Below are 144,179 nucleotides of genomic sequence, written 5' to 3' on the forward strand. Positions count from 1 at the left end.
CGTCTTCCCCGGCTCCGCGCCGTCCCCTTCCTAGGCCTCGCTGTCTCCACCGCCGTGGTGCTCTCCGCGCGGCGTGGTCAACGTGGTCAAGGAACGACTTCCATCAGAAGAGTACTGTACGTGGAGAGGCTAACAGCTGGGTCCACGGCCACAGCCCAGTTTTTTTGTGATTTGCCAAGTAAGTAGCTTTGGCAGGCCTGTTGGGCTGCAAATCTTTCAAGGCGAGGAGAGCTTTCATTCGGCTGGCCGAGAAAATGGCCCATCAGTAATGAGAAATGGGCTGTACATTTTTAAAACACATCAAACCGGTAATTAGTTTCAAATATCTTTTTTTCACTTCGAGATTTTAAATTACATTAATTTTTATGCGTGGAGAATTTGTTGGATTTTATATTGATATGCATTTATTTTTAAAATTAGTTTGAATGTGAGTCGAAATTTTTGGATTAAAAATAGTTCGGACCGCACCGAAATATGCAAAATTTCGTATAATTTTTTAACCGTGGCCACAATATGGGCTGTAATGCTAACAAAAAGAACATGGGCTAAAAAAAACCTTAATAATTAGCAAATGGGCTGTAAATTATTAGAAATAATGGCAGATGGGCTGTATGCTGTTTTCCACAGATTTGAGGCTTTCCTAAAAAAAGGTTGACGCACAAGCAGTGACTATTGGATGGCCATCCAACGGCCGTCGTGCTTTTTCAATCTCTGCTCTTCCTGCTCCAGCCGCTCAAACAAGCGCCGGCGGGACTGCTCGCGCAGGCCTCACCGCCCCGCCGTACTCCCATCGCTGGCCTAGCCATCCCTCTACTCACCCACACATGCTGTTATTCTCCGGCGATGGCAGACGAACCAGTAAACCCTCATACAGTCATACTCCCCTCCGCGTGGGAAACAACTGCCGAGTCTTCCCTGCCTCCGTGTCGTTCCCTTCCTAGGCCTCGCTGTCGTCCACCGCCCTGGTGCTCTCGGTGCGGCCTGGCCAATGTGGTTAACGACCGACATGCATCTGAAGTGGACTGTACGTGGAGAGGCCGACAACTGGGTCCACGGCCGCACGCAAGGAAATGTCTCCTTATTACGCGCAAAATAATGTTTCCTCCACCTGACATCAGGGACCCACCGAAAGGGCCTCTGTATCTCACGAAAAAACGTTACCGTCGCTGACAGCTCGGACCCACCAGCTATATCTTCGCACGCAAGGAAGTGCCTCCTTATTGCGCACAAAAAAATGAATACTCCCCCTGCTAGCTGGGACCCACCATGGTGGGAGGCTGACTTGTGGGCCTACTAAGTTGACTGGGACGGGGACCTTTGTCAACTTTAGTCAATATGAACGATTCTAGCTCCAGTGACCGTACGATGTCCATCCAACGGCCGTAGTGCTTCTTCAACCTCTTGTCTTCTTGCTCCAGCCGCCCAAAGCAACGCCGGTCGTGCCGCATGCTCCTGCCTCCCGTCGCCGGCTGTGTTGCCGCGGAGGCCTCACCACCCCCTACTATTCCCACCGCTGGCCTGGCCCTGCGGCGACGGCAGCCTCACACCGCAGCCGAACCAGTGAACCCTCGTACTCCTCTCCACGCGGGCTTCCACTACCGCATCTTCCCCGGCTCCCCGTCGTCCCCTTCCTAGGCCTCGACGTCGTCCAACGCCCTGGTGCTCTCGGCGCGGCGTGGTCAACGTGGTCAAGGAACGACTTCCATCGGACGTGGACTGTACGTGGAGAGGCCGACAGCTGGGTCCACGGCCGCAGCAAGGAAGTGCCTCCTTATTACGTGGAAAATAATGATTCATCCACGTGACAGCTGGGACCCACCGGACGGGCCACTGTATTTCGTCAAAAAAGCGTTTCCCCCTGACTGCTGGGACCCACCAGCTACATCTTCGCACGCAAGGAAGTGCGTCCGGGCAAAAAAAATGATTCGCCCCCCTGACTGCTGGGACCCACCAACTACATCTTCGCAGGCAAGGAAGTGCCTGACAGTCGGGACCCACCTGGTCAAAGCGTAAGTAGCATTGTCATTCTGGTCGAGAACGTGTACGTACATATATACTGGTGGGTGTAGAGGCGCGCACGTGTCGTAGTAGAGGCGCGTACGTGTCGTAGTAGAGGCGCGCACGTAGCATGTACACGTACGTACAGCGGCCAGGGTGCAAGAAAGAAAATACGGCCACGTATGTGTACATACGGGTGAGGTCTCGAACGCCTACTCGCGCATACGTATGGCCAGGGCTCGTGTACATGGCTGGGTCGGAACGGAGAAACAGCGTCGTCGTCGTGTTCATGGGGAGGCAACGGAATGCGTCGTGTTCATCGGGAGGCAACGAAACGCGTGGGAGCCAACCGGCTAGGTCGGAACGAAATGCGTGATCGTGTTCATCGGGAGGGCTTGGACGTAACAGGCGATGGAAACGAGGCCTGGCGTACCGCACAACGGAGGAAACGGACCTCCTACATTCGGAATGGGGTCCTATTGATCGGGAGGGGTGTGGCGTACCGCAAAACGGAGGAAACGGACCTCCTACGGTCGAAACGAGGGTCTTGTTGATCAGGAGGGGTGTGGCGTACCGCAAAACGGATGAAACGGACCTCCTACGGTCGAAACGGGGGTCCTGTTGATCGGGAGGGGTGTGGCGTACCGCAAAATGGACGAAACGGACCTCCTACGGTCGAAACGGGGGTCCTGTTCATCGGGAGGGGTGTGGCGTACCGCAAAACGGGACTCCACGGGATACTGTTCATCTCCGCCGTCGATGTCCTCCACTCTCCACGGGCTACCGTCGACCTCCTCCAGCCTCCACGGGCTCCTGTTCATCCAGCCTCCACCACGCGCTACTCCACCGGCTACTGTTCAACCACCCCTCCACGGGCACCCCTCCACCGTCTACTGTTCATCCAGCCTTCCACAGCACGGGGTCTTGTTCAACCACCCCTCCACGGGCACCCCTCCACCGTCTACTGTTCATCCAGCCATCCACCACACCACGGGGTCCTGTTCATCTAGTGGCAACGCCACCGCTCACTGTTCATCCAAACCCCCCCGCAACGCTCACTGTTCATCCCAGAGGCAGCATCGATCGGCTTCAGTTAGCAGCAGTAGCAAAGGAATCGCTCGATCGGGTTCAGTTAACAGCCATCGATCGATCGCTTGGGTTCAGTAACGCGTAGCCTGCAGTGCAATCGCTCGGGTTCAGTTAGAGCCCAACGCCTCGCTCGGGTTCAGTTAGAGCCAACGCCTCGCACACACGCGCGTACGTGTACGAGAGAAACGCGCATCGCTCGGCCCCCGACCTCCCACCGTAACCGGGAACTCCCCGAAATTTTCCTCGCCCTCGCTTCTACCATGGTTTTTTCCGTCATGGACGGCCCAAAGAATGTCATGCAACTGCGTCTCCGGCCCGCCCAGGACGAAAAGCCCATTTTCTGTCATGATTTTTTGTCATAGAAGTAGGAGCCCACCACATCTATGATGATACCGGGTTTTGTCACAATTATCGTCATAGAAGTGTCATATGTATGACAGAAAAAATTTCGTTCAGCCCAAAATGTCACGGATGTGTCTTTTTTTGTAGTGAGTGACAGAAGCTTAAACCCCAGTTTATGCGCTATTCCGCAAGGGGCCGATTGGATCAAAAAGTTTAATGCTATGGTTAGAATTTATTCTTAATACTTTTCTCGTAGTTGCAGATGCTTGCGGGAGGGTTAATCATAAGTAGGAGGTTTGTTCAAGTAAGAATAGCACCTAAGCATCGGTCCACCCACATATCAAATTATCAAAGTACCGAACATGAATTAAACCAACATGATGAAAGTAACTAGATGAAATTCCGGTGTACCCTCAAGAACGCTTTGCTTATCATAAGAGACCATTTTGGACTGTCCTTTGCCTCAAAAGGATTGGGCTACCTTGCTGCACTTTTGCTACTACTATCGTTACTTGCTCATTACAAATTATCTTGCTATCAAACTACTCTGCTACTTAGAATTTCAGCACTGGCAGACATTACCTTACTGAAAACCACTTGTCGTTTCCTTCTTCTCCTTGTTGGGTTCGACACTCTTACTTATCGAAAATAGCTACAATTGACCCCCTATACTTGTGGGTCATCAAGGCTATTTTCTGGCACCGTTGCCGGGGAGTGAAGCACCTTTGGTAAGTGGAATTTGTTAAGGAAACATTTATATACTGTGCTGAAATTTATTGTCACTTGTTACTATGGAAAACAATCCTTTGAGGTTTTGTTCGGGGAATCTTCACCTCGTCTGGAACCACAATTAGCTACCCTCAACCTACTGCAGCTACTGAAAATATTGAACATGAAATTCCTTCGGGTATGATAGAATAACTGCTAGCTAATCCTTATGCAGGAGATGGAACCGAACATCCTCATGTGCACTTGATATATGTAGAACAAATTTGTGGATTGTTTAAGCTTGCAGGTTTACTCGGAGAGGAAGTGATGAAAAAGGTTTTCCCTTTATCTTTGAAGGGAAAGGCATTGGCATGGTATAGGCTATGCGATGGTATTAGATCATGGAATCGGAATCGTTTGAAATTGGAGTTCCACCAAAAAATTTATCCTATGCATCTAGTTCATCGTGATCGGAATTATATATATATAATTTTTGGCCTCGTGAAGGAAAAGTATCGCTCTAGCTTGGGGGAGGCTTAAGTCAATGTTATATTCATGCCCCAATCATGAGCTCTCAAGAGAAACTATTATCCATAATTTTTATGCTCGGCTTTCTCGTAATGATCAAACCATGCTTGATACTTATTGTGCTGGTTCTTTTATGAAGAAGACTATTGAATTCCGGTGGGATCTTTTGGAAAGAATTAAATGCACCTCTGAAGAATGGGAACTCGACGAAGGTAAAGATTCTGGTATTAAACTTAAGTATGATTGTGTTAAATCTTTTATGGATACCGATGCTTTTCAAAAGTTTAGCGCTAAATATGGACTTTACTCTGAGATAGTAGCCTCCTTTTGTGAATCATTTACTACACATGTTGAACTCCCTAAAGAGAAGTGGTTTAAATATCACCCACCTATTTAAGAAGAACTAAAGAACCAGTACCAGTTAAAGAAGAAACTATACTTTACAATGTTGATCCAGTTGTCCCTTCTGCTTATATTGAGAAACCACCTTTTCCTGTTAGGATAAAGGAACATGCTAAAGTTTCAACTGTGGTTAACAAAAGCTATATTAGAACACCTAAACCTGATGAACAAATCAAAGTAGAACCTAGCATTTCTATGGTTAAAGATCTCTTAGAAGAAGATATATATGGGCATGTTATTTACTTCTGTGAAGAAGCTGCTAGAATTGCCAAACCTGATAAAAATGACAAACATAGACCTGTTGTTGGCATGCCTGCCATCTCAGTTAAAATAGGAGATCATTGTTATCATGGTTTATGTGACATAGGTGCTAGTGTGAGTGCTATTCCTTACACCTTATATCAAGAAATTATGAATGACATAGCACCCGATGAAATAGAAGACATAGATGTTACTATTAAACTTGCTAATAGAGACACCATATCACCAATTGGGATTGTTAGAGATGTCGAAGTCTTGTGTGGGAAAATAAAATACCCTACTGATTTTATTGTTCTTGGTTCCCCACAATATGACTTTTGTCCCATTATCTTTGGTGGACCTTTCTTGAACACCGTTAATGCTAACATAGATTGTGAGAAACAAACTGTCGGTGTTAGTTTTGGTGATGAGTCTCATGAGTTTAATGTTTCCAAGTTTAGCAGAAAGCTTCATGAAAAATAATTGCCTAGTAAGGTTGAATTAATTGGTCTTGCTTCTATTGATATTCCACCTACTGATCCTTTAGAACAGTATTTGCTAGACCATGAAAATGATTTACATATGCATGAAAGAAATGAAATAGATAAAATTTTCTTTGAACAACGTCCTCTACTTAAACACAATTTGCCTAATGAAACTCTAGGAGGTCCTCCTCCACCTAAAGGTAATCCTATGTTGAATTAAAACAATTGCCAGACACTTTGAAATATGCTTATCTTGATGAAAAGAAGATATATCCTGTTATTATTAGTGCTAACCTTTCAGAACATGAAGAAGAAAGATTATTGAAAGTTCTAAGGAAGCACCGAGCTGCTGTTGGATATACACTTGATGATTTAGAGGGCATTAGTCCCACTCTATGTCAACACAAAATTAACATGGAACCTGATGCTAAACCCGTCGTTGATCACCAACGTTGGTTAAATCCGAAGATGAAAGAAGTGGTAAGAACGGAAATATTAAAACTTCTGGAAGCAGGTATAATCTATCCTATAGCTGATAGTAGATGGGTAAGTCATGTTCATTGTGTTCCTAAGAAAGGAGGTATAACTGTTGTTCCTAATGATAAGAATGAACTTATTCCACAAAGAATTGTTATAGGCTATAGAATGGTAATTGATTTTAGAAAATTAAACAAAGCAACTAGAAAAGATCATTACCCTTTGCCTTTTATTGATCAAATGCTTGAAAGATTATCTAAGCACACACATTTTTTCTTCCTTGATGGATATTCTATCTTTTCACAAATACCTGTTTCTCAACCGGATCAAGAAAATACCACTTTTACTTGTCCCTTTGGAACCTATGCTTACAGACATATGCCTTTCAGTTTATGTAATGCACCTGCTACCTTTCAAAGATGTATGACTGCTATATTCTCTGACTTCTGTGAAAATATTGTTGAGGTTTTCATGGATGACTTTTCTGTTTGTGGGAAGTCTTTTGATGATTGTTTAAGCGATCTTGATCGAGTTTTGTAGAGATGTGAACAAACAAATCTTGTCTTGAATTGGGAGAAGTGCCACTTTATGGTTAATGAAGGCATTGTCTTGGGTCATAAAATTTCTGAAAGAGGTATTGAAGTGGACAAAGCTAAGGTTGATGCAATTGAGAAAATGCCATGTCCTAAAGATATAAAAGGTATTCATAGTTTCCTAGGTCATGCTGGTTTCTATAGGAGATTTATCAAAGACTTTTCTAAAATTTTAGGCCTCTCACTAGTCTCTTGCAAAAGGATATTCCCTTTGTTTTTTATGATGATTGTTTAGAAGCCTTTGAAACACTCAAGAAAGCCTTAATTTCTGCACCTATTGTTCAACCACCTGATTGGAACCTGCCTTTTGAAATTATATGTGATGCTAGCGATTCTGCTGTTGGTGCTGTTCTAGAACAAAGAGTTGATAAGAAATTGAATGTTATTCATTATGCTAGTAAAACTCTAGACAGTGCTCAAAGAAATTATGCTACTACTGAAAAAGAATTTTTAGCAGTGGTGTTTGCTTGTGATAAATTTAGACCTTATATTGTTGATTCAAAAGTTACTGTTCACACAGAACATGCTGGTATTAAATATTTTATGGAAAAGAAAGATGTTAAACCTAGACTTATTCGATGGGTTCTCTTGTTACAAGAATTTGATTTACATATCATTGATAGAAAAGGAGCTGAGAACCCAGTAGCTAATAATTTATCTAGGCTTGAAAATGTGCTTGATGACCCACTACCCATTGATGATAGTTTTCCTGATGAGCAGTTAGCTACAATAAATGTTTCTCATAGTACTCCTTGGTATGCTGACTATGCTAATTACATTGTTTCTAAATATTTACCACCTAGCTTTACATACCAACAAAAGAAAAAAATCTTCTATGATTTAAGACATTACTTTTGGGATGACCCACATCTTTATAAAGAAGGAGTCGATGGTATTATTAGACGTTGTGTACCTGAGCATGAACAGGGACAAATCCTACAGAAATGTCACTCCAAAGCTTATGGAGGGCATCATGCTGGAGATAGAACTGCTCATAAGGTATTGCAGTCTAGATTTTATTGGCCTACTCTCTTCAAGGATGCCCGTAAGTTTGTCTTATCTTGTAATGAATGTAAAAGAATAGGTAATATCGGTAAGCGTCAAGAAATGCCTATGAATTATTCACTTGCTGTTGAACCATTTGATGTTTGGGGATTTGATTACATGGGACCTTTTCCTTCCTCTAATGGGTATACACATATCTTGGTTGCTATTGATTATGTTACTAAATGGGTAGAAGCTATTCCAACCAGTAGTGCTGATCACAACACCTCTATTAAAATGCTTAAGGAAGTTATTTTCCCAATGTTTGGAGTCCCTAGATATTTAATGACTGATAGTGGTTCACATTTTATTCATGGTGCTTTCCGTAAAATGCTAGCCAAGTATGATGTTAACCATAGAATTGCATCAACCTATCATCCTCAGTCTAGTGGTCAAGTTGAACTTAGCAATAGAGAAATAAAATTAATTTTGCAAAAGATTGTCAATAGGTCTAGAAAGAATTCGTCTAAGAAATTAGATGATGCACTTTGGGCTTATAGAACAGCATATAAAAATCCTATGGGTATGTCTCCTTATAAAATGGTTTATGGAAAAGTTTGTCATTTGCATCTTGAGTTAGAATATAAAGCATATTGGGCCATCAAAGAGCTCAATTATGATTCCAAACTTGCTGGTGAAAAGAGGTTATTTGATATTAGCTCATTAGATGAGTGGAGAACCCAAGCTTATGAAAATGCAAAATTATTCAAAGAAAAAGTTAAAAGATGGCGTGACAAAAGAATCCAAAAGCATGAGTTTAAAGTCGGGGAATATGTTCTTTTGTACAACTCTCGTTTTAGATTCTTTGCAGGAAAACTCCTCTCAAAATGGGAAGGCCCATATGTCATCGAGGAGGTTTATCGGTCTGGCGCCATCAAAATAAATAATCCCGAAGGTACTAACCCGAAGGTTGTCAATGTGCAACGAATAAAGCATTATATCTCAGATACGCCCATGAACATTGAAAGTAATATTATCCAAACATTGACACCGGAAGAACACATAAAAGAGTCCTTCCGGAACACTCCAGAATCATGAAAATAAGGAGGTATGTGATACGGTAAGTAAACAGACTCCGAAAAATCTAAAAAAATATTTTTTATCGGTTTTGGAATATTTAAGAATTTAGGAACTAAAGAAACTTCCAGGAAGCGTCCCCGGGTAGGCACAAGACACCAGGGCGCGCCTGGCCACCTGGGACACATTCCGGACTCCGTTTTTCTTCTGTATGCTTGTCATCCAAGATAAAAAATCTATATATACTTCTCGATCCTGTTAACCACCGTATCACGGAGAAATCCTCTGTTCTCTTTTCTTGTTGTTTTCTGTCAGATCCCATCTGCCATGGCCTCTTCAAGTCCTTCCAAGGACAAGTTCTTCAAGAACGTCATCAACCCATATCTGCGGGAGGTGGTGCAGTGATACATCTCCAACGTATCTACATATTTTGATTGTTCCATGCTGTTATATTATCAATCTTGGATGTTTTATAATCATTTTATAGTCATTTCATATCATTTTTGGTACTAACCTATTGGCATAGTGCCAAGTGTCAGTTGCTCTTTTCTGCATGTTTTTTACATCACAGGAAATCAATATCAGACGGAGTCCAAACGCAACGAAACTCCACGGAGATTTTTTTGGACTAGAAGGAACATAATGGGCCCTGACTGCCCCTGGGGGTGCCTCGAGGAGGGCACAACCCACTAGGGCGCGCCAGGACGCCCAGGCGCGCCTTGGTGGGTTGTTCCCACCTCGGGTGCCCCCGGACCTTCTCTTTGCTCTATAAATACCCCAATATTCCCAAAACCATAGGGGAGTCGACAAAATATTCATCCAGCCGCCGCAGAGTCCAGAACCACCAGATCCAATCTAGACACCATCTCGGATGGGGTCCACCACCTCCATTGGTGCCTCTCCGATGATGCGTGAGTAGTTCTTTGTAGACCTTTGGGTCTGTAGTTAGTAGCTATATGGCTTCATCTCTCTCTCTCTCTCTGAATTCTCAATACAATGGTCTCTTGGAGATCCATATGATGTAACTCTTTTGCGGTGTGTTTGTTGGGATCGATGAACTTTGAGTTTATGATCAGATCTATCTTTTTATATCCATGAAAGTATTTGAGTTTATTTGATCCCTTTTATGCATGATCTCTTATAGCCTCGTATTTCTTCTCCGATATTTGCTTTTGTTTGGCCAACTTGATCTATTTATCTTGCAATTGGAAGAGGTGCTGTGTAGTGGGTTCGATCTTACGGTGCTTGATCCCAGTGACATAAAGGGAAACGACACGTATGTATCGTTGCTACTAAGGATAAAACGATGGGGTCTATCTCTACATAGATAGATCTTTTCTACATCATGTCATCGTTCTTATTGCATTACTCCGATTTTTCATGAACTTAATACACTAGATGCATGCTGGATAGCTGTCGATGTGTGGAGTAATAGTAGTAGATGCAGGCAGGAGTCGGTCTACTAATCTTGGATGTGATGCCTTAATAATCATCATTGCCTGGATATCGTTATGAGGATTTGAAGTTCTATCAATTGCCCAACAGTAATTTGTTCACCCAATGTTTGCTATTTTTCTCGAGAGAAGCCACTAGTGAAACCTACGGCCTCCGGGTCTCTTTTTCATATATTTGCCTTTGCGATCTGATTTTTCCTTGCATTTATTTTCAGATCTATTAAACCAAAAATACAAAAATACTTTGCTGCACTTTATTTTATTTGCGATCTATTTATTCAATCTATTACAATTTTCTCCCGTCCAAGCACCGTTTCTGGCGCCGTTACCCGAAAGGGATTGACAACCCCTTTAACACGCCAGGTTGCGAGTGGTTGTTATTTGTGTGCAGGGGCTGTTTACGTTGTGTTGCTTGGCTCTCCTACTGGTTCGATAACCTTGGTTTCATATCTAAGGGAAATACCTACCGCCGTTGTGCTGCATCATCCCTTCCTCTTTGGGGAAATACCGACGTAGCTTCAAGCGACAACAAAAGGAATTTCTGGCACCGTTGCCGGGGAGGATCTTCAACATATATGAGGTTCCTAATCACAAATCTCATCTCCTCGCAATTTACATTATTTTCCATTTGCCTCTCATTTTCCTCTCCCCCACTTCACAAAAATTTGCCGTTTTATTCGCCTCCCTTTTCCGTTCGCCGTTTTCTCGTCGGATATATTCTATGCTCGCAATCATGAGTGATTTCGGTATGGCACCAATAGATGATGGCCTAAATCCTAAGATTGGACGTACGGGCAATCTGGATGCTAAAAATTTTATCTTGGGGAAAGGGAATGTTATGGGAAAAGAACGTATCCAAGAATTTTTCAATTGTATGGGAAGTCTTGATGATGCTCCTATACTTAAAACTACTAGATCTTATCCGAATGCTATTTCAGCACTAGTTCTAAAACTTGAAAGTAAATTTATTCGTACCCATCCTACTTTGCAAATATTGTTTTTTGAGCTTCCCGTTATAAAGAATCCTAGGGCTAAAAAGTTGGCCACTCTCGTTCTTATGAGTGAGTTTGACTACAAAATACGGGAAGCTAGGGAAATCTTTGATTTTTATCGTATGAATCATGAAAAACCTGTGATAGATGAAATTCTTTACAATAGTGACTATGATTTAAGACATTTGCTTGGGGACAATAAAATCTTTGATGAGAATCTTAAAAAGGAAGTCCCCGTTTTAGATATAATCCAACAAGTTTTCAATAATGTTAATCAACATTACTCTTGGATTGTTGCGGGAAATCAAAAGGGTTATGATGAACACCAACTTATAAATGCTAAAGTTTCTATGGATAATATGTTTTATGTTGTGTTTACAAAACCCCATGATGAAAATACCTCTAAGAAATTTAAGAAGAAGGATGACAAAACTTAGATCCTTGCTTTATGCCTAGCTGAGGGCGTAAAACTATAGCGCTTGTTGGGAGGCAACCCAATGAATAAATTTTCTTTTTTCTTTTTGCTTTCTGTTCTTGAGTGTTAGAACAATTATGCTACTGTTATGATTGTGTTTTTTGTATTTTAATTAGTGTTTGTGCCAAGTAGAACCAATAGGATCTTCTTGGGTGATAGTTGTTTGATCTTTCTGAAAAACAGAAACTTTTGCGCTCACGAAAGTAATTGTTAAAAATCACCACAACATGATAAAATGCCAATTCTTTTTGCAGAAGATTAATATACAAATTACCCAGGCTGTCCTAGTTTTTTAGAATTTTTGGAGTTACATAAGTATTCGAACAAATCAGATTGCTACAGACTGTTTTGTTTTAACTTTATATTGTTTTCTTTCTTCCAGGAGAGGAAAGAAAGGCGATCTCGCCTCTTGCCGCTAGGGCGCCTTTCTCCGCCGCCGTCCTCTGGCGGCTCCCCTCCACTGATGACCTCGGTCGTCGGTGGTGAGGGGGGGTCGCCGGATCCACGCGTGTGGATTGTTTTAGTCCTTAGTTTCTTAGGGTTTTGGGATGTTTATCGTCATGGCTTCGATGGTGGTGATGGCGGCGCCGACTAATAAATCTTAAGATCCTTCCCCAGCGAGGCAATCCGCTTTTGGGGTGGGTTTGGAAACCAGACTGTTCAAGCAAGGATGGTGCGGCGGCGGCATCCTCGTGGTGGACCTGTGTCCTCGGGCTCCGCCGTTGCGACGGCATTTTCTCCAGCGTCGGCGTGGAGCTTGGGATGTAGTCCAGGAGAGGATGCAGATTGTGGTCTGCATCGACGTCATCTGGAAGATGGTGGATCTGGGTTCGTGGTTCATGGCACGAAGGTATGGTTTCCTCCTCCAACGTCTTAGTTGGGCGGGGGTGTCAGATCTGGAGTTCGATGGCGTGTCCGGGGTGTTGCCTCGGTCTGATTTGTTCAACAGCAATGGCTTCGCCTTTATTGGCGAGCCACCTTGGAGGTCCGCAAAGCTGCATATCAGCAATGGAGCCGCGTCGAGCTCGGGTGTGGAGGTGATCCGTCATTTTCTCCTTTGGTGGCTGCTATGGTGGTGCCAGAGGCAGGTGACAGGCGTTGGTGTTAAGGTCAGAGGATTCTTCAGTCTTGTTTGTAATTTTACTTCTGGCTGGTATTCCTGTGTGCAAAGGCTAGCGTTCTGCTATCTTTTTAGTTTTGTCAAGGTGGTATGAACGTGGCTTGTACTATGATCTTTATGATATAAATGAGACACGTATTACCATGCAAAAAAAAGACTGTTATGTTTTGACAGGTTCTGTTTTCTTTGCGTTGTGTGCTTATTTTGATGGCTCTATGGTTTTCTTTGATGAGTTTTTGCCATAGAAAAGTTGGAATACAGTAGATATAATGCAAAAATAAAATACGAATTGGTTTGGTACAGTACTTATAGTAGTGATTTATTTTTCTTATACTAACGGATCTCACGAAGGTTTTGTTGAGTTTTGTGTGATTGAAGTTTTCAAGTTTTGGGTTATCTTACAATGGATGAAGGAATAAAGGATAGAAGAGCCTAAGCTTCGGCATGCCCCGGCATCCCAAGCTTTTATCCAAAAATGAGCAACCAACTAAGCTTGGGGATGCCCCCGAGTGGCATCCCCTCTTTCTTGTAACGACCATCCGTATTTTACTCAAAGATATTTTTATTCGTCACATGATATGTGTTTTGCTTGGAGCGTCTTGTATGATATGAGTCTTTGGTTGTTTTATTTTGTGTTTTAAGTCTTGATCCCTTGCTGGACACACTTATTTGGGAGAGCCAAAATTATGTCATGACTTGTTAGAATTGCTCTCTATGCTTCACTTAAATTTTTATGAGCTATGGACTTGCTCTAGTGCTTCACCTATATCTTTTTGAGCACGGTGTGCTTAGTATTTTTGAAGAAATGCTCTCTTGCTTCACTTAGATTTATTATAGAGTTAGTAAAATTTTCAAGAAATTCTCTCTTGCTTCACTTAAATTATTTTGAGAGAAAGAAAAGTTATGCTCATGATCTTCACTTATATTTGTTTGAGCTTATGGAAAGCGACACATTAAAATTAGTCCCAAAGTGAAAGATATCCAAGAAGGATATAATAAAAACTTTCATGCAGATCATTGGACAAAATAAACTTGATTCTTAGTAATACTTTTGGGAAATGATGATGTGATATGTGAGTTATGTTGATGAGTAACTATTCTTTAGTATGAATATTGATGTTAAAGTTTGTGATTCCTATGCAAGCACGAAAGTCGATAGTCATGCAATGAAATTATATCCTACTTGTGGTGCATTATTTGGTGTTATTTATGCTTAATGCTTGGTTATGAGATTATCTGTTTCTTGGTTGGTCGCTTCTTAATCTTTTGCTAGCCTTCATTTTGCACTAAGTATGATCTCTACTTGTGCATCCAAAATCCTTTAAACCACTTTTGCCACATGAGTCCACTATATCTACCTATATGCGGTATTCCTTTTCCGTTCTAAGCAAATTTGCATGTGCCATCTCTAATTTTCAAAATAAACTTCTCTTTTGTGTGTTCGTTTCGCTCACGGAGCGGTGAGGGGTAGCTAATATTTTCCATGCTAGATGTGTTATTCTCACGATGAGTGTTTATTCACTTGTCATTGCACGGGAGTAAGGAAAAGGTATTAGGGATGCCCAGTCATGAAATGAAAAATTAATTTACTTTATGTTGTCAAATAATAAATTCCTTGGAAAGTATTGGTATGGAGGGCAACCGTGGATACGGCTAGCCATGGAAAGTGAAAGAATGGTGGAAAAAGGAATAAACTTTATTTTCTGTTTGGGAACCGCCTATGATATATCTAGCATGGAAAGTGTTGGGAACTCTAAGTCATTTTCGTTGGTGGGATGGATACACCTCCCAAAATGTTTTATCTCTAATTTTTTCGCTTTGAGCTCTGGCACCTCTACAAATCCCTACTTCCCTCTGCGAAGGGCCTTTCTTTTACTTTATGCAATTTTTATTTTCGAATTTGAGTCTCCATCTTCTCTTACAAAAGCACCAACTAGGAGGCAATATGATCGTACTTAAGTATTGGGTGTAACTAATATGCGAGTGTGTTTCATGAATGGATCAATGGTTGAGCATGATGGGCTAGGGATAACTTATTTTAGCATTGATATTTTGAAATACATGGTTGCTTGTTGATATGCTTGAGTATTAAATTATCATGTCAAAACTAGACTATTGCTTTCAATCACATAAAAGTCCAAATGTCCATGCTATAAAGAAAATAAATGATATGACATGTTAGGCAGCATTCCACATCAAAAATTCTGTTTTTATCACTTACCTACTCGAGGACGAGTAGGAGTTAAGCTTGGGGATGCTGATACGTATCCAATGTATCTATAACTTGGGGATGCTGATACATAGTGCCAAGTGCCAGTTGCTGTTTTTTGCATGTTTTTTACATCACAGGAAATCAATATCAGACGGAGTCCAAACGCAACGAAACTCCACGGAATTTTTTTTGGACCAGAAGGAACATAATGGGCCCTGGCTGCTCCTGGGGGTCCCTCGAGGAGGGCACACCCCACCAGGGCGCGCCAGGAGGCCCAGGCGCGCCCTGGTGGGTTGTGCCCACCTCGGGTGGCCCTCGGACTGCCTCTTGCTCTATAAATACTCCATTATTCCCAAAACCCTAGGGGAGTCGACGAAATATTCATCCAGTCGCCGTAGAGTCTAGAACCACCAGATCCAATCTAGACACCATCTCGGATGGGGTTCACCACCTCCATTGGTGCCTCTCCAATGACGCGTGAGTAGTTCTTTGTAGACCTTCGGGTCCGTAGTTAGTAGCTAGATGGCTTCATCTCTCTCTCTGTCTGAATTCTCAATACAATGGTCTCTTGGAGATCCATATGATGTAACTCTTTTGTGGTGTGTTTGTTGGGATCGATGAACTTTGAGTTTATGATTAGATCTATCTTTTTATATCCATGAAAGTATTTGAGTTTCTTTGATCTCTTTTATGCATGATCTCTTATAGCCTCATATTTCTTCTCCGATATTTGGGTTTTGTTTGGCCAACTTGGTCTATTTATCTTGCAATGGGAAGAGGTGCTTTGTAGTGGGTTCGATCTTACGGTGCTTGACCCCAGTGACAGAAAGGGAAACGACACGTATGTATCGTTGCTACTAAGGATAAAACGATGGGGTCTATCTCTACATAGATAGATCTTGTCTACATCATGTCATCATTCTTATTGCATTACTCCATTTTTCCATGAACTTAATACACTAGATGCATGCTGGAAAGCTGTCGATGTGTGGAGTAATAGTAGTAGATGCAGGCAGGAGTCGGTGTACTAATCTTGGACGTGATACCTACATAATCATCATTGCCTTGATATCGTCATGAGTATTTGAAGTTCTATCAATTGCCCAACGGTATTTGTTCACCCACCGTTTGCTATTTTTCTCGAGAGAAGCCACTAGTGAAACCTACGGCCCCCGGGTCTCTTTCTCATATATTTGCCTTTGCGATATACTTTTCCTTGCATTTATTTTCAGATCTATTAAACCAAAAAATTCAAAAAATACTTTGCTACACTTTATTTTATTTGCGATCTATTTATTCAACCTATTACAATTTTATCCCGTCCATGCACCGTTTCTGGCGCCATTACGCGAAAGGGATTGACAACCCCTTTAACATGTCGGGGTTCGAGTGGTTGTTATTTGTGTGCAGGGCCTGTTTACGTTGTGTTGCTTGGTTCTCCTACTGGTTTGATAACCTTGGTTTTATATCTGAGGGAAATACCTACCGTCGTTGTGCTGCATCATCCCTTCCTCTTTGGGGAAATATCAACGTAGCTTCAAGCAACATGATGCAGCACCCATCTAGATGCATGAGGGGGTGTTGTACATCCGCGATGAGCAAGGTCCCAAGGGCACGGGAACCGTGGAGGCTAGGCTTGAAGCCATGGAGCAGGAAGTATTCCGGTGCAAGGGGATGGTGGAGCGTGGGCTCAATGCCAATCACCTCATGATCACGGACCTTTCCCGTGATCGCAAGGTGGATGGAAAGCCCATGAAGGACATTATCTTCACCCTCAATGAGCAAATCAACTTTCTCCCAAGCCAGATCTATGATCTTCAAAACCAAGTCTTTGAATATGAGGCAAGGTTTAAAGGTATGAGTTTGACTGCTAGTTGTAGGACCCGTGAGACTCACTCCTTTTATGATGGTGGACCACTGCCATGGAAATCCGAGGACAAGATCTCTTCTTCATAACCACCATCATCTTCTTCACCACCAAAGGAGAATTGAGTATCGGGTATGGGCACTCCCCTTGGCTTCCGCCAAGCTTGGGGAGGTGCCCCGTTATCGTATCATCCCACTATCTTTTTGCTTTTACTTATTTTAGTTCGATCTTTTTGCTTTAGTAGAATAAAAGTTTAGTTCGATCCTTTCTTCTCTGAGCGTTTTCTTAGTGATCTATCCTTGTAATCGTGTGCAAGTTATATAATAAAGTTTAGTTTGAGTTTGTCGGATTCGGGGTCCGCAGACCCTTGAGAGGTTCGAACTCTGGGGTGCGCACGAAGAACACTCTCTCCCCAGCTCGCTCGCTAAATGATCCCATGGCCTAGCTCGAAGAACCCAAAGAACGAGAGACACAAATATTTATCCTGGTTTGGGCCACCTTGCGGTGTAATACCCTACTCCAGCTTTGTGGTGGATTGCCTCAAGGGGCTGAGGATGAACTAGTATAGTGGATGAACAGCCTCAGGAGGTGAGGTGTTCTTGAGCTCGATGAGCTGGTGAGGTGGTCAGGGTAGAATGGCCCCGATTCGAGATGTCTCACTACGGCGGTGGCTAAGCCCTATTTATAGTGGCCTTCGTCCTCTTCCCAAATGTTAGTCGGGAAGGGATCCCACAACGGCCAAGTTTGAAGGGAGACAACTAGTACAAGCTATCCTGACAAAAGTAGTCTTCGCCTACAAAGGCTCTAGTGGTGACGCTGTCGTGGGCTCCGCGATGACCTCCGTCCTGGCGGTCTTGGTCTTGTTGCACCGATATGGAAACCTTTCCTGATGCCTCTGGACCCCACACCTGTGCTTGCCTCCTTAGCACCAAAGAGGAAATTGGTACACTGCGCCCACTGGCGCCCGCCTGGCCTTGGTCGTCATGGCTCACGTCATGTGAACCTCGCGAGGTGCACCCTGCATTGATATCTCCGCTCCTCGGGAGCCAACCTAGCGAGGCTTCCCCCAGGGAGGTCTTGGTGTCGTCCGCCTCACGAGGCTTGGCCCCTCGCGAGGGTCTTGAGTTGTTGCTGCTGAAGCTGGGCCGTACCGGGCCATTGATGGAGCCACGCCACGGGCCGCAGGCTGACAAGTCTAGGCACCCCCGGTCCCAGAACTCCGACAGTAGCCCCCGGGCCCAAGGCGCGCTCGAACTTGGCTTCGAGGCGAAGACAAAGGGCAGGTGCGGAGCTCCGCAGGCCCCAACCACCTGCGGCCTCGGTCGACGCATGGCGATTGATGGGACATGGGCGCCTCCGCTTCCCCACGCTGCCTCGGCAACCGTCTTCGTCTGACAAAAAGGCTGGCGCCCACCATAGGGCTTTCATTGCCCTTCTTTCGTCTTGCTCCAGATCCCCTTCTCCTTCTCGCCCAGAGAGACTCCAGATCCACCAAAACTCTTCCCCGAGCCTGCAGCCGATGGCCACTGATGAGGCGAAAGCCGCGCGTTCATCCTTCTGGTTCGAGCCCGCCTTGAGCGCGTCCACGGTCTCTGAGTAGAACCTTGCCACCGCGCTCCTGGTGACGGCGGGCGACAGCAATGAGGGGGGAGAGAGTTTGCTTCGGACCAGCTCCGCTAAGCCGGAGGCCTCAGGCAGTACTTTCTATCCCTTCTTCTTGCACAACATCTTCGCGGGGCTGGTCCCCCCTTTCCCCGACTTCTTCTACACCGTCCTCCGCCATTACAATCTCCATGCCCTCCGTCTTCATCCCAACTCCGTCGTCCTCCTGTCGATCTTCGCCTTTTACTTCAAGGCATTCGTGGGGGTGATGCCGTCGGTGGCACTCCTTAGCCACTTCTTCTACCTCCGTAACAAGGAGGGCCAGTGCTCGGGGTGCGCCAACTTCGTCGCGGCCAATGGGACCAACGCAATCTCAAGAGCCCGGAAAAAGGTGGAGGGCTTCAGGAACAAGTGGGTCCTCATGGATGCCAAGAGCCCCTACCCTCGGCTGGCACTGCCGACGGGGATGCCAGCGCCCCACGAGGGATGGAATAGCGCGAAGCTCACCGACCCCCCGAGCGGACCAGCAGATAGGGAGGATGGTGGCCGACCTGAAGCCGGACGACCCGAAGGCGGAGAAGCCGATGGGGGCCATGATCGTCAAGGAGTTCCTAGCGCAGTGTCTGGCTCTGCTCTAGGCGCGCTCGCGCACCTTGTGGAAGCTCACGGATGAGGGAGGCGACCTCTGCCTGCGCCCAGATGCCTTGTCCGGCGAGGAGCTGGACAAGGCCCTCCGCCTCCTGGTCGGTGAGGACCAGAGGTACCCGCCTGATACTCACCTTCTGCTGTACCGCCGCCTGGATGGGGCGAAGATCGCCGCCGCCATGCCCGTCTTCAACGAATGCAGGCTCGTACCGCCGGCGCCCACCTGGGCCCCGGTGGTGGTGTCCTCCGGTGAGTCCGGCCAGGAGGGGGGTCGGAATCGGAGGTGACCCGGGAGGGGGAGGGGGATACTTCTCCTCCGCGCCTGGCAGATCTCCTCCGCACTCTCCCTGACTACGACAAGGCCGGCGAGCATCCGGTGAGGGAGTCGCCGAACCCCATCGGGGTCACCACGAGGTCCATGGGCACCCCCTGAAGAAGCCGCATGCCGGGGTCCTGAAGAAGAGCAGATCGGCGCTGATCTCCCGAGGCGATGCCTCCGCTTCGTCACCAGCTGGCGCTGCTGCGGGTCCGGCCACCGTACCCTTATCTGCCCCTGGGGCTTGCGTGCCGGTGTCCCAACCCGCGAAGCCTTCGGGCTTGGTGCTCCAGAAGAGGGTGAGGGAGTACGCCGCCGTGGACCAGTAAGCGCTCAGCCCTCATCCTTTGTTCCTGGCCTTGCAGTAGTTTCTTGACGCCTTCCCTTTACACTGTTACGCCAACATCGGTGGTGAAGAAGAAGAAGTGGGCGCCCGCAACCTCCGAGACCCAGTAGCCTACTGCGGCCGTGCCACCTCCGGCGCGGAAGGATGGCGATGCCTCTCGAGCCTCAGCGGCTGGGTCATCCTCGTTAGATGCAGGAGCCCGCCCTCAGGAGAAGGCGATCTCCATAGCCAAGCCGGCTCCTGGGGCGGCCGCCCCCAGCTCACCTGCTGAGGTTGCGAAGGCTTAGGAGCCCCCGGCCCCTTCTGCTGCTGCTAACCTATAGGCCTTAGTGTCGATGCCATCTCTTCCCCCTTCCATCGCACCGCTGGGCCGTGATCCCCCTGCTTCGCCTGATGCCCTAGAGGACGCCCTTCTCACGCTGACCCAGCTTCGCGATGACCTTCATGGTGCTGACCGTCGGCTGGCATTGGGGCGACTGTAGTTGGTCTCGGGGTGGCTGCGATCCGATGCGTCCGTGAGGTTGGCTTGGGGCCAGGCCGTGGCAGCTTCCGAGGAGGGTAAGCAGGCCGCCAACCTGGCCGTGGCCGCCCACGAGGTGGCGTTGAAGGATGCTGAGGCTGCCAAGGAGCACTACCGGGTGGCGGAGGCCGAGCTGGAGACCCTGCGCAACGAGTGCGCCGCCGAGGCTCGTCAGCGCGAGGCACGGGAGGAGAAGCTGGAGGCTCGAGAAGACGCGGTCGCCGGCCGTGACACCGAGCTGGAGCAGTCAGCGTGAGCGCAGGCCGCGGAGCGCGATCGCCTGGAGAAGCTGAAGAAGGAGGTGGAAGGGGAGAAGGCCCTGCTGGAGGCCAAGGCTAGCATCCATGCCAACGATCGTGCCGCCTTCGATTCCCTTGAGAAGAGGTCATGCAAGGCATTGCGGGAACTCTATGGAAGGGGGTTGAAGGAGCCGTTGGTGACTGCTAAGGAGGGCCCTGCCGAGCTGCTGCCCCAGCTTGTCGAGGCGCTCGAGGGCGTTGCCAATGGGGTTGGCACCATGGTGGAAGGGGAAGCCCGCGCGCTCTCCTCCTCGGCTATGACGCGTGTCTTCAACCACCTCCATCTTCGCGACCCGAGCACCTCCCTTGGAGCTCTGCTTGAGCCTGTGGACGAGGATCGTTGCGCAGCCGCTGCCGAAGTCGTGAAGGACCTGGTGGAGGCCCTACTGGAGAAGTTCCTCGCCATCGACCCTGCGCCTCCGACTGACGGTGCCGCCGATCCTACGGCCACGGCCAAGGGCACCGGCGACGGCGACGTTGTCGACGAAGGGGCGCTCCTTCACGGTAGCGCCCAAGGCGGAAGAGAAGGCTTGCTGGCGGTGCTCCTCTCCACTTTTATTTTCCTGCAACATGCACCATGCCTCGTGGAGGCGTAAAAACTTCTGTTTGGTATTTGAAGAAACAATATGTCTTGTAATTTTTTTTATGAATCCGCGATTTCCTTCCCATTGCTTTAGTGTTCTGCGGCGGCAGAGCCCAGCCCCACGTATGCCTCAGCCTCCGTTGGGTCATCCGGATCACCAGGACGAGACCAAGGGGTGAGGGGCTACGTGGCCAGTTAGGCTCCTGAGTCGCGATTCTCAGGAGTCCCCCTTGACGCACAAACAGCCGTCGGGAAGGGAATACGAAAGTAGGCCTTAGCATTCTGCATCGGCAGGGCCCGGCCCCACGCATGCCTCAGCCGCCGTTGGGTCGTCCGAATCACCAGGACGAGACCAAGGGGTGAGGGGCTACGTGACTAGTTAGGCTCCTGAGTCGCGATGCTCAGGAGTCCCCCTTGAGGTACAAACAAACCCCCATACCTGTCCTCGCCGAGGTCCCGCTCGGGAGGGGCGCGCGACGACCAGGTCCAAGGGACTTGGTAGGCTGGCGTACACTAGACGTGACCTGAGCGTAGCCCCCCGTGCCCAGCCCCCTCGCGTGACTCTCCCGAGGGGAAAGTGTTGCAATGAGGCTGGACACTGAGCCTGGTGGCTCGCTGAGGTTGATGCATCCATGGGGCCACCCCCAGTTGTTTATCACCAGCGCGGAGCATAGCGCTTCTGTAACACCCCGCATGTAACTTGCCATATTTGTAACTCCGACTCTTGCCATTTCCGGCTATGTGATATGTTTTTCCCTCCGTTGTCGGGTTTTGTCTTTCGGTTTGCAATTTGTCATGTCATGCATTTTCTTATCATGTCATCATGTGCATTGCATTTGCATGTCTCATGCATCCGAGCATTTTCCCCATTGTCCGTTTTGCAATCCGGCGCTCCTATCTCCTCCGGTGCACCCCTCTTGTTTTCTTTCGTGTGTGTGTGTCAAACTTTCTCGGAATGGATCGAGGCTTGTCAAGTGGTCTTCTTATACCACCCGGAGACTACCGGTCAAGTTTCGTTCCATTCGGAGGTCGTTTGGTACTCCAACGGTTAACCGGGCATCCGCGAAGTCCATTTGAGTATCCAGCAAAAACCCCCTCTAAAACCAGCCCAAAACCCACCAAACTCTCTTCCATGCTCTAGGTCGTTCGATCACGATCGTGTGGGCGAAAACCGCACCTCATTTGGAGTCTCGTAGCTCCCTCTACCTATAAATATGTGGGCATCCCGAAATACAACCGCAGTCTAACCCTAGCCCTCGTCCCACTCCGCCGCCGGACACGTCCGGGCGGAGCCGGACACGTCCAACCGCCCCGCCGCCGCCACGTGTCGCCGCCGGGTCCTCCCGCCGCCGCCGGCCCGCAGGCTCGTCCCCGGCCCGCTCCACCGCGCCGCCTCCCCGCGCCCCGTCCGCCGCCTCGGGCCCGCGCCGCCGCGGCCTCCCCGCCGGCCGGCCGCCGCCGCCGCCACCGGCCCCCGCCGCCTCCCTCCGGCGCCCTCCTCCGGCCAGGCCCCGCCGGCCCCTGCCTCGCCGTCGCCCTCCGGCGCCTCTTCCTCCCGCCGGCGACCCAGCCCCGATCGGGATCTGGATCGATCTCTCTGTGGTGAGGCCCGTTGACTTTTTCCCCCGAGATCCCGTTTTTTCTTCTAAGTCCTTAATTTCATTAGCATCTTGCTCTGTTCCCGATGCGATAACTCTGTGCATGTAGCTCCGATTCGCGCGTGTAATATGTCAAATTGTTCGTCTCGTGATGCTCTTCATTTTGCTCAATTCCACCATGTTCATTAGAGGTCATCTTGATGCCCAAATCTCTGTTGGAAGAGGGCTAGTTGCTGTTATTCTCTGGTTCTTGACAGAACTTGGAGATTTGTCATTTTTGTATCATTCAATCTGTGCATCTTTTGAGCATGAGCTCTACATGTGTTTTGAAGTATGTCATGCCATCTTTCCAGTGGTGTAGTCCATGTATTTTTGTGATCTCTGTGGTGACTAGCACAAGCATGCAAAGTAGGCCCCGTAATATTTCTGATTTCAGGGACTTGGTGATTTCTCTAGTCTTTGTCTGCCGTAATTTTGTTGCCATGTAAACTTGATGCTACAGAGAGATACATGCATATTTTGGAGATGTTCAGTAAGGATGTTTTGTAGCTATAGTTGTAATGGATCCATTCCCGCAATTGTTTGCAATTTTAGAGAACCATAGCATGACTCAATCTTGCTCTACTTTTGCTATAAAATATTACTGGCAGATTCTTAACATGATTTGCATTTTTGCCAAGCTTATTGTAGTTGATCCATACATGCTATGCAATTGTTCTTGCCATGGATAGCTTCATAAGCATGCCACCTTGCTGTAGGTATGCTTTTTTTGTCATGCATTGCTCTGTAGCGAGTACATCGAGCTCACAAAGAGGCCTACATATTAATATTTCTGCCATGCTCTTTTTCTGCCAAGTCTGAAACCTGATAACTAAACTTGCTATGTTTATATGCTTGCCATCAAATCTTCTGGTCCTTTTTGGCTTATGGTCAGTAAGGGACTTTTGTCATCTGCATTTAGTAGAACACTACCATGCCTTTCTTTGCTATGTTAAGTTCCCGTAGCATGTTGATTTCGTGCTCTGAACATTGCTACCTGATGCTGTTTACTGCCATGTCCAGTGTTTCACCAAGTCTGTGAACCTGTAATCTTTTGCACTATTGCCATGCTTGTTTGAGCTTGATATGTTGTGAACTAGCCGTATTTCAGTGTTCATCTTTTGTCAAGCATCTCCTGTAGATTACTGCCATGTGCTTTGTTGCTATGTGGGGGTGCTGTAGCATTCTTACTTGTTGCATTTTAAGTGCTATCTTGCTGTTTATCGCAGATTCGTGTCATTCTTGTTTTGCTTGCCATTTGCAAACCGTGCATCCGATTCCGGTGATCTTTATATCGATTTCGACCGAAATCATCTCATCTTTCCAGTGGCATGCTTGGTTTGCCAAGTTACTGCCATGTTCATCATTTTCCTTCCGGAGCACGCATATGCATCGCATATCATATCTTGCATATCATATATGTTTTGCATCATGTTGCTTGCGCATTTCTCGTTGTTGATTGTGGTTCCGTTTGTTTGTGTTCTTGTCTTGGGTAGAGCCGGGAGACGAGTTCGTGAACGAGGAACCTGTCGAGTACGCTTACGAGGATCAAGCTTTCGACAACTCTGAGAACCTTGCAAGCAAGATGACCACCCCTCGAAATCACTTCTATCTTTGCTATGTTAGTTGTTCGCTCTATTGCCATGCTCCGCTACCTATCACTTGCTATATCATGTCTCCCATTTTAGCCATGTCAGCCCTAACCATCCTTTCCTAGCAAACCGTTGTTTGGCTATGTTACCGCTTTTGCTCAGCCCTTCTTATAGCGTTGCTAGTTGCAGGTGAAGTTGAAGTTTGTTCCCTGTCGGAACATGGATATGTTGGGATATCACAATATCTCTTATTTAATTAATGCATCTATATATATTTGGTAAAGGGTGGAAGGCTCGGCCTTATGCCAGGTGTTTTGTTCCACTCTTGCCGCCCTAGTTACTGTTATACCGGGATTTTGTTCCTTGACTTTGCATTCCTTACACGGTCGGGTGATTTATGGGACCCCCTTGACAGTTCGCCTTGAATAAAACTCCTCCAGCAAGGCCCAACTTTGGTTTTACCATTTGCCACCTAAGCCTTTTTTCCCCCGGGTTTTCGCGAGCCCGAGGGTCATCTTATTTTAACCCCCCCGGGTCAGTGCTCCTTCGAGTGTTGGTCCGAACCGAGCAGCCTGCGGGGCCACCTCGGGGAAACTTGAGGTCTGGTTTTACTCGTAGCTTGACTTATCCGGTGTGCCCTGAGAACGAGATATGTGCAGCTCCTATCGGGATTTGTCGGCACATTCGGGCGGCTTTGCTGGTCTTGTTTTACCATTGTCGAGATGTCTTGTAAACCGGGATTCCGAGACTGATCGGGTCTTTCCGGGAGAAGGTTTATCCTTCGTTGACCGTGAGAGCTTATGATGGGCTAAGTTGGGACACCCCTGCAGGGTATTATCTTTCGAAAGCCGTGCCCGCGGTTATGAGACAGATGCGAATTTGTTAATGTCCGGTTGTAGATAACTTGTCACTTGACCCAATTAAAATACATCAACTGCGTGTGTAGCCGTGATGGTCTCTTCTCGGCGGAGTCCGGGAGGTGAACACGGTCTGTGTTATGTATGACGTAAGTAGGTGTTCAGGATCACTTCTTGGTCATTGCTAGATGACGTCCGTTCCATTGCTTCTCTTCTCGCTCTCATTTGCGCAAGTTAGCCACCATATATGTTTTGCCGCTGCAGCTCCACCTCTTGCACCTCCTTGTCCTATAAGCTTAAATAGTCTTGATCTCGCGGGTGTGAGATTGCTGAGTCCCCGTGACTCACAGATTCTACCAAAATAGTTGCAGGTGCCGACGATGCCAGTGCAGATGATGGCGTCGATCTCAAGTGGGAGTTCGACGAGGAACGTGGTCGTTACTATGTGTCTTTTCCTGATGATCAGTAGTGGAGCCCAGTTGGGACAATCGGGGATCTAGCATTTGGGGTTGTCTTATTTTCATCTGGATTTTTACCCTAGTCGGTCTATCTGATTGTATTTTGGATGATGTATGAATGATATTTATGTATTGTGTGAAGTGGCGATTGTAAGCCAACTCTTTATCCCATTCTTGTTCATTACATGGGATTGTGTGAAGATGACGCTTCTTGCGACAAAACCACTATGCGGTTATGCCTCTAAGTCGTGCCTCGACACGTGGGAGATATAGCCGCATCGTGGGCGTTACAAGTTGGTAATCAGAGCCATCCCCGACTTAGGAGCCCCCTGCTTGATCGAATCGCTGGCGTTGTTGAGTCTACAACAAAATGTTTTGAGTCTTAGGATTATATATATCGGAGAGTAGGATTCTTTTTACTCCTCAGTCCCTTCGTCGCTCTGGTGAGGTCTCCTGACGTAGAAGTTTTGACTATTCTCTCCTCAGATTTCACAAAAAAAAAATTTAGGATCACGCGGGTATCTTGGAATCGTTCCGATCGATTTGTGACGAGAACATTGTTCTTGGTGCCTCCTGTCATTTAGGGGTTGTGGCAGTGTCCCGGGGAGTTGAGCTCCGAGGTGTTGTCGTCACAATTTTATCGTTGCAGTTCTGGAATACCTGAGTTTCGCCGTCATCGAAATCTCTTTTATGCAATTGTTGGTGAGATCACCTCGACGCCACCCAGTACTGGGGCGGGAATTCGGGAGTATTGCCATAACTTGTATAACGGATGTTTTTCGAAGGTTGAGGTAAACGATTTCCGAAGGTTTCTTGGTTATGTGTTGACGGATGGATACAGCTGGATCTAGGGATTGCTAGTTTGGGTGATATATTTTGTGTCCCCTGTATCCCCTACACCAGATTGCATAACCAGAAAGTTTTGGGAGTTTATAAGTGGGAATTCAAGTAGCCTTAGGATATCTTTCCGACAGACGCATGATATGAGATTGGGGTTCGACGTCTAGTGGTCCGCCTGTATACGGTTGATTTTACAGTGGTCTCGTTGTGTCTTAAAGAGTCCATGGCTTTGCCGACTCGGGGACGCTTCGTATGTCATGTGCACAACCTTGTACATGATGGTGCTGTACGATTGAGCCCGTGTGGGCCCCACCACGAAAACTTCGGACGAAATATCTATCATATGTTTGTTCCGGCTTATTCTGCAAGCCAATACTTTGTTTTATTTTGTATTGTGGTATTCGAGTTTCTTCGAATTCTTATGATCATTCCATACCTTTTTCAAGTGGCTTCTCAACTTATGGAAGTGTGATGATTTACTACGGAATTCATTCGTTCACCTTCGTTCAAATGTTTATTGTGAAGACTATATGTTGCAATTTCTATCCGTTGATTATACTTATCTATTTGTCTATCAAGATGCTAACGGATGTCACCCTCTTCAGGATGGCTCCGCCAACGCGTCAGAATCCGGATCGCGATGAAGGGAGTCAAGCGAACCCTCCGCCACCACCTCCACCTCCGGAGGCATGGCAAGCAATCATGGCAGCCACCAACGCCAATGCTCAGATGATTCTGCAACTCTTGCAAGAACGTACTCAAGGGCAAGGCAATCAAGGCAATCAAGGTCAAGGCAACAATCAGTTCCACTTTGCCACTCTCAACCAGTTTCTCGCAAATCAGCCCAAGTCTTTCAGCTACTGTGCCGAGGCCACGGATGCCGATGATTGGCTCATGGACATCAACAAGCATTTTGAATGTAGCAATGTCAGGCCTGAGGACTATGTCAAGTTCGCTTCTTTCCAGCTCAAGGACCAAGCTGCTGATTGGTTTCAACAATACAAAGATTCCAGAGGAGGTCGTGTGATCACTTGGACTGACTTCTGTCGGGACTTCAAAGCGCACCACATTCCACAAAGTGTTGTCGAGAGCAAGCGTGAGGAGTTCCGCAATCTCAAGCAAGGAAACATGTCTGTGTATCAATACAACATTCAGTTTCAGAAACTTGCTCGCTTCGCTAAACAAGACGTTCCTGATGAAAAGAGCATGATCTATCACTTCAGAGGTGGCCTTAAAGAGGATCTGCAGTTAGCTCTCGTTCTTGTTGAGCCTACTCACTTTGATCAATTCTACAATATGGCACTGAAGCAAGACGCTGCCCAGCTCAAGTGTGAGGCTTCTAAGAAGAGAGTCAGGGACGCAGTTCAGTCTTCTTCTTCCTCACTTGTGACAGCTAAGCAACAGAAGTTTTGGTTGCCTCCTCCTCCTCCGTTTCGTCAGCCTTACCAGCAGAAGAACAAAGGTGGCCATGGTTCTTCAAACTCTTCCAACTCTGGCTATCAGAACAAGTCTCAGAATCAAGCTCCAAAGTCCAATGCTCCTTATCACCATCCACTCTCAGAGGTGACTTGCAACAAATGTCAGCAGAAAGGTCACTATGCTAACAAGTGCTTCAACCAGAGGCGTCTTCCTCCTCCTCCTCCTGTCAGATCTTCCAACAATGCAGTGGTCAAGCATAATCCAAAGCCTGCAAAGGTGAACATGATGAATGCAACCCAAGCGGAGGAATCTACTGATGTGATAATGGGTAATCTCTCAGTTAATGATATTCCTGCAAAAAATTTTGATACTGGTGCATTGCTTTGTTTCATGTCAAGACCGTTTTTTGCCAAGCATGAATTCACTTGTTCTCATCTGAGTAAACCCATGGATGTCGTTTCTCCGGGTAAACGTTTGAGTTCTAGTATGATGGTTCCGGATGTTTCCATCAAGATGGGCGACTATAAATTTCAGTCTTCTCCAATTGTTCTTGGTGACTCGGATATTGATCTTATTCTCGGGATGGACTGGCTTTCTAAGCACAAAGCTCAACTTGATTGTGCTGCCAGGGAAATTCAATTGACACACTCGTCTGAGGATGTGATTATTTTTGCCGCTCGTGATGAAACCATTCGGTTTTTCTCTCTCAATGAGAAGGGCGAATTGGATGCCATCTCTCAAATTCCAGTCGTTTGCGAGTACCAAGATGTCTTTCCAGAAGAGCTTCCGGGTATGCCTCCTCATCGGCCAGTTGAGTTCGTTACCGAACTAGAGCCTGGCACTGAACCCGTTTGCAAGCGTCCATACAAGCTTGTACCTAACGAGCTGAAGGAATTGAAGAACCAGCTCGATGAACAAGAACGTCTGGGTTTGATCAGACCGAGTTCTTCTCCATGGGGTTGTGGTGTTCTTTTTGTCAAGAAGAAGGATGGCACGGACCGACTTTGTGTCGACTACCGTCCATTGAACAAGAAGACAATCAAGAACAAGTATCCACTTCCCAACATCAATGAGCTATTTGAGCAACTCAAAGGGGCTAAAGTATTCTCGAAGCTTGACCTTCGTATGGGTTATCATCAGATTCGCATTCGTGAAGAAGATATTCCCAAGACAGCATTCAGAACAAGCTTTGGTTCTTATGAATATACTGTCGTGTCTTTCGGCCTTGTCAATGCTCCTCCGGTGTTCTCTCGGATGATGAATTTCATCTTCAACCCCTATACCAATGAATTCGTTCTGGTGTATCTCGATGATATCTTGGTCTTCTCCAAGAATAAGGAGGATCATGCCAAACATTTGCGATTGGTGCTCGACAAGCTCGGAGAGTATCATTTCTATGCGAAGTTCTCTAAATGTGAGTTTTGGCTCGATGAAGTTCTTTTCCTTGGTCACATCATCTCTGCCAAGGGCATCGTTGTTAACCCCGAGAAGGTGTCCGCAGTTCTGGATTGGGAACCTCCTCAAAACGTCAAGCAGCTCCGCAGTTTTCTAGGTCTTGCAAGCTATTGCCGAAGATTCGTTGAGAATTTTTCCAAGATTGCAAAACCTCTTTCCAACCTCCTACAGAAGCATGTGAAATATGTCTGGTCTCCTGAGTGTGACGTTGCTTTCAACACTCTCAAAGAGAAACTAGTCACAGCTCATGTCTTGACTCCTCCTGATGAATCCAAGCCATATGAAGTTTTCTGTGATGCTTCTCTCCAAGGTCTCGGTTCTGTGTTAATGCAAGAGAAGAAAGTTGTGGCCTATACCTCTCGGCAGTGGAAGCCCAACGAGAAGAACTACCCCACTCTCGATCTTGAGTTGGCGGCAGTTGTCCATGCATTGATTACGTGGAGACATCTCTTGTTGGGAAGACAAGTGGACATTTTCACCGATCACAAGAGTCTCAAGTATATCTTCACTCAACCCAACCTCAACCTCAGGCAGACTCGATGGGTCGAAATGATTCAAGAGTACAATCCGAGTATCGAATATACTCCAGGCAAGGCAAATGTCATTGCAGATGCTTTAAGCAGGAAAGCTTATTGCAACAGCTTAATTCTCAAGCCTTTCCAACCGGATCTTTGTGAAGCTTTCCGCAAGCTGAATCTCCAAGTTGTTCCTCAAGGCTTTCTTGCCAACCTCATAGTATCTCCTACTTTGGAATATCAAATTCGTGAGGCACAACTCCTTGATGCCATGGTGAAGAAGGTGAAACGTGGTATCGACAAGGGTCTTTCCAAATACAAGTGCTATCGCATTGATGACAGAGACACTTTGTTCTTCGAGGACCGGATTGTGGTTCCGAAAGGTGATCTAAGGAAAGTCATAATGAACGAGGCACACAATTCTCTCCTTTCCATTCATCCTGGCAGTACGAAGTTGTATCATGACCTCAAGCAGTCGTATTGGTGGACTCGAATGAAGCGAGAAATTGCTCAATTCGTGAATGAATGTGATGTCTGCCGAAGAGTGAAAGCAGAACAGCAACGACCAGCTAGTCTCCTCCAACCTCTTGCTATCCCAGAATGGAAGTTTGATCATATCGAAATGGACTTCGTGACTGGATTTCCAAAGTCCAAGCGCGGAAATGATGATATCTTTATTGTCATTGACAAGCTCTCTAAAGTGGCTCATTTCCTTCCAATCAAAGAAACCATCACAGCAGCTCAGCTGGCAGAGCTCTACACCTCCAGAATTGTCTCTTTGCACGGCATTCCACAATTGATTTCTTCTGATCGTGTAAGCATCTTCACCTCTAAGTTCTGGGACTCCTTCCAGAAGGCCATGGGCACAAATATTCACTTCAGCACAGCTTTCCACCCTCAAACTAGTGGCCAAGTCGAGCGAGTCAATCAAATTCTTGAAGATATGCTCAGGGCTTGTGTCATTTCCTTTGGCATGAAATGGGAAGATTGTCTTCCTTATGCTGAATTCTCCTACAACAACAGCTTCCAAGCGAGTTCGGGCAAGGCCCCATTCAAGATTCTCTATGGCAGAAAGTGCCGTACTCCTCTCAATTGGTCAGAGACTGGTGAACGCCAACTTCTTGGCAATGACTTAATCACTGAAGCTGAAGAAATGTGTAAAGTCATCCGTGATAATCTCAAAGCCGCGCAATCGCGTCAGAAGAGCTACTATGATAGTAAGCATCGTGATTTGGCTTTCGAGATCGGAGACCATGTCTACCTCCGCGTCTCTCCAATGAAAGGCACTCGTCGCTTCGGTATCAAAGGGAAGCTTGCCCCTAGATACGTGGGTCCTTTCAAGATCATTGGCAAAAGAGGCGACCTCGCCTATCAACTTGAGCTTCCTTCCAACTTCGCGAACGTGCACGATGTGTTCCACGTGTCACAGCTCCGCAAGTGCTTCAAGACGCCTGAGCGCACTATCGACTTCGAAGAGATTGACCTCCAAGAAGATTTGTCTTATCATGAGCACCCCGTTGCTATTCTTGAAGAAACTGAGCGCGAGACTCGCAACAAGTCTATCAAATTCCTGAAAGTGAAGTGGTCGCACCATTCTGACCGGGAAGCCACCTGGGAACGCGAGGACCATCTCCGTTCCGAATATCCGGAGTTCTTTCAGTCCTAGATCTCGGGACGAGATCCTCTCGTCGTGGTGGAGTGTTGTAACACCCCGCATGTAACTTGCCATATTTGTAACTCCGACTCTTGCCATTTCCGGCTATGTGATATGTTTTTCCCTCCGTTGTCGGGTTTTGTCTTTCGTTTTGCATTTTGTCATGTCATGCATTTTCTTATCATGTCATCATGTGCATTGCATTTGCATACGTGTTCGTCTCATGCATCCGAGCATTTTCCCCGTTGTCCGTTTTGCAATCCGGCGCTCCTATCTCCTCCGGTGCACCCCTCTTGTTTTCTTTCGTGTGCGTGTGTCAAACTTTCTCGGAATGGACCGAGGCTTGTCAAGTGGTCTTCTTATACCACCCGGAGACTACCGGTCAAGTTTCGTTCCATTCGGAGGTCGTTTGGTACTCCAACGGTTAACCGGGCATCCGCAAAGTCCATTTGAGTATCCAGCAAAAAACCACTCTAAAACCAACCCAAAACCCACCAAACTCTCTTCCATGCTCTAGGTCGTTCGATCACGATCGTGTGGGCGAAAACCGCACCTCATTTGGAGTCTCCTAGCTCCCTCTACCTATAAATATGTGGGCATCCCGAAATACAACCGCAGTCTAACCCTAGCCCTCGTCCACTCCGCCGCCGGACACGTCCGGGCGGAGCCGGACACGTCCAACCGCCCCGCCGCCCCCACGTGTCGCCGCCGGGTCCTCCCGCCGCCGCCGGCCCGCAGGCCCGTCCCCGGCCCCCTCGGCCCGCTCCACCGCGCCACCTCCCCGCGCCCCGTCCGCCGCCTCGGGCCCGCGCCGCCGCGGCCTCCCCGCCGGCCGGCCTCCGCCGGCGACCCCCACCTCCGGCGCCGCCTCCCTCCGGCGCCCTCCTCCGGCCAGGCCCCGCCGGCCCCTGCCTCGCCGTCGCCCTCCGGCGCCTCTTCCTCTCGCCAGCGACCCAGCCCCGATCGGGATCTGGATCGATCTCTCTGTGGTGAGGCCCGTTGACTTTTTCCCCCGAGATCCCGTTTTTTCTTCCAAGTCCTTAATTTCATCAGCATCTTGCTCTGTTCCCGATGTGATAACTCTGTGCATGTAGCTCCGATTAGCGCGTGTAATATGTCAAATTGTTCGCCCCGTGATGCTCTTCATTTTGTTCAATTTCACCATGTTCATTAGAGGTCATCTTGATGCCCAAATCTTCGTTGGAAGAGGGCTAGTTGCTGTTAATCTCTGGTTCTTATCAGAACTTGGAGATTTGTTATTTTTGTATCATTTAATCTGTGCATCTTTTGAGCATGAGCTCTACAAGTGTTTTGAAGTATGCCATGCCATCTTTCCAGAGGTGTAGTCCATGTATTTTTGTGATCTCTGTGGTGACTAGCACAAGCATGCAAAGTAGGCCCCGTAATATTTCTGATTTCAGGGACTTGGTGATTTCTCTAAGTCCTTGTCTGCCGTAATTTTGTTGCCATGTAAACTTGATGCTATAGATAGATCCATGCATATTTTGGAGATGTACAGTAAGGATGTTTTGTAGCTATAGTTGTAGTGGATCCGTGCCTGCAATTGTTTGCAATTTTAGAGAAGCATAGCATGACTCAATCTTGCTCTAATTTTGCTATAAAATATTTCTGGCAGATTCTTAACATGATATGAAATCTTGCCAAGCTTATTGTAGTTGATCCATACATGCTATGCAATTGTTCTTGCCATGGTTAGCTTCATAAACATGCCATATTGTTGTAGGTATGCTTGGTTTATCATGAATTGCTCTGTAGTGAGTGCATCAAGCTCACAAAGAGGCCTACATATTAATATTTCTGCCATGCTCTGTTTTCTGCTAAGTCTGAAACCTGATAACGAAACTTGCTATGTTTACATGCTTGCCATCATACCTTCTGGTCATTTTTGGCTTATGGTCAGTAAGGAACTTTTGTCATGTGCATTTAGTAGAACACTACCATGCCTTTTTGTGCTATTTTAAGTTCCTGTAGCATGTTGATTTCGTGCTCTTAAAATTGCTACCTGATGCTGTTTACTGCCATGTCCCGTTTTTCACCAAGTCTGTGAACCTGTAATCTTTTGCACTATTGTCATGCTTGTTTGAGCTTGATATGTTGAGAACTAGCCGTATCTCAGTGTTCATCTTTTGTCAAGCATCTCCTGTAGATTACTGCCATGTGCTTTGTTGCTATGTTGGGGTGCTGTAGCATTCTTACTTGTTACATTTTAAGTGCTATCTTGCTGTTTATCGCAGATTCGTGTCATTCTTGTTTTGCTTGCCATTTGCAAACCGTGCATCCGATTCCGGTGATCTTTATATCGATTTCGACCGAAATCATCTCATATTTCTAGTGGCTTGCTTGGTTTGCCAAGTTACTGCCATGTTCATCATTTTCCTTCCGGAGCACGCATATGCATCGCATATCATATCTTGCATATCATATATGTTTTGCATCATGTTGCTTGCGCATTTCTCGTTGTTGATTGTGGTTCCGTTTGTTTGTGTTCTTGTCTTGGGTAGAGCCGGGAGACGAGTTCGTGAACGAGGAACCTGTCGAGTACGCTTACGAGGATCAAGCTTTCGACAACTCTGAGAACCTTGCAAGCAAGATGACCACCCCTCGAAATCACTTCTATCTTTGCTATGTTAGTTGTTCGCTCTATTGCCATGCTCCGCTACCTATCACTTGCTATATCATGTCTCCCATTTTAGCCATGTCAGCCCTAACCATCCTTTCCTAGCAAACCATTGTTTGGCTATGTTACCGCTTTTGCTCAGCCCTTCTTATAGCGTTGCTAGTTGCAGGTGAAGTTGAAGTTTGTTCCCTGTCGGAACATGGATATGTTGGGATATCACAATATCTCTCATTTAATTAATGCATCTATATATATTTGGTAAAGGGTGGAAGGCTCGGCCTTATGCCAGGTGTTTTGTTCCACTCTTGCCGCCCTAGTTACTGTTATACCGGGATTTTGTTCCTTGACTTTGCGTTCCTTACACGGTCGGGTGATTTATGGGACCCCCTTGACAGTTCGCCTTGAATAAAACTCCTCCAGCAAGGCCCAACTTTGGTTTTACCATTTGCCGCCTAAGCCTTTTTCCCCCCGGGTTTTCGCGAGCCCGAGGGTCATCTTATTTTAACCCCCCCGGGTCAGTGCTCCTTCGAGTGTTGGTCCGAACCGAGCAGCCTGCGGGGCCACCTCGGGGAAACTCGAGGTCTGGTTTTACTCGTAGCTTGACTTATCCGGTGTGCCCTGAGAACGAGATATGTGCAGCTCCTATCGGGATTTGTCGGCACATTCGGGCGGCTTTGCTGGTCTTGTTTTACCATTGTCGAGATGTCTTGTAAACCGGGATTCCGAGACTGATCGGGTCTTTCCGGGAGAAGGTTTATCCTTCGTTGACCGTGAGAGCTTATGATGGGCTAAGTTGGGACACCCCTGCAGGGTATTATCTTTCGAAAGCCGTGCCCGCGGTTATGAGGCAGATGGGAATTTGTTAATGTCCGGTTGTAGATAACTTGTCACTTGACCCAAATTAAATACATCAACTGCGTGTGTAGCCGTGATGGTCTCTTCTCGGCGGAGTCCGGGAGGTGAACACGGTCTGTGTTATGTATGACGTAAGTAGGTGTTCAGGATCACTTCTTGGTCATTGCTAGATGACGTCCGTTCCATTGCTTCTCTTCTCGCTCTCATTTGCGCAAGTTAGCCACCATATATGTTTTGCCGCTGCAGCTCCACCTCTTGCACCTCCTTGTCCTATAAGATTAAATAGTCTTGATCTCGCGGGTGTGAGATTGCTGAGTCCCCGTGACTCACAGATTCTACCAAAACAGTTGCAGGTGCCGACGATGCCAGTGCAGATGATGGCGTCGATCTCAAGTGGGAGTTCGACGAGGAACGTGGTCGTTACTATGTGTCTTTTCCTGATGATCAGTAGTGGAGCCCAGTTGGGACGATCGGGGATCTAGCATTTGGGGTTGTCTTATTTTCATCTGGATTTTTACCGTAGTCGGTCTATATGATTGTATTTTGGATGATGTATGAATGATATTTATGTATTGTGTGAAGTGGCGATTGTAAGCCAACTCTTTATCCCATTCTTGTTCATTACATGGGATTGTGTGAAGATGACCCTTCTTGCGACAAAACCACTATGCGGTTATGCCTCTAAGTCGTGCCTCGACACGTGGGAGATATAGCCGCATCGTGGGCGTTACAGCTTCCGCACTTGCACGGGCATAGCCGCTCCTCGACCGTGTCAACTGCCAGCGCATAGCATGGTGCTTCCACTGGTGCGTGGGTGGGGGCTCCCTTTGAGTGGAGCCCCCGGGGCATGTACAGCCCCACCCTAACACGTGGCTTGCACGGCAGGGCTAGACGAGGTGTGTCTGGGCACTCGTGAGCCAGCGCGGGACTCACAAGGCCCTACCTCAAGGCGGGTTGCGCCTGATTTTGATTCTTGATAGCTGTGGAGGTCCTGCGAGATGGTTAGACAACCTGCGCCGAATGAATCTCCTGAGGTGATCACATGAGAAGGCCAAACACCAACAACCCCAGGAGGTGACGTGAATGGGGCCGGCCCGCCAGACATAGCTCAGTCGTTGGGTTTATCGACGCTGCAGGGACGGACCCGAGCACAGACGCCGTGCCCAGTCTTCTCATGCAAAAAATCCTGAAGAAAGACAACCGGCGCGCGGCTCCCGTGGTGGCGAGGCACCGGGTCACGCGCCCTAGCTCATCCGCCTGCTATTAGCTCATGCGAGAACCAAGCACCGAGGACCATGGGAGGTGACGTACACGGGCGAGCCAGAGCTCAGCCTCTTGGATTTAGTGACGCTGCAGGGACGGACCCGAGCACAGACGCCGTGCTGGCCCTTAATCATGAGGCAGTCGTGGGTGGGTTCGCAAGGGCGCACGACATTCATGTCATCAAAGTGCCGGACTGGCAGGTGATAATCATAAAGTAACTCATGGGAGGAGGCAAACTAGTTCTGGTTAATGCAAGAACAATACATGCCGCAGGGACGGACCCATGCGGCCTGGGGATGATGCAGCCCGAGGGGTGCCCCCAACAGAGTAAATTTTAAGATGCAAAGGATACACGCCGCAGGGACAGGCCCAAGGGACCTGGGGATAATGCAGCCCGAGGGGCGCCCCCAACTAAATGAACTGGAAAATGTCACCTAGCACCGTTGCTCGAGGGAGGTTGCAGCAGCCGAAGACGCATGTTGAAGAAGCCGCTCCTCACGAGCCGCCTGGGTCCTGGGCCTCGGGAGGCTCATGAAGGACCGTCGCCATCTTCACCAGGACCGCATGATGCCTGGCCTCCTGAGCCGCCAGAACGCTCCGCAGGTGACGCTGGAAGGTAACAGCCGCGTTCGGCAAGCCGAATGGCATGTGAACATAGCTATGAGGTGGACCCTCGCATCGACCAACGCGTGAAGGCCAGAAGCGCTCCTGGGATGCGTCCATGCTGAGCCCTGGGATGTCGACACAGACGCGCAAGTCGTCCTCGCCAGGACAAGGAGCTGCGCCATGTGGTGGGCGGCGGTCGCCGCCCATGGCTCTTGCCTCTTGAAGCTCCTCGGTCGTCTTGGTGATGAACTCCTGGGCACCATGCACCACGTGCCTTATGCCCTCCTGGGGGAAGCGTGCGGTGAAGCATGCCTCCATGTGGTGCGCGAGCGCCTCCCTCGTGTCATTGGCTGGGTTAGAGGCCCTTCAGAAGAGAGCCCCCGAGCCCAGCCTGAGGAGGGCGCCAGGCGCACCTTCCTATGCGAGAGAGTGAGGCGCCCCATCCATGGGCACTGGTCCTGAGGTGGTGCCGTTGGAGACACCGCTCTCTTGAGGCTCTTGGCGGAGCAGCTGCTTCTTCTTCTTGGGGACTGCCTCAGGAGGGTAGATGGCGCCATCGTTGTCTGGGTCTTCAATTGCTGCAGCTTGGTAGGCGCGCTTGAGGGAGCACACCACATCCTTCTCCTCGTAGGCAACCATGATGACACCGCAGATTCCTGGCATCTTGAGGACATTGTAGCTGTGGTGGGTCACCGCCATGAACTTGGCCAGGGCCGGATACCCAAGGATGGCATTGTACGGCAGGCGGATGTGGGCGACGTCGAAGTCGATGAGCTCGGTGCGGTAGTTGTCGCGCTGGCCGAAGGTGACAGGGAGGCGGATCTGCCTTATCGGGGTGGTGGAGCCGTCGGTCACTCCTGAGAAGGGCTTGCTGGGCTGCAGCTGATCATATGGCACTTGGAGACGGTCGAACGTCTAGATGGAAAGAACATTGAGTCCCGCACCGCCATCGATGAGGGTCTTGGTGACAAGGATGTTGCTAATGACGGGCGAGCAGAGCATGGGGAGGGCGCCGGCGGTTTCCGCGCACTTGAGTTGGTCGGACGAGCGAAAGGTGATGGTGAACTTGGACCACCTGAGCGGGTGCATGGACTTTAACCTAGGGAGGGCAGCGTTCACCTCACGAGCGAACTGCTTGAAGATGCGCTGGGAGGCTGGGGCCTGAGCGCCACCCAAGATGCAGGCGATGGCGCGAGGTTCCTGGAAGCCCCCAGCCCCCTCGACCTGGTGGTGGTCTTCATTCCTCCTCGGTGGTGGTGGCAGCGGAGGGAGCCCGGCCTTGCCCTAAGGACGGTCCTCACGAGGCTGGTCCCTCCAGGCGCCCTCGCGAGGCTGGTCCTGCCAGCGGTCCTCATGAGGTTGGTCGCGCCACTCCTGGCGGGGGCCGTGGTCGTTCCAGCATCCTCCACTTCTTCCTCCTCCGCGGCCGTAGCCTAGGTCATTGCGCTCGGGGCACCGACCGAAGCGCCCATCGCGGATGGCCCTGGGCTCCTGACAGTCATTGGTGTTGTGGTTGTGTATGTTGTGGAAGGCGCAGAACGGGTGGCTGCCCTTGGATGACTCGGGGTGGTCGCAACCGCACTTCATCTCTGGTTCAGCCGCGAGCACAACCGCCCCCTTGCGCTTCATGTCCTTGGTCTTGGCCTTCTTGTCTTCTGGGTCGGCAGCTGGAAGCTCGAGGAGGGAGAGGCGTCCCTCCTCAGCTCTCGCGCACTTGGTCGCCATGTTGAACATCTCCAGAGCCCTGCACAGGTCCTTATGTATGGCGAGCTCCTCCTTCATCTTGACATCGCGGACGCCATCAGACAATGCTGAGATGATGGCCTCGTCCGTCACCTTGGGAATCTTGAGGCGAACGATGTTGAAGCGCTGAATGTACTTCTACAGGGTTTCCCCTGGCTCCCGCTTGATGCGCCGCAGGTCACCCGCGGCCGGTGGGCGGTCGCGAGTACCTTGGAAGTCGGCGACGAAGCACTCGCGCATCTCTCCCCAGGAGGAGATCGATCCCGCGGGGTAGGTTCAGGAGCCACGAGCGCGCGCCGTCTTTGAGGGCCATGGGGAACCAGTTTGCCATGACTTTCTCCTCGCCGTTGGCCGCCTCGATGCTCAGCTCATAGAGCTGCAGGAACTCAGCAGGATCGGGGGTGCCATCGTAACGCGTAGGCAGGTCAGGCTTGAACTTGCCGGGCCAGACAACGCTGCACAGCTCGGGGGTGAAGGCGCGGCAGCCCGCGGTGGTCACCGGAGCACGTCGTGGAGGTGGAGCCTGGTCTTGGTATCCACACGCTGTCGCCGCAGGCGGCACGCGGTCTTGACGTGGTGGTGCCGGGAGTGCAGGAGCATCCCCTTGCGGCCGCTGGACCTCTTGGCAGCTTTCTTCTTCACGCGCGGGCGCCCTGTGCGGGGGGTCACGCCGCGGGGCCGCGCGTCTCGGTCCGAGGACGACATCCTGATGGGGAGGTGGTGGAGGCGCTCCATGGGCTACGTCGCTCGCACCAGGGGGCAGACGAGGTAGCGAGAGGGACGGTGCAGGAGAGCCCCCAGCGGCGCTGACGAGCTTGGCGATGCGGTCCAGCCAGTCCTCGTAGAGGTTGTCGACGGGGTGGTGACGCAGGAGCTCGCGCGCCATGAGCTGTGCAGCCTGCGTGTTCGCAGACCCGCGGCGAGCGTGGGACAACGAGCCGGCCGGAGTCAGCGACGGGGTGGCGGTGCATCCGTCCCTCCGCACGGAGGGTTGCAGCGACGAAGCTTGCTGCTCGTTCCCCGCCGGGCCGGTGGCGGCGTTGGCAGCGGGTGATGGAAAGCGGCAGGGAGGCCCGCCGATGGGCGTCATCTGGGCGACGCGAGCGTTGAGAGCGGCTCGGTGCTCAGCACGGGCTAGACGAGCATCAGCCATGGAAGAGAGGTTTCAGCGCCCCCCTACCTGGCGCGCCAAATGTCGGATTACGGGTTCCGCAGACCCTTGAGAGGTTCGAACTCTGGGGTGCGCATGAAGAACACTCTCTCTGCAGCTCGCTCGCTAAACGATCCCACGGCCTAGCTCGGCGAGCATAAAGAACGGGAGACGCACAGAGATTTATCCTGGTTTGGGCCACCTTCCGGTGTAATACCCTAGTCCAGCTTTGTGGTGGATTGCCTCAAGGGCCTGAGGATGAACTAGTATAGTGGATGAACAGCCTCAGGAGGTGAGGTGTTCTTGAGCTCGATGAGCTGGTGAGGTGGTCAGGGTAGAATGGCCCCGATTCGAGATGCCTCGCTATAATGGTGGCTAAGCCCTATTTATAGTGGCCTTCGTCCTCTTCCCAAATGTTAGGCGGGAAGGGATCCCACAACGGCCAAGTTTGAAGGGAGAGAACTAGTACAAGCTATCCTGACAAAAGTAGAATTCGCCTGCAAAAGCTCTAGTGGTGACGCTGCCATGGGCTCCGCGATGACCTCCGTCCTGCCGTCCTGGCGATCTCGGTATTGTTGCACAGATATGGAAACCTTTGCCTGATGCCTCAGGACCCTGCACCTGCGCTTGGATCCTTAGCACCAAAGAGGAAACTTATACACTTCGCCTGCTAGCGCCCACCTTGGCCTTGGTCATCATGGCTCACATCATGTGAACCTCGCGAGGTGCGCCCTGCATTGATATCTCCGCTCCTCGGGAGCCAACCTAGCGAGGCTGCCCCCAGGGAGGTCTTGGTGTCGTCCGCCTCGCAAGGCTTGTCCCCTCGCGAGGGTCTTGAGTTGTTGCTGCTGAAGCTGGGCCGTACCAGGCTGTCGATGGAGCCACGCCACGGGCTGCAAGCAGGCAAGTCTGGCACCCCCGGTCCGAGAACGCCGACAGAGTTTTTGCTTTCTTTACTCTCATGTTGCAAATAAATAAAGAAATAAGAAAGGAAAAAGAGAAAGGAAATAAATAAAAGAAAGGATTTTTTTTCTCGAATACGCACGAGTGTGCGTACTATATAAATTAAGAAGGAAAGGGGTGAAAGAGCCCTCCACAATGTTGTTACACGGTATTTACATGTACAACATTACCACCTCTACCCTACTTACTACTTTCTCATAAGCTAACTTGTCGTGCTAGCCCGCCGTTCCACTCAGTTAAAGAAGCCGGTAAGATCACCTTTAAGTAGACCCGCTTGTTTCCAATTCCGGCCTTCCTCCATGAAGCGACGGAGCACATGGGTCACCGATGGAGAAGCACCCTCGAACACAATTGCATTGCGATGCTTCCAAATCTCCCACATGGCTAAAACACGAAAAGCATTGAGCACTCTCTTGTGGGTCTCGTTAGTGTTTTGGGTCGCGCACCAACCAACGAGCGTGTCGTTCATCGTGGGCACCCAACATGGCTTGTCCATGGCCTTGAAGATCACAGCCCAAAGCTGCCTGGTAAAGACACATCGGATGAATAGGTGATCAATGCTTTCCTCCTCATGGTTGCACAGCGGGCAATGGTCTTGGTGATCAAGGCCTCTCCATGCCAGGTGGTCAGATGTCCAGCATCTATTCAGCACGGCCAACCACACGAAGAATCGGCAGCGTAGCAGAGCCCTATCTTTCCATGTGAATTCTGCCGTTTGATCCACCTCTCTTCCCCAAAACTTTGCCGCGTAAGCTGGACGCATGGTGTATATGCCGCTCGTCTCCCAGGACCAAACCACTTCATCTTGCCTCGTCTGATCCAGCGCTATGCCGGCAACCCATGTCCACAATGTGAGGTACTCATACAAGGTGTCGGGGTTACCTCAGGGTCCACGTCCCTCGCCCAAGCATTATCTTGAAGTGCCCTGACAACCAAGCAGGTTTTCCTCGTTCGGGGCCACACGCGGGCATAGATGTTGGGAGCAATATCAGCGACACAGTACCGTCCAGCCATCTATCTTCCCATAACATGATGCTCTGGCCATTTCCCACAACTGGCCTCACCGCAGAGTGAACTAATTGACGTGCAACATTCGGAACATGGATTTGGAATTCTGCCCAGGGTCGCTCCTTGTCAAACTTTTGCAACCACGGCCATCGCACTTGCAGAGCGATGTTTAGCCACTGAAGATTTGGGATGCCAAGTCCTCCCACCCACTTTGGCGAGCATACTCTTTCGCAAGCTACAACGCAGCTTCCACCATGTGCAGTTCTGTCGGCACTCCACAGAAACCCACGACAAATCTTGTTCAAAGCAGCGATTGTTTTCTTTGGCAAATTGAGTGCGAGCATTGCGTGCAGTGGCATTGCGCATAGAACCGATTGAAGCAGCAGTAACCTTCCACTCTTGGGCATGTTGGTTGCCTTCCACTTCGGCAGCGCACCAGCCAACTGATACAGAAGATACGAAAGTTGCACTGCGGACTGCTTTCTTAGGGTGAGGGGCAGCCCCAGATACTTGCAAGGGAAGGAGCCACTAGGGCAGCCGAAGGTCCGCTCCACCATATCCATTGTTTCGGCCAAGCATCTAATCGGGAATGCTGCACTTTTTGCAAGGTTTATCTTGAGCCCCGAGGCCTCTCCAAAGGTATTCAGCAGCAGCACACAAGTGCATAGGTCTAGCTCATTCGGCTTGGTGAAGAAAACCACATCATCGGCAAACATTAACAGCCGATGTTTCATCCCAGATCTTGCTAGAGGAGCAAGCATGCCCCTTGAAGTCGTGAGCTCAAACATGTGATGCAATGGCTCCATGATCATGATAAACAACATAGGAGATATTGGGTCGCCCTGTCTCAACCCAATTTGGTTCGAGATTGGCCTTCATAGTGTTCCATTCACCATGATTCGAGTGGACGATGTCGAGAGTAACCCACAGATCCAGTCCACCCAGCGAGCGCCAAAGCCCATGGCGTTGAGCACTTCCACTAAGAATGGCCATTGCACCGAGTCGAATGCTTTTGAGATATCCAATTTGAGCATAACTGCCGGCTCCCGAAGGGCATGGAGACGTCGCGTAGTGCATTGAACAAGCATGAAGTTATCATGAATTGATCGTCCCTTGACGAATGCACTTTGGTGATTTCCCACAAGGAGTGGTAGCTCAGTGGCAAGTCGAGCAGCCAAGACTTTGTCAAAGATTTTGATCACCCCATGCACCAAGCTAACTAGTCTATAGTCCATGATATCCACGGTTCCATCCTTTTTTGGCAGCATAGTCACAATTGCTTTGTTCAGCACGACCAAAGCTCTCATGTCCACTTGGTAGAAAGCTCCCAATGCCCGCATGAAATCCTCATGAATTATGCTCCAGCACGCGGCATAGAATCGGCCAGTGAATCCATCTGGCCCCGGCGCTTTGTCGAGTGGCATAGATTTCACTATCTTCTCCACCTCCTCCTCGGAGAATGGGGTTTCAAGATGAGCCAAGTTTCTTGTTGGTAGACGGATCCTGTCCAAATCAAGAGTGTGTTCTCTTTCCGGCGCCTCCCCAAACACATTGGAGAAGTAGTCATCAACCTCGCTTGCGATTTCCTCCTGCCCAGTGGCTACTCTGTCACCACGCTGAACCGCAATCATCATGTTCCTCCTCTGTCTATGACATGCACTTTGGTGAAAGAAGCTGGTATTGGCATCTCCCTCTCGGAGAACGAGGATTCTTGACCTTTGTCATGCGATGGTATGCTCCAGCGAGCAAAGACCCAGTAACTTTCATTTTAGTAGCTTTCGAAGTGCACCCTCTTGCTCCGTCAGCGGTCTTGATTCCATCGCCTTGTCCAACCAGAAAATGACCTCCATAGCTATTCCAATCTAAAGTTTAATGTTTCCTATCCAGCGGTCACTCCATTTCTTTAGGCTCTTTGTCGTCGCCCTCAACTTCGCATCAAGCACAACATAAGGGTTCCCCTCGCTTGAGACTGAACTCCACGCATCCTGCACCGTTTGCACGAAACCCTCTGCCTTGGTCCAAAATGCTTCAAATTTGAACCTCCGTCCCATGCACAAGTCAGCATTCAGGTCCAAAAGCAGCGGACAATGGTCAGACATGGCCGTACCCAGCGCGGTGAGTTGACACATTGGGTACAAATCTTCCCAAGACGAAGTGGCAAAAAATCGGTCAATTCGCTCCAAAGTTGCACGGTCCCTCTCATTCGACCATGTGTATTTCCTACCATTCAGGTAGATTTCCTTCAGCTCTAGGAAGTTGAGCTTTGCCCGGAAAAGCGCCATCATCCTCCTATTGATGAGAGAGTTGTTTTTTTTCCTCTGGATTCACCAACAGGATGAAATCACCCAGCACCATCCATGGTCCGGCTATGAGTTCCCGAATGTTAACCAATTCTTGCATAAAGGCAATCTTTCCATGATCATGCTGCGGTCCATAGACACCGGTTACCCACCATTGCGCTCCACCCAAATGCTTGACTAGGGCCGTTAAGGAATTCTTTGTGTAATGGGGATGCGAAATAGCTACCACCGAAGCATCCATGCAAGAAGAATTCCTCCCCTTGTTCCTATTGCCGGCAAGTAAAAGAAACTCTCAAACTTATTCCCGAGGCATTGAGTCACCAGCTCCACAGTTACAACCTCTAACTTTGTCTCCTGAAAGCATACTATGCTCGGCTTGGCCGCCGCTACCACCTGATATATGGCACTACGTCGCGCGGGGTTGTTGAGGCCCCGCATGTTCCACATAAGCGTTTTGAAAGGACCAACATTCATTGAAACAGCCTACAAAGAACCACCATGGAGCAGCCTTAGTGTTGGTCCATCTCCATAGTATTCAGCTCAAACATGGGTAGAGCAGAGGCATCCCATCCAAGCAGAGCAAGGATCGGTCTTATATGGCCATCGGATAACGGCTGCTCGAACAGTTTCGCATATGTCTGCAGCACTTCATCGCAAATGATCTCGCCCTCATTGGCCAGACAGAGCTTTCGGATTAGGACATTTTGTTGCTTTGAAGCATTGGAACCACGTCCCACACCCCTGGTAAGGCGCACACTTCATCTCAGGTTGGAAACAGGCTTGCGCTTCCTCCTAGGCCGCCTCTTGGTCCCGTCCTTCGCCTTAGATGGCATACTGCGCAGCAACGGCGACAGAGCCTTTTTCAGTTCACCACAAAGCTCGTCCAGGGTGACGCGTTGGCTGGCTGACGTGCATGAGTTGCATGGACCTCCACCAATCAGCTGCGGGCGGGCGGGGCTGTCCAAACCGGCCGACAGACTCACGCAGACCATATCCCCCACATGCATGCGAACAAGAGTGGCTACATCCTCGTGATCCGACGAGCAAAAGCTGCACGCCATGGCGTCCTCAAAAGATGCGCCCGCTGGGTCCTCCTCCGGTAGCATCCTATCCTAACCAGGAGACGGCAAGTGGGCGCTGCCTCCCTCATTCTGCCCATGGGGTGGCGTGCCCCCAATGTCGCTCTCGTGTTCCTGCATCGGGATCAGTAGCGACCCCACTTGAAGCCCACCTGTCCTGAACTGACTTTCCACATCCTGATCCTCTCTTGTCGTCTTCCAGCATGCTCCCCGACTAGTCTTGTCAAGCAGCGATCCGGGCTGGCCCACCTCCTGCATGAGCCTGATTGGCTGGCAAACCGAATGAGGGGTTTGCTGCCCACTTGCCATGGCTCCCCCACAAGGAAATAAATCAATAAGATTATATACTAATCCTATGGTAGGTGATGGCACCACATAAGGAAAAGTATAAGTAGAAAATTTTATTAGATATTGACAAACATAGCATTAGCCAATGATGCAACTCATGAAAGAATTAATAAGGGAAGAGAAGATTCGCATATAAATATACTATCCTAGAAATCTTTTGTGATTGTGAGCCCTCATCAAAATATTATATGCCAAAATTGTTGACGTTGGACAAGGAAGACAACTTCATGGTTTATGTTTGTTTATATTCACATAGAAGTCATATTGTCATAGATCCTTCAACGTGTGGTGCTTGCCCCCTATCTTTGCTAGCCAAAAATTCCGCACTAAGTAGAGATACTACTTGTGCATCCAAAAACCCTTAAACCCAAATCTTATTTTCAAGAGTCCACCATACCTACCTAGGGATTGAGCAAGATCCCTCAAGTAAGTTGTCATTGGTGCAAAAAGGCAATAAAAATTCCTTCTAAAAGTGTGAGATCATTTAGGGTAAGAGAAAATTGAGCATTGGACAAACATGTGATGGTGAAGAATAAAAGCGACATACTGCATAATAAAGGTCGCTATCACAAGGGGCAATGCAACGTGACGTTCTTTTGCATTAAGGGATTGAGCATACAAACAAATAAGAGCATGGCAACCTCTGCTTCCCTCTACGAAGGGCCTATCTTTTACTTTTATGTATTTACTTTTATGCAAAGAGTCAAAGTTTTCCTTCTATTCCTTTTATTTTTCTCCTTTGGCAAGCATCATGTGGTGAGGAAAGATCTAGGTACATATGTCCAGTTGAATATGTTGGGAGGCGAAACAATAAGCCCCTATCTTTCTATGTGTCCGGTTGAAACGTTTTGCTCATGTGTACGCGGTGAGTGTTAGCTATCATAGAAGACTATACGATGGTTGAGTCTGTGGACTTGCCTAAAGGCTCCGATACGTGACCCTTCCTGAAAAGATGATGAATTGTAGTTGCAAATTTGACCGAGAACATAGTTTGTTGGTTTCTAATAGAGTTTTTGCTTTATACTTCGATTGTGTGATGAACTGTTACTTATTCATGAGAAGTATATGATAAAAGTCCTATGTTCAATTTTGTTGTTGTTCTAATAATCAACATGATGCTTCTATGTCCGTATTTTGTTTTTATCGACACCTCTCTCTCAAAGCATGTGGACATGATTTTCGATTTCGGTTTTCGCTTGAGGACAAGCGAGGTCTAAGCTTGGGGGAGTTGATACGTCCATTTTGCATCATGTTTTCTTACTGTTATTTATGATGTTTTTATCCATAATAAAGCTTTTTGGAGTAATTCTAATGCCTTTTCTCTCATAATTTGCAAGGTACACACCAAGAGGGAGAATTCCGGCAGCTGGAAATCTGGACCTAGAAAAGCTACGCCAGGCTACCTATTCTGCACAACTCCAAACAAGCTGAAACTTCATGGAGATTTTTTATGGAATATTTAAGAATTATTGGAGCAAATAACTACCAGGGTTGTGCTCACCCAAGCCCATCTCCGGTGCCCATCTTCTGGTATATAGGTCATTTTGACCTAGAAAAAAAAGGAGAGGACTTTCGGGACGGAGCGCCGCCGTCTCGAGGCGGAACTTGGGCAGGAGCACTTTTGCCCTCCGACGGAGCGATTCCGCCGGGGGAACTTCCCTCTCGGAGGGGGAAATCATCGTCATCATCATCACCAACAACTCTCCCATCTTGGGGAGGGCAATCTCCATCAACATCTTCAACAACACCATCTCATCTCAAACCCTAGTTCATCTCTTGTGTTCAATCTTGTTACCGGAACTATAGATTGGTGCTTGTGGGTGACTAGTAGTGTTGATTACATCTTGTAGTTGATTACTATATGGTTTATTTGGTGGAAGATTATATGTTCAGATCCATTATGCTATTTAATACTCCTCTGATCATGAGCATGTTTATCATTTGTGAGTAGTGACTTTTGTTCATGAGGTCACGGGAGAAATCATGTTGCAAGTTATCATGTGAACTTGATATGTGTTCGATATTTTGATAGTATGTATGTTGTGATTCCCTTAGCTCGCTTCGCTAAACAAGACGTTCCTGATGAAAAGAGCATGATCTATCACTTCAGAGGTGGCCTTAAAGAGGATCTGCAGTTAGCTCTCGTTCTTGTTGAGCCTACTCAGTTTGATCAATTCTACAATATGGCACTAAAGCAAGAGGCTGCTCAGCTCAAGTGTGAGGCTTCTAAGAAAAGAGTCAGAGACGCAGTTCAGTCTTCTTCTTCCTCACTTGTGACAGCTAAGCAACAGAAGTTCTGGTTGCCTCGTCCTCCTCCGTTTCGTCAGCCTTATCAGCAGAAGAACAAAGGTGGCCATGGTTCTTCCAACTCTTCCAACTCTGGCTATCAGAACAAGTCTCAGAATCAAGTTCCTAAGTCCAATGCTCCTTATCACCGTCCACTCTCAGAGGTGACTTGCAACAAATGTCAGCAGAAAGGTCACTATGCTAACAAGTGCTTCAACCAGAGGCGTCTTCCTCCTCCTCCTCCTGTCAGATCTTCCAGCAATGCAGTGGTCAAGCATAATCCAAAGTCTGCAAAGGTGAACATGATGAATGCAGCTCAAGAGGAGGAATCTACTGATGTGATAATGGGTAATCTTCCTGTTAATGATATTCCTGCAAAAGTTCTTTTTGATACTGGTGCATCGCTTTGTTTCATGTCAAGACCATTTTTTGCCAAGCATGAATTCACTTGTTCTCATCTGAGCAAACCCATGGATGTCGTTTCTTCGGGTAAACGTTTGAGTTCTAGTATGATGGTTCCGGATGTTACCATCAAGATGGGCGACTATAAATGTCAGTCTTCTCCAGTTGTTCTTGGTGACTCGGATATTGATCTTATTCTCGGGATGGACTGGCTTTCTAAGCACAAGGCTCAACTTGATTGTGCTGCCAGGGAAATTCAATTGACACACTCTTCTGAGGATGTGATTATTTTTGCCACTCGTGATGAAACCATTCGGTTTTTCTCTCTCAATGAGAAGGGAGAATTGAATGCCATCTCTCAAATTCCAGTCGTTTGTGAGTATCAAGATGTCTTTCTAGAAGAGCTTCCGGGTATGCCTCATCATCGGCCAGTTGAGTTCGTTATCGAACTAGAGCCTGGCACTGAACCCGTTTGCAAGCGTCCATACAAGCTTGGACCTAACGAGCTGAAGGAATTGAAGAAACAGCTCGATGAACAAGAACGTCTGGGTTTGATCAGACCGAGTTCTTCTCCATGGGGTTGTGGTGTTCTTTTTCTCAAGAAGAAGGATGGCACGGACCGACTTTGTGTCGACTACCGTCCATTGAACAAGAAGACAATCAAGAACAAGTATCCACTTCCCAACATCAATGAGCTATTTGAGCAACTCAAAGGGGCTAAAGTATTCTCGAAGCTTGACCTTCGTATGGGTTATCATCAAATTCGCATTCGTGAAGAAGATATTCCCAAGATAGCATTCAGAACAAGCTTTGGTTCTTATGAATATACCGTCGTGTCTTTCGGCCTTGTCAATGCTCCTCCAGTGTTTTCTCGGATGATGAATTTCATCTTCAACCCCTATACCAATGAATTCATTCTGGTGTATCTCGATGATATCTTGGTCTTCTCCAAGAATAAGCAGGATCATGCCAAACATTTGCGATTAATGCTCGACAAGCTCAGAGAGTATCAATTCTATGCGAAGTTCTCCAAATGTGAGTTTTGGCTCGATGAAGTCCTTTTTCTTGGTCACATCATCTCTGCCAAGGGCATCGCTGTTAACCCCAAGAAGGTGTCCGCAGTTGTGGATTGGGAACCTCCTCAAAATGTCAAGCAGCTCCGCAGTTTTCTGGGTCTTGCAAGCTATTGCCGAAGATTCGTTGAGAATTTCTCCAAGATTGCAAAGCCTCTTTCCAACCTCCTACAGAAGCATGTGAAATATGTCTGGTCTCCTGAGTGTGACGTTGCCTTCAACACTCTCAAAGAGAAACTTGTCACAGCTCCTGTCTTGACTCCTCCTAATGAATCCAAGCCGTATGAAGTTTTCTGTGATGCTTCTCTCCAAGGTCTCGGTGCTGTGTTAATGCAAGAGAAGAAAGTTGTGGCTTATACCTCTCGTCAGTTGAAGCCCAACGAGAAGAACTAACCCACTCACGATCTTGAGTTGGCGGCAGTTGTCCATGCATTAATAACGTGGAGACATCTCTTGTTGGGAAGACAAGTGGACATTTTCACCGATCACAAGAGTCTCAAGTATATCTTCACTCAGCCCAACCTCAACCTCAGGCAGACTCGATGGGTCGAAATGATTCAAGAGTACAATCCGAGTATTGAATATACTCCAGGCAAAGCAAATGTCATTGCAGATGCTTTAAGCAGGAAGCCTTATTGCAACAGCTTAATTCTCAAGCCTTTCCAACCGGATCTTTGTGAAGCTTTCCGCAAGCTGAATCTCCAAGTTGTTCCTCAAGGCTTTCTTGCCAACCTCATAGTATCTCCTACTTTGGAAGATCAAATTCGTGAGGCACAACTCCTTGATGCCATGGTGAAGAAGGTGAAACGTGGTATCGACAAGGGTCTTTCCAAATACAAGTGCTATCGCATTGATGACAGAGACACTTTGTTCTTCGAGGACCGGATTGTGGTTCCTAAAGGTGATCTAAGGAAAGTCATAATGAACGAGGCGCAGAATTCTCTTCTGTCCATTCATCCTGGAAGTACGAAGATGTATCATGACCTCAAGCAGTCGTATTGGTGGACTCGAATGAAGCGAGAAATTTCTCAATTCGTGAATGAATGTGATGTCTGCAGAAGAGTGAAAGCAGAACACCAACGACCAGCTGGTCTCCTCCAACCTCTTGCTATCCCAGAATGGAAGTTTGATCGTATTGAAATGGACTTCGTGACTGGTTTTCCAAAGTCCAAGCGCGGAAATGATGCTATCTTCGTTGTCATCGACAAGCTATCTAAAGTGGCTCATTTCCTTCCTATCAAAGAATCTATCACAGCAGCTCAGCTGGCAGAGCTCTACACCTCCAGAATTGTCTCCTTGCACGGCATTCCACAATTGATTTCTTCTGATCGTGGAAGCATCTTCACCTCTAAGTTCTGGGACTCCTTCCAGAAGGCCATGGGCACTAATATTCGCTTCAGCACAGCTTTCCATCCTCAAACGAGTGGCCAAGTCGAGCGAGTCAATCAAATTCTTGAAGATATGCTCAGGGCTTGTGTCATTTCCTTTGGCATGAAATGGGAAGATTGTCTTCCTTATGCTGAATTCTCCTACAACAACAGCTTCCAAGCGAGTTCGGGCAAGGCCCCATTCGAGATTCTCTATGGCAGAAAGTGCCGTACTCCTCTCAATTGGTCAGAGACTGGTGAACGCCAACTTCTTGGCAATGACTTAATCACTGAAGCTGAAGAAATGTGTAAAGTCATCCGTGATAATCTCAAAGCCGCGCAATCGCGTCAGAAGAGTTACTATGATAGTAAGCATCACGATTTGGCTTTCGAGATCGGAGACCATGTCTACCTCCGCGTCTCTCCAATGAAAGGCACTCGTCGCTTCGGTATCAAAGGGAAGCTTGCCCCTAGATACGTGGGTCCTTTCAAGATCATTTGCAAAAGAGGCGACCTCGCCTATCAACTTGAGCTTCCTTCCAACTTCGCGAACGTGCACGATGTGTTCCACGTGTCACAGCTCCGTAAGTGCTTCAAGACGCCTGAGCGCACTATCGACTTCGAAGAGATTGACATCCAAGAAGATTTGTCTTATCATGAGCACCCCATTGCTATTCTTGAAGAAACTGAGCGCAAGACTCGCAACAAGTCCATCAAATTCCTGAAAGTGAAGTGGTGGCACCATTCCGACCGGGAAGCCACCTGGGAACGCGAGGACCATCTCCGTTCCGAATATCCGGAGTTCTTTCAGTCCTAGATCTCGGGACGAGATCCTCTCGTAGTGGTGGAGTGTTGTAACACCCCGTATGTAACTTGCCATATTTGTAACTCCGACTCTTGCCATTTTCGGCTATGTGATATGATTTTCCCTCCGTTGTCGGGTTTTGTCTTTCGTTTTGTATTTTGTCTTGTCATGCATTTTCATATCATGTCATCATGTGCATTGCATTTTCATACGTGTTTGTCTCTTTCATCCGAGCATTTTCCCCGTTGTCCGTTTTGCAATCCGGCGCTCCGATCTCCTCCGGTGCACCCCTCTTGTTTTCTTTCGTGTGCGTGTGTCAAACTTTCTCGGAATGGACCGAGGCTTGTCAAGTGGCCTTAATATACCACCCGGAGACTACCGGTCAAGTTTCGTTCCATTCCGAGGTCGTTTGGTACTCCAACGGTTAACCGGGCATCCGCAATGTCCATTTGAGTGTCCAGCAAAAACCCCCTTTAAAATCAGCCCAAAACCCACCAAACTCTCTTCCATGCTCTAGCTCGTTCGATCACAATCGTGTGGGCGAAAACCGCACCTCATTTGGAGCCTCCTAGCTCCCTCTACCTATAAATATGTGAGCATCCCGAAAAACGAATCGCAGTCTAAACCCTAACCCGCTCCTCTGCGCCGCCGGACACGTCCGCCCGGGGCCGGACATATCTCCGCCGACGGCCGCCGCCATTGCCGCCGCCCGCGCCGCGCTCGGTCGCCGACGCGCGCCCCGGCCGCCGCCGCCCGCCGGCGACCGCCGCCCTCCGGCCATCCTCTCCTCCGCCGGAGCCGCTCCCTCTCCCTCCTTCCTCGCCGGCAGCCCGAGCCCGAGCACGAGCTCGCCGATCCAGATCCAACTCTCGGTAGCCCGTTGACTTTCCTCGTCCCTCTATTTTTTCCAAGTCTTGGAATTTCATCAGCAAGTGCCTCTGTTCGTATAGCTATAACTCCGTGCATGTAGCTTCGATTCACGCGTGTAATATGTCAAATTGTTCGCCTCGTGATGCTCTTCATTTTGTTAAATTGCACCATGTTCATTAGAGGTCATATTGATGTCTAAATCTCTGTTGGAAGAGGGATAGTTGCTGTTATTCTCTGGTTCTTGACAGAACTTGGAGATTTGTCATTTTTGTATCATTCAATCTGTGCATCTTTTGAGCACGAGCTCTACATGTGTTTTGAAGTATGCCATGCCATCTTTCCAGTGGTGTAGTCCATGTATTTTTGTGATCTCTGTGGTGACTAGCACAAGCATGCAAAGTAGGCCCCGTAATATTTCTGATTTCAGGGACTTGGTGATTTCTCCAAGTCCTTGTCTGCTGTAATTTTGTTGCCATGTAAACTTGATGCTACAGAGAGATGCATGCATATTTTGGAGATGTTCAGTAAGGATTTTTGTAGCTATAGTTGTAATGGATCCATTCCTGCAATTGTTTGCAATTTTAGAGAAGCATAGCATGACTCAATCTTACTCTATTTTTGCTATAAAATATTTCTGGCAGATTCTTAACATGATATGCAATCTTGCCAAGCTTATTGTAGTTGATCCATACATGCTATGCAATTGTTCTTGCCATGGTTACCTTTATAAACATGCCATATTGCTGCAGGTATGCTTGGTTTGTCATGAATTGCTCTGTAGTGAGTGCATCAAGCTCACAAAGAGGCCTACATATTAATATTTCTGCCATGCTCTGTTTTCTGCTAAGTCTGGAACCTGATAACGAAACTTGCTATGTTTACATGCTTGCCATCATATCTTCTGGTGCTTTTTGGCTTATGGTCAGTAAGGGACTTTTGTCATGTGAATTTAGTAGAACACTGCCATGCCTTGTTTTGCTATGTTAATTTCCTGTAGTATGTTGATTTCATGCTCTGACCATTACTACCTGATGCTGTTTACTGCCATGCCCAGTTTTTCACTAAGTCTGTGAACCTGTAATCTTTTGCACTTTTGCCATGCTTGTTTGAGCTTGATATGTTGTGAACTAGCCGTAGCTCGGTGTTCATCTTTTGTCAAGCATCTCCTGTATATTACTGCCATGTGCTTTGTTGCTATGTTGGGGTGCTGTAGCATTGTTGCTTGTTGCATTTTAAGTGCTATCTTGCTGTTTATCGCAGATTAGTGTCATTCTTGTTTTGCTCGCCATTTGCAAACCGTGCATCCGATTCCGGTGATCTTTATATCGATTTCGACCGAAATCATCTCATCTTTCTAGTGGCATGCTTGGTTTTCCAAGTTACTACCATGTTCATCATTTTCCTTCCGGAGCACGCATATGCATCGCATATCATATCTCGCATATCATACATGTTTTGCATCATGTTGCTTGCGCATTTCTCGTTGTTGATTGTGGTTCCGTTTGGTTGTGTTCTTGTCTTGGGTAGAGCCGGGAGACGAGTTCGTGAATGAGGAACCTATCGAGTACGCTTACGAGGATCAAGCTTTCGACAACTCTGAGAACCTTGCAGGCAAGATGACCACCCCTCGAAATCACTTCTATCTTTGATATGCTAGTTGTTCGCTCTATTGCCATGCTCGCTACCTATCACTTGCTATATCATGTCTCCCATTTTTCGCCATGTCAGCCTCTAACCATCCTCTCCTAGCAAACCGTTGTTTGGCTATGTTACCGCTTTTGCTCAGCCCCTCTTATAGCGTTGCTAGTTGCAGGTGAAGTTGAAGTTTGTTCCATGTCGGAACATGAATATGTTGGGATATCACAATATCTCTTATTTAACTAATGCATCTATATATTTTGGTAAAGGGTGGAAGGCTCGGCCTTATGCCTGGTGTTTTGTTCCACTCTTGCCGCCCTAGTTACTGTTATACCGGGATTATGTTCCTTGAGTTTGCGTTCCTTACGCGGTCGGGTGATTTATGGGACCCCCTTGACAGTTCGCCTTGAATAAAACTCCTCCAGCAAGGCCCAACTTTGGTTTTACTATTTGCCACCTAAGCCTTTTCCCCCGGGTTTTCGCGAGCCCGAGGGTCATCTTATTTTAACCCCCTGGGCCAGTGCTCCTTCGAGTGTTGGTCCGAACCGAGCAGCCTGCGGGGCCACCTCAGGGAAACTCGAGGTCTGGTTTTACTAGTAGCTTGACTTATCCGGTGTGCCCTGAGAACGAGATATGTGCAGCTCCTATCAGGATTTGTCGGCACATTCGGGTGGCTTTGCTGGTCTTGTTTTACCATTGTCGAGATGTCTTGTAAACCGGGATTCCGAGACTGATCGGGTTTTTCCGGGAGAAGGTTTATCCTTCGTTGACCGTGAGAGCTTATGATGGGCTAAGTTGGGACACCCCTGCAGGGTATTATCTTTCGAAAGCCGTGCCCGCGATTATGAGGCAGATGGGAATTTGTTAATGTCCGGTTGTAGATAACTTGTCACTTGACCCAATTAAAATACATCAACTGCGTGTGTAGCCGTGATGGTCTCTTCTCGGCGGAGTCCGGGAAGTGAACACGGTCTGTGTTATGAATGACGTAAGTAGGTGTTCAGGATCACTTCTTGGTCAATGCTAGATGGCGTATGTTCCATTGCTTCTCTTCTCGCTCTCATTTGCGCAAGTTAGCCACCATATATGCTTTTGCCGCTGCAGCTCCACCTCACTACACCATCTTTTCCTATAAGCTTAAATAGTCTTGATCTCGCGGGTGTGAGATTGCTGAGTCCCCATGACTCACAGATTCTACCAAAACAGTTGCAGGTGCCGACGATGCCAGTGCAGATGACGGCGTCGATCTCAAGTGGGAGTTCGACGAGGAACGTGGTCGTTACTATGTGTCTTTTCCTGATGATCAGTAGTGGAGCCCAGTTGGGACGATCGGGGATCTAGCATTTGGGGTTATCTTATTTTCATCTGGATTTTGACCGTAGTCGGTCTATATGATTGTATTTTGGATGATGTATGATGATATTTATGTATTGTGTGAAGTGGCGATTGTAAGCCAACTCTTTATCCCATTCTTGTTCATTACATGGGATTGTGTGAAGATGACCCTTCTTGCGACAAAACCACTATGCGGTTATGCCTCTAAGTCGTGCCTCGACACGTGGGAGATATAGCCGCATCGTGGGCGTTAGAGTGGTGTCATGTGAACGTCGACTACATGACACTTCACCATATTTGGTCCTAAGGGAATGCATTGTGGAGTAGCAATTAGATGATGGGTTGCGAGAGTGATAGAAGCTTAAACCCCAGTTTATGCCCTATTCCGTAAGGGACCGATTGGATCCAAAAGTTTAATGCTATGGTTAATATTTATTCTTAATACTTTTCTTGTTGTTGCGGATGCTTGCGGGAGGGTTAATCATACGTAGGAGGTTTGTTCAAGTAATAACAACACCTAAGCACCGGTCCACCCACATATCGAATTATCAAAGTACCGAACACGAATTAAACCAACATGATGAAAGTGACTAGATGAAATTCCCATGTACCCTCAAGAACGCTTTGCTTATCATAAGAGAACGTTTTGGCCTATCTTTTGCCTCAAAAGGCTTGGGCTACCTTGCTGCACTTTTGCTACTACTATCGTTACTTGCTCGTTACAAATTATCTTGCTATCAAACTACTCTGCTACTTACAATTACAACACTTGCAGACATTACCTTACTGAAAACCACTTGTTATATCCTTCTGCTCCTCGTTGGGTTCGACACTCTTACTTATCGAAAAGAGCTACAATCAATCTGCTATACTTGTGGGTCATCAGGGCTTCGCCAAGCCTCACGGATAAGAAGAAGGACTACGAGGGAGAGGGAGGGCAGCGTCGTGGCATAGATGGGTCAGGCTGCCCTCCCTCTACCCCTCCATATATAGGGGGAAGATAGAAGGAGGGGCGCCCTAGGGTTCCCTAGGGGGGCCGGCGGCCACCAGGGGTAAACCCTAGATGGGTTTTGGTGCGCCTCCCCCCGGGAGCCTTGGCCCCCAAGGCAAAGGGGGTTGCTGCCCTAGGGGAGCGCCCCCACCCCTTCTAGTTATGTGGGAAAGGGTGAGGGGGCGCACAACCCCTTAGTGGGCTGGTTTGTGCCCTCCCCTTGGCCCATGGGCCACCAACACTTGTTGGGGACCCCCGAAACCCGTTTTGGTGATGTCGGTCATCACCCGGTACCCCCGAAACAATTCCGAACTCCAATACCCTTCGTCCAATATATCAATCTACACCTCTGGTCCATTTTGGAGTTCCTCTTCATGTCCGGGATCTCATCCGGGACTCCGAATAACCTTCGGTAACCACCATAATGACTGAACTATACTTATATCGTCACCAAACGTTAAGTGTGTAGACCCTGCGTGTTCGAGAACTATGCAGACATGTCCGAGACACCTCTACGGTCAATAACCAATAGCGGGACCTAGATGCCCATATTGGCTCCTACATGTTCTAAGAAAATGTTTATCGCTCGAACCTCGATGTCAAGGATTCAGCTAATCCTGTATGTAGTTCCCTTTGTCTATCGGTATGTTACTTGCCCGAGATTCGATCGTCGGTATCTCCATACCTAGTTCAGTCTCGTTACCGGCAAGTCTCTTTAATCGTTCCCTCATACAAGATCCCGTGGCTAACTCTTTAGTACATTGCTTGCAAGCTTCTTGTCATATTTTATACCGAGAGGGCCCAGAGATACCTCTCCATCATACAGAGTGACAATTCCCAGTATTGATCCATGCCAACTCAACAGACACCCTCGGAGATACCTGTAGAGCACCTTTATAGTCACCCAATAACGTTGCGACATTTGATACACACAAGGTACTCCTCCGTTCAGTGAGTTGCATGGTCCCATGGTCTTAGGAACATATACTTGACATGGAGAAAAATATAGCAATGAACTTGATACGATCATATGCTACGTTCATAGTTTGGGTCTTGTCCATCACATCATTCTCCTAATGATGTGATCCCGTTATCAAATGACAACTCATGTCTATGGCTAGTAAACCATAGCCATCTTTGATCAGTGATCTAGTCTAATAGAGACTCACTAGGGACATGTTGTTGTCTATGTATCCACACATGTATCTGAGTTTCCGATCAATACAATTCCAGCATGGATAATAAACGATTATCATGAACAGGGAAATAGGATAATAACTAATTTATTATTGCCTCTAGGGCATATTTCCAACAGTCACCCACTTGCGCTAGAGTCAATAATCTAGTTCACATCACCATGTGATTAACACCCATGAGTTCTGGGGTTTGGTTATGCTTGTGAGAGAGGTTTTAGTCAACAGGTCTGCAACATTCAGATCCGCATGTACTTTGCAAATCTCTATGTCATATTGTAGATGCTGCTATTGCGCTCCACTTAGAGCTATTCCAAATGGGTGCTCCACTATACGTATCCGGTTTGCTACTGAGACTCATCCGGATTGGTGTTAAACCTTGCATCGACGTAACCCTTTACGCCGAACTCTTTATCACCTCCATAACCAAGAAATATTTCCTTATTCCTCTGAGGATAATTTTGACCGCTGTCCAGTGATCCACTCCTGGATCACTTTTGTACCCCCTTGCCAAACACGTGGCAAGGCACACATCAGGTGCGGTATAGAGCATGGCATACCGTATAGAGCCTATGGCTATGGCATAGGGGGCGACATTTGTCCTTTCTATTTCTTCTGGCGAGGTCGAGCTTTGAGTCTTACTCAACTTCACACCTTACAACTCAGGCAAGAACTCCTTCTTTGACTGATCCATTTTGAACTCCTTCAAAATCATGTCAAGGTATGTGCTCCGTGAAAGTCTTATCAGGCGTCTTGATCTATCTCTATAGATCTTGTTGCCTAATATGTAAGCTGCTTTACCCAGGTCTACCTTTGAAAAACTCCTTTCAAACAACCCTTTATGCTTTCCAGAAATTCTACATCATTTCTGATCAACAATATGTCATCCACATATACTTACCAGAAATGCGGTAGTGCTCCCACTTACTTTCCTGTAAATACAAGTTTCTTGCAAACTTTGTATAAACCCAAAAGCTTTGATCTCCTAATCAAAGCGTATGTTCCAACTCCGAGATGCTTGCTCTAGTCCATAGAAGGATCACTAGAGCTTGCATACCTTTTAGCATCCTTAGTATCGACAAAACCTTCTGGTTGTATCACATACAATCTTTCCTCACGGAAACCATCAAGGAAACTTTGTTTTGACATCCATCTTCCATATGTCGTAATTGAAAATGCAGCAACTGCTATGAGTGAGAAAGTCTCATCATAGTCAACTCCTTGAACTTGTCGGAAACTTCTTTCCGACAAGTCGAGCTTCATAAATGATGACATTACCATCAGCGTCTGCCTTCTTCTTAAAGATCCATTTATTCTCAATGGCTTACTGATCATCGGGCAAGTCCACCAAAGTCCATACTTTGTTATCATACATGGATACTATCTCGGATTTCATGGCTCCTAGCCATTTGTTGGAATCCGGGCCCACCATCACTTCTCCATAGCTCGTAGGTTCACTCATGTCTACTACACAACCTTCTTCTTGTAGACGTTGTTGGGCCTCCAAGTGCAGAGGTTTGTAGGACAGTAGCAAAATTCTCTCAAGTGGATGACCTAAGGTTTATCAATCCGTGAGAGGCATAGGATGAAGATGGTCTCTCTCAAGCAACCCTGCAACCAAATAACAAAGAGTCTCTTGTGTCCCCAACACACCCAATACAATGGTAATTTATATAGGTGCACTAGTTCGGCGAAGAGATGGTGATACAAGTGCAATATGGATGGTAGATATAGGTTTTTGTAATCTGAAAATATAAAAACAGCAAGGTAACTAATGATAAAAGTGAGCGTAAACGGTATTGCAATGCTAGGAAACAAGGCCTAGGGTTCATACTTTCACTAGTGCAAGTTCTCTCAACAATAATAACATAACTGGATCATATAACTATCCCTCAACATGCAACAAAGAGTCACTCCAAAGTCACTAATAGCGGAGAACAAACGAAGAGATTATGGTAGTGTACGAAACCACCTCAAAGTTATCCTTTCTGATTGATCCATTCAAGAGTCCGTAGTAAAATAACATGAAGCTATTCTTTCCGTTTGATCTATCATAGAATTCGTACTAGAATAACACCTTAAGACACAAATCCACCAAAACCCTAATGTCACCTACATACTCCAGTGTCACCTCAAGTATCCCTGGGTATGATTATATGATATGCATCACACAATCTCAGATTCATCTATTCAAACCAACACAAAGTACTTCAAAGAGTGCCCCAAAGTTTCTACCGGAGAGTCAAGACGAAAACGTGTGCCAACCCCTATGCATAAGTTCACGAGGTCACGGAACCCGCAAGTTGATCACCAAAACATACATAAAGTAGATCACGTGAATATCCCATTGTCACCACAGATAAGCACATGCAAGACATACATCAAGTGTTCTCAAATCCTTAAAGACTCAATCCGTTAAGATAACTTCAGAGGGAAAACTCAATCCATTACAAGAGAGTAGAGGGGGAGAAACATCATAAGATCCAACTATAATAGCAAAGCTCGCGATACATCAAGATCATGCCAAATCAAGAACACGAGAGAGAGAGAGAGATCAAACACATAGCTTCTGGTACATACCCTCAGCCCCGAGGGTGAACTACTCCTTCCTCGTCATGGAGAGCGCCGGGATGATGAAGATGGCCACCGGAGAGGGATTCCCCCTCCGATAGGGTGCTGGAACAGGGTCCCGATTGGTTTTGGTGGCTACAGAGGCTTGCGGCGGCAGAACTCCCGATCTAGATTTCTTTCTGGAAGTTTCTGTATATATATATATATGAGGTTTTGGCGTTGAGAACAAGTCAGGGGGGTCTCCGGGCTGTCCACGAGGCAGGGAGGCGCGCCCCCACCCTCGTGGGCAGCCCAGGACTCTTATGGCCCAACTCTTTTACTCCATGGCCTTCTTCTGGTCCAAAAATAAGCTCCGTCAAGTTTCAGGTCAATTGGACTCCGTTTGGTTTTCCTTTTCTGCGATACTCAAAAACAAGGAAAAAACAGAAACTGGCACTGGGCTCTAGGTTAATAGGTTAGTCCCAAAAATCATATAAAATAGCATATAAATGCATATAAAACATCCTAGAAGGATAATATAATAGCATGGACAATCAAAAATTATAGATACGTTGGAGACGTATCAGCATCCCCAAGCTTAATTCCTGCTCATCCTCGAGTAGGTAAATGATAAAAACAGAATTTTTGATGTGGAATGCTACCTAACATATTTATCAATGTAATCTTCTTTATTGTGGCAAGAATATTCAGATCCATAAGATTCAAGACAAAAGTTCACTATTGACATAAAAATAATAATATTTCAAGCATACTAACTAAGCAATCATGTGTTCTCAAAATAACATGGCCAAAGAAAGTTCATCCCTACAAAATCATATAGTTTGTCCATGCTTCATTTTCGTCACACAAGAATGCTCTCATCATGCACAACCCCGATGACAAGCCAAGCAATTGTTTCATACTTTAGTAATCTCAAACTTTTTTCAACTTTCACGCAATACATGAGTGTGAGCCATGGACATAGCACTTTGGGTGGAATAGAATATAATGATGGGGGTTGTGTGGAGAAGACAAAAAAGGAGAAAGTCTCACATTGACGCGGCTAATCAATGGGCTAGGGAGATGCCCATCAATTGATGTCAATGCAAGGAGTAGGGATTGCCATGCAACGAATGCACTAGAGCTATAAATGTAAGAAAGCTCATCAAAAGAAACTAAGTGGGTGTGCATCCAACTTGCTTGCTCATGAAGACCTAGGGCATTTGAGGAAGCCCATCGTTGGAATATACAAGCCAAGTTCTATAATGAAAAATTCCCACTAGTATATGAAAGTGACAAAATAAGAGACTCTCTATCATGAAGATCATGGTGCTAATTTGAAGCACAAGTGTGGAAAAAGGATAGTAGCATTGTCCCTTCTTTTTTTTGGGCCTTCCTTTTTTATTTGGCCTTTCTTTTTTCCTCTTTTTTTTCTTTTTTTATTTGGTCTTTCCTTTTTTTATTTGGCCTTTTTTTGGGGACAATGCTCTATTAATAATGATCATCACACTTCTATTTATTTACAACTCAAGGATTACAACTTGATACTAGAACAAAATATGACTCTATATGAGTGCCTCCGGCGGTGTACCGGGATGGGCAATGAAACAAGAGTGACATGTATGAAATTATGCATGGTGGATTTGCCACAAATACGATGTCAACTACATGATCATGCAAGGCAATATGACAATTATGAAGCGTTACATAATAAACAGAACGGTGGAAGTTGCATGGCAATGTATCTCGGAATGGCTATGGAAATGCCATAATAGGTAGGTATGGTGGCTGTTTTGAGGAAGATATAAGGAGGTTTATGTGTGATAGAGCATATCATATCACAGGGTTTGGATGCACCGGCGAAGTTTGCACCAACTCTGAAGGTGAGAAAGGGCAATGCACGGTACCGAAGAGGCTAGCAATGATGGAAGGTGAGAGTGTGTATAATCCATGGACTCAACATTAGTCATAAAGAACTCACATACTTATTGCAAAAATCTACAAGTCATAAAAAACCAAGCATTACGCGCATGCTCCTAGGGGATATATTGGTAGGAAAAGACCATCGCTCGTCCCCAACCGCCACTCATAAGGAAGGCAATCAAAGAACACCTCATGGTTCAAATTTGTCACACAACGGTTACCATACGTGCATGCTACGGGACTTGCAAACTTCAACACAAGCATTTCTTAAATTCACAATTACTCAACTAGCACAACTCTAATATCACCATCTTCATATCTCAAAACAATCATCAAGTATCAAACTTCTCTTAGTATTCAATGCACTTATATGAAAGTTTCTATTATATCCCTCTTGGATGCCCAACATATTAGGACTAAATTCATAACCCAAGAAAATTACGATGCTGTTCTAAAGACTCTCAAAATAATATAAGTGAAGCATGAGATTTCATCTATTTCTTCAAAATAAAACCACCGCCGTGCTCTAAAAAGATATAAGTGAAGCACTAGAGCAAATGACAAACTACTCCAAAAGATATAAGTGAAGATCAATGAGTAGTTAAATAATTATGTAACTATGTGAAGACTCTCTAACATTTAAGAATTTCATATCTTGGTATTTTATTCAAACATCAAGCAAAACAAAAGAAAATAAAATGACGCTCCAAGCAAAACACATATCATGTGGTGAATAAAAATATAGCTCCAAGTAAAGTTACCGATGAACGAAGACGAAAGAGGGGATGCCATCCGGGGCATCCCCAAGCTTAGGCTCTTGGTTGTCCTTGAATATTACCTTGGGGTGCCTTGGGCATCCCCAAGCTTAGGCTCTTGCTGCTCCTTATTCCATAGTCCATCGAATCTTTACCCAAAACTTGAAAACTTCACAACACAAAAGTCAACAGAAAACTCGTAAGCTCCGTTAGTATAAGAAAATAAAACCACCACTTTTGGTAATGTTGTGAACTCATTCTAAATTCATATTGGTGTTAAACCTACTGTATTCCAACTTCTCTATGGTTCATACCCTCCGATACTACTCATAGATTCATCAAAATAAGCAAACAACACATACAAAACAGAATCTGTCAAAAACAGAACAGTCCGTAGTAATCTGTATCAAACATATACTTATGGAACTCCAAAAATTCTGAAATAAATTGGTGGACCTGAGGAATTTATCTATTAATCATCTGCAAAAATAATCAACCTAAAATCACTCTCCAGTAAAAAAATGGCAGCACATCTCATGAGCGCTAAAGTTTCTGTTTTTTACAGCATGATCATAAAGACTTCACCCAAGTCTTCCCAAAGGTTCTACTTGGAACAAACACTAATTAAAACATAAAACCACATATAACCAGAGGCTAGATGAATTATTTATTACTAAACAGGAACAAAAAGAAAGGAACAAAAATAAGGTTGGGTTGCCTCCCGACAAGCGCTAACGTTTAACGCCCCTAGCTAGGCATGATGATTTCAATGATGCTCACATAAAAGATAAGAATTGAAACATAAAGGGAGCATCATGAAGAATATGACTAGCACATTTAAGTATAACCCACTTCCTATTCATAGGGATTTTTTGAGAAAACAACTTATGGGAACAATAATCAACTAGCATAGGAAGGCAAAACAAGCATAACTTCAAAACTTTAAGCACATAGAGAGGAAACTTGATATTATTGCAATTCCTACAAGCATATGTTCCTCCCTCATAATAATTTTCAGTAGAATCATGAATGAATTAAACAATATAACCAGCACCTAAAGCATTATTCTCATGATGCACAAGCATAGAAAATTTACTACTCTCTACATAAGCTAATTTCTTCTCATGAATAATAGTGGGAGTGTCATAAGAAACTCGAATACTATAAATTGTTTCCACATTGAAAGAATAAAGTTCAGAAAAAGGGTAAACATAATCATGACAAGTTTTATAAATATAATCATCACTACTTTTTATAGCATACGTATCATCACAATAATTATCATAAGTAGCAACTTTGTTCTCATCATAATCGATTGAAACCTCTTCCAAGATAGTGGAATCATCACTAAATAAAGTCATGACCTCTCCAAATCCACTTTCATAATTATCACAATAAGATTCAACATCCTCCAAAATAGTGGGATCATTACTTCCTAAAGTTGACACTCTTCCAAACCCACTTTCATCAATATAATCATCATAAATAGGAGGCATGCTATCATCATAATAAATTTGCTCATCAAAACTTGGGGGACAAAACATATCATCTTCATCAAACATAGCATCCCCAAGCTTGTGGCTTTGCATATCATTAGCATCAAGGATATTCAAGGAATTCATACTAACAACATTTCAATCATGCTCATCATTCAAATATTTTATGCCAAGCATTCTATGTAATTCTTCTTCTAGTACTTGAGCACAATTTTCTTTCCCATCATTTTCACGAAAGACATTAAAAAGATGAAGCATATGAGATAACCTCAATTCCATTTTTTGTAGTTTTATTTTATAAACTAAACTAGTGATAAACCAAGAAACTAAAAGATTCGATTTCAAGATCTAAGGATATACCTTGAAGCACTAACCTCCTCGGGAACGGCGCCAGAAACTGCTTGATGTCTACTACACTCTTGTAGACGTTGTTGGGCCTCCAAGTGCAGAGGTTTGTAGGACAGTAGCAAATTTCCCTCAAGTGAATGACCTAAGGTTTATTAATCTGTGAGAGGCGTAGGATGAAGATGGTCTCTCTCAAGCAACCCTGCAACCAAATAACAAAGAGTCTCTTGTGTCCCCAACACACCCAATACAATGGTAATTTGTATAGGTGCACTAGTTTGCCAAAGAGATGGTGATACAAGTGCAATATGGATGGTAGATATAGGTTTTTGTAATCTGAAAATATAAAAACAGCAAGGTAACTAATGGTAAAAGTGAGCGTAAATGGTATTGCAATGTTAGGAAACAAGGCCTAGGGTTCATACTTTCACTAGTGCAAGTTCTCTCAACAATAATAACATAACTGGATCATATAACTATCCCTCAACATGCAACAAAGAGTCGCTCCAAAGTCACTAATAGCGGAGAACAAACGAAGAGATTATGGTAGGGTACGAAACCACCTCAAAGTTATCCTTTCTGATCGATCTATTTAAGAGTTCGTAGTAAAATAACATGAAGCTATTCTTTCCATTCGATCTATCATAGAGTTCGTACTAGAATAACACCTTAAGACACAAATCAACCAAAACCCTAATGTCACCTAGATACTCCAATGTCACCTCAAGTATCCATGGGTATGATTATACGATATGCATCACACAAACTCAGATTCATCTATTCAAACCAACACAAAGTACTTCAAAGAGTGCCCCAAAGTTTCTACCGGAGAGTCAAGACGAAAACGTGTGCCAACCCCTATGCATAAGTTCACGAGGTCATAGAACCCGCAAGTTGATCACCAAAACATACAACAAGTAGATCACGTGAATATCTCATTGTCACCACAGATAAGCACATGCAAGACATACATCAAGTGTTCTCAAATCCTTAAAGACTCAATCCGATAAGATAACTTCAAAGGGAAAACTCAATCCATTACAAGAGAGTAGAGGGGGAGAAACATCATAAGATCCAACTATAATAGCAAAGCTCACGATACATCAAGATCGTGCCAAATCAAGAACACGAGAGAGAGAGAGAGAGAGAGAGAGAGAGAGATCAAACACATAGCTACTGGTACATACCCTCAGCCCCGAGGGTGAACTACTCCTTCCTCATCAGGAAGAGCGCCGGGATGATGAAGATGACCACCGGAGATGAATTCCCCCTCCAGTAGGGTGCCGGAACAGGGCCCCGATTGGTTTTTGGTGGCTACAGAGGCTTGCGGCGGCGGAACTCCCGATCTAGGTTTCTTTCTGGAAGTTTCTGTATATATAAGAGGTTTTGGCATAAAATATTTGAATGATGAGCATGATTGCAATGTTGTTAGTATGAATTCCTTGAATATCCTTGATGCTAATGATATGCAAAGCCACAAGCTTCGGGAAGCTATGTTTGATGAAGATGATATTTTTTGTCCCCCATGTTTTGATGAGCAAATTTATTATGATGAAAGCATGCCTCCTATTTATGATGATTATATTGATGAAAGTGGATTTGGAGAGGTCATGACTTTATTTAATAATGATTCCACTATCTTGGAAGAGGTTTCAATTGATTATGATGAGAACAAAGTTGCTACTTATGATGATTATTGTGATGACATGTATGATATAAAGAATAATGATAACCATGAAACTTGTCATCATGATTTTAATTTTCAATTGGATTATGCCTCACATGATAGTTATTTTGTTGAGTTTGCTCCCACTACTATTCCGAATGAGAAGAATTTTGCTTATGTGGAGAGTAGTAAAATTTCTATGCAAGTAGATCATGAAAAGAATGCTTTATGTGCTGGTTATATGGTTGAATTCATTCGTGATGCTACTGAAAATTATTATGATAGAGGATCATATGCTTCTACATATTGCAATAATATCAAGTTTCCTCTCTATGTGTTAAATTTTTTGAAGTCATGCTTGTTTTGCCTTCCTATGCTAGTTGATTCTTGCTCCAATAAATTGTTTGATCACAAAAACCCTATGCATAGGAAGTTGGCTAGACTTAAATGTGCTAGTCATATTCTTCATGATGCTCTCTTTATGTTTCAGTTCTTATCTTTTATGTGAGCATCATTGAAATCATCATGCCTAGCTAGGGGCGTTAAACATTAAGGCTTGTTGGGAGGCAACCCAATTCTATTTTTGTTCTTTGATTTTTGCTCTTGTTTAGTAATAAATAATCTATCTAGCCTGTGGTTAGATGTAGTTTTATGTTTTAATTAGTGTTTGTGCCAAGTAGAACCTTTGGGAAGACTTGGGTGAAGTCTTTATGATCTTGCTGTAAAAAACAGAAACTTTAGGGCTCACGAGATTAGCTGCCATTTTTTACTGGAGAGTGATTTCAGGTTGATTATTTTTGCAGATGATTAATAGACAAATTCATTAGGTCCAACAATTTATTTCCGAATTTTTGGAGTTCCAGAAGTATACGTTTGATACAGACTACTACAGACTGTTCTGTTTTTGACAGATTCTGTTTTCTATGTGTTGTTTGCTTATTTTGATGAATCTATGAGTAGTATCGGAGGGTATGAACCATAAAGAAGTTGGAATACAGTAGATATTACACCAATATGAATTTATAATGAGTTCACAACAGTACCTAAGTGGTGATTTATTTTCTTATACTAACGGAGCTTACAAGTTTTCTGTTAAGTTTTGTGTTGTGAAGTTTTCAAGTTTTGGGTAAAGATTCGATGGACTATGGAATAAGGAGGGGCAAGAGCCTAAGCTTGGGGATGCCCAAGGCACCCCAAGGTAATATTCAAGGACAACCAAGAGCCTAAGCTTGGGGATGCCCCAGATGGCATCCCCTCCTTCGTCTTCGTTCATCGGTAACTTTACTTGGAGCTATATTTTTATTCACCACATGATATGTGTTTTGCTTGGAGCGTCATTTTATTTTATTTAGTTTTGCTTGCTGGTTGAATAATATCCCAAGATCTTAAATTCTTAAATGTTGGAGAGTCTTCACATAGTTACACAATTATTCGACTACTCATTGATCTTCACTTATATATTTTGGAGTAGTTTGTCATTTGCTCTAGTGCTTCACTTATATCTTTTTAGAGCACGACGGTGGTTTTATTTTGAAGAAATATATGAACTCTCATGCTTCACTTATATTATTTTGAGAGTCCTAAATAGCATGGTAATTTGCTTTGGTTATGAAACTAGTCCTAATATGATGAGCATCCAAGATGGGTATAATAAAAACTATCATATAAAGTGCATTGAATACTATGAGAAGTTGGATTCCTTATGATTGTTTTGAGATAAGAAGATGGTAATATTAGAGTCATGCTAGTGAGTAGTTGTGAATTTTAGAAATAATTTTTCTAAAGTTTGTGATTCCCGTAGCATGCACGTATGGTGAACCGTTATGTGATGAAGTCGGAGCATGATTTATTTATTGATTGTCTTCCTTATGAGTGGCGGTCGGGGACGAGCGATGATCTTTTCCTACCAATCTATCCCCCTAGGAGCATGCGCGTGGTACTTCGTTTCGATAACTAATAGATTTTTGCAATAAGTATGTACGTTCTTTATGACTAATGTTGAGTCCATGGATTATACGCACTCTCACCCTTCCACCATTGCTAGCCTCTCTAATACCGCGCACCTTTCGCCGGTATCATACACCCACCATATACCTTCCTCAAAACAGCCACCATACCTACCTATTATGGCATTTCCATAGCCATTCCGAGATATATTGCCATGCAACTTACCACCGTTCCGTTTACTATGACACGCTCCATCATTGTCATATTGCTTTACATGATCATGTAGTTGACATCGTATTTGTGGCAAAGCCACCTTTATAATTCTTTCATACATGTCACTCTTGGATTCATTGCATATCCCAGTACACCGCCGGAGGCATTCACATAGAGTCATATTTTGTTCTAAGTATTGCGTTCTAATTCTCGAGTTGTAAGTAAATAAAAGTGTGATGATCATCATTATTAGAGCATTGTCCCAGTGAGGAAAGGATGATGGAGACTATGATTCCCCCACAAGTCGGGATGAGACTCCGGACGAAAAATAAAAAAAAATAAAAAGGCCAAAAAAAGAGAAGAGAAGGCCCAAAAAGAATAACAAAAAATGAGAGAAAAAGAGAGAAGGGGCAATGCTACTATCCTTTTACCACACTTGTGCTTCAAAGTAGCACCATCATCTTCATGATAGAGAGTCTCCTATATTGTCACATTCATATACTAGTGGGAATCTTTCATTATAGAACTTGGCTTGTATATTCCAATGATGGGCTTCCTCAAATTGCCCTAGGTCTTCGTGAGCAAGCAAGTTGGATGCACTCCCACTTAGTTTCTTTTGTGAGCTTTCATACACCTATAGCTCTAGTGCATCCATTGCATGGCAATCCCTACTCACTCACATTGATATCATTGATGGGCATTCTCCATAGCCCATTGATACGCCTAGTTGATGTGAGACTATCTTCCTCTTTTTGTCTTATCCACAACCACCATTCTATTCCACCTACAGCGCTATGTCCATGGCTCACACTCATGTATTGCGTGAAGATTGAAAAAGTTTGAGAACATCAAAAGTATGAAACAATTGCTTGGCTTGTCATCAGGGTTGTGCATGATTTAAATACTTTGTGTGATGAAGATAGATCATAGCCAGACTATATGATTTTGTAGGGATAGCTTTCTTTGGCCATGTTATTTTGAGAAGACATAATTGCTTGGTTAGTATGCTTGAAGTATTATTATTTTTATGTCAATATTAAACTTTTGTCTTGAATCTTATGGATCTGAATATTCTTGCCACAATAAATAAGATTACATTGAAAAATATGTTAGGTAGCATTCCACATCAAAAATTCTGTTTTTATCATTTACCTACTCGAGGACGAGCAGGAATTAAGCTTGGGGATGCTGATACGTCTCCAACGTATCTATAATTTTTGATTGTTCTATGCTATTATATTATCCTTCTAGGATGTTTTATATGCATTTATATGCTATTTTATATGATTTTTGGGACTAACCTATTAACCTAGAGCCCAGTGCCAGTTTCTGTTTTTTTCCTTGTTTTTGAGTATCGTAGAAATGGAAAACCAAATGGAGTCCAATTGACCTGAAACTTCACGGAACTTATTTTTGGACCAGAAGAAGGCCATGGAGTAAAAGAGTTGGGCCAAAAGAGTCCCGAGCTGCCCACAAGGGTGGGGGGCGCACCCACCCCCCTGGGCGCGCCTCCCTACCTCGTGGACAGCCCGGAGACCCCCTAACTTGTTCTCGACGCCAAAACCTCTTATATATACAGAAACCCCCAGAACATAACCTAGATCGGCAGTTCCACCGCCATAAGCCTCTGTAGCCACCGAAAACCAATCTAGACCCGTTCCGGCACCCTGCCGGAGGGGGGAATCATTCTCCAGTGGCCATCTTCATCATCCCGGCGCTCTCCATGACGAGGAGGCAGTAGTTCACCCTCGGGGCTGAGGGTATCTACCAGTAGCTATGTGTTTGATCTCTCTCTCTCTCTCTCTCGTGTTCTTGATTTGGCACGATCTTGATGTATCGCGAGCTTTGCTATTATAGTTGGATCTTATGATGTTTCTCCCCCTCTACTCTCTTGTAATGGATTGAGTTTTCCCTTTGAAGTTATCTTATCGGATTGAGTCTTTAAGGATTTGAGAACACTTGATGTATGTGGTGACACACGAACACGTCACATGTACCCTCGATGCAGGGGGTGATGCACCGCAGCTCACGTCGAAGGAGACCCGACCGACAGCGCGATACGCATGACAGTCGGCGGGCGCTTTTGAGACCCGAAACCCCACACACCCGGGAGGGACCCCATCAGGGAGTGCGGCGGCTATGGGCTGCCCTAGGTCGATTCGCTTGCCCCTAGAGCCTCGAGATTCGCTGCCCTCCAATATGAAGAAAGAACGAAGAACGAGAAAGAAAGATACAAGGGTAGGGGATAATGATAGATGAACACAAAAGTGTAATAGATTGATTGGTTCGATTGGTGTTGTTCAATCGGCCGTCACCCCCAACATATATAAGAGGCGGTTGGACTTCCCGTACAAGTAAAGGATCATCTAGGCTTTCCTTACACGAAAAATTACATCAATTCACTTCCTAGAGTCCTAGTTCTATTCCAACTCGGATTCAGTCTAATTCTGGCCCAAACTCTGTTTTCCTTCTTGCGCGGGCCGCCGAATTTGCATATAAACATCGATCAAGATGGCCCAAATATCAAATATGTGCGCCTTGACGAGACGAACAACTCTCGTGTTGATCACTTCTCCAAACAAGGCCATCTTGAATACTTTACGAGGTCATCTTTACCTTTCAGTCGGACTCGGTCTTGCAGCTGACTGTACTATCCGAGTCTCATAGTGAATTTGTTGTCCGTATACCATCTCTGATGATGATTACTCCAAAACCAAAGTTTATCGTTTTGACGATACACACAACTTCCGTATTGAACACTTCTCCATCCAAGGTCATCTTGATAAACTTTTGGGCACATGTTCAGTTTCACTCGGATTCGAGCTCATCCACTCGGATATTAGAGTCATTCACTCGGATCATCCGACTGGACTTTTTCACTCGGATGTTAGAATATTTCACTCGGAAGACAATCTCTCACTCGGATGACTATATTTTCACTCGGAAGGCAATCTCTTACTCGATCGGCAAGTTTTCATTCCGACGATAATCTTTTCACTCGGATGATAATAAGTTCACTCGGACGACAAACTTTCACTCGACCGGTAAGTTTTCACTCGGATGGTAATGTTTCACTCGATTGGTAAGTTTTCACTCGGATGGTAAGTTTTTACTCGATCGGTAAGTTTTCACTCGGATGGTAAGTTTTTCACTCGGATTTCCTGACTGAAAACATAGCCTGATCTTGATTTATATCTCCAGGCCTCATACGACCTCGTATTGAGACAAACTAATTATGTAAATCAATCGGCTCGACGAGACGAAACTTTTCCGTGTTGAAGGTTTTTCAATTCAAGGCCTTCTTGAGGGCCGAATTGCTCACGCATTGCATCAGACAGTCATCAACATGTGTCTGGTGTCGAGCGTAATATTTTGGTCTCTGGTAGGGCTGGATTGCATACGAACTCGGATTAAAATGATTTATATATGAAAACCGATCGCCTCGACGAGGCGAAGACAATTTCTTAGAGTGCTCCTTCATCCGAGGTCGTCTTGAAGGCGTGATCGGCCAAAAACCACTCGGAACACTGAATTCTGCCACCCGGAGTACAATTTCGATCCCTAAGATGGTTTCGGATGATGATAACCTAAACATCAAAGTTGTTCCATTCGACGATGCGAAACTTTCTCATGTTGAAAACATCTTCATTTAGGGCCATCTTATTTGCATTTGTACAATGGCAAAATCCGGTGTCAACACATGCCCCCCTGTTTTCTGGTAGAGCTTGCATGCCAGAAAATACTTCATCTAAGCACGATGTCAACACTACATCAACTGTGCATGCTAAGGACGATAATTGTTATCGGCCATATGCTTAGGCTTGTTGCTGATTGGGTAGAGCCTTTTCAGATAACAGTCGTCCGAGAACAACCATTGAATGTCACGAATGCCTTCAGGTAAGTTTCTCATGTCAATCCTGACTTGGCCTTTATCCAAATAATCCATGGGGATATGAGAACCATTCGGCGATACCGGCTGTCAAATAATTATGTCCATGCTCCTCAAAGGAACCATCAACTATTCTGTGACTCAACTCATTATTGATCAAAATGCTCCGTCAAGCCTCCGCCGAACAACGTCTGTCTCCGAACTTGGATCCTGCAGATAAGAGATACTTTCTCTAGCCGGCCATATGACTCGCACTAGATCCGTCAGTGGCCAAGTCAACCCTAGAGTCGGCTGTAACTCCTCATGGACCGACTTTAATAGTAACTCAGTTGTGAACTTGCCCTACACGAGTCAATTACACAAAGCATCGGTTGTAATAACCAGATGTGTATTGTACTAACTCATTTGGCAAGTCAACAAGGTCAACATTCGAGTGATTCGTCGATGCATATAAAGATGACATCCGTTGAAGAGCTATCAACGAATCATTGTGAACCTTGATGCATGCAACTCCTGTAGTGATTAGAAGTCCTTTAGCCTGAATAGCACAACATATTTGGCTTGATTATTAGCGTGTAAGATCTAGTCGGCACGAACTCTTTAAATCCTGCCCGTGAAGAAAAATGGCAATAATGCGGACTCCGGGTGCTGCTAAACTGAATCATGAAAATAATTTCCACGATACTTTGACTTGTCATGTAGTGAGCGCCCACTGATAAATGTGATGTCACGCCCCCTTCTTTCGGCCTCCTAGGCCAACATTGCCTCTCTCCCCAAGTGAACAGAGCTTCGTTCATCTCGGTGACTCACTTTCTCTGGATCCTGCAATAAACCAACAATAGGAGTTGACAACTTTTGCTGCATTAGACCCTCGATTAGTGGCCGAATAATTAGTCGGCCTTCCAGTGTTGGAAAAACTAAGAATTGGCTTTGGGAATACGAGATACACCATAATGAACACAGTTAGCCAGATGCCAGCTTTGTCAACACAATGTAATCTTTAGGGCGATATGTAAATATCGGCCATCTGTCTTATCTCATAGGACCCGGAGAACCCGTCCATCAAAGATTGAATAGCTGAAACAATTCAGATTTTCGGCTGGGGATAAGTTCTGGGACGCTTTCTTTGATGGAACGGCTGAAGAACATGGATGATGTGCCATTTGGAGTCTCCTATAGTGAGATGAAAATTGTCGACTCTGCTTGCCAGCTTCACACTTGTCTTCTTTTACTCTTGCCGGCTTCGAAATAGGAGATGTGGTGCCGCTTTTGACTCGAGGATTTCCCTTGGGAACCCAAGCCATGTTCCTCTTCTCCAGCTCTTTGGCCCTAAGCCAATTCAGCTTTTTCTGTTGCGAATATGGTAAGCTGAGTGGGCATCCCGGCTGTGACTTTGGTTTATGCACTGGCAAGTTCTTCCTGGCTTTGGGGACCTCCAGCTTGGCCTTTCCAAACTCGGCGATTGGATCCTTGAAAGTTACTTTCTTCACTTTCTTGTCATTAGTAGTCAACATAGACTCGACTGTCTTTTTGTCATCTGGAGTTGGATCTGAAATAGCACACTTGCGGCCATCCTTTTTCACTCGGTACACTTGCTTGACCACGTCCATCTTCTTCGCTGAGCTTTGGACCGATTCTTTTTGGTTGAGTCAGTCTTTAACATGTGGTTGTTGAACAAATGATGATCCTCTCCGAGCTGCATAATTTTGGTGAGGTGGTTTAGAATATGATGGGTGGTGTGCCCTTGATTTAAACTTGTCGCATGATTGATATGAATAATAGTGGATATGGGGATGTATCCATTACATCAGCATTGGTGGCCCAAAAGGAGGATATGGAGTTTGCTTGCTCAACTTCTTCCTTCGCTAATCCCGATCTTCAGATTTATGCCTTGGGGGTGACTTCGATGCTTTTGTTTCACTCGGCCGATAAGCACTCTTAGCCTTATTTATCTTCTGATATTTTTCTAATAACTGTGCGGAAGTGACTTTCGGCTTTTTACCTTTGTGCTTACCATTGCCTTTGCTTTCTTTAGTTGTGCGTGCATCGGTCTTTGAATTTTCTCGTTGCCCCCCAGTGCTAGATGTCACCATTGTAGCTTTGATGGAATTCCCATCTTCAAGATTGTTGTTGATGCATTTTTTAAACATATCCTTGCTCGAAGATTTGACCCCGTCATCATTGGTGTGTACCTGTCCACCTTTAGATGAATTGGCTTGGGATAGCCGAGTCAACACTTGATCACCATCAAGGCCAATCTGATCCGACTGGTCATATGATCGTGCCTCAACAAACTCCAATCGTCTTGTGTTGATTGATTGTGCGACTTGATTGATTATATTACAGTCTTTGCCATTTTTCCGAATGAACATTGCATTCGCTCTTGTCTTGACAGCTCGACATCATGATCAATTATAATAATAGGATTAGTCAGCGATGCACCGATGATGTGATCACATATGCCCGGATTGAAGGTACACTATTCATTCATTAACCGATAATGTGATACCGGCTTTGTAACTAAGTAAGCGAGTGGTGTTGGCCTAACGTCATATGACTCGGTTATGCATCGATTTTCATTCTCCTTTTCCAATGCTCTTGAATCGGCTATCCCGGAGAACTTTGAACCTGGCTTTATATTGCTGCAACAAAAATAATTAAAGAATATACGTCTCATCCAATACCAAATGTTAGCCAGGCATGAAACAAACAAAGTTGTCCATATGAATATAAAGTTCAGTCGGTATATTGAGAACAACTTTGATTGCAATAAGCAGTCATCATTAGCCTCTATGAATGATACCATGTGTTGACTAGCATGATTCATGACAAGATCATTCCTAACAAATAGATTACTCATTTCGATTGGTCTTTCAAAATTAATTAGAACCTTACTAACGGGTTCATCAACAATATGATTTTGACCGAATCGAAAATCGAATAAACAGTCTGCTAGGTGTACCTTTGTGAAGACTTTGGAAGGAGAAGATGGTTGCACCACTGGAACAATACCTTGCTCCGCTTCTGAATAATTCTCCAACACCTCTTCCTCTTCTCCTGGATCTCGTGCCTCATCACTCAGATTGCCTGAGTAGATTTCAGTCGGATTGCCCGAGTATATTTCAGTCGGATTACCCAAGTGGATTTCACTCGGACGCTCTTTGTCAGTTGAACTTTGCTCGGCTGCATTTTCTTGTTCTTGATGTTCATCGTTAACTGAACTGTGTTCGGCCATATTACTTTGTTCTTGATGCTCATCAATATCTTTAGCACGAAACTCATAGGGTAGCATGTAAACTCCCTTACATCCAGAAAAATTGAGCACAACCAATTTGCTGTGTTTGTCGTTCCTTTGCATAACGAAGCTTGCGTCTTCTGTTTTGGTACACTCGATAATAACTAGCTTGATGCAGTCGGCTGTCCTAGTGCTCAATCCGGTTTCAACCGAATTCACTGTATTAGCCAAGTGAATCCTTTTTTGCTGATTTGATTGCAAAGCTTCTTTTTTATCTTGCCTAAAAAGTGCAGAAGGGCCAACATGGTTGCTACATGGAAGAAAGCACTTGACGTACTCTTGCAAATCTTCCTCTCCACGCTTCTTCTTGAGTGATTCATAAGCCTCTTGATATTCTGCTGGTATTTCCTCAAGGGTAGGTGTAGTAAATTCATTAACGCTATTCCCTATGAGCTCTGGCTTGATCTTGTCCACTTGGGCCACGTATTTTTCTTTCAACTCAGCCCTGCTTGGATCGGCTTGCCCCCCCCCCAATACTTTTAGGATCTTTCAGCAATGAATTGATGTTGCCGAAATTTTGCGATTGTATAGGAGGTGTATAACATGCTGCAATGATAGGTGAAGGCATGTGCATTGTTGTTGAATATTTTCTCTCGCCAATTTGATCAATCGACAACACTTCGTCTTCTTTCAAAACCCTAGCTCTTATTGCCTCATAATCAGGAACCAATCCCTTGTCGTGCTGCTCAAGGCAAATAGCACTAATCTTCTTATTTTGGGCTAAACTTTTTAATGCAGCCAGAGCCACCTTATCTCCTGCAATATTAGGCACATATGTTCCTACAGAATCTCCATTCACTCGGCCATAAACGCGAAGGTGAGCCGAGTCATGAATATTTTTAGTTTCATATGCCACTGAACAATTAATCTCATGAGGTGTAGTATATGATGATTGAGGATAACCAGCCGAATAGCTAATGGAAGCATGGCTCATTCTCCCAGCCATCGGCATGTTTGGGGATGAACCCGCATATTGTGAGTCGGCTGCCGATGGATAAAACTGTGAGACGCCCTCATGTACATGAGGTGTCATATATTGATCACTCAAACAAATCGTGTTGTTCACCGGCATATTGAAATATGTTGCCGATGCACGAAAGTTTAGATTCATAAGTTGCATGTCGTGATTCTGTAAATTCTAAGTTTCTCCAATGGAATAACTAGTCGGCCTTTGCTCGTTAGGGCTAGCCGACATGACATGTCCATTGAAAGATCTAGCAACATCAACATAATGGCTATTTGTATCTACGTAAGGAGATTGATGATACATGTTACCGTTGTAGATTGCAGTCGCTTGATGATGCTCTCCTCATAGCAAAAACATGTTGGAGACTGTTCAAAGCTTCTTCCCCAGTGGAGTCGCCAAAAAGTGTGGTGACAGACGAACACGTCACGTGTACCCTCGACGCTGGGGGTGATGCACCGCAGCTCACGTCGAAGGAGACCCGACCGACAGCGCGATACGCATGACAGTCGGCGGGCGCTTTTGAGACCCGAAACCCCACACGCCCGGGAGGGACCCCGTCAGGGAGTGCGGCGGCTATGGGCTGCCCTAGGTCGATTCGCTCGCCCCTAGAGCCTCGAGATTCGCTGCCCTCCAATATGAAGAACAAACAAAGAACGAGAAAGAAAGATACAAGGGTAGGGGATAATGATAGATGAACACAAAAGTGTAATAGATTGATTGGTTCGATTGGTGTTGTTCAATCGGCTGTCACCCCCAACATATATAAGAGCCGACTGGACTTCTTGTACAAGTAAAGGATCATCTAGGCTTTCCTTACACGAAAAATTACATCAGTTCACGTCCTAGAGTCCTAGTTCTACTCCAACTCGGATTCAGTCAAATTCTGGCCCAAACTCTGTTTTTCTTCTTGCGTGGGCTGCCTAATTTGCATATGAACTCCGATCAAGACGGCCCAAATACCAAATTTGTGCGCCTCGATGAGACGAACAACTCTCATGTTGATCACTTCTCCAAACAAGGCCATCTTGAATACTTTACGAGGTCATCTTTACCTTTCAGTCAGACTCGGTCTTGCAGCTGACTGTACTATCCGAGTCTGGTAGTGAATTTTTTGTCCGTATACTATCTCTGATGATGATGACTCCAAAACTAAAGTTTATCGTTTTGACGATACACACAACTTCCGTATTGAACACTTCTCCATCCGAGGACATCTTGATAAACTTTCGGGCACATGTTCAGTTTCACTCGGATTCGAGCTCATCCACTCGGATATTAGAGTCATTCAATCGGATCGTCCGACTGGACTTTTTCACTCGGATGTTAGAATCTTTCACTCGGAAGACAATCTCTCACTCGGATGACTATATTTTCACTCGGAAGGCAATCTCTTACTCGATCGGCAAGTTTTCATTCCGACGGTAGCCTTTTCACTTGGATGATAATAAGTTCACTCGGACGGCAAACTTTCACTCGACTGGTAAGTTTTCACTCGGATGGTAATCTTTCACTCGATCGGTAAGTTTTCACTCGGATGGTAAGTTTTTACTCGATCGGTAAGTTTTCACTCGGATGTTAAGTTTTTCACTTGGATTTCCCGACTGAAAACATAGCCTGATCTTGATTTATCTCTCCAGGCCTCATACGACCTCGGATTGAGACAAACTATATATGAAAATCGATCGGCTAGACGAGACGAAACTTTTCTGTGTTGAAGGTTTTTCAATTCAAGGCCTTCTTCAGGGCCGAATTGCTCATGCATTGCATCAGACCCTCATCAACATGTGTGTGGTGTCGAGCGTAATATTTTGGTCTCTGATAGGGCTGGATTGTATTGACTATAACTTTTGCATACGAACTCGGATTAATATATATGAAAACCGATCGCCTCGACGAGGCGAAGACAATTCCTTCCTTCATCCGAGGTCGTCTTGAAGGCGTGATCGGCCGAAAACCACTCGGAACACTGAATTCTGCCACTCGGAGTATAATTTCGATCCCTAAGATGGTTTCGGATGATGATAACCTAAACATCAAAGTTGTTCCATTCGACGATGTGAAACTTTCTCATGTTGAAAACATCTGAACCATCTTATTTGCATTTGTACAATGCCAAAATCCGGGGTCAACAGTATGTCTTGCATGTGCTTATCTATGGTGACAATGAGATATCACGTGATTTACTTGATGTATGTTTTGGTGATCAACATGCGGGTTCCGTGACCTCGTGAACTTATGCATAGGGGTTGGCACACGTTTTCGTCTTGACTCTCCGGTAGAAACTTTGGGGCACTCTTTGAAGTTCTTTGTGTTGGTTGAATAGATAAATCTGAGATTGTGTGATGCATATCGTATAATCATACCCACGGGTACTTGAGGTGACATTGGAGTATCTAGGTGACATTAGGGTTTTGGTTGATTTGTGTGTTATTCTAGTACGAACTCTATGATAGATCGAACGGAAAGAATAGCTTCGTGTTATTTTACTGCGGACTCTTGAATAGATCGATCAGAAAGGATAACTTTGAGGTGGTTTCGTACCCTATAATAATCCCTTCGTTTGTTCTCCGCTATTAGTGACTTTGGAGTGACTCTTTGTCGCATGTTGAGGCATAGTTATATGATCCAAATATGTTATTATTGTTGAGAGAACTTGCACTAGTGAAAGTATGAGCCCTAGGCCTTGTTTCCTAGCATTGCAATACCGTTTACGCTCACTTTTATCATTAGTTACCTTGCTGTTTTCATATTTTAAGATTACAAAAACCTATATCTACCGTCCATATATTCACTTGTATCACCATCTCTTCGCCGAACTAGTGCACCTATACGACTTACCATTGTATTGGGTGTGTTGGGTACACAAGAGACTCTTTGTTATTTGGTTGCAGGGTTGTTTGAGAGAGACCATCTTCATCCTACGCCTCCCACGGATTGATAAACCTTAGGTCATCCACTTGAGGGAAATTTTCTACTGTTCTACAAACCTCTGCACTTGGAGGCCCAACAACGTCTACAAGAAGAAGGTTGCGTAGTAGACATCAATCTTCATCTCCAAAGCACATGCTTGATCTCCATCGTCACCGGCATGACACCATGATCTCCATCATCGTGTCGCCATCGGGGTTGTCACACCAACCATGCTTCTACTACTATTGCTACCGCTTAGCGATAAAGTAGAGCATTACATAGCTCTTAATGGTTGACACGTAGGTCATACAATAATTAAAGACAACCCTATGGCTCCTGCCGGTTGCCGTATTCAACAACATGCAAGTCGTGAAAAGCGATTACAAAACATGATCATCTCATACATCAAATATATCTCATCATGTCTTTGGCCATATCATATTACAACATACCCTGCAAAAACAAGTTAGACGTCCTCTAATTGTTATTGCATGTATTACATGGCTGCTATGGGTATCTAGCAAGAACGATTCTAACTTACGCAAAGCCACAACGGTGATATGCAAGTTGCTATTTAACCTTCTACAAGGACCTCCTTTGTCGAATCCGATTCAACTAAGGTGGGAGAGACATAAATCAGCTAGCCATCTTTATGCAACAAAGTCACATATTTGTCGATGAAACCGGTCTCATGTACGTGGACATGTAAAGTTGGTCCGGGCCGCTTCATACCAAAATACCGCCTAATCAAGAAAAGACCAAGGAAGGAAGCAATATGAATATCAATGCCCACAAACTCCTTTGTGTTCTACTCGTGATGTCATCTACGCATAGACCTAGCTTATGATGCCACTGTTGGGGAACGTTGCATGGGAAACAAAAAATTTCCTACGCTCACCAAGATGAATCTAGGAGATGGACATCTACGAGAGGAGAGATTGCATCTAGATACCCTTGTAGATTGCTAAGAGGAAGCGTTAAGAAACGCGGTTGATGTAGTCGAATGTCTTCGTGAGCCAATCACGACCCGTCCCGCGAACTCCTGATCCTAGTGCCGAACAGACGGCACCTCTGCGTTCAACACACGTATGGCTTGATGATGCCTTCACCTCCTCGATCCAGTGAGTGATGGTGAAGTAGTAGCACGAGTGCTCCGGCAGCACGATGGCGTGATGGCGGCGGTGGTGGAGAAATCTCAGCAGGGCTTTGCCAAGCCTCACGGAGAAGAAGAAGGACTATGAAGGAGAGGGAGGGCAGCGCCGTGGCATAGATGGGTCCGGATGCCCTCCCTCTACCCCTCTATATATAGGGGGAAGGGAGGTGGAGGGGCGCCCTAGGGTTCCCTAGGGGCCGGCGGCCACTAGGGGTAAACCCTAGATAGGTTTTGGTGCGCCTCCCCCCCCCCCCCCCCCGGAGCCTTGGCCCCTAAGGCAAAGGGCGTGGCTGCCCTAGGGGAGCGCCCCAACCCTTCGGGTGACGTGGGAAAGGGGTGCAGGGTTGCACAACCCCTTAGTGGGCTGGTTTGCGCCCTCCCCTTGGCCCATGGGTCCCCCAACACTTGCCAGGGCCCTCGAAAACCATTTCGGTGATGCTGGTCATCACCCGGTACCCTGGAACAATTCAATCATCACCTCCGGACCATTCTGGAGTTCCTATTCACGTTCGGGATCTCATCCGGGACTCCGAACAACCTTCGGTAACCACCATAATGACTGAACTATACTTATATCGTCACCAAATGTTAAGTGTGTAGACCCTGCGGGTTCGAGAACTATTCAGACATGACCGAGACACCTCTACGGTCAATAACCAATAGCAGGACCTGGATGCCCATATTGGCTCCTACATGTTCTACGGAAATCTTTATCGATCGAACCTCGATGTCAATGATTCAGCTAATCCCGTATGTAGTACCCTTTGTCTATCAGTATGTTACTTGCCTGAGATTCGATCATCGGTCTCTCCATACCTAGTTCAATCTCGTTACCGGCAAGTCTCTTTACTCGTTCCGTAATACTGGATCCCGTGCCTAACTCTTTAGTCACATTTCTTTCAAGCTTCTTGTGATTTTGTATTACCGAGAGGGCCCAGAGATACCTCTTTGTCATATAGAGTGACAAATCCCAGTCTTGATCCATGCCAACTCATCAGACACCCTCGGAGATACCTGTAGAGCACCTTTATAAGCACCCAGTTATGTTCCAACGTTTTATACACACAAGGTACTCCTCCGGTGTTAGTGAGTTGCATTATCTCATGGTCGTAGGTATATACTTGACATGTAGAAAACAATAGCAATAAACTTGATACGATCATATGCTACGATCAGATGCTACGATCATAGTTTGGGTCTTGTGTATCACATCTTTCTCCTAATGATGTCATCCCATTATCAAATGACAACTCATGTCTATGGCTAGGAAACCATAGCCATCTTTGATCAACGAGCTAGTCTAGTAGAGGCTCACTAGGGACACGTTGTTGTCTATGTATCCACACATGTATCTGAGTTTCCAATCAATACAATTCTAGCATGGATAATAAATGATTATCATGAATAGAGACATACGATAATAACTAATTTTTATTGCCTCTAGGGCATATTTCCAACATGGTGGACTTGCCCGATGATAGGCAAGCCATTGAGAATAAATGGATCTTCAAGAGGAAGACGTACACTAATGGTAATATCACTGTCTACAAAGCTCGACTTGTCACAAAAAGCTTTTCAACAAGTTCAATGGGTTGACTACGATAAGACTTTCTCACCCTAGCGATGCTTAACTCTGTCCAAATCATGTTAGCAATTGCCGCATTTTATAATTATGAAATCTGGCAAATGGATGTCAAAACTGCATTCCTTAAATGATTTCTTAAAGAAGAGTTGTATATGATGCAACCAGAAGGTTTTGCAATCCTAAAGGTGCTAAAAAAGTATGCAAACTCTAGCGATCCATCTATGGACTGGTGCAAGCATCTTGGAGTTGGAATATACGCTTTCATGAGGTGATCAAAGAATATGGTTTTATACAGACTTACGGTAAAGCCTGTATTTACAATAAAGTGAGTGGGAGATCTGTAGCATTTCTGATATTATATGTGGATGACATATTGTTGATTGGAAATGATATAGAATTTCTAGATAGCATAAAAGGAAACTTGAATAAGAACTTTTCAATGAAAGACCTCGGTGAAGCTGCTTATATATTGGACATCAAGATCTATAGGGATAGATCGAGACGCTTAATAGGACTTTTACAAAGCACATACCTTGACAAGATTTTGAAGGAGTTCAAAATGGAACGGTCAATGAAGGAGTTCTAACCTGTATTGTAAGATGTGAAGTTGAGTAAGACTCAAAGCAAGACCACGGCAGAAGATAGAGAGAGAATGAAAGTCATTCCATAAGCCTCAGCCATAGGTTCTATAAAGTATGCCATGATGTGTACCAGACCAGTTGTGTGCCTTGCCATGAGTTTGGCAAGGGGGTACAATAGTGATCCAGGAGTGGATCACTAGACAACGGTCAAAATTATCCTTAGTTACCTAAGAGGACTAACGAAATATTTCTGAGTTACGGAGGTGATAAAGAGTTCATCGTAAAGGGTTACGTCGATGCAAGCTTTGACACTGGTTCAGATGACTCCGAGTCTCAATCTAGATACGTATTGAAAGTGCGAGCAATTAGCTTTAGTAGCTCCATGTAGAGCATTGTAGACATAGAAATTTGCAAAATACATATGGATCTGAATTTGACAGACCCGTTGACTAAAATTCTCTCACAAGCAAAACATGATCACACCTTAGTACTCCTTGGGTGTTAATCACATGGCTATGTGAACTAGATTATTGACTCTAGTAAACTCTTTGGATGTTGGTCACATGGCGATGTGAACTATGGGTGTTAATCACATGGCGATGTGAACTAGATTATTGACTCTAGTGCAAGTGGGAGACTGAAGGAAATATGCCCTAGAGGCAACAATAAAGTTGTTATTTTATATTTCCTTATTCATGATAAAGGTTTATTATTCATGCTAGAATTGTATTGATCAGAAACTTAAATACATGTGTGGATACATAAACAAATACCGTGTCCCTAGTAAGCCTCTACTAGACTAGCTCGTTGATCAAACATGGTTAAGGTTTCCTAACCATAGACATGTGTTGTTATTTGATAACGGGATCACATCATTAGGAGAATGATGTGATGGAAAAGATCCATCCGTTAGCTTAGCATATTGATCGTTCAGTTTATTGCTACTGCTTTCTTAATTTCAAATACATATTCCTTCGACTATGAGATTATGCAACTCCCAGATATCGGAGGAATACCTTGTGTGCTATCAAATGTCAGAACGTAACTGGGTGATCATAAAGATGCTCTACAGGTATCACCGAAGGTGTTTGTTGAGTTGGCATAGATTGAGATTAGGATTTTTCACTCCGAGTATTGGAGAGGTATCTCTGGGCACTCTCGGTAATACACATCATAAGAAGCCTTGCAAGCAAAGTGACTAATGAGCTAGTTGCAAGATGATATATTACAGAACGTGTAAAGAGACTTGCCGGCAACGAGATTGAACTAGTATGAAGATACCGGCGATCGAATCTCGGGCAAGTGACATACCGATGTTAAAAGGAATTATGTATGTGTATGTTGTCATAACAGTTCGACCGATAAAGATCTTCATAGAATATATAGGATCCAATATGGGCATCCATGTTATTCTATTGGTTATTGACCGGAGAGGTGTCTCAGTCATATCTACATAGTTGTGGAACCAGTAGGGTCCGCACGCGTAACATTCGTTGATGATATAGTGTTATATGAGTTATCTGATTTGGTTACCAAATGTTGTTTGGAGTCCCGGATGAGATAATGGACATGACGAGGAGTCTTGAAATGGTCGAGAGGTAAAGATTGATATATAGGACGATAGTATTCGGACACCGGAAGTGTTTCAGAGTGCACCGAGTACTCATCGGGTCACCGGAAGGGGTTCCGGGCACCCCCGGCAAGCGTATTGGCCTTATATGGGCCAAAGGAGGGGTCAGACCAGCCCACAAAGGGGCTGGTGCGCCCCTTCAATTGGTTTGCCGGCCCTAGGGGAAGTAAAGGAGAAGGGGTGGCCCCTCCTGCCTTTCCTTCCTCGGGGGAGAAAGGAAAGGGGGTGGCGCCACCTCCTCCTTCCTTCCTCCCGCACTTATACAAGGAAAAGGGGGGGCCACTTTCGGGAGGACCCCAAGTAGGATTCGGCCTACTTGGGGGCACCTCCTGGCTGCTCCCTCCACCCCCACCTATATATATATATATATATATATATATATATATATATATATATATATATATATATATATATGTGGGAGGGGGACGTCTAGCACAATGCAACATTGTCTTAGCCATGTGCGGCGCCCCCCTCCACCGTTTACACCCCCGGTCATGTTTTTGTAGTGCTTAGGCAAAGCCCTGCGGAGATAACTTCACCATCGCCGTCACCACGCCGTCGTTCTGCCGGAACTCATCCACTACCTCGCCGTCTTGCTAGATCAAGAAGGCGGCGGACGTCATCGAGCTGAACGTGTGCTGAACGCGGAGGTGCCGTACGTTCGGTGCTCGATCGGTTGGAACGTGAAGAAGTTCGACTATATCAACCGTGTTGTCAAACGCTTCCGCTTATGGTCTATCAGGGTATGTATACAAACTCTCCCCTCTCGTTGCTATGCATCTCCATGGATAGATCTTGCGTGTGCGTAGAAGTTTTTTGTTTTCCTTGCAACGTTTCGCAACTGTGGCATCAGAGCCATGTCTATGCGTAGATAATATGCACGAGTAGAACACAAAGAGTTGTGGGCGGTGATAGTCATACTGCTTGCCACCAACATCTTATTTTGATTCGGAGGTATTGTGGGATGAAGTGGCCCGGACCAACCTTACATGTCCATGCACATGAGGTCGGTTCCACCGACAGACATGCAACTAGTTTTGCATAAAGGTGGCTGGCGGGTGTCTGTTTCTCCTACTTTAGTTTAATCAAATTTGACTACGGTCGGTCCTTGAAGAAGGTTAAAACAACAAAGTTGAGGAATCACCGTTCTGGTTTTTGCGTAGGTAAGCATGGTTCTTGATAGAATCCCATAGCAGCCACGTAAAACTTGCAACAACAAAGTAGAGGACGTCTAACTTGTTTTTGCAGGGCATGTTGTGATGTGATATAGTCAATATATGTGTGATATATGTTGCTATATGAGATGACTTCACCATCACCGTCACCACGCTGTCCTGCTCCCGGAACTCATCCACTACCACGCCTTCTTGCTGGATCAAGAAGGCGGAGGACGTCATCGAGCTGAACGTGTGCTAAACGCGGAGGTGCCGTACGTTCGGTGCTCGATCTGTTGGAACACGAAGAAGTTCGACTACATAACCGCGTTGTCAAATGCTTCCTCTTACGGTCTACGAGGGTACGTAGACACACAGCCCCTCTCGTTGCAATGCATCTCCATGGATAGATCTTGCGTGTACTTAGAATTTTTTTTGTTTTCCATGCAACGTTTCCCAACAATAAACTGGATCAAGGTTTGTGATCCGGTATTACACATAAACCGGATAACAGTTTTTTACCTGGTTTCCCTCATAAACTAGACCACTTTCTATGAATAGAGATCATATTCACGTGGGGATTTCTCCCCTTGGTGACATATTCAAAAAACATTATATCAACAAGAAAGCTTCCACGTTCGTGTACAACTACTCGCTCAAAAAAGTTTGGTCGTTGCCACTTAAAAAAGCTACACGCGGGCATCCTGCTAGAGCAACTAAGGTGCATGTTTGTCATGGAGGAGCACGAACACCTATGGGACAAGGATGCCCCTTTGTGGTTCGGCGGGGGGTGATCACATTGCACAAAGAGCAGAGGCAGCAGGGCAACTGATGTCTGCTAGAACTATGTAGGTATTTCCCCAAAGAAGAAGGGATGATGCAACACCACGTAAACAACTCCTGCACACAAATAACAAATACTCGCAACCCGACGTGTTAAAAAGGGGTTGTCAATCCCTTTCGGGTAACGACGCCAGAAATTGGCAAACGGACGTGATAAAGTTGTAATAGATTGGATAAATAGATCGCAAAGCAAATAAAGTGCTGCAAGGTATTTTTGTATTTTTGGTTTAATAGATCTGAAAATAAAAGAAAATAAAATAGATCGCAAAGGCAAATATAATAAAGAAGAGACCCGGGGCCCATAGGTTTCACTAGTGGCTTCTCTCGAGAAAAATAGCACACGGTGGGTAAACGAATTACTGTTGGGCAATTGATAGAACTTCAAATAATCATGACGATATCCAGGCAATGATCATTATATAGGCATCACGTCCAAGATTAGTAGACCGACTCCTGCCTGCATCTACTACTATGACTCCACACATCGACCGCTATCCAGCATGCATCTAGTGTATTAATTTCATGGAGAAATAGAGTAATGCAATAAGAGCGATGACATGATGTAGACAAGATCTATTTATGTAGAAATAGACCCCATCTTGTTATCCTTAATAGCAACGATACATATGTGTCGGTTCACCTTCTGTCACTGGGATCAAGCATCATAGGATCAAACCCATTACAAAGCACCTCTTCCCATTGCAAGATAAATAGATCAAGTTGGCCAAACAAAACCAAATATCAGAGAAGAAATTCAAGGCTATAAGCAATCATGCATATAAGAGATCAAAGAAGACTCAAATAACTTTCATGGATAAAAACATAGATCTGATCATAAACTCGAAGTTCATCGGATCCCAACAAACACACCGCAAAAAGAGTTACATCATATGGATCTCCAAGAGACCATTGTATTGAGAATCAAAAGAGATAGAGAGGAAGCCATCTAGCTACCAACTACGGACCTGTAGGTCTACAAGAACTACCCACGCATCATCGGAGAGGCATCAATGGACATGATGAACCCCTCTGTGATGGTGCCTAGATTGGATCTGGTGGTTCTGCTTGCGGCGGCTGGAATTGATTTTCATCGACACTCCTAGTGTTTTTGGAATATCGGGGTATATATAGAGCAAAGCGGCGGTGCGGGAGGCCACTGAGGTGGGTACAACCCATCTGCGCGCCTGGGCCTCCAGGCGCACCCTGGTGGGTTGTGCCCCCCTCGGGGCAACCCCACGTGCTTCTCCGGCCCACTGGATGTCTTCTGGTCCATAAAAACTCCACAAAAAGTTTCACTACGTTTGAACTCCGTTTGGTATTGATTTCCTGCGATGTAAAAAACATGCAGGAAACAACAACTGGCATTGGGCACTATGTCAATAGGTTAGTACCAAAAAATGATATAAAATGACTACAAAATGATTGTAAAACATCCATGAATGATAATATAACAGCATGGAACAATCAAAAATTATAGATATGCTGGAGACGTATCAGCATCCCCAAGCTTAATTCCTGCTCGTCCTCGAGTAGGTAAGTGATAAAAACAGAATTTTTAATGTGGAATGCTACCTAATATATTCATCACATATTCTTTTCTTTATAGCATGGCCATTTGGACTTTTATATTTCAAAGCAATAGTCTAGTTTTGACATGATAACTTAAATACTCAAGCATATCAACAAGCAACCATGTCTTCCAAAATATCAACGCTAAAATAAGTTATACCTAGCCCATCATGCTCAATCATTGATCCATTCATGAAACACACTCGCATATTAGCTACACCAAATGCTCAAGTACGATCATAGTTCCCCTTAGTTGGTGATTTATAAGAGAAGATGGAGACTCAAATAAAAATTGCATAAAGTAAAAGAAAGGCCCTTCACGGAGGAAAGTAGGGATTTGTAGAGGTGCCAGAGCTCAAAGCGAAAAAGATAGATAAAAAATATATTTTTAGAGGCATACTTTTCCCACCAACGAAAATGACTTAGAGTTCCCAACACATTCCATGCTTGATATATCATAGGCGGTTCCCAAAAAGAAAATAAAGTTTATTCCTTTTTCCACCATACTTTCACTTTCCATGGCTAGCCATATCCACAGGTGCCTTCCATACCAACACTTTCCAAGGAATTTATTATTTGACAACATAATGTAAATTCATTTTTCATTTCGGGACTGGGCATCTCTAATACCTTTGCCTTACTCTCGTGCAATGAAAAGTGAATAAACACTCATCGTGAGAATAACTCATCTAGCATGGAAAATATTGGGCACCCCTCACCGCCTCGTGAGCGGTACGAGCACACAAAAGAGAAATTTATTTTGACAATTAAGATGGCACATACAAATTTGCTTAGAACGGCAAAAGAATACCACATATAGGTAGGTATAGTGGACTCTTGTGGCAAAACTGGTTTAAAGGATTTTGGATGCACAAGTAGAGATCATACTTAGTGCAAAAGGAAGGCTAGCAAAAGATTGAGAAGCGACCAACCAAGAAACGAAAAATCTCATAAGTGAGCATTAAGCATAACTAACACCGAATAATGCACCACAAGTATGATGTAATTTCATTGCATAACTATTGACTTTCGTGCTTGCATAGGGAATCGCAAACCTTAACACCAATATTCTTACTAAAACATAATTAATCACCAACATGACTCACATATCACATCATCATATCTCAAAACTATTACAATGAATCAAGTTTATTTTGTCCAATGATCTTCATGAAAGTTTTCATTATATCCTTGCTACCTCTTGAGCATGCGTTGGTTTTCCCTTGAAGAGGAAAGGGTGATGCAGAAAAGTAGCGTAAGTATTTCCCTCAGTTTTTGAGAACTAAGGTATCAATCCAGTAGGAGACTACATGTGAATCCCTCGTACCTGCACAAACAAATAAGAACCTTGCAACCAACGCGATAAAGGGGTTGTCAATCCCTTCATGGCCACTTTCAAAAGTGAGACCTGATAGAGATAAATAGATAAATATTTTTTGTATTTTTATGGTATAGATTGGAAAGTAAAGAATGCAAAATAAACGGCGACAGAAATAGCACGTAGGCGGGAGATTAATATGATGGAAGATAGACCCGGGGGCCATAGGTTTCAATAGTGGCTTCTCTCAAGATAGCAAATTCTACGATGGGTGAACAAATTACTGTCGAGGAATTGATAGAAAAGTGCATAGTTATGAGAATATCTAGGCATGATCATGTATATAGGCATCACGTCCGTGACAAGTAGACCGAAACGATTATGCATCTACTACTATTACTCCACACTTTGACCGCTATCCAGCATGCATCTATAGTATTAAGTTCATAAGAACAGAGTAACGCATTAAGCAAGATGACATGATGTAGAGAGGTAAACTCAAGCAATATGATATTGTAACACCCCGGATGTAGCTTTCCATATTTGTAACTCCAACTCTTGCCATTTTCGGCTATGTGTTATGATATTCCCTTCGTGGTTGGGTTTCGTTTTCGTTTTGCATTTTTGTTCATGTCATGCATCTCATATCATGTCATCATGTGCATCTCATTTGCATACGTATTTGTCTCGTGCATCCGAGCATTTTCCCCGTTGTCCGTTTTGCGATCCGACACTCCCACATGCACCGGCGTATCCCTCTTGTTTCTTTTCGTGAGCGGGTGCTGAACGTTCTTGGAATGGACCGAGTCTTGCCAAGTGGCCTTGGTATACCACCGGTGGACCACCTGTCAAGTTTCCTTCCATTTGGAGGTCGTTTGATGCTCCAACGGTTAACCGGGTAACCACAAAAGCCTTTTGTGTGTTGCAGCAAAACCCCCCTCCAAACAGCCTAAAACCCATCTAAGTCACCTCCATGCTCTCGGTCGTTCGATCATGATCGTGTGGGCGAAAACCGCACTCCATTTGGAGTCTCCTAGCTCCCTCTACCTATAAAAAACACCTCCCCCTCCGAAATTCTCGCAGATCAAACCCTAGTCTCTTCCACCCCGCGCCGCCGGGCACGTCCGGTCCGGCCGGACGAAAGCCGCCGCCGACCTCGCCCAACCGCTGCGCGCCACGTGGCGCCCATACGCCGCGCCGCCGCCGGCCCGCGCGCCCCGCCCGCGCCTCCTCTCCGCCCGTCGCCCGCTCCCGCCGCTCGGGCCGCCGTCCGCCGCCGCCGCCTCGGTCCCGCCGCCTCGGCGCCGCCGCGCAGTCTCACCGGACGCCGCCGCGCGCCCCGGCGAGCTCCTCGCCCGACGACCGCGGCCCCGTCTCCCCCGAGCCCCACGCCGGTCGCCGCCGTCTCCCTCTCCCTCCTCTCCACGCCGGCGCCCTCCTCCCGTCGCAGCTCCGGCGAGCCCCGCCTCGGCCCGATCCGGATCTGGATCCAGTGCGGTTGACTTCTTCTCCCCCTCTGAATTCTCGTCCCGTGGATTTTTACAATATATGGCTTTGTTCATTGCATCATAACTCTCTGTATAGTGCTTCGTTTTGCGTGCATGATATATCAGAATGTTCGTCTCGAGATGCTCTTCATTTTGTTCCATTATGCCATGTTCATTTGAGTCCATATTGATGCCCAAATATCTGATGCAAGAGTGCTATATGATGTTCATTGCTGTTACGTATCAGAACTTGGTGATTTGTTATTTTTGCTACATTTGATGTGTGCATCTTATGGGCATGAGCTCTACAGGTGTCTTGATCTATGCCATGCCATCTTTACAGAGGTGTATGCCATGTATTTTTGTGATCTATGTAGTGACTATCACAAGCATGCAAACTAGGCTTCGTGATGTTTCTGTTTTCAGGGACTTGGGAATTTCACTGTCTGTTACTGCTGTTATTTTGTTGCTATGTATCCATGTGGCTACAGAGAGATCCATGCTCCTTTTGATGATGTTCAGTAAGGATGTTTTGTAGATATGGTTGTGCTCTATCCATTCATGCCCCTGTTTGCAATTATGTAGTGCCATAGCATGTCACAATCTTGCTCTACTATTGCTATAAAATATTTCTGGCAGAATGTTAACATGATATTCAATTTTGCAAAGGTTGTTATAGTTGATCCATACATGCTATGAACTTGCTCTTGCCATGGTTAGCTTCATAAACATTCCATCTTGCTATAGGTATGCTTCTTTTGTCACGCATTACTTTGTGGTGAGTGAATCAAGCTCACCAAGATGCCTTCATAATACTGTTTCTGCCATGCTCTGTTTTCTGCCAAGTCTGAAACCTGTTAACGAAACTTGCTATGTTACATGGGTGCCATCATATCTTCTGGTATTTGCTGGCTCATAGTCAGTAAGGTACTTTAATTCTATGCATTTAGTAGATTCATGCCTTGCCTTGTTTTACTATGTTAAGTTCTTGTAGCATGTGTTTTGCTTGCTCTGAACATTGCTACCTGATGTTGTTTCTGCCATGTCCAGTAATTTCACCAAGTCTGTGAACCTGATATCTTTTGCACTTTTGCCATGATTGTTTGAACCTGTTATGTTGTGATCTAGCCGTAGCTCAGTGTTCATCTTTTGTCAATCATCTCTTGTAGATTACTGCCATATGCTTTGTTGCTATGTTGGAGTGCTGTAGCATAGTTACTTGATGTATTCTAAGTGCTATCATGCTGTTAATCGCAGAATCGTGTCATTCTTGTTTTGCTTGCCATTTGCAAACCGTGCATCCGTTTTCGGTGATCTTTATATCGATTTCGACCGAAATCATCTCATCTTTCCAGTGGCATACTTGGTTTGCCAAGTTACTGCCTTGTTCATTCTTTTTCTTCCGGAGCACGCATATGCATCGCATACCACATCTCGCATATCATACATGTATTGCATCATGTTGTTTGTGCATTTCCCGTGATTGATTGTGGTTCCGTTGCTTGTGTTCTTGTTTTGGGTAGAGCCGGGAGACGAGTTCGTGATCGAGGAACCTGTTGAGTACTGTCGTCGAATTGTCACGGCAGATGTCCTCGTGCAAGGACTTAGTCGTGGAGCCATCGCAGCTAGGAAGCTTAAAGGGGTTAAACGGGACAAAGGACACGAGGATTATACTGGTTCGGCCCCTTACGTTAAAGGTGAAAGCCTACTCCAGTTGAGGTGGAATTACTTAGGGTTTCGATGACCAGGAGCTAAACCGCTCTGCCTGGCTATCGATCTGATCTTACTTGTCCTGAACCGCCGCCGGGTCGTCCCTTTATATAGAAAGGTCAACGCCCAACGGCTCTCAGTGTCCCGGCCGGCTCATAAACTGTGTCCGGCTCGGACTCTTAACTATTCTTGCCTTACACTACAAGTCATGCCACAACGGCGGTTTACCACTACGGGCCTTAAGCCGCCTCTAGGCCTTAGACCTATTACTAAACCGCCATCCTTAACCTGTCCTTGGGCTTCTTGAACAAAGAGCTGTCGCAACGTAACCCGGCCCATCTATGGCGGGTTACACCAGTAGCTATATCCTCAACATTAGGCCCCAGATTGATTTGAACCGGTTCATGTCAATCTTCAATACTTTAAGAGAAAATCTTCCGGCTTCTGTTTGCGTGAAGGTTACAACCCGCCATGACGTCATCTTCTGGATTCGTGGTAACCCGCCGTGACGTCATCCGCCATTAATGCACGTTCCGTCCAACGTATCTCATCGGATCCTTATCTTAATAACTATCCCAAAAATCGAGGCGCCTCTGAAGCTGGATAATCATGTCTTCAGCCTCCTCGTTTCTCGCGCCCACTTAACAGCCGTCCCTTATAAATAGGCCCGGCCCTCAGGTCGTCGTCACTCTTCCCTTTCCGTCATCTTCCTCCTCTCGACACCCCAGAGCCCGAGCTCCGCCGCCGCCGCCGCGCATCCCGTCTGCACCAACCAAGGCCGCTGCATCGACCTGTCTTGACCAGGGAACCGCGACGCATCTCCGCTGCTCATCAGCACCAGTAAGTCCTCGCCATCCCGTATACTAGATCCACGTTAGGGTTCGCAAGTTCTTCTGTGTTCTTCATGGTTCCTCGCGATTCCTTCGCAGTTCTTCCACAATGGCCCCCTTTGATCCAAGAGTAATGCATAACTTCGGCGGTAGTCGTTTCATGCCCATTTTCAATATTAGCAGACCCCTTTTGCTTGCAAAAAGACCTCATTTAGAGCTTATGAACTTCTCCGTATCAGTTTTTAGGTCTAGAAATTTTTCTTTTCTGAACGATCATTTGATCCAAAATAATCACTGTAATCTGTGAAACTTGTTTGTGCAACACTTAGGCAAAAATTGCATCTGTTAGCTATGGCGGCTCATATCACCGGCTTAAAAAAAGGCTATGCTTCATGAATATTCCGGGTCATCCATAACAGAGTCAAATAACTTAGTTGCTCATGGTATCCATAGCGGCTTAAATAACCCGACACAATTGGCCATATATCATTAGGCCCCTTCATAAGCCGCCACCTTAAATACTGAATCGAAATTTTCCTCCGGCTTAAATTTGAACCGGGATTTTTATTTTGTCATAGGCTTCCATCCTTCACAATGCTGCCCAAGGCTCCCAAAGCGCCCATTACGTGCAACTGGGTTAGATCCAACGTTACTGACAGCACCTTAGCTGACTTCGCGAAAACGGGTTACCTACCCAAGAAAGAGGTCATGTCCTATCGTGCTCCTGACCCGTCCGAAGAGAGGCCTCAACCCAAGGATGGGGAAGTTGTCATATTTACTGATCACATGAACCGGGGCTTTGCTCCTCCCGGCTCAAAATTCTTCAGAGATGTCCTGCACTTCCTTGATCTGCGACCTCAAGACATCGGACCCAATTCGTTGTCAAACATCTGCAACTTCCAAGTGTTCTGTGAGGTGTACCTCGGAGAAGAACCCAGCTTGCTGCTCTTTAGGGAGTTATTTTACCTAAACCGCCAGAATGAATGTGCCAACGGCCCTAGCTTGGAACTTGGTGGAATTTCAATCCAACGACGGAGAGATTGTCTCTTTCCTTATGCTGAGCCGCCAAGCCACCCGAAAGATTGGAACCAGACATGGTTCTACTGCCAGGACACTTCTCCGGCTGACGAGAACCCGCTGCCCGGCTTTCGCGCCCTGCGTCTGGAGTCAAATCACCCCTTGCCAGACAAATTATCTCAAGCTGAACGTCAACCACTTACACCCACCATCAACAAAATCAAAGCTCTTCTGGGGAATGGCTTAAATGGTATTGATCTGGTCCGGGTCTGGGTTGCCTGGCGGGTGATTCCTTTAAGCCGCCGCCCCGGCTTGATGTGTCATTACACGGGCCAGAAGGATGATCCTCTTCGACACAGTCCAGACGACTTACCTGAGGACGTCATTGATGATACAACCAAGTCGCTTCTGAACGAGAGCCTGGCAGATTGCGGGAGAGTGGGCTTAAGCCCTTTCTGCAAGACTAACCCGGCTCCAGCGGTAAGCCATTGACCTGAATACTTCTCCTTCCATTTTAACGATTTTGTCTTAACTCACTAACCTTTGTTGTACTTTACAGGCTAATGATAAATTCTGGAAGGTCAAGTATGACCACGAAGCCGCCAAGAAAGCCAGAAAAGTTAAGAAAGCCGCCAGGAAAGCCGCTCCCCGTAAGAAGGGGAGTAAACCTAGCGCCTTGGACCTGCTTCGTCTGGAAGACACCTCCGAGTCAGAGGTAGCTCTTGATTCTTTAGGCTCCTTTTTTAACCATCTTATTGACACGGATTATCAGCAGAAGGACACTGGAACAAGTCATGAAGTGAATGAAGAGGTAACTATAATTTCATCCGACTCCGAGCCTTTGCCGAGACGGAAAGTTCGAAGAGTAACCCAGAAAGTAAGATTTTCACATCCTTTAGCTTATCAAGATCCTCAATTTCTTTTGAAGCGACAGATTTATGAGAGCCGGAGGCAGACCCGGACCAGCAAAGATGCAGACCTCTCCTCCGGCTTACCCGAAGCATCAAGGAAGCGCCGGACTGAGATTATCTCCGACTTATATCCTTTTCATCCTTTGGCGGGCGTCACTCGTCAACCACTCAATTCTTCTGATTCAAACTACTAGGGAACTTCACCTTCCTCTGGCAACTCAATGCAGTCTAGCTTGCCGGCCTTCAAGACCGCACCCGGGTAATGATGATCAGCTTATTTTGTGCTTATCTTACTCATGTTTTTGCACTAACCCTTTGACTTTCAGTGTACAAGTAAAGCCCAGCAAGAGGGCGAAGAAAAATAAGCCGGCCGAAGAGCCGGTCCTGACTGAACCTCGTGCTTCTGCTCATGAGCCGCCGTCTGCTCCAGCTCCTGAAACCACCACTGCTCCATCTGATGAACAAATTATGGAGGGTTCTGATAACTCGGAGATCCCCAGTCCGGCTCATCCGGATGACTCGGATGTTGTAATTACCCGGACCGAGTTTGTTGAACCGGGAAGACCCACCGTGTTGGCTAGGTGCTCTGCCAAGGAAGAACTTCTGGAACGCCGCAGGGCCAGGCTGGACATCACTGACTATGCTAATCTGAGCATTGGAGATATTGTCTCTGGCTATGTTAATCAAGTGCACAACAGCCGGGGCCTGGAAATTGATATGGTGAAGCAAATACAGCAAAAATCTGAGGTATGACTCTCTTGCTTACTCCATAGTTATCCTTACCATGCCAGCCCCCAAGTCTATTACTTATGATAAAATATGTTGTAGACTTAATACCGGCTTAATAATCACTGCAAGAAAACCGGCTTACCTGGTAACACTCAAGGGCCGGCTTAAACAGCATAGTTGACCCGGTCCTTTCCTTACTTTAATCAAGTAGTTGAGCAACTTTACGCATTAGCCCCCAAGTGCCAAGTACCTTTGCCTGCAAAGTGCTTGGGACTTATTTTCATGAACCGGCACTGTAAATAGAGCTTTTCAGCATACATTAGCCCCCAAGTGCCAAGTGTCTTTGCTTGCAAAGTGCTTGGGACTTAATGTTGCATTATAATCACCCTAACTGTAACCCAGAATTTGTACAGGCCGCCTGTAAGAAATTTGAATCGGAAATCTCTGATCTAAAGAACCGCCTAAAGACTCAGGAAAGTGAAACCCAAAGGGCCAACTCCAAATTTGAAGTCAGCATATCTGCACAAGAGAAACTGAAGAAAAAATTTGAAGCAGAAAGGAAAGCCTGGGCGGATGAAAAAGCTGCTTTGCTCAGCTGGGCCGAACAAGCGGAGGCCACTCTTACTGAAAGAACCGCTGAGCTATCCGGCTTAAAACGCCATGTATCTCAGATGGTCTCCGCAATCTTTGGTAAGTTACTCTGTAAGTTTCTAACTAGTTTACATCGTTCATTTCTCATAAGTATCTCAATTGCCATCAGCTCACCTGACTTTGTAATGCAGGTCCCCCTTACGTCGGTGGTTGTTACCCTGCGCATTGGCGTTGGCCACAAACTCCATACTGCCATCAGCCTTACGTTTGTTACCTCCCTGGTTCGCCGGGTTATGCTGAGGGCCCTTGCCATTGCCATTCTTCTTTCCCTTCCCTGTCCTTTCATCATCAGACACGGGGTCCTTGGTACTATCAGAGTCGGCGTACTTGACCAGAGCCGCCATCAGCGTGCCCATATCATTGCAATCGCGCTTGAGCCGCCCAAGCTTCATCTTCAAGGGCGCAAAACGACAATTTTGCTCCAACATTAAGACTGCAGAGCCGGCATCCATCTTATCAGACGAATGTATTATCTCGTTGACCCGGTGAACCCAATGGGTTGTAGACTCGCCCTCTTGCTGCTTGCAGTTAGTCAAATCCACAATTGACATAGATTGCCTACATGTATCTTTGAAGTTTTGGATGAACCGGGCTTTTAGCTCTGCCCATGACCCGATAGAATTAGGCGGCAGACCTTTCAACCAAGTGCGGGCAGTCCCATCCAACACATGGTGAAGTATTTGGCCATTGCCGCTTCGCTGACCTCTAGCAACTCCATAGCCATCTCGTAGCTCTCGATCCATGCTCCGGGTTGTAAATCAGCCGTGTAATTAGGTACCTTCCTAGGTCCTTTGAAATCCTTGGGCAGACGTTCATTACGGAGAGCCGGCACCAGACAAGGGACACCTCCGGTCCTTGTAGGTATACCTTCCTCGATAGAAGCCGTCAGATAAACCGGGAGGGGCTGGTAAGTCGTCAACTGAGGCGCCTGCTCCGCCTCTTGCCGTGCTCTGTCTTGGTCCACCGCGTTAAAGGCCCCATTATGTGCCGGGCCATGGCCAGTTGGCAAGTCACGGCGCCGGACGTTGCTTGAGCCGGTCGCTGAAACCATGTGTCTGCTATAACTTGGGCTCCGGCCTGGACGAGGGGTTGAATGAATCCTGTCCCGGCTATATGAATATGCCTCCTGTTGCGCCAGAGCCGTCTGAAGAAGTTCTCTGACCCGGCGGGTTTCGACCGCCGTTGGAGAGTCGCCCTCGATTGGGAGAGCCACCAGTCGCGCCGCTGCGGCGATCATGTTTTCCAACGGGTTGGCATAATGACCCGGTGGTATTGGCACGTACTGAGGCGGGGTAGTGTTCACACGGGGAGGCCCCATCACTTGCGGCTGAATCGGTGTTCCAGCCCCGGGTACCGTGATCTCTGGCGGGTTACTGGGCCCTGCACCAGGCGTGTTGAAGAGGTTTCGAGGATCGTAAACTGGAGGGAGTCGAGATTGAGCCTTCTGATGCCTCCTTCTTATGATCTCATTGGATGCGTTCTGATCCATCGTGAGCCGGAAAGACTGCGCCTGAATTAGCTGAGTCTGGGCGTCGACAGCCGCCCGCTCTGCAGCCATCCTGATCCCTTCCACTGCCAGATCTTCCTTGGCTCTTGCTATATCCAGCTTTAACTGTGCCACCCCCGCATCATGTTGAGCTTGATCCGCTGGGACGACCGTAGCGGTTAACAGGGCCGTCATCTTATTTGTGAGATCCATTAGCACCTGAGCCGGCGAGTGCGCAGGGCCCCCTGCCCCAACGGCGGGGTTTTGAACAGGTTGTGCGCCAGCCATGAAGATTCCAACCCGGCTGGGCGGCTCAAAGGGGTCCGGAATACTGTCGCCATCGGAACAACCCCTGAGCCTGCCATCTTGAAGTTGATATAACGAGTCGGTCTCATCTGTGGACGACTCGCCGTCAGAGCGAGCGGCCGTCTCATCGCCAGATCCAGATCCTTCAGAGAGTCCTCCATGGACGCATCCCACGAAAGCATGCTTCAAGGCCGGCAGAGTCCGGGCGGGTCTCGCACGCTGAGCCGTCTCGATGAGGTCGGCACAGAGGTCCGGCTCAGGGCCCGGCTCGCCAATCTTGCCAATGAAAACGTGGATTCCGCCGAAGGGGACCCGGTACCCGTACTCAATTGAGCCGGCGTTGGGGCCCCAGCTTGCATCGTCGATGTAGAGCTTGCCGCGACGACTCTTGGTCATCCAGCCCACAGCGTATCCCTTGAGCCCTTCGAAGCTGCCCTTCAAGAACTCAAATCCACCGTGCGCTGGCCCCACGGTGGGCGCCAACTGTCATGAAATTGTCACGGCTGATGTCCTAGTGCAAGGACTTAGTCGTGGAGCCATCGCAGCTAGGAAGCTTAAAGGGGTTAAACGGGACAAAGGACACGAGGATTATACTGGTTCGGCCCCTTACGTTGAAGGTGAAAGCCTACTCCAGTTGAGGTGGAATTACTTAGGGTTTCGATGACCAGGAGCTCAACCGCTCTGCCTGGCTATCGATCTGATCTTACTTGTCCTGAACCGCCGCCGGGTCGTCCCTTTATATAGAAAGGTTAACGCCCAGCGGCTCTCAGAGTCCCGGCCGGCTAATAAACTATGTCCGGCTCGGACTCTTAACTATTCTTGCCTTACACTACAAGTCATGCCACAACAGCGGTTTACCACTACGGGCCTTAAGCCGCCTCTAGGCCTTAGACCTATTACTAAACCGCCATCCTTAACCTGTCCTTGGGCTTCTTGAACGAAGAGCTGTCGCAACGTAACCCGGCCCATCTACGGCGGGTTACACTAGTAGCTATATCCTCAACAAGTACGCTTACGAGGATCAAGTTTTCGACAACTCTGAGAACCTTGCAGGCAAGATGACCATACCCTCGAAATCACTTCTATCTTTGCTTTGCTAGTTGTTCGCTCTATTGCCATGCTGCGCTACCTACCACTTGCTATATCATGCCTCCCATATTGCCATGTCAAGCCTCTAACCACCCTTTCCTAGCAAACCGTTGTTTGGCTAAGTTACCGCTTTTGCTCATCCCTTCTTATAGTGTTGCTAGTTGCAGGTGAAGTTAAAGTTGGTTCCATGTTGGAACATGGATATTTTGGAATATCACAATATCTCTTATTTAATTAATGCATCTATATATTTGGTAAAGGGTGGAAGGCTCGGCCTTTTACCTGGTGTTTTGTTCCACTCTTGCCGCCCTAGTTTCCGTCATACCGGTATTATGTTCCTTGAGTTTGCGTTCCTTACGCGGCAGGGTGATTTATGGGACCCCCTTGACAGTTCGCCTTGAATAAAACTCCTCCAGCAAGGCCCAACCTTGGTTTTACCATTTGCCACCTAAGCCTTTTTCCCTTGGGTTTTAGCGAGCCCGAGGGTCATCTTTATTTAAACCCCCGGACCAGTGCTCCTTCGAGTGCTGGCCCAAACTGGGCGATGTCTGGCGCCCCCTGGGCAACCAGGGTCTATGCCAACCCGACATCTTGCCCATCCGGTGTGCCCTGAGAACGAGATATGTGCAGCTCCTATCGGGATTTTTCGGCACATTCGGGTGGCTTTGCTGGTCTTGTTTTACCATTGTCGAAATGTCTTGTAAACCGGGATTCCGAGACTGATCGGGTCTTCCTGGGAGAAGGTTTATCCTTCGTTGACCATGAGAGCTTATAATGGGCTAAGTTGGGACACCCCTGCAGGGTATTATCTTTCGAAAGCCGTGCCCGCGGTTATGAGGCAGATGGGAATTTGTTAATGTCCGGTTGTAGAGAACTTGTCACTTGACTTAACTAAAATACATCAACTGTGTGTGTAGCCGTGATGGTCTCTTCTCGGCGGAGTCCGGGAAGTGAACACGGTTTGAGTTATGCATGAACGTACGTAGTTCCATGATCACTTCTTGATCATTTCTAGCTTCGCGACCGTTGTGTTGCTTCTCTTCCACGCGCCCCGCCCGCGCCTCCTCTCCGCCCGTCGCCCGCTCCCGCCGCTCGGGCCGCCGTCCGCCGCCGCCGCCTCGGTCCCGCCGCCTCGGCGCCGCCGCGCAGTCTCGCCGGACGCCGCCGCGCACCCCGGTCGGCACCGTCCCGCGCCCCGGCGAGCTCCTGGCCCGACGACCGCGGCCCCGTCTCCCCCGAGCCCCACGCCGGTCGCCGCCGTCTCCCTCTCCCTCCTCTCCACGCCGGCGCCCTCCTCCCGTCGCAGCTCCGGCGAGCCCCGCCTCGGCCCAATCCGGATCTGGATCCAGTGCGGTTGACTTCTCCCCCTCTGAATTCTCCAAGTCCCATGGATTTTTACAATATATGGATTTGTTCATTGCATCATAACTCTCTGTATACTGCTTAGTTTTGCATGCATGATATATCGGAATGTTCGTCTCAAGATGCTCTTAATTTTGTTACATTATGCCATGTTCATTTGAGTCCATATTGATTCCCAAATAGCTGATGCAAAAGTGCTATATGATGTTCACTGCTGTTACGTATCAGAACTTGGTGATTTGTTATTTTTGCTACATTTGATGTGTGCATCTTATGGGCATGAGCTCTACAGGTGTCTTGATCTATGCCATGCCATATTTACAGAGGTGTATGCCATGTATTTTTGTGATCTATGTGGTGACTAGCACAAGCATGCAAACTAGGCTTCGTGATGTTTCTGTTTTCAGGGACTTAGGAATTTCACAGTCTGTTACTGGTGTTATTTTGTTGCTATGTATCCATGTGGCTACAGAGAGATCCATGCTCCTTTTGATGATGTTCAGTAAGGATGTTTTGTAGATATGGTTGTACTCTATCCATTCATGCCCCTGTTTGCAATTATGGAGTGCCATAGCATGTCACAATCTTGCTCTACAGTTGCTATAAAATATTTCTGGCAGAATGTTAACATGATATTCAATTTTTCCAAGGTTGTTGTAGTTGATCCATACATGTTATGAACTTTATCTTGCCATTGTTAGCTTCATAAACATTCCATCTTGCTGTAGGTATGCTTCTTTTGTCACGCATTGCTTTGTGGTGAGTGAATCAAGCTCACCAAGATGCCTTCATAATACTGTTTCTGCCATGCTCTGTTTTCTGCCAATTCTGAAACCTGTTAAGGAAACTTGCTATGTTTACATGGGTGCCATCATATCTTCTGTTCCTTTCTGGCTCATAGTCATTAAGGGACTTTTATTCTATGCATTTATTAGATTCATGGCATGCCTTGTCTTGCTATGTTAAGTTTTTGTATCATGTGTTTTGCTTGCTCTGAACATTACTACCTGATATTGTTTCTGCCATGTCCAGTAATTTCACCAAGTCTGTGAACCTGATATCTTTTGCACTTTTGCCATGATCGTTTGAACCTGTTATGTTGTGATCTAGCCGTAGCTCAGTGTTCATCTTTTGTTAAGCATCTCCTGTATATTACTGCCATATGCTTTGTTGCTATGTTGGCGTGTTGTAGCATAGTTACTTGATGTATTCTAAGTGCTATCATGCTGTTAATCGCAGAATCGTGTCATTCTTGTTTTGCTTGCCATTTGCAAACCGTGCATCCGTTTCCGGTGATCTTTATATCGATTTCGACCGAAATCATCTCATCTTTCCAGTGGCATACTTGGTTTGCCAAGTTACTGCCTTGTTCATTCTTTTTCTTCCGGAGCACGCATATGCATCGCATACCACATCTCGCCTATCATACATGTATTGCATCATGTTGTTTGTGCATTTCCCGTGATTGATTGTGGTTTCGTTGCTTGTATTCTTGTTTTGGGTAGAGCCGGTAGACGAGTTCGTGATCGAGGAACTTGTTGAGTACGCTTACGAGGATCAGGTTTTCGACAACTCTGAGAACCTTGCAGGCAAGATGACCATACCCTCGAAATCACTTCTATCTTTGCTTTGCTAGTTGTTCGTTCTATTGCCATGCTGCGCTACCTACCACTTGCTATATCATGCCTCCCATATTGCCATGTCAAGCCTCTAACCACCCTTTCCTAGCAAACCGTTGTTTGGCTAAGTTACCGCTTTTGCTCAGCCCTTCTTATAGCGTTGCTAGTTGCAGGTGAAATTAAAGTTGGTTCCATGTTGGAACATGGATATTTTGGAATATCACAATATCTCTTATTTAATTAATGCATCTATATATTTGGTAAAGGGTGGAAGGCTCGGCCTTATGCCTGGTGTTTTGTTCCACTCTTGCCGTCCTAGTTTCTGTCATACCGGTATTATGTTCCTTGAGTTTGCGTTCCTTACGCGGTTGGGTGATTTATGGGACCCCCTTGACAGTTCGCCTTGAATAAAACTCCTCCAGCAAGGCCCAACCTTGGTTTTACCATTTGCCACCTAAGCCTTTTTCCCTTGGGTTTTCGCGAGCCCGAGGGTCATCTTTGTTTAAACCCCCGGACCAGTGCTCCTTCGAGTGCTGGCCCAAACTGGGCGATGTCCGGCGCCCCCTGGGCAACCAGGGTCTATGCCAACCTGACGTCTTGCCCATCCGGTGTGCCCTGAGAACGAGATATGTGCAGCTCCTATTGGGATTTGTCGGCACATTCGGGTGGCTTTGCTGGTCTTGTTTTACCATTGTCGAAATGTCTTGTAAACCGGGATTCCGAGACTGATCGGGTCTTCCTGGGAGAAGGTTTATCCTTCGTTGACCGTGAGAGCTTATAATGGGCTAAGTTGGGACACCCCTGCAGGGTATTATCTTTCGAAAGTCGTGCCCGCGGTTATGAGGCAGATGGGAAATTGTTAATGTCCGGTTGTAGAGAACTTGTCACTTGACTTAACTAAAATACATCAACTGTGTGTGTAGCCGTGATGGTCTCTTCTCGGCGGAGTCCGGGAAGTGAACACGGTTTGAGTTATGCATGAACGGACGTAGTTTCAGGATCACTTCTTGATCATTTCTAGCTTCGCGACCGTTGTGTTGCTTCTCTTCTCGCTCTCATATGTGTATGTTAGCCACCATATATGCTTAGTGCCTGCTGCAGCTCCACCTTATTACACCATCCTTTCCTATAAGCTTAAATAGTCTTGATCTCGCGGGTGTGAGATTGCTGAGTCCTCGTGACTCACAGATTCTACCAAAACAGTTGCAGGTGCCGACGATCCAGTGCAGATGACGCAACCGAGCTCAAGTGGGAGTTCAACAAGGAACGTGGTCGTTACTATGTTTCTTTTCCTGATGATCAGTAGTGGAGCCCAGTTGGGACGGTCGGGGATCTAGCATTTGGGGTTATCTTATTTTCATTTGGATTTGACCATAGTCGGTCTATGTGTGGATTTTGGATGATGTATGAATTATATTTATGTATTGTGTGAAGTGGCGATTGTAAGCCAACTCTCGTTATCCCATTCTTGTTCATTACATGGGATTGTGTGAAGATGACCCTTCTTGCGACAAAACCACAATGCGGTCATGCCTCTAAGTCGTGCCTCGACACGTGGGAGATATAGCCGCATCGTGGGCGTTACAGATGTGAACCCCATATTTTTATCCTCGATGGCAACAATACAATACGTGCCTTGCTGCCCCTGCTGTCATTGGGAAAGGACACCGCAATATTGAACCCAAAGCTAAGCACTTCTCCCATTGCAAGAAAGATCAATCTAGTAGGCCAAACTAAACCGATAATTCGAAGAGACTTGCAAAGATATTAAATCATGCATAAAAGAATTCAGAGAAGAATCAAATATTGTTCATAGATAATCTTGATCATAAACCCACAATTCATCGGATCTCGAAAAAGACACCGCAAAAAGTATTACATCAAATAGATCTCCAAAAGAATCGAGGAGAATTTTGTATTGAGATCCAAAGAGAGGGAAGAAGCCATCTAGCTAATAACTATGGACCCGAAGGTCTGTGGTAAACTACTCACACATCATCGGAGAGGCTATGGTGTTGATGTAGAAGCCCTCGGTGATCGATTCCCCCTCCGGCGGAGCGCCGAAAAAGGCCCCAATATGGGATCTCATGGGTACAGAAGGTTGCGGCGGTGGAAATAGGGTTTCGTGGTGCTCCTGGATGTTTTTAGGGTATAAGAGTATATATAGGCGAAGGAAGTAGGTCGGTGGAGCCACGAGGGTGGGGGCGCGCCTACCCCCCTGGGCGCGCCCTCCTACCTCGTGGCCGCCTCGTTGCTTCCTTGACATCCACTCCAAGTCTCCTAGATTGCGTTTGTTCCAAAAACGATCCTCGCGAAGGTTTCATTCCGTTTGGACTCCGTTTGATATTCCTTTTCTGCGAAACACTGAAATAGGCAAAAAAGAACAATTTGCACTGGGCCTTCGGTTAATAAGTTAGTCCCAAAAATAATATAAAAGGGTATATTAAAGACCATTAAACATACAAAATAGATAATATAATAGCATGGAACAATCAAAAATTATAGATACGTTGCAGACGTATCAAGCATCCCCAAGCTTAATTCCTGCTCGTCCTCGAGTAGGTAAATGATAAAAATAGAATTTTTGATGTGGAATGCTACCTAGCATAATTTCCAATGTAATTTTCTTTATTGTGGCATGAATGTTCAGATCCAAAAGATTCAAGATAAAAGTTTAATATTGACATAAAATAATAATACTTCCAGCATACTAACAAAGCAATCATGTCTTCTCAAAATAACATGGCCAAAGAAAGCTATCCCTACAAAATCATGTAGTTTGGCTATGCTCTATCTTCATCACACAAAATATTTAAATCATGCACAACCCCGATGACAAGCCAAGCAATTGTTTCATACTTTTGATGTTCTCAAACTTTTTCAATCTTCACGCAATACATGAGCGTGAGCCCTGGACTTAGCACTATATGCTCTATCTTCATCACACAAAATATTTAAATCATGCACAACCCCGATGACAAGCCAAGCAATTGTTTCATACTTTTGATGTTCTCAAACTTTTTCAATCTTCACGCAATACATGAGCGTGAGCCCTGGACTTAGCACTATATGTGGAATAGAATGGTGGTTGTGGAGAAGACAAAAAGGAGAAGATAGTCTCACATCAACTAGGCGTATCAACGGGCTATGGAGATGCCCATCAATAGATATCAATGTGAGTGAGTAGGGTTTGCCATGCAACCGATGCACTAGAGCTATAAGTGTATGAAAGCTCAACAAAAGAAACTAAGTGGGTGTGCATCCAACTCGCTTGCTCACGAAGACCTAGGGCACTTTGAGGATGCCCATCATTGGAATATACAAGCCAAGTTCTATAATGAAAAATTCCCACTAGTATATGAAAGTGACAACATAGGAGACTCTCTATCAGGAAGATCATGGTGCTACTTTGAAGCACAAGTGTGGTAAAAGGATAGTAACATTGTCCCTTCTCTCTTTTTCTCTCATTTTTTTCTTTCTTTTTCTTTTTCTTGTTTGGGCCTTTTTCTCTTTTTTATGGCCTCTTTTCTTTCTCTTTTTTTCAGTCCGGAGTCTCATCCCGACTTGTGGGGGAATCATAGTCTCCATCATCCTTTCCTCACTTGGGACAATGCTCTAATAATGATGATCATCCACTTTTATTTACTTACAACTCAAGAATTACAACTCAATACTTAGAAAAAAATATGACTCTATGTGAATGCCTCCGGCGGTGTTCCAGGATATGCAATGAATCAAGAGTGACATGTATGAAAGAATTTTGAACAGTGGCTTTGCCACAAATACGATGTCAACTACGTGCTCTTGCAAAGCAATATGACAATGATGAAGCGTGTCATAATAAACGGAATGGTGGTAAGTTGCATGGCAATATATCTCGGAATGGCTATGGAAATGCCATAATAGGTAGGTATGGTGGCTTTTTTGAGGAAGGTATATGGTGGGTGTATGATACCAGCGAAAGGTGCGCGGTATTAGAGAGGCTAGCAATGGTGGAAGGGTGAGAGTGCGTATAATCCATGGACTCAACATTAGTCATAAAGAACTCACATACTTATTGCAACAATCTATTAGTTATCGAAACAAAGTATTACGTGCATGCTCCTAGGGGGATAGATTGGTAGGGAAAGACCATCACTCGTCCCCGACCGCCACTCAGAGATTTAGCATATAAATTTTCAATGAGAATACTCCTAGGAACAGGTTTAAAGAATTCATTTTTACCAAAAGGATCTTTTAGCACTTCAATAAAATCTGGGTGAATACTAATCATCTTAAGATCTTCTTTACTGTTATTACTAGAAGCTCCACCCTTGTTCTTGGTAACTTGAGTAACCTTGCCAATTTTTACGGGAGTTTTTTTCGATAGTTTTAGCGGAAGCAAAAGCGGTGCTTAAATTACTAAAGATTTCTTCCAGTTTATCAATCTGAGACGGGCTTTCTTCAATTCTTTCATGAATTACTGTCCCATTTTCTTTTAATAACTTAAAAACTTCTCCCGCTTTTGACCCAATTTTAGTAGCAAAATTATGCATCTTTTTATCCAAGTTTTCAATATGATCTTCGATAAGCATTTTCTTTTCAATAGCATCCAGTCTTTCCATGACATGCTCAAGAGTCAAAGTTGTTTCATTAATCATAAGAGGTGGTGAGCCCACTAAATTTCCCATAGAATTAAAAGCATCAAGAGAGGGACACATCAAGAAATTCCCACTGGTAATTGTATCAAGGACGAATCTATACCAAGTGGTGATGCCCACATAAAAACTGCAAAGAAGAACAATGGTATATTGCTTACAGATAGATCTCTTATGAGCATTGCAAATCTTATACCAAGCATCTTTTAAATTCTCCCCTCCCCTTTGTTTGAAATTAAGAACTTCGTTCTTGGGGGTGCATGCAATAGAGGAAGAAATATCCATAACGGTTGAAACAAAGTTGCATGCAAAACAGATCTAGCAAGAAAATGGTGAACTAAAAAGAAGGCGAATAAAACGGCAAATTTTTGTGAAGTGGGGGAGAGGGAAATGAGAGGAAAATGGCAAATAAAGTAAATTGCGAGGAGATGAGAATTGTCATTAGGAACCTGGTAGATGTTGATGATGTCTCCCCGGCAATAGCGCCAGAAATTGGCACGTTGTCGGGAGACGATCTTGACTTGACCGTCCCCGGCAACGGCGCCAGAAATTCCTTTTGATGTCTGCTGGAACTACGTCGGTATTTCCCCAAAGAGGAAGGGATGATGCAGCACAACAATGGTAGTTATTTCCCTCAGTGATGAAACCAAGGTTATCAAACCAGTAGGAGAACCAAGCAACACTACATAAACAGCACCTGCACACAAATAACAAATACTCGCAACCCGACGTGTTAAAAAGGTTGTCAATCCCTTTCGGGTAACGGCGCCAGAAATTGGCAAACGGATGTGATAAAGTTGTAATAGATTGGATAAATAGATCGCAAAGCAAATAAAGTGCAGCAAGGTATTTTTGCATTTTTGGTTTAATAGATCTGAAAATAAAACCAAATAAAATAGATCGCAAAGGCAAATATAATAAAAAAGAGACCCGGGGGCCGTTGGTCTCACTAGTTGCTTCTCTCAAGAATAATAGCAACGGTGGGTAAACGAATTACTGCTGGGAAACTGATAGAACTTCAAATAATCATGACGATATCCAGTCAATGATCATTATATAGGCATCACATCCAAGATTAGTAGACCGACTCCTGCCTACATCTACTACTATTACTCCACACATCGACCGCTATCCAGCATGCATCTAGTGTATTAAGTTCATGGAGAAACGGAGTAATGCAATAAGAACGATGACATGATGTAGACAAGATCTATTTATGTAGAAATAGACCCCATCTTGTTATCCTTAATAGCAACGATACATATGTGTTGGTTCCCCTTCTGTCACTGGGATCAAGCACCGTAAGATCGAACCCGTTACAAAGCAACTCTTCCCATTGCAAGATAAATAGATCAAGTTGGCCAAACAAAACCCAAATATCGGAGAAGAAATACGAGGCTATAAGAAATCATGCATATAAGAGATCAAAGAAGACTGAAATAACTTTCATGGATCGAAGCTCATCGGATCCCAACAAACACACCGCAAAAGGAGCTACATCATATGGATCTCCAAGAGACCATTGTATTGAGAATCAAAAGAGAGAGAGGAAGCCATCTAGCAACTAACTACGGACCTATAGTTCTACAAAGAACTACTCACGCATCATCGGAGAGGCACCAATGGACATGATAAACCCCTCCATGATGGTGTCTAGATTGGATCTGGTGGTTCTGGAACTTGCGGCGGCTGGAATGGATTTTCGTCGACTCTCCTAGGATTTTTGGAATATTGGGGTATTTATAGAGCAAAGAGGCGGTCCGGGAGGCCACCGAGGTGGGCACAACCCATCTGGGCGCGCCTGGGCCTCCAGGCGCGCCCTGGTAGATTTTGCCCCCCTCGGGGCACCCCCAGGTGCTTCTCCGGCCCACTGGATGTCTTCTGGTGCATAAAAAATCTACAAAAGTTTCACTCCGTTGGGACTCCGTTTGGTATTGATTTCCTACGATGTAAAAAGCATGCAGAAAACAAAAACTGGCACTGGGCACTATGTCAATAGGTTGGTACCAAAAAATGATGTAAAATGACTATAAAATGATTGTAAAACATCCACGAATGGTAATATAACAGCATGGAACAATCAAAAATTATATATACGATGGAGACGTATCAGCAGCGCAGCGAGGGATAGCTCTCTTTTACCCAAGTTCGGGCCTCTTGGTAGCATAATACCCTACTCATGCTTTGGTGGTTTGATTTGGAGGAACACGAAGACACGGAGCGCTCAAGCCTGGTAAGGATGCCTCGGGGAGAGCAGCTATGCGCGTACAAGTGTTGAGGGATCAAAAGTTTGAACTCCTTGTTAGGTTGCCTTGGGCCTCCTTTTATAGCTTAAGGGACGGCCATAGGGGAAAAACAGTCATTATAGTATGATTAGATAGCTAACAGTGCTATCATACCTAACTCTGGCAGTTGAGACAATGTGCATTAAATGCACTGCTAGGTGTCTTATGGAGAGGTAGCCCCAACAAGGTTTCTCCATTGCTTGCCTAACTACCTCTTATTTGCATGACACACCTCTGGGACAATTGTAATTAAAGGTAATCTCTTCTCCCGCAGGTTGCCACGTGCTCAAAAAGATCTGCCTAGCCGCTCGAGAGCTTGACACCGCACTGATTAGTGACTGGTGTGAGATGAGGTGGAGCGGTGGCGTGTTGGAGGATGCCTGTCGGCATGGGGCCTGCCGGGCTCTTGTCTTGGCCTTGTCAGCCCCGAAGATTTTGTTGGGGCGGCTTGGCCTCAACCCCATGCGCAGTCTCGACCCTGCCGGACTCGCCTTCCCGACATGGGAGATCTTCCTAAGGGCTTCTCTGGTTGGTTTGGTCTTCTTAATGCGCTCCTTTATCTTACGAAGAGCGGTTTCTCTGGCTTATCCCATGTTAAGCATTGATACTTGATGTATGATCCGCCGCACACCTATGCACAAGTACAGGCGGCAAACACAAATGTTTGTCGCACCGATAGGAGCCGCCGGGTCTAGTCCATACATGCTGCCGGGCATCGTTGGGGTAGGCCCATCAAATGCACAGGCATACATATTGATCTTGCCGGGTTCGGTGCTGTGTTTTTGAGATCTTCTTTGCTTCTTCATTAACCTGGACTTGAGTCAGCCCCCAAGGGGTCCCATGGTATCTTTGCACTCAGATGGCGTGCATTGTTCATGTTATAAACCTGGGGCGCCCACGTCCACGAGAATCCATTAGGATGTCCGCGCGTGAACTGGAGTAACTGCCATTTTAGCTCACCCACTACGACTGTCGTTTCCGCCACGCGCACCACATGCATTACGCGGGGTTGGTGGTGGACGCGCAGGGTGTGGGAACGTGTGCCTTGGCAGAATACAGAACGCCTCGGATTGGTGTAGTGGGGCGGTCAATGAATCTGGACGCCATCTAGGGGCACAGAGGGCTGGATTGGGAGAGCAGGGTGGTTGCCCTAGAATGGTGGAGAGCCATCCCCCCTTGCTCCCTCTATAAAAGGAGGTGTGGGGGAGTGGTGTTATTCATCCACCATTCCTCCCTTCTCCAACTTTACTGCCTCTTCTACCATGGTGAGAGGAAGAGGCCGTGCTTGTGCTTCAGCCGTAGCGACGAGAGCTTCTCTTCGACACCCTGCTCCTGCCTCCATCGCAGCTGCAAAGGCTAGATCCAGTGCACGAGGTGGAGCTGCAGGGCACGGATGGGGTCGACGCAGTACCCGTGAACGAGGTGGACGGAGCTGTGCGCTTGACGTTCCTCCCCCAACTGCTCCGACACTGATAGAAGGCCATGCGTGGGACACGGCGCTGGAGTTCACCGTCAAGCTGCGGGATCCTCCGCCCAGCCTCCTGCGGCTCCCTCGCCCGTTCGCTAGGGTGATGGAGGTCGACCAGTCCCTCGGGCTGCGGCTGCGCATGAGCGGCTGCTGTAATGGCGCCGTGTGGGTGAACATCGAGTTCCTCGCACCTTACATCATGCTTCTCAGTCATGGCTGGAAGACTTTCGCCCGTGCCCTCTACCTTGCGGAAGGGCATGTCCTCCACTGCAAGTTGGTGGAGTCCAATATGCTCTCCATCAAGGTCTTCGGGCGCTCATGTTCTCGCTTAGGGTGCTGCATGGAAAGCTTGAGCGATGATGAAAGCTCCTGCTCAAGCGACAGCGACGAGGAGGACACCGACGGTGAAGGCGGCGATGATGAGCCCCCAACCGTCAACCACAAAGACGACGACTCGGACTCCGGATGAACGTCAGCCACACCATCACCGTCAGCTAGGCGCGGGAGGCACCATCATCTGCACCTGGACCCCGGCAGAGCGATTTGTCGGGGGTGCTTGGCCTGGACGTCACCGCTTCCTCCAGCTGGACCCCGGCAAGCTCGTGGACTCTAGCTTCGTATTCCCTGCCAGTGTTCCTGCTGAGCCCCGTCCCTCTGGTCTTGGCGGGGGTGACCAGGGCATCGCCTAGCCGCTCCCTCCGTCTCTGGCCTCTTCTTCCTTTCCGGGGAGGCGTCCTCCCGATCTTGTCAGGCTGCATCCTGCTGGTCCTGACGGGGTCAAGCTGGGCTTCTTCCCAGGCACTCATTTTGCCCTCTTTCCTTCCCAATGTAACTGCTAGGAGGAGAGGGACAAGAAAGGCATTACGGAACACTTATATTTTTAAATAAAAAATATGTAGGCACTTGCCAAATTTGAATCAATTTTATGTAATACTTCATCCATGTTGATAATCGTATGATTTGTACTTGTTTGTCCACATAATTTTGAAGAAAGATCTTGCCGGATACTTGTACATGTACTTGGACATACTGAAGGACAAACCCTCAATATTCTTTTGTGAGCAAAGTTTCCGGCAAAGCCTCTTGCCGGCCTTTAACGCACCTGCTATCAAACCTCGTTTAGTGAGCTCAAAAACGGGTTCAGAGCGTGACTAAAGTCTGGTCCCTTGCCAATCTCCACAAACGCAGCTACAACCAACCTTGTCGAGTGGACTCGAATCAAGGACAAGAGCGTGAATGGTAGATGCAGCAAGGTTTCCATGCGTGCAATTTTCTCATACGTAAGTATTACATGGAGTGATGGGGAGTTGCTCGCAAAGTAAACTTATCTTTCTTTGTTGTGCTTCTTATCATTTTAGACAAGAAAGGGTCGCCAGGGACAAATGCACGAGTTGGCTTGCTTCTATCCTCCTCCCGAGGAAATTGCTCGTGAGGAAACCTTCTGTATTTACCAAGAGAGGGAAAAGGAGGATAGCACAAGGATTTTTACGACATGTCAGTCATCTTATCTAAAAACTAGTGTAATCACATTAAGATCATACTTAAGCAAACAAGAAATCATGCATGCAAGTTTTGTGAAAACACTTTATTTTATTCAACTATGCACATGGCGTGCACCTGGCTTTGTACAAAGGGTTACAAGTCTCGGAGACTATGCTTGCACAAACTAGCTGCCGGGGCAAGGCCCAGCAACTGCGCCTTACAGGTAGGACTTGCGAAGATACTCAATATGCCATGAGTTTTGCACTAGGATGCCATCCTCGGTCTCCAGACGGACTGCGCCACACGTACTACCCGGTAAGGGACTTCCTACTTTGGCATCAACTTCTTTGCACCCTTGGTGGACTGAACGCGCCTAAGGACAAGGTCGCCTTCCTCAAGGCTCTGGGCATGAACCTTGTGGCTGTGATAACCGCGCAGGGCTTGCTAGTAACATGGAGCACGCACAGCTGCCTGGAGACAATCCTCCTCGAGGAACGTGGCATCGTCATGCCGTAGCTGCTCTTGCGCTACTTCATCGTAGGCAAGTACTCGAGGTGACCCGTATGTGAGTTCCGTGGGGAGCACTGCTTTTGCACCGTATATTAGGGAGAAGGGGGTCTGGCCAGTAGCTTGATTTGGCGTCGTTCTGATTAACAAAAGAACCACCGGTAGCTCATCAAGCCAGCGCCTACCGCATTTTCGCAACTTGTCAAAGGTCTTGTCTTGAGCCCACACAACACTTCGGTGTTCATCCTTTCAGCATGTCCATTGCTCCTTGGATGGGAGACGGAGGCGAAAGGGATCTTGCTTCCAAGGCTCTAGATGTACTGCATGAAGGCGCGACTCATGAATTGAGTGTCATTGTCGGTGATCACCCTATTGGGTACTCCAAAACGACACACCAATCCTTTAAAGAACTTGATAGCTGATTGCGCAGCCACCTTCCTCACTGGCTCTACTTTGGGCCACTTTGTAAACTTGTCGATTGCTATGTACAAGAATTCAAAGCCCGCGGCAGCACGAGGAAAGGAGCCCAAGATGTCTAGCCCCCAGACCATGAAAGGCCAGGATAAAGGGATTGTTTGAAGGTCCTGGGCAGGTCGATGAATGTTCTTGGAGTGGAACTGGCATGCTTCACACTTAGTGACGAACCTAGTTGCATCCCGGAGGGCGGTGGGCCAATAGAATCCTTGCTGGAAAGCTTTCCCGACAAGTGCTCTTGATTCTAGGTGCGAGCCACACACCCCTTCGTGCATCTCTGCCAACAACCCTAGTCCATCTTCCTGACTAATGCATTTCGACTTCACACCATTCGGACTTTTTTTGTACAGAATGTCATCCACAAACTGATACATACTCGATTGTCGGGCCACCTTTTCAGACTGCTCTGGGTCATGGGAAGTTCTCTTGTTTGCAGCAATTGGACTATGTGCTGTGCCCATGTTGGAGCCTGTGGCTCGATGACAAGGATTAAAGGCATTTCTTCTGCTGTGGGAGCGCCAACCTCAACAGCGAGAACTTGGGGTTCTGCTGGAGGACGCAGCTCACCTGCCAACATAAGGTTGCCCACGGTAGCCTTCTCACCAACGGCTCCAGGAAGCTCTGCCGGTGTTAGCTTCCTTCTCTTTATGGCCAACATTGTTGGGGAGACTAAAGGTTGATTTAAGTGGAGTACAAAGGTTCCTGGTTCAACAGGGAGCTTCTGAGCAGCGCACTTGGACATGTGATCCGCAACACCGTTCTCTGCATGGGGTATGTGTTCCATTTGCAGCCCATCAAAGTGCCCCTCTAACTTCCTCACTTTTTCAACATATGCCTCCATCAGTGGGCTTTGGTAATCCTTATTCACTTGTTTCACAACAAGTTGAGAATCACCACAAATGATAAGCTTCTTTATCCCAACTCTATTTCAATACTGAGCCCGGCAAGTAGCCCCTCGTACTCTGCCATGTTGTTAGTAGCATCTGTCGGATTTCGGGTTCCGGCAAGCCCTCAAGGTTCGAACACAAGGGTGCGCACGAAGATTCCCCCCACCAAATCATGCCCTCAGCCTCACCGCACTCTCAAATCCTAGCTCGACGAACTTGCAACAAGAGACACGAGATTTATACTGGTTCGGGCCACCGTTGTGGTGTAATACCTTACTCTAGTGTGGTGTGGTGGATTGCCTCTCAGGCCGACGATGAACAGTACAGGGGGAAGAACAGCCTCCTGAGGCGAGGTGTTCTTGCAGTTGGCAAGTGTGAGGATGATCTGAATCAATCCTCGTTCTGTGGTGGCTAGTCCTATTTATAGAGGCCTGGTCCTCTCCCCAAATATTGAGCGGGAAGGGATGCACAACGGCCAATTTGAAGGGGGACATCTAGTACAAGCTATCCTGACTGAAGGTGATCTTCGCCTGCCAAAGGCTCTCGTGGTGACGCCGTCTTGGGCTCCACGGTGACCTCCGCTCTGCCGTCTTGCTGGTCTTGGTCTCGTTGCACCGATATGGAAAGCTTTGCCTGATGCCTCGGTACTCCTCGCATGCGCTTGCCTCCTTAGCACCAAAGAGGAAGCGAGGACACTGTGCGCGTTGGTGCCCGCCTGGTCTTGGTCCTCATGGCTTACGTCATTGGAACCTCGCGAGGTTCGCCTTGCCTTGATCTCTCCGCCCCTCGCGAGCTAGCCTGGTGAGGCCACTCCCGAGGAGGTCTTGCGTCGTCTGCCTCGCGAGGCCTGGCCCCTCGCGAGGGTCTCGAGCATTTGTTGGTGAAGACGGGCCGGACTGGGCCGCGAGTAGAGCCACGCCATGGGCCGCAGGCAGGCAAGTCTGGGGACCCCCATTCCCAGAACGCCGACAGTAGCCCCCGGGCCCAAGGCGCGCTCGGACTTGGCTTCGAGGTGAAGCCAAAGGGCAAGTGCGGAGCACCGCGGGCCCCAACAGCCTGCGGCCTTCGTCGACGTGTGTCGATTGATTGGACGTGGGCGTCCCCGCTTCCCCACGCAACCTTGAAATCCGCCTGGCTAGGCGGCCACTGCATCCTACACAGTTATTCCCCCATTGCTGGCAACGCATTCCCAACTTCTTCGCTTCCTCGTACCTCTGCTTCCTCTTCCAATCCGACTCGAGCTCAGTCCTCTCAATCGCCATGGCGCCGAACCGGACGGAGAAAGGGAAGAAGCCCCTGTCCTCAGCCAGCCCACCTCCGGCCGTCAAACCCTCCGTCGGCCGATCGAGGGTGCTCAACCAGGAGGCCATTGATAAGGTCCGCCCTGCGCTCGCTACCAGCTTCAATGAATGGGGAGGGACGGTGTCCTAGCCTACGTCCCGAGCCACCATTGATAGGACGGCCACCGAGGTCCAGTTCTTCGCCGACGCCCTATGGGCTGGCCTGGTTCCTCCCTTCTCCGCCTTCTTCAATGCCATGCTTTCCCATTACCAGATCCATATGCTGCACCTTGATCCCCAATCTGTCGCCCTTCTTGTCATCTTCGCCTTCGTCTGCGAGGCCATGCTGGGCATTGCTCCTTCTGTGGCCCTCTTGCGCCATTTCTTCTCGCTGCACCTGACCAACCCCCGGCAGTGCTCGGAGTGCCTGAGCTTCCAGGCCATGGCGGCGATAGCCGGCTCGGGGATTGACTTCGATCTCCCGCCGTCTACGAGTGAGTTTCGGATGCGGTGGGTGTATGTTGATGTTGGAGTACTCAGCCCCCTGCTCTCGCCTCCGTCGTCCCCCGCCGTACCCAGCTCCGGCTGGGGTCACGAGGGGCTTGTGAGCTCCCGTCTCGCTTTCGTCTGGTTCCGGCTGAGGAGGTTGAAGGATCTTGGCATGACCGCGCCCAAGGTGTTGAAGGAGTTCCTCCGGCGCCGCATCGCCCCACTCCAACGTCATTCCTAGCCGATGTGGGCTCTGACCGGCGACCAGGATCGCATGAGGCTTTAGGAGTCAGGGCTTCCGGCCGAGGCACGAAGGACGGTGCTCGAAGTCTTGGCCGGTGACCCCTCGTCGGGTGATTTGTCGCAGGGGGGTTGTTGCTTGTACAACTGCTCGAACAGGGTGGAGTTCGCGGGGCAGATGCCCTCCTTTGATGAATGGGGGCTGCGTCCAGTCGGCCTTGTAGGGCCTCGTGAGAATCCCGTCACCGTGGTTCCTCTCCTTGTCGCCGGCGCCGAGCTTGCCCCAAGAGTGGACGCGGGGAGGCAAGCACTGCTAGAGGCCGGAGGCGCGGGTGCCGAGATGTCAATGTCGCCTGAGGCTCCCGAGGCGTCATCCTCGGGAATCCATGACTCTCATCCTGGGGCGGCAGCTGAGGAGGTGACGCAGCCCGCTGCTCCTGAGGCCGAAGCTCCTGAGGCCTCGACAGGTCGTCGCGAGGCGGAGCCCATCAGCCCTCCCCAGCCTGGCGCTCCTGAGGTCGTCTCCTTGGGTGCTTCACAACTCACGCACCGCGCTGGCCGCCACGTACAACGCTTGGGGCGGTTCCGCGTGGACTTCATGATGCTCCGTAAGAGGAAGGGGTCTCCAAGCTGCAGCAGTGGCACCGTCCGGCCGTTGAAGCATAGGAAGTACATCGCCATAGACAAGTAAGTACCTTATTTTTGTAATTCCCCGAGTGCCGCTTCCCTTCATGACGGTGGTTCTTCAGGATCCCTTCCGCCAAAGCTGTGGAGTCTCCTGAGGAGCAACCTCCTCTTGCGTCAACTTCCTCGCTAGCCTTGAGCCCCCCAAGCCGGTGCGCCACCTCCGGCGCGGGGTCGGCTCGAGAAGCAAGCCTGCCTGCAACACGCCTTGAGCCCGTGCCTTTGCTATCTCTCCTCCACGGCCTTGCTTGGAGTGCGGCCGGCGTGCCAAGAGCTCCTCCTCTGGTCGTGGACGGTGGCTGGATGTCTTCGATCTTGGGCTCCCCTTCAAGCAGCGGGTCTACGCCTACCCGAGCCCCTCGCGGGACCTGGCGAGCGACCGAAGGGGCGCCTGAAGGGGAACGCGACAAAAAACAAAAAATTTCTGACCTACGCACCAGCCCAGGACCACTATGGAGACTGCATACATGGTTTGATCTTTTTCGTTACCGACTCGTAGCGCAGCGGGAAGTAGAGTCGATGACGATCGGCGGTGCAGATCCCCGCAGCTAGGATTTACAACCTCCCAACCGCGAGGATGTATACCCTCATCTGCTCCTCAGACAGCCCTCCTAGAGGCGGTCGAACAGCCCCCGGACGGTGTCGCGGACAGCCCTTCGGGAGGACCTTCGAAACTCGAACGGTCACTCGGACAGCCCTTCGGGAGGACCTTCAAAACTCGGACGGTCACACGGACAGCCCTTCGGGAGGCACTCACGAACTAAGACCGAAACTACGATCTCTCTACAGAGTTGCACACATACGGTGTCATCTATCCGGCAGGGCTTCGCCGTCCAGAACTAGTTCCTGCCGGAACCCAGACAGCCTTACGGCTCTACGAAACTCTTTTCGTGGGAGGGAGAGAAGAAGCCAGATAATGCATGGCATGTGTATGAGAGCAAGGGATGAGTGTGGAGGGCTGCCCCTCCACCTCTATTTATAGGAAATCCCAAGGGGGTAGGGTAGTTTCACAAAAAACCCAAAATGCACATGAATGAAGTCCTTCCACAAGGACCTAGGAGTGAAACCAAGGAACAAGAGGGTCCCCAAGGGGGGATACCCCATGTGGCCGGCCACACCCCCATGAGGGGCCCAAAAAATGGCTCCTATCCATCCATGTCATCCCCAAGATCTTTTGGAGCAAAGCCCCAAAAGGTGGCTTTCCATAAAGTAACCATAAAGCTGATTTTCACTATTCACGACGACATTTTTCAGCGTCTGATCGAACTGAAAATATTTATGTGGGCTAAGAACATTTCCAGTACCCACTAAAATGATTTTCAACGCGTTCCGAAACAATTCCGGTTTTAGTGATTTTCATCTGCGAAACGCATCTGAAGTGGCTCCGGCAGCTCCGGAACATTTCCGGTTTTTATCTCAGAAAATTCCAAAAAGCTTCCAGAATGATTCTGGCATCCTCCAAGAATTATCAGGCATGTGCCGAAACCAATTTGACTTAATGGTGTATCCCGAAACAACTTTTCGGTATCATCGAAACTTATCCGATGACCTCTCTCTACGGTACGATTCCGCTGTCCGAAACTTTTCGGTGTCCGAAACTTTTTCGGTGATTTTCTCTCAGACTCCCTGTCTAGTATTCAGCAGATAGATGACCCTTAAGCGTGTGACCCTATAGGTTCGGTGAAGTATAGACATGACCCGGAACCCCTTCCGATCAATGATCAACATCGAAGCCGTGGACACCCATATTGACCCCTATACCCACACGAATAAATATTTGAGTGAACCTCCAGTTGTCGTGTGCTATTCCTGTTGCTTCGCGATATGTTACAAATACCCGAGGTGAGACATGTTGGCATTCCCGTGGATCAACAACTTGTCCACTATGCTAGTTACCTCGTTACCGGTATTGTTCTCTTTTCTCATTATCGTTTTCCGGCATCCCCGTGATCAAATCACAAAGTGTTTGGCCAGACGATGATGGATACCGTAACACCGAGAGGGCCCAGAGATATCTCTCCATCGTCGGAGGAGCAAATCCCAATCTTGAGCTATCAAGTTACTTGACACACTTTTCCATGAACTCGTAAGCCGCCGTAATAGCCACCCATTTACGGATGACGTTTAACAAACCCCAAAGTTCATGAAGCAAGCATGAAGAAACTCGATACTCTCATGGTCTAAGGAATCATGCAAACGTTAACCATCTCTGTGTTATGTACCAATAAACTTGTGACGAATGAATCTCATAGCATAACATCAATCCGGGTCGATTCAACACAAATCTTCTCTTAACATTGTGCCCTCAAAGTTGCTGGCATAGACATGCCCATGACCAGGAAAACAGAATCATCATGCAACACTTGAGCTAGTCTTAGAGGCCAGACTAGGAATACTTCTTACCGTTTATTATTCCACACGTGCATTTGAGTCTTCCTCCGAGCCTCGTGGATATTGCAGACTCGAGAATCATTGCAGTTATAGCATGGAACATAAACATAATTATGAACTCGGAGATAAATAATATCATTTATTATTGCCTCTAGGGCATATCTCCTACAGCACCAGCCCCCAGCCCCCTGCTGAGAGGGGGCGAGCCGCTTCGGAACCCGTCGGCAACCCCCGTGGCGGAGGATGGAATTGGCCGCGCGCTCAAGGTTGCATACGAATGAAGCGTCGTCCGCCACGAGCTTTTCCAGGAGGCGATGGGCGCGATGAACCGGCTCGGCGGGGAACTTGCGGACGTAGACGCGCGCCTCGAGGCCGAGGGTCTTTGACTGATGGAGGAGCAGCATAAGCTGAAGGTGGCCATCAACCTTGGGCACCTCCAGCACGAGCTTGACAATACGAAGGCCGAGGCGTCTCTTGCGACCTCGCGCAAGGCCTGCTCCCGAGCCTTGGAAGAAGCCCGGGAAGCCGACCGCCGCCGCGAGATTGTGGAGAGACGCGCGTGGGAGCTCCAGGCCAGGAGCGCCTCCTTGGAGCAGCAGGTGGAGGCGCGCCAAGCCGCCCTTGCGTCGATGAGGGGTACGCCTGCCGAGGAGGAAGAGATCCTGAAGCGCGAAGAAGCGCTGGCGCTAGAAGCCATGTAGCGCAGCCTTGAAATTGAGCGGTTGCAGATGAGGGAGCCCCAAGTTGCTCTAGCAGAGGAGGCCGTCGGTGCGCGCGAGGCCCGGGCCCAGGAGGATATCGACCGCCGCGTGGCTGAGGCTCGCGTGGGTCTTGTGATCAGGTACGACCTGAAGCTGAAGCTCGTAGAGGCCGAGGCTACGGGCAGGACTGTTGCCCTCAAGTCTAGGCTAACTGAGGCGGAACGGTGCAAGGAGGCCGCCGCAGCCGCCCTGGTATCGATGCAGGCTGAGCTGGCCTCTGCCCGCGCCGAGCTGCTTCCTCTTCGGCAGCGGGTCGCCAACACCGAGTCCATCGCGCAGCAGAACAGGGAGGAAGTGCTTCGACGGCGGACGCTGGAGCGTGTGCACGCCCCCATGCTCGAGGGCCTCAGGAGCAGGGCCAACGCAGCGCTGGGCCACATCTGCGACGAAAATGCCCCTCACCCCCATGCGAACGACAACGCCAGCCACCTCCGCTTCTTCACTGACGTGGTGACCCGCCTGGAGAATCGTTCTGAGAGAGCTCGCCAGCTTGTTGAAGAGAGGAGCCGCGGCCTGCTCGGGCGCGAGTTCTCCCGTGTCTTCAGCCATCTTCAAAACACCTACCCCAACTTCGATTTTGACGCCGCCATTGCCCCCGTGCCTGAGGCCATCCGGGGTGATCTGGCACGATGGGTGGAAGACAACGTGGATGCACTGGTCAGGGCCTTCGCTTCTGATGATGATGCAGTGGTGGTCTGTAACGCCCCGAGACCGACGCTCCAGACGCTTTCCATGTTTTGCATTGTTGCCACATGTTATTTTTGTTTGTTGCTTTCATCATAGCATCATCCTCATTGCATCGTTGTAGTCATTGTTTTTAAAACTTGCATCCGCTCATAGTGGTCGCGTCCCCCCTTGTTATCGTTGACCGTTTCGAGACCAACCACACTTGCAACGTTGCTCCTCGTTTTCTCTCTTGTCTTCTTCGGGGCCTTTTGTCAGGCACTTTGTCTTTGTCGACCCCTCTCAGACCACCCCTCGCGTGCGCGTCCGAAACTTCCCCGAACCCGAACCGGACTATCATTACCGTTGGGTCCGGATCATCCCCTAACATCTACAAAACATCTCCGTTTTCTCAATTGGACGCTCTAGCCTACTTATTCTCGACCGCCCGATTACGATTGGACGGATCGCGTTAACCCCTACCCTAAACCCCACCTACTATATATAACCGGTGCATTTCTAGACCAAACCCTACCTTCTAGGGATTTGTCCCATCCTCCGCCGCCGCCAGCCCTCTGTCTCCTCCTCCTTGGGATCCCCTCCCGATCCAAACCCCCAACCGAAGCCGCCACCTTCATCCTTGTATTCCAGATCGGGCCAACCACAACCTACCAATCCATCGATCCACCACCTCCCCTCGATTCCAGCCACTAGCCAGTCACCACCCAATCCCTCCATCGATCCAACTAGCAGCTCCCCACGAGCTCCACCTACACCCCTTCCTTCCCTGCCTCGAGCCAGGAGCTCGTCCACGACCCCGAGCCACTTCTCCCGCCGGCGACCGAAGTCACCACCAGGTCGTCCTGCCCCTGCCATCTCCCTCCTCCCTTCGTCTTCTTCCCTCGTTCCTCAATTATTCTAAATTGATGTCTCTTTGTTCATCTCCATATTATTCCGGTGCACCGTTCAAGTATTCTCTAATCAGCTCGTGATCTCTTCGTTCACTTGTATCTAAATTCTCTCAAGTATCTTCGTTCATTTTCTAATTCTTCCCGGCAAATTGTGCCTTTGCTACTTTCATTTTCAATTCCCACGGTGGTTTGTTCAAGATTCCTTTTCTCTTGTTCTCATATTGATTTATTCGTTGGTTAAATCCCACCGGTGGTTCGTTGAAGTCCTTCTCAAGTTTGCGCTATATCTATCTTAATCCTTTCTACGAGAATAAGTAGTATGCCAAATCCATTGCTTGTCATCAATTTAATTGGTGAAGGATGAGCGTAATGTAATTCTTATTCTTGTTTCCTCCAAGTGATTAATTCCTTCTTCCGGAGTTCGTTCATGATATCAAATTCTCGGTTCCAAGTTGTTCATCTTTTCTTTCCGGAGCTCCAAGTTATTTCAATTATATCATTTCAAAGCTTCATCTAATCATTGCAAGGCTTCTCCCGGAATTCTTTTCAACTTTCCCTTTCGTTTGATCATTCTTTTATTATCGTAGTTCTTCATGGAGGATCAACATGGTGCTTCGTCAAGGATTCTTTTCATTCTTCAATTGTTCTTCAAGATTTCTCTCGGAGTCAAGATCCGTCAAGCTATACTCTAAAATAAACATGGTGCTCAACACATGTTTGTTTTGAGAAGTTCAAGCATTCTTCATCTTGCATTCCGAAGTGCAATTCTTTCTACCTTATCTTTTGAGATGGTGTTATGTCATCCTTGGCAATTTCTCCCCATGTTTCATGATTCACATGTTGTCAAGAATGACGTATTTTAAATCCACCAATCTCTTCGTTGGATTTATCTTGTGTCATGTTTCACCTAAAGCCTTCCCTAAGGAATGTTGCTAATTGTGGTGTCTAACAATGATCCAAGTTTTCTCCTTCCCCTCTTGGTGGAAGAAGTTTTCATCTCTTCGTTGATCTCAAGCAAGCAATTGTTTCCGTTAGTGGCGGGTTGTCACCTCATAATTTTGATATGTGTTCAATAAGCCCACAACAAGATTATTCTTTTGATTTCCTAACAACTCCGTTATAACCTTCTTGGAAGGATGCTTTCCAAGCTCATTTGTGGCAGAAGTTGCCATTTTCTTCTCCATTCTTTATTCCAAGGATCTATCTTCTATTATTTATTTCTTCCGGAGGCATTGTGATGTTGCTCTCTTCACTCATCTTCTCGGTGTGTGAGGACCGTGTTCTTTTCGTGCTTATCCATTTCCAATCGGAGTGTCGTGCCCTCTTTTCAAGTTCTTCCCATTCTGTCAAGTTTTGCGTCCCTTCTCAACCGGAGTGCTGTCTGAAATCTTTCTGACCCATTGTGCCATTCTTTCAATAGTTCCGGAGGCAGTGTGCTGTTGATTTCTTTAAGTATCCTCTCATCTTGTAAAATTCATGTTCAATTCCTTCCATTTACAGTCGGAGTGCTGTCCAAATTATATCACTCTTATTCCTTCTCTATCTTGTTTTAACCGGAGTGTTGTCGTAATTGATCTTTATCGTTCCTTATACATCTCGTTTCAACCGGAGTGCTTGCATGTACTTCTTGTCCATCGTAACCATTTTTGTTTGTCTTTCAACCTACAAGGTTCTCGCAATGTTCCCTGTTCCTCTTGGATAACGGAGTGTTTGCAATCTCGTTCATTCCATTGCATTCTCTCTTTAAATTTGTTCAACCTCTCAAGGTCCGTGGGTTCACTCGTTTGTCAAAGAAGCAACTTAGCTTTACCTCTTCTCTTCCTCTTCCGTTTTTCTCCGGTGCCATCCTAGATCTCGGGACGAGATCCTCTTGTAGTGGTGGAGTGTTGTAACGCCCCGAGACCGACGCTCCAGACGCTTTCCATGTTTTGCATTGTTGCCGCGTGTTATTTTTGTTTGTTGCTTTCATCATAGCATCATCCGCATTGCATCGTTGCCGTCATTGTTTTTAAAACTTGCATCCGCTCATAGTTGCCGCCTCCCCCCTTGTTATCGTTGACCGTTTCGAGACCAACCACACTTGCAACGTTGCTCCTCGTTTTCTCTCTTGTCTTCTTCGGGGCCTTTTGTCAGACACTTTGTCTTTGTCGACCCCTCTCAGACCACCCCTCGCGTGCGCGTCCGAAACTTCCCCGAACCCGAACCGAACTATCTTTACCGTTTGGTCCGGATCATCCCCTAACATCTACAAAACATCTCCGTTTTCTCAATTGGACGCTCTAGCCTACTTATTCTCGATCGCCCGATTACGATCGGACGGATCGCGTTAACCCCTACCCTAAACCCCACCTACTATATATAACCGGTGCATTTCTAGACCAAACCCTACCTTCTAGGGATTTGTCCCATCCTCCGCCGCCGCCAGCCCTCTGTCTCCTCCTTGGGATCCCCTCCCGATCCAAACCCCCAACCGAAGCTGCCACCTTCCTCCTTGTATTCCAGATCGGGCCAACCACAACCTACCAATCCATCGATACCAATCCATCGATCCACCACCTCCCCTCGATTCCAGCCACAGGCCAGTCACCACCCAATCCCTCCATCGATCCAACTAGCAGCTCCCCACGAGCTCCACCTACACCCCTTCCTTCCCTGCCTCGAGCCAGGAGCTCGTCCACGACCCCGAGCCACTTCTCCCGCCGGCGATCGAAGTCACCACCAGGCCGTCCTGCCCCTGACATCTCCCTCCTCCCTTCCTCTTCTTCCCTCGTTCCTCACCTCCCTCTCTCTCTGCTTGCAACAGATCGAGGCATGGCGCCGCCCCAGGCTCTTCCCCGATGCCATGGATGGGCACACACATTGGCGAGCTCCCCAGCTGCCGGATCCGGTGTCTAGGACCTTCCCTGCGCCCTGCTGCTTCCTGGAGTGCCGACCAAGACCCAACTCGCCTTCCGCGCAAGTCCCTCGCCGACGCGCCAAGTTCTCGCTGCTGCCGCTGCTTCCTGTCGAGTAGAGGGCGACGCCTCCTCTGCTTCGAGCTGCCTCGCGCGCCTCGATCTCCTCCAAGACCGGCCGGATCCATCTTCCCGTGCCCGGATCCGCCCGTCCGCTCCTTCCCGCCGCTCGCCGGAGTCCCACGCGTCCCCGCCGTCGCCGTTGGTTGTGTCCTCGAACGAGCCTCCTCCTCCCGCGTTGACTAGTCGTCGTTGCTTCCCGATCTAGTGCCTGGGCCGGCCTTGCCTCGTGCCTCATCGCGCCTCGCCCGCGGCCCAGCAAGGCGCTGCAGCCCAGCCTCTCCACCAGCCGGCCTGATGGCCCATGGTCAGTGCCCCAACGCCCAGCAGTTTTAGCCCGCATGTATTTTTTTCCTGCTGCGAATTTAGACATTATCCAGAGAACGCCAGTTTTACAGAAAAACCCCTAGACTTCATGCATTTAATAACTCCACAATCGTGCATCTTATGTAAATAATTTATATATGAAAGATGCTTGGATTTTTGTCTAGTTTCACAATATGTCACTCTCATCCATGTTTAAAATGTTTAAACTTGCTGTTTGATTAAATTTGCATAATGCCATGTTAAAATGATTTATTTCATAACTAAATAACCGTAGCTCGGATTTAAATAAACTTTATATGTAAATGGGGTAGAAAAATGCATAGATTAACATGGTGCACTTCATTTTGCTGTTTAACAAACCTAAAATTGTGTTTAGGGCAGAACAGTACAAAATCTAAAATATGCACATGAGGATTTTCCGGAATTGTTGTTGGTTGTTCCGGCCTCATTTAAACTTGCCTAAATAGTTAGTTTACTTATGCTTCTCCTCTTGCCATGTTAATCAACATTTAATATTGTTGGGTACATAACCGAGAGAACTAAATAACTTGGATGTGGTGTTTCGTTAATATGCAACTCGTTACATATTGAGCTCCACTTAATTTGTAGTGTTGTTTGTTGCACTTTGCCATGCCATGCTCATTAAACCGGACATGCATCATACTTGATTGTGCATCATGCCATGTTTATGTGGTGGTTGTTTACTATGTTGTTTGTTTCTTTCCGGGTTGCTTCTCTCGTTAGCTTCGGTTTCGTTCCGGAGTTGTGAGGATTCGTTCGACTACATCCATTTGTCTTCTTCATGGATGCGTTCTTCTTCCTTGCAGGATTTCAGGCAAGATGACCATACCCTCGAAATCACTTCTATCTTTGCTTGCTAGTTGTTCGCTCTATTGCTATGCTGCGCTACCTACCACTTGCTATATCATGCCTCCCAAATTGCCATGAAACCACCTCCAACCTTTGTCACCCTTCCTAGCAAACCATTGTTTGGCTATGTTACCCCTTTTGCTCAGCCCCTCTTATAGCGTTGCTAGTTGCAGGAGAAGATGAAGATTGCTCCATGTTGGATTATGTTTATGTTGGGATATCACAATATCTCTTATATTATTAATGCATCTATATACTTGGTAAAGGGTGGAAGGCTCGGCCTTATGCCTGGTGTTTTGTTCCACTCTTGCCGCCCTAGTTTCCATCATACCGGTGTTATGTTCCTTGATTTTGCGTTCCTTACGTGGTTGGGTGATTTATGGGACCCCCTTGACAGTTCGCTTTGAATAAAACTCCTCCAGCAAGGCCCAACCTTGGTTTTACCATTTGCCTACCTAAGCCTTTTTCCCTTGGGTTCTGTAGACTCAAGGGTCATCTTTATTTTAACCCCCGGGCCAGTTCTCCTTCGAGTGCTGGTCCGAACCGAGCGATGTTCAGCGCCCCCTGGGCAACCAGGGTCTATGCCAACCCGATGTCTGGCTCATCTTGTGTGCCCTGAGAACGAGATATGTGCAGCTCCTATCGGGATTTGTCGGCACAGCGTGCGGCTTTGCTGGTCTTGCTTTACCATTGTCGAAATGTCTTGTAAACCGGGATTCCGAGACTGATCGGGTCTTCCCGGGAGAAGGTTTATCCTTCGTTGACCGTGAGAGCTTATAATGGGCTAAGTTGGGACACCCCTGCAGGGTATTATCTTTCGGAAGCCGTGCCCGCGGTTATGAGGCAGATGGGAATTTGTTAATATCCGGTTGTAGAGAACTTGACACTCGACTTAATTAAAATACATCAACCGCGTGTGTAGCCGTGATGGTCTCTTCTCGGCGGAGTCCGGGAAGTGAACACGGTTCTTGTGTTATGTTTGACGTAAGTAGGGGTTCAGGATCACTTCTTGATCATTGCTAGCTTCACGACCGTTCCGTTGCTTCTCTTCTCGCTCTTATTTGCGTATGTTAGCCACCATATATGCTTAGTGCTTGCTGCAGCTCCACCCCATTACCCTATCCTACCCATCAGCTTGAATAGTCTTGATCTCGCGGGTGTGAGATTGCTGAGTCCTCGTGACTCACAGATTCTTCCAAACAGTTGCAGGTGCCGATGATACCAGTGCAGGTGACGCAACTGAGCTCAAGTGGGAGCTCGATGAAGATCTTGTTCATTGTGTTGTTTCGTTTCCTGTTGATCAGTAGTGGAGCCCAGTTGGGACGATCGGGGATCTAGCATTTGGGGTTGTCTTGTTTTCTTTTGGTTCCGTAGTCGGACCTATGTGTGTACTCTGACTGATGTATGATTTATTTATGTATTGTGTGAAGTGGCGATTGTAAGCCAACTCTTTATCCCATTCTTGTTCATTACATGGGATTGTGTGAAGATGACCCTTCTTGCGACAAAACCACAATGCGGTTATGCCTCTAAGTCGTGCCTCGACATGTGGGAGATATAGCCGCATCGTGGGCGTTACATGGTCGCGGCAGATGAAGGCGACGTGGTCGACGACGGCGAGGGCGGCGCTGGTGACGTTGATTGTGACGCCAGCGACGGCGACAACGATGCCAGCGACGCATCTGAAGGCGACCTAGGGGACACCGTGAGCGACATGTCCGATTAAACCTGTGCTTCCCTGTTGTTTCTCCTGCATGCAAAAGCTAGGGCGCGGCCCTAGAGGTTGTAAGAGCATTTTGGGAGGGGGAGCCCCTCATGCAAACAAATTACTGTCTCTATCTTTTAGGCCAAGCTGAACATATGTCTTCATGAACCCGAGAACCCTGCGGCGAGTTTGCTGTTGTAATTTACCTTAGCCGGAACAGGCCGCAAGCTGGCCCGTGAGGTTGCGAGTTTCTGAGGAGCTTGCCGATCCGCCCGAAGGGGCCTCGCGAGAAGCAAGCGCCAGTCATGGCAAGGCATGCGTGTAGCGCTCGCGTGCTATGCCCAGCCCCCGCTCGTGAGGGGCTCGCGAGGAGGAGGCAACAGGCAAACTCTGCATCAGGGCGGGAACCAAATTGCAAGAAATCGCATGAACGAGAAAAGGCACCCCCCGCGCACATCAATGAAAATTCAACTTCAACTTAAATCCAAAGCCAGAAAGTAGGGCTACAGAAAAGAGGTTAAAAGCAAATGGCCGCTTCCAGCGCCTAGTCTAGTCTTCTTGTCTTCTCACCAGCGCGGAGCTAAATGCTGCCACTAGGACGTGGGAGGGAGCCCCCGAGGCCCGAGGGCGGCGCTCCTGAGACTCCGGTGCGTGTACAGCCCCACTCATTATTACGTGAGAGTGTCACGAGCGGAGACCTTCACAGGCGTGAGCCTTACTTCATATCGCCAGACGAGGGCCCCGCCTTGCACTGCCCTCGACCACCATTGGGGGCGTCCGGAAACCAGGACGTCACCAAGGGGCAAAGGGGACGCCAGCGGCACCCTCGGCGACCACGGGTCCTCTACCGGGGGGAAGGCTCTCCAGTGCCTCCCCAGCAAAGGGCCTACCTCCTGGGGGCGCCTTGCTCCGTGCGGCGCGGGGAGGGGCCTCGCTCCCGGCCCCTTCCTGCAGCCCCCAGTGCGCTCCTCCTGGCGGAAGGGAGACTGTCGAGCTAGGGCCGCCATCCGCCGCTGTGACCTGATCCTCCTGCGACCCATGGTTAGTGTAAGCTTGCTCCTGAGAGACTAGTGGTACCCTATAGCTTTTGTCGCCGGCACGGTTGGTGAGGCTCCCGAGAGGCTCCTAGAAGGTCTCCGCTTCCAGCGCCTCCTCCTCCCAGCCCGACTCGAGGAACGAGTTGGGGTCGTCTTCTAGCGCGTACTCCTGGTCCACCATGCGGGGCACGTAGGCCTCCGAGGCCCTCGCCTCGAAGACCTCGCCATAGTGCCCCACGCTCCATGTTGCCCGGCCCAGCGTGCCGCCCTGGGGATGGTAGGGTGGCACCCTGCTGGGGCCGTAGGTGGGAACGCCCGTACCCGCGCTCGTTGGGGGCGCGGGTGCGATTGGGTGTCCGGTGTCGTTGGTCACGCCGGTGTCGATGAAGCGCAAGGGTGCGCCCGGGGGCACACGGGCACAGCGAGGCCCGCCATGCGATCCGGCCGCGGCCTGAGGTGTAAGCAGGGAGCAGAAGGGCGGTGCTCTTGAGGCCGCGGCATCCAGGAGCTCGGCGATGCGCTCCAGCAACGCATCCCGACCGCTCTCCATTAGCCGGCAGTGCAGCAACTCCCGTGCCACCGTGAGCGCGGCTCTCATGTTTGCTTGTTCCCGTCTGGTGTGCGGTGCCGTGGCCGCAGCGTGGCTTGAGGCCCTTTCGGCTGCCCGTGCTTGTCGTGGAGTAAGGGCGGACGACGTGTGACCGTGCAGCCCACGCCCCGCGGCGTTTGGCGGTACGCGCGCTGCCTGGGGCGCGGGGTTGAGGTCTTCTTGGGCGGACGGCGCCGCCCGGGCTGGCCAAACTGCCCAGCAGTCGGCGTTGGTCCTCGGGTCGCCGGACATCGGAGCCGTGGAGTGTCGGCGGATCAACCGGCGGGAGGAAAGCTCCGACGCACCCCTACCTGGCGCGCCAAATGTCAGATTTCGGGTTCCGTCAAAACCCTCGAGGTTCGAACACTGGGGTGCGCACGAAGATTTCCCCCTACCAAATCACGCCCTCAGCCTCACCGCACCCTCAAAGCCTAGCTCGACGAACTCGCAACACAAGAGACACGAGATTTATACTGGTTCAGGCCACCGTTGTGGTGTAATACCCCACTCCAGTGTGGTGTGGTGGATTGCCTCTCGGGCTGAGGATGAACAGTAAAAGGGGAAGAACAGCCTCCTGAGGCGAGGTGTTCTTGTGCTTGGCGAGTGGGAGGATGATCTGAATCAGTCCTTGTTCTGTGGTGGCTAGTCCTATTTATAGAGGCCTGGTCCTCTCCCCAAATATTGAGCGGGAAGGGATGCCACAACGGCCAATTTGAAGGGGGACAACTAGTACAAGCTATCCTGACTAAAGGTGGTCTTCGCCTGCCAAAGGCTCTGGTGGTGACGCCGTCTTGGGCTCCACGGTGACCTCCGCTCTGCCGTCCTGCTGGTCTTGGTCTTGTTGCACCGATATGGAAACCTTTGCCTAATGCCTCGGTAATCCTCGCCTGCGCTTGCCTCCTTAGCACCAAAGAGGAAGCGAGGATACTGTGCGTACTGGTGCCCGCCTGGCGCCCGCCTAGTCTTGGTCGTCATGGCTTACATCATTGGAACCTCACGAGGTTCGCATTGCCTTGATCTCTCCACCCCTCGCGAGCCAGCCTGTTGAGGCCGCTCCCGAGGAGTTCTTGCATCGTTCGCCTCGCGAGGCCTGGCCCCTTGCGAGGGTCTCGAGTGTTTGTTGCTGAAGACGGGCCGTACTGGGCCGCGAGTAGAGCCACGCCGCGGGCCGCAGGCAGGCAAGTCTGGGGACCCCCGTTCCCAGAACGCCGACAGCATCCTCCCAAGGGAAGTGCATCTGGAGGACATACTTGAGGTGCTCTCCGGTGGGTGCGACAAGAAGCACTCCAGCCCCAGCGCCTTGCAGTGAGAAAGCACCAACAAAGTACACGATCCACTCCTTGGGGGCCTCTTTTCTGGGGAGAGTTGTTTCTTGTACCTCTTCATCAGGTGTTGGTGTCCATTCCGCGATGAATTATGCCAGTGTTCTACTTTGGATAGTTGTCGTGCTTTCAAACTTCAAAGCAAAACTTGACAGTTCAAGTGCCCATTCCACTATCTTGCCGGTAGCCTCGGGATTCCTCATAATGCGTCGTAATGGGAGTCGAGTGACAACTATGATCATGTGAGCTTGGAAGTAATGGTGCAGTTTCCTTGAGGCCATGAGGAGGCCAAAATCAACTTTTGCACCCCAGAGTACCTTGACCTAGCCCCCCTGCAAGAGGGAGCTGACAAAGTAAACCGTTCGCTGCACCATTTTCTTCTTTGTTGATGTCTTCTGATTATCAGCATCCATTTTGTGTCCCTCCTTCCTTGTCAATGCTAGGCCTTGCCGGGGATAGGTTTGGCTCATCACTAGGCGACTGTGCCACTTCGGCTTCTTCGCTACCCACCTCCCTCCGCGCCACCAACGCAGCGCACACCACTTCATTCATTGCTGCTAAGTACAGCAGCAGTGACTCTTGCAGTCTAGGCACGACTACGGTTGGCGCAGAAGAAAGGTAGGTTTTTAAATCCAGCAGTGCAGCCTCTGCCTCTGGGGTCAATTTTATTGGGCCTGCCTTCTTCAAGATTTTGAAGAATGGCAAGGCGCGCTCAGCGGACTTCAAAATGAACCTGCTCAGCGCAACAACATAGCCAGCTAGACGCCTCACATCCTTGACAGATTTCGGGGCATGGATCTGCTCTATTGGTTTGATCTTCTCGGGGTTGGCTTCTATCCCTCGCCGAGACACAAAAAATCCAAGGAGCTTACCGGACGAAACGCCAAACACACATTTGTATGGGTTGAGCTTCAAGTTGATCTTCCATAGATTCGCAAAAGTTTCCTCCATATCCTTGATAAGCGTGGACTTGTCTCTAGTCTTGACCATGATATCATCCATGTATGCTTCTATATTTTGGTGTAGCTGAGGTTCAAAATCAATCTGCATAGCCCTTGCAAATGTAGAACCAACGCTCTTTAACCCGAAAGGCATTCGTACAAAGCAATACATGCCACATGGAGTTATAAATGCGGTTTTCTCTTCGTCCTCTTTGGACAGGAAGATCTGGTGGTAGCCGGAGTATGCATCAAGGAAAGAGAGCAAATCACATCCCGAAGTGGAATTGACGATCCGATCGATGCGTGGCAAGAGGAAGGGATCCATTGGACATGCTTTGTTCAAGTCAGTGAAGTCAATACAACGCCCCCACTTCCCATTTGCCTTGTGCACCACCACTGGATTTGCTAACCAAGTTGGATGCAACACCCCCCCTGACCAAACCTGCTGCTTGAAGTTTCTTGATTTCTTTGGTGATTATCGGTGCAACAAACCCTAGGTCCGTTGCACAGACTGTGCACAGGCGCGAGATCAAGACCACATCACCAAGCTTAGATCAAAGCACAAGGAATCAGTTCTTCGAAGGACCAACATGTAGTGCAAGAAGACCAAGACTAGCCAAAGAAGCAAAATACTGCTAAGGAAGAGACCTCTCTTGCCGGGCAGGCAAACCTGGCGAGGATGGGGTTACCCCCGGAAGCAAGCCTTCGGGACGCCTCGGCAGGCCTACCGGGGCTTACGGAGGCAAAACCACCTCACTACACCACCTCATCAGGACGCACGTCGTTGATCGATGCAGTGTCAAGCTCCAAGGTGACTAAGTGGCTACTATTCGCCACATGGCAGCCACTTCCTACAAGAAATACCTCAAGACGACACCCGTCCGGCATTGTGTCGAGCGAGTAGGCGCCAAGCTGGCAAAATAGCCCAGCAGGGCCTACCGGGCAAGCTACGATGTGACATTGAGCGGTGCATTTAATGCGCCCTGTCAGCTTGCAGAGTTAGGTATGATATCACTGTTTTGCTATCTAATCAGTGCATAATGATTGATTTGCCACTGTGGTGACCCCTTTATCTATAAAAGGAGGCCCAAGGCAACCGTAGAAAGGGTTAGGAAATCCACCCCCTCACAGATTCATACGTGCATAGCCATTTCGCCCAGGCCAACCCTGCCGGGCAACCGTGTTGCGCTCACCACCACTTTTCCACCATCAATCCACCAAAGCAGGAGTAGGGTTTTACGCCTCACGGCGGCCCAAACATGGGTAAAGACTACCCGTGTGATCTCTGTCGTGTTGTCTCATGCTCCTCACTACATGAGATATGTCAACTAGTGACCTTCTCTTAGTGACCCTAGCTGAATTGGTCGTAAATCCACGGCCATTTCGCTTGGAAGGGCTCAAACCCTGAATTGCCTTACACCAAATGGTCATAAAGCAGACAAGAGTGGTCCATGACCTTATTTCTACCTGATGACGACCAATATAAATGGTCATGAGGTTGTGAACGTGGATGCATTAGTACTTATTGCTATGACTAGGCGCCACCTCATCAGTTTTGCCTATGTGTCATGTCCATGTGTCAATTTTTGCCCTAGGTTGTGAAGCAACCTATATTTCTGTCACTCCCAGAATTCCCAAAAAAATCTCATAAATTCTTTGGGTCATATCTTCGTCAAATATGTAAAAATCCTTCCTTGCCTAGTTCAAAACTAATTCAACAATATTCATTTTCCTATTCTGTTCATAAGAGCACTTTATGAAGGAAGTGCTATTTATATATTCTTGATTGCCCTCAAAAATTTTGGGCACTCTTTCCTATCCAAATCATTGCCTCATGATAAAATTCAGCTCCATTTGCCCAGTAAATCTTCCTTGGCAAATTTCCAAAGTTTTTGTCCACCTAGAAGCATTGTGAAGGAAGTACCTTTTTTATATATCCAAATGACATGAAATTTATACAGTTCCTTCATATGCCAAAATTATCACCCTCCTCCAAATTGCAGCTCAGTCAAATCATATATGTGAGCCCAGGTTCAATTTCCAAAGTTTCTACCTCGAGAGAAGCTTTGTGAAGTAAGTACTAGCTAGGCTTACCCAAATGATCTGAAATTTTACCAGCGCATGACCATACCTATGTAACTTAGCTACACCAAATTTGAGCTCATTTCATTTATCCAATTTCTCTCGCTAATTTTCCCAAGTTTCTGTCCAGAGAAGAGTAGTGTGAAGGAAGTACCACTTTGGCATGTCCAAATGGTATCAATTTTCTACAGTGGTTTCCTATGCCCAAATAACCATCCTCCACAAAATTTCAGCTCAATCCATTCATTATTTTGAGCCCAGCTTCAACATTCATATTTTTGTCCAGTGTGGTACTTTGCAAAGCAAGTACCACCTAGGATCCTCCTTTTGAGCTGAAACTTTGTGAAGAAAGTCTTCTTAGTAGATGATCATCCTCAACCAAAATTCACGCCCATTGGTAATGTGCATTTCCCGTACCGCTAATTAAACACTTGGCTGCTAATTCATCTTTGAGCATAGGTCGGTCTCCTCGTGAGATTCTTCTATTGTAATTTTCTTCCTAGCACCTACCTGGGGAGTGCCCAACCCACTAGACATGCCTGGGCCCCCCAGAACGCATGTCAACGCCAAGGTCACGCGGTGACCATGCGACGGGCATGCGAGTTTACACGCTTTGGAGTTGGAGCCCTGGGCCACCATCCAAACCTCGATGTATCGCCACCAAACCATGTATTTATGCTTAAATAGATACTTATGTACCTAGAAATGATTTTTGGAAAAAATAAAGAGCAAACTATGAGGCAGCTGCAGTTCAAATTTGACCCGCTTCCAGCTGAATCGATGGTAATTTGTCTTTTTCACCAGAGGTGGATCAAAACTTTTGACACCCAACCATTTTGTCAATTTTGCATTAAACATGGCCTAGTATTTTATAAAATTGATTCGGTCCAATTTTGCAACAAATATATGGTAGGTCCTTCACAAAAAAACTCATTTCGGGCACTCGAAAAATGGAAAATGAATTTTCCGTGCAAACAAAATGAAAACTCCCTTAGGCAACATTGTTTGGAATTCCAAGATGCACCCTTGTGCACAATTTGAGATCATTTGAACAAACTATGCCATGAATGTGGCCATAAGATTGATCATTGGCTTGAAAGCCATGAATCTTCACGCATGATAGCTCATTTCTGAGAACACTTTTTAAAAATAATTTCTGTATTACAAGTTTATTATTTTTCCTGGAAACTTGGTCACATATAATGACACAATGCGAAGGTTTTCCAATTTTTTGAATTTTTTTTGAATTTTTTATGCCCGTTTCGAAATGCAGTCAAAACGGCGGGCTTGATCGTTCCTAGCTAGTGGTTGAATCTTGGAATTTTTTTGGTGTTTCTCTGATTAAATAGATACTTATGTACCTAGAAATGGTTTTTGGAAAAAATATAGAGCAAACTATGAGGCAGCTGTAGTTCAAATTTGACCCGCTTCCAACTAAATCGGCGGAAATTTGTCTTTTTCACCAGAGGTGGATCAAAACTTTTGGCACCCAATCATTTGATCAATTGTGCATTAAACATGGCCTAGCATTTTAGAAAATTGATTCGTCAAATTTTGCAACAAATATATGGTAGGTCCTTCACAAAAAAACTCATTTCGGGCACTCAAAAAAATGGAAATGAATTTTCCGTGCAAAGAAAATGAAAACTCTCTTAGGCAACATTGTTTGGAATTCCAAGATGCACCCTTGTGCACAATTTGAGATCATTTGAACAAACTATGCCATGAATGTGGCCATAAGATTGATCATTTGGCTTGAAAGCCATGAATCTTCACGCATGATAGCTCATTTCTGAGAACACTTTTTAAAATGATTGCCATATTACAAGTTTATTATTTTTCCTGGAAAGTTGTTCACATATAATGACACAATGCGAAGGTTTCCCAATTTTTTGATTTTTTTTGAATTTTTTATGCCCGTTTCGAAATGCAGTCAAAACGGCGGGCTTGACCGTTCCTAGCTAGTGGTTGAATCTTGGAATTTTTTGGTGTTTCTCTGATTAAATAGATACTTATGTACCTAGAAATGATTTTTGGAAAAAATATAGAGCAAACTATGAGGCAGCTGCAGTTCAAATTTGACCCGCTTCCAGCTGAATCGGCGGAAATTTGTCTTTTTCACCAAAGGTGGATCAAAACTTTTAACACCCAACCATTTGGTCAATTGTGAATTAAATATGGCCTAGTATTTTAGAAAATTGATTCGGTCCAATTTTGCAACAAATATATGGTAGGTCCTTCACAAAAAAACTCATTTCGGGCACTCAAAAAATGGAAAATGAATTTTTCGTGCAAAGAAAATGAAAACTCCCTTAGGCAACATTGTTTGGAATTCCAAGATGCACCCTTGTGCACAATATGAGATCATTTTTTTAATTTTTCATGTGAAAAGATAGAAGAAAAACAAAAGAATGCTCATGTAGATTCTTTTTTGAAACATAACTTGTCTTTTTGATGAGAGGTGGATCGAAAACATTTTACATGTTAAGATTTAGTCAACTGTATATAAAATGATGTCTAATAGTTTTGGAAATGGTGTGGTGCTATTTTGAAACAAATATTTGGTAGATTCTTCTCAAAAAAAGAATTTTGTCACTCCGAAAATAGAAAATAATTTTTTCCTAAAAACTCATTTCTCATAACACTTTTTAAAGATATTTGTCTTATTCCAATTCCAAGTTTGTTAGTTTTCCTAAAAGGTACGTCGGATTTGCTGACACAATGAGAATGTTTTTTTTTAATTTCTCATATCATAAAACTGTTTATATAATTCAATACCTTATTTTTAGTCGATTATGACCAATTTAGATGGTCATAACGTGTACTGGGTTCTGATTGATCCATAGGCATGTCACGCGGATCGTGCCTCCAATGCCGTCGGATGCTCCCGGATCCGACGATAGCCCTTTCTCCTCACCCCATCTTTGTCTCAAACAAAAAAACTCCCTCACCCTCTCACCCCACGAAGCCCCGCATGCGAACCCTAGCGCTATCCCTTGCAGCCGCCTCCCACCGCTGCTCCAGATCCAGATCTGCCTCCCTCTCCGCTCGCCGCCGGTCTGCACCCTCCCCTCCCCTCCCTCTGCCTTACATTTGCCGCCCATCTTTGCCGCCGCGCATCCACAGGAGAAACACGAGCGGCGCGCCATGGGGCGGCACCGCCGACTTCTTCTCATCACCGGTCGCCGCGGAATGGAAATAAGGGGCTGGGTTGTCGCCGCGCGCTGTTCCTGCGGGTTGTCGCTGCGGGGGTCGGCTGCGCCCTCCTCCCGCCCGCGGAGGATGACGAGGGCGAGGACACGGAGGCCAGCGAGGAGGGAGGGGGTGGAGGGGTGCGCCCGGTGGCCATCCGGTGTGGGCGGCCTCCCACTACGATCTCACGCGCCGGGCGCGCCGGGCGCGCGCGCTGGCGTAGCCCTCGGTCACCCGCTGCGTCCACGCCGAGATGCCCTCCATCCTCACCTTCCAGGTCCGTTCCTCCTCTCCCCGATCCCTGCTTTTCTTCCCTCGTTTCCACCAACGGAAGGTTCTCACCAAAGGAGGAAAGGCCACGCACAGTTACAGTGCCAGTTCCTACATTTGGGGATATCTTGTTGTGCAATCTGGATACCATTGCCCGTTCCAGCACGCGGTTGCTCCTCGATTCGGCTCGATTTGTTAGTCTTAGGAGAAAGGAGAGGCAAGTAATTAGGTGCTTGAATCTTGCTACCTAGAGATTAATCTTACTTGTAATGCATGGAGATGATACAGGAAACAAACAATCTTATACTACAAAACATCGATGACATCTATGATGTACTGTATGCATTTTATTTTAAACCTGGCCTCGATTCCTAAGTTGTTCTTGCTTGTATTTTTCTCAAGGGGAAAAATCCCTGTCTGTTCAATTATCCTGGGCGCTGTCACTTTAAATCAAATCCATGATTCTGATATGTACTATTTGTTCACATTTAAGTATAAGTTAAGCAGCCATGTTAAGGGTAACCTGATAATACTTGCTTATGAGAACGAACTTGACTTACTATATATACCCAAGTGAAGATGTACTGTTACTAATTTACTATGGAAATGAATTTTATCTATGTGAGATTAGAATTTGAGTGCCATCATTCATCTCATGGTATCTTGTTCTCTGTGATAATTGTTCGTCTGGCCCTGTGGTTTTTCTAATTCTGTTTGTTTGATGCGAGTCTTGTGTTGTTTGTTTCTGCTCAGGCGGGGCGCACCGAGACGGCGCTCGACCTGGCCAAGTTCGTCGACAAGGGCGTCCAGGTCAAGCTCACCGGCGGCGGGCAAGGTTGATTCGATCCGCACTGCCCAAATCCCCTCTCTTTTTCCTCTCTTCATCTGTTGTGCTCCTCTACATCATCGTCAGATCCACCAGACGCCCCCCTGTCTGCTTGCCTTAGGCTCTGCCACCGGTGCAGTGTTTGGTGTAGAGATTGTGACGAATGTCACTGACACAACTTATATAGTTTGGTCTTCGTCTGATTTAGTTATTGCATCTTGTGTTCCTGTAGTATAATAACAAATGCCTCACTGTGAGTTGTTGGCTGTTTTCATTCTAGTCAGCAAACAAATGACTCTGTGTAAGTTGTTATCTAGTTCCTGTTGTTCCCCTGTTCCTTGCGTTGTCGTGGCTGCCGCTGTCGTTGGAGCACGGGCTGCTGCTGGCCATCGGCCAACACCCGGTCTGTTGTCTCTCTACTCCTTGTGTTATTTTAGTTATTTCAATAACACTGGAGCAACCTAGTCCCTGTAGGTTTTGTTAGCAATGGGGCTGATTAGTTGGACTGTTAGTGTGGATTATTTTGCCCTTTCTTGCATCTCAACAATTCTAATTACATAAGACAAAGGTATGTACCCTGCTTAGAATTTCCCTATACAATCCTGATGGGATTAGGAATATGATCATGTCTCCCGTAGAATTGGATTTCTCTGGCTGTTCCGTAAACCGAATTTGGTTCAGTTAAAAAACTGCACTACCTGATAGTTTTGAGCAGCAAGCTTTTAACTGAAAAACGAGTTTGTTATGCTCATAATTTCAAGTTGGCCTCTACATATGAGTTGTAAAGCATGTTCTAAGGTTTCTGTAGGGTACTTGTTTGCTTCGTTTGGATGTATGGTTTGAGAGCAGCCGTCTATTTAGTTTGCTATCCAGAAATATAGTACAGTTTAATGTCGGTGGCGGTCTTGTCTTAGATATTGTAGTGTATTAATCTCACTGGGTAGAGTGACCTACCTGCACACTTTTATTGACTCGTTGGTTGCCGATTACTTTCGAGCGAGTAGCACATGTCTCAAGCAACTGTAGTATTCCTTTCCCTGAATTGCTCCCTTGTTTTGCTGTGGCCGTATGCTCCGTGGTCAATGATGTTGTTGTATACATATTAAAACCAAAATTGGAGTAGTTTCAGTCGTGCATATTAGAACTGAAGTATGCTCTGTTTTGCTGTAGTTGTATGCTCTTATTGCTGAATTGTTTAGTGGGTTGTTAAACTAAACTCGTCCAGTCGGTTTGCTATGATGTACTGTATATTACTGTACTTTAGACGTCTTGTAGAATTTGGGCCTGAGCACTCTGGAATTTGGTTGCTGTTTGAGATTAATCTTTCCGAGACATTAGAGTGGGTTCAAGGATGGATCTGCCCATTCATTGTGCAGAGGATCTTCTAATTTACCACTTCTCTACTAGTACAGTAGTTATCATGAACCTACATGCTCCCTTCTCTGCAAAGTAAAGAGTAAAGAGGTTCCTTAACTTCACAGTCAAGTTATGACAGCAGTTTGATATTCCTTTTGCTACCACATGTCCTTTAGTCTTTAACTCTCTGATGCTGCTTTCCTTCATCATGCAGGCACGCCCCGATGCTCCCCTCGCTTTGGGCACCCGATGCCAGGCAGGCTGTGGATGCCCCGAACCTCAAGGCCGGCCGTGCTACTCCAGCTGCTCCTGCCCCAGCCGTGCTCAACTTTGCTCCTGGTCAGTTGCCGCAGGTGAGACACTTGCCTCCATGCTTGGGTGATTCTACCTGCTCACTTAGTATCATACTTGAATCTATGCACGAATTTCACAAGTTTGGATGCATCATAGAACTTGTGGTGATATATAGTTTAGATTGCAACAAGCAAAAATACAAGTGTTGAGATTGTTAGGAGCAGCTTGGCGCTGTACTCATTTAGAATCATGCGCCCCTCTTAATTGGTGCAGCTTGTGCGCATGCCTTTTCTGGCTACCACAAGCTCTAGTTTCTGTGCAATTGGCCTTGAGATTTTCATTTGCTCAAGGGTTCATTGACGACCTGCACTTGTACCAATGTACCATGCTACTATTTGGCAATTCAATTTCATATTGCATTTGGACCTTAAACTTATACAGTATAAGCTTAGTTATTTGCATATGTAAAATATGTCGACAACGTGTTAAGTTGGATTACCGCCTCATGTTGATGGCATTGTCTCTAAACATTTAATAATGTTTCTTTTTGGTGATCTGGATTAGGATCTAATGTTGTTTAGGCTGTTGCTGCTGTGACGGAAGATCAGTAGAGGCATGGAGATGCGCAACACAGTTTTAGTTGATGTTGCACCATGTTTTGGTGCTTGTGTATCTGTTTTTGCTTGTAAGCACACTTGTATGTGCTTGTGTATCTGTTTTTTCTTGTATGTGCTAAGTTTAGTTGATGTTGGGCATGCGAACTTGTATGTGTTGTTGTGTGTAGTTGGCTGAATGATTTCTGAATTTAATCATTTAATCAAGAGAATTATTGAGTGTTTGCTGTTCAAATGTGTAAACTGGAAATCAGTGAATAAAAAGACCAAATATTCTATTGGACCAAATAATATATGGGCTCTAAAAAGGCTATGGCCCTAATAATAGTTGACTGGAACATTGTTTATTTCTGGAAAACATGAACAAAAAGGCTTAACGAAATGGTCTGCAAAAGGGCCATGGCCCAGAAAATTAAAAGGTCGAATTGTTGGGCTTGGCCCATGAAGCTGACAAAAAATTCATAGGAAAAAATATATAAATGGGCTGAATTAATGGGCTTGGCCCATATAAACACCGAATTGGACCGGGCTGATTCTTATCCACGTCAGCTTGCCACGCTGGATCCTACGTGTCCTGGGGAGGCTGCTAGTGACCAAAAATTTGGTCAAAGAACCAACGACCTTTTACAGAAGGTCGTTAATTTTAGTTTACGACCGCCAGTTTTTGACCTTCTGTTTTGGGTCCAAAAGGTCGCAAATGAAAAACAATGACCTTCCAGCGGCCAATAGTGAGGGTCACAAGTTGACATATTTCTTGTAGTGCCTCTGCTCTTTGTGCAATGTGCCATCCCCCCGCTGGAAGGTCATGCTCTTTGTTGCAGACCGCCACCAGGTATTTAGTGAGGGTCACAAGTCTACGCGGTCAGTGCAGGCGGCCTCGTCACCACCTCTCCTGTGGCCCGAACAGGAGCAGGAGTCACCGGAGGAGAGCAGCCTCAGCAACACCCTGGTGGTCATGCTCCACGAGGTTTCGAGCGAAGGGGTTATCCCATCTATACCTCTTCCCCTCACCGAATGGCACAGCCACAGCGGTGGTCCCCGGTCTGGGGCGAGTCGCCGCCCTCTGGCCGCCCCTGCTACGGGTGCGACCGTAGCACGCGCGCCTCCCCCAAGGCGGGTCGCCCAGCCGCTATGCCCAATGGAGCTCCTGACCCTCAAGCGCCTTCACCACATCATCGTGCCATCCAAGTGGCTGGCTCGCAACAGCGAGGGCGCGACGCCATCGCCACCAGCACCGTCAAAAGTCGGGCAACAGTACGATCTACATCATCATCACCAATGCCAAGCACTGCTACGGAGTCCATGGCACGGGCCCAGCTGCTGTTAAGGTTCCCGCCAGCGGCTGATCAGATGGATGAGTGGAGAGCCACCATTCAGAGTCTGATTGGTTTCGCTGAGGTTGGGGGCTCACAGCGAGCTGGCCCGCCACGGCCTCCCCAAGCAACGACAACGGCCCGCGCTGCTGGCCATATAGAAGGGGCCACCCCCACTGTGCAATCCCCACCATGGCAGCTAGCGCGGGCACGGCAGAATCAAGAACCCGATGACGTCTCGATGGCCTCTTCTAACCCTTGAGCACGTCCAGGCCAACGGCAAGCCTCGGAGGACAGACGGAGGGGAGACGCGCGCGTTGTCATCGAGCAACGCCGCGATGACCATCGTCGAACCCATGGGTGTGATGGTCCTAACGTCGACGAGCCTGCGCTCGAGGATGGTGGGTGCCTACCTTTTGAGGTTGGGTGCCTTCCCTTTACTCGTGAGCTGCGGTAAGTCCATTGGCCATCCGTTCGCACGTTCAAGCCAGAGATACCCAAGAAGTATGATGGAAGGCTGAACCCGGCAGAGTTCTTGAGCATCTACACCATCGCTATTCAAGCCGTCAGAGGAAGAGATGAGAAGGTGTTTGCCAACTACTTACCTTTGGCACTCAAGTCCAATGTGAGGTCTTGGCTGATGCACCTGCCAGAGAACTCCATTTCGTCATGGGCTGACCTGTGCCATGAGTTCATTGGTGCCTTCATGGGCGGCCATCAAGAACCAGGACGACCCAACGATTTGCAGCTTCTCCAACATAAAGAAGGAGAAACTCTCTGCAAGTATTTGCAGAGATTCAGCAGTATCCACAGGAATATCCTAAATATCCATCCAGCGGCTGTGATAGCTGCCTTCCATTCCAATGTGTGCAACTGCAGGATATGTTCTAAAATGAATGTGCGGCTGCCTAAGAATGTGAAGGAGCTTTACACTTTGGTGGACAAGTGTGCTCGGATGGAGGAGGGAAGAAAACTCCCTGGAGAGGAAGATTGCATCGACATTGACTCGGAGGATGATGATGAGTCCACCAGTCAGAAGAAGAAGAGCAAGAAGCGCAACAAGATGCACAAGGATAAGACAGTGATGACCGTCGAAGGATCGGGCACGCCTAGTACCGTCAAGGAGGCTAAGGTCGAAAACCCCGCAAGGAAGCAGCCACATGCGCTGACTGGCGGGAGGCTGCGGCTGCCGAGAGGGCTGGTAAAGGCGATGGACCGTACTGCGAAATCCATCGGACCAAAGGCCATGATCTTCAAGAGTGTCATCAGGTTGAGTAGCTCGTCAAGAGGCAGAGGGCTGAATATGAGAAGCGAGATAAGGAAAAAGGTCAGAATGGCACTGGCGGGAAGAGCCGGGGCGGTGAAGCAAATCGTGCCGGCAAGGCTTTTCGGAACCAAGGAAAATCCGCCAGAGGCCGAGGAAAGGAAGTTAGCAATGATGAGAGTGATGGAGGGGATGAAGAGGAAACCAGCGAGCAGGAATTCCAGAAGGCCACGGACGCCCTGTGCATTGACGGGGGTGCATCTCTACACTCCTCTCGTCGCCAACTTAAACGGTGGGCGTGTGAGGTCAATGCCGTGGAACCAGCGGCAGAGTCTCGGAAGACGCTCTAGTGGTCATGCACGCCCATCATTTTGGACGAAGAGGACCATCCTAACCGCACCACCGCAGTAGGATGCTTGCCATTGTTGGTCTGACCAATGATTCGCAACCTCAAAGTCACAAAGATGTTGGTTGACGGCGGGGCCGGGTGAATCTTATGTCTCCAAAGGTTATCGGTGTCGCGGGATATCCGCGGCCACCTATGGGACCGGGAGGCCCCTTGCTGGTTCGGCAGGGGGACCTCGCGTTGCACAAAGAACAGACCAGCATACGGCAGCACGACAGAGAGCACAGAAGCAATTTACCTAGGTTCGGGCCGCCGTGAGGCGTAAAACCCTACTCCTGCTTTGGTGGATTGATGGTGGAATGGATGAGGTGAAGCATAGTACACTTGCCCGGCAGGGGTTGCCTTAGGGCAGTAGCGACTACGACAACCACCTCCTACAGGTGCCATGGGCCTCCTTTTATAGATCAAGGGGTCACCACAATGGCAAAGTAGTCATTACACACTAATATGATAGCAAAAATTGCCATCATACCTACCTCTGTGGGATGACAGGGCGCATTAAATGCATCGCTTAGTGTCACATCCCTGGTTGCCCGACAAGGCTTGCCGGGCTATCTTTCCAGCTCCGCACCTGTTCTCTTGACACGTCACAGGACGGGTGTCACCTCTTGATTTCTTCTGTAGGAAATGGCTGCCATGTGGTGAATGGCTGCCACTTAATCGCCTTGCGGCTTGACACCGCATTGATCGACGACGTGGGTCGTGCTTGACTGGTTGGTCAGGTGGTTTTGCCTCCGCGAGCCCCGGCAGGCCCTACTGGGGCGCCTCGAGCGCCTGCTTCTAGGGGTGGCCTGGCCCCTTTCCAGGCTCGCCTGCTCGGCAAGGGAGGCCCTTCTCTTGTCGATACTGTGCTTCTCCAGGTTGATCTTGGTTTCTCTGGGCTGCATGCTGGTTCTTCAAATCTCTTGGTTCTTTGAT

The sequence above is a fragment of the Aegilops tauschii genome, chromosome 4 (genome assembly GCF_002575655.3).
Source record: "Aegilops tauschii subsp. strangulata cultivar AL8/78 chromosome 4, Aet v6.0, whole genome shotgun sequence".
NCBI lineage: Eukaryota > Viridiplantae > Streptophyta > Magnoliopsida > Poales > Poaceae > Aegilops > Aegilops tauschii.